We start from the raw sequence: 144,179 nt of genomic DNA, 5'->3' as shown, positions 1-144,179 counted from the left end.
CCGTTTGCTATCCCCCCCACAGCACCCTGTGGAACCTGCTGCAAAATCAGGAAACACATGCACCTTATATGTCGCCATTAGCGAGGTTACTTTTTCAGTACCAGCCAGTGCTGATAATACACAGCAGTAAAATACAAATATTTTATCTAGTTTGCAACGTTGTTCCTCGTAGCTCGATCTGATTGCTGCTGTTAGTTTGTAGGGCGCCAGAGCCCTGGAGTTATTGAGGTAAATATTGGCCTGCTGGACCCTTTGGGCCTGGTGTTTGTCCAAAAAAGCACAGCTTATGCTGTGCAAGTTGTTTGGAGAAATTTGATGGAAACCAAATGCTTTTCGTGTGGGAGATGACTGGATTATAGCAGAGTTACGCCAAAAAAATGTAAATTGTGTTGAAGTTTGAAAAGAAGTAAATACGACCCCTGCAGCAAAGATATGTTAAAAGGGATCCTTTCTTCAGCAGTATAATGTCTGGTTTACAAAAACACACATTTCTGTATTTACTGAAGCTCTGCATGAGATCAGTCAGAGAGACTATCTTTGTCATATATTAGCTTTCAGTTTATCCATTCGGATTTCACTGCACATCTCAATCAGTCAATCACGTCAGTGCTTAAAATATCTTCTCCTTTGCTATTTTCAGCTATGTTTTCAGTTTAAAATTGCTGTGACCTTCTTCCACCCAGCTGACCCAGCTATGGTCTAGACCCGGGCAGTTCTCTGTACTAAGTGAGGTCTTAACCTGTAGACCCTTGAAATACAGTATAATAACATCACAATTGGACACAATTAAAACCTTTATTGTTTATCCAGAAGGAAGTCTCATCTGATTGACGTGCCAGGTGTCATTGTGACTGACACTGATGACTGTTGTCTAACACAGTGTATGCAGGTGTTTGATTTTGTGCATTCATTAAATGAAGGACTGAAACATGCCATTTTCAAATTGAAACCAACACCCTGACAGGGAAATAACAATAAACCATGATAAATGTATGCATTGTGGCCATTCTAGCATCTGTAATGGTGGCACCCCCAGAGGCAGATTTGCACAGACGAATGTTTGTTTATCACAAATCTTCTTCTCTTTATAGTTTTACATCAAATGAAACTGATTTCGATTTAATGACCTGTAGCATAAACCGTCTTTGTGTTCTTTTAGAAAATAAAAAATTATTGTGGCTGTAAAAAAGCTCCTGTCTGCCACAGATTGGCTTTCAAAACTCTTAATTATGCAGCAATATGCTGTTAGAACAAGAATAGCTGTTTACACATCCACAAGCCTGGAACACCCCATTCTTTTACAGTTGACTAATGAGTAGCAGTGAGGGTACAGCGGGACTTTGAGGATCCCATAGTGACAGTGTCACTCAAGCAAATCCCCCAGTCCAACTTTTGGCTGAGGTAATGAAGTTCAAACTGGTGAAAATCCAGTTTTGTTCTCCAGATTTGGAGAAAAACAAAGCTGCATGACTTGCATTTGGAAAATGTTTTGGAATGGTGCAACATGCTCTGCCCCAAAATGCACAGTAATTGGGACACAGTTTAAAATTCCACTTGCGTCTTCCTAAAACTAGTAACCATGCCTAACTGCAGAACGTCTCATTCTTGTGTTTTTGTTGCACCAGGCCCTCATTCACCACATACTGTACACCCCATTAAAAAGTAACTCGGGGTTAAGTTTACAGCCTCAGCTCTGCAGACTTGTCTTTGTGTTTATGTTCAGACTATATGAGTCAATGCCTAATAATCCAAAACCATGTCATTACCGGCTTACTTGCTAAACCTCAGCTCTACACACTGAACACTCTCAGTGGACCCTTCTCTAATAGAGGACACTGCCCAGGCATAGATCTCATGCATGGACATTACTCATTTCTAAATGTTATTTAAAAAAATGTGTGAAGTGAGTGACATGTTACATGTCACAAAATTACTTCCTGGGCCATACAATTTAACATAATAGAGACTTTGGTTGAGATTCTAATATTAGCATTTCTGTCAGATTGGGTTTAGGGATTGTCTTATATTCTGTTGGACATTTTTATTAACAAACTCAAAGAAACAAGAGAAAATAATTTTGTGGCATTCTTCTTCAACCCAAAGCAAAAACAATTTGCACCGAAATGCTGTCTCTTAGTTGCCCCAGCATATTTTAAAAAACATTAGTCTCCACCCTTTTACAGTTTTGTCTATCTATCGTGTTAAATGGGGGGAAAAAAAACAATCCAATGTTCTGTTTGGAAACTTGTGGACCTGGTAATCATGTGGATGTTACCTAGACATGTAGCACCCACCTAGACCAGACCAGACACCCCCACCCCATAGCAATGACACTCCTTGTGTCATTGGTTTAGGAACAACTCAAAAAAACATGAAGAACAGCACAAGGTGTTGACCTGGCCTCCAAATTCACTAGATCTCAAACTGATCAAGTATCTGTGGGATGACCCACAGAGGCCCCTCCCCTCAACCCATAGGACCCAAAGGCCCCCACTAACAACATTCTGTTGCCAGACACCACAGGACACCCTCAGAAGGCCCATGTCCATTCTCTGATGAGTCACAACTGTTTTGGAGGCACAAGGGAGACCTACACAATATGAGGAAGCTGGTCATAATGTTATGCCTGATCAGTGTATATATAGAAAAAACATTGTGCACTTACTTATACAAAAGTAATAGACTGTGTCATTTATTTGCATAGGATGACATGGATATACTGTCTTTTGTGTCGGTGAAACACTGCTGAACCGAGATACGAGGGCCTCTGCTGAGAGGAGAGCATACTGCACTAACTGGGATGTCTGTAGGGACTGTTGAGACTTCCTGGTTGGTTTGGATCCACCCCACCTTGAACAAAAAAACACCTGGACGACTGCTTTTTCGAGAGATGTCAGTGTTTAGGATTGGAGTATCACCCATGCAAAAATGAACAGGGCCATAAAAAGATAAGCTATAAAATAAAATACAGGCTGAAGCGGAGGAGAAATTAAATCATACGGAGCTGAGAGACCGACATGCCGCGTACAGTCAATGGTAGGTTTACACTTATTTCAATGTAATGTTTTCACTGTCATTTATGAATTTGTTTTTAATGCACGTTAAAGATTCTTCTTCTTCTTTTGACAGTCGAAATGTGGGGATAATTTGGTCTGTTTTTTTTTGTTTGTTTGTTTTTTGTAACAATATAACATACAGAATACTTTATTTGTAGTGCATGACCTGCTACGTCATACCAGTTTGCTGTCCTATATCAATGTCACTTTAATTCTCCACAGTTACTAATTACATTCGTGTGTGCTACTGTGTGCTTTTACTTGTATATACTGTATATTATTTCCTGTGCTGCCAAACAGTATTTCATTGTGTTTTTTTTACCAGACAATGACAATAAAAACTTCTTGTCTCATCTTAAATTGCAGTTGTGTATCCTGCTGACACAATGTACACCTACCTTGTGTTTTCTGATACTGGACAAAAAGGATTCTTTGTATTGTTCCTGTACTGACAAAATATCTCTATCTTCAGTGTGGCCAGGCTGCAAACACAGAGCTGAGAAGTTTGTTTGTCTGATTTATGGTTGAAAGAGATTTCATCATTTGTAAATTAATATTCATATTGACTGTCTTTGAATCTACAACTGGAAATAAAAATAAGAACAGTAAAACATTCTTCTAATTACACAAAAGCACTGCATGCATTGGACCTTAATTTTTGATATTTAACATTTTTGTTTTTGAGAATTCCCCTATCTTTTTCTATTTTATTTTTATTTATTTATTTATTTATATTAATTTGCAGCCTGCTTTGGATATGAACAAGGAGCAATGTAGCTTGACTGATCAGGTACTGAACTATTTCTTGAACTATTATCATGTTTGTTTTTTTTTCTTTTTCAGTTCCTTGTTACCATGTTTCAAGAGAGGCACAAGTGGAAGTCCATGTTCAGATATGTCGCTGTGGGTTCTGTCTTCATCGGTATTACTCTGCTGTACTGCCTTTCAACACTGCAGCACAACGTTGATTCACCAGAGTAAGACTTCTTCTTTTTTTTTCTTTTTTCGTAGGTACAAGCATTTGTACGATTGGTCTTTGGGTCGTTGAAATGCTTTCTGAGAAATTTCGGAAAAAGTTTCAGTCGCCGTTTAATGTGAATGTGAAGATTATCATCAACCACATTGTAAATTATTTACTTCAGTCTATCAGTGAGCTGTCAGTCAGATAATTTACTCATTAACCAGCTCACAAAACAGTAGCGGCTTTACTGTGATGTCTCTAAGCTTGAAATCTCTGGTGACACTCTGTGACACTTTCCCCATGGTGACTTTTTTTTAGGCTCCCGTTGCCTCACTCCTGTGCTCCTCGACCAGGCCAACATGGCAACCAGTCAGCTCAAAGCAGCTCCCAACAGGACAAAAACATGTGTGTCCCCAAAGTGGACATCATGTTTCTAAAGACCCATAAAACTGCTAGCAGCACTTTACTCAACATTTTGTTCCGCTTTGGTGAGAAGAACAAACTAAAATTCGCCTTCCCCAGTAGCCGAAACGACTTCCTCTACCCCGCACCTTTCCATCACATGTACGTTCATGGCTATAAACCTGGAATGTGTTACAACATCATATGTAATCACATGCGTTTCAAAGCAACCGAGGTGGCGAAAGTGTTGCCTAGAGATACATTCTACGTCACCATCCTGCGAGATCCAGCTCAGCTCTTTGAGTCAGCCTTTCATTACTATGGCCCTGATGTCCCTTTAATCAGGATGATGCCAGGTAAAAACAAGATGTCTGAGTTCCTGCGTGATCCTGATCGCTACTTCATTCCAAGTGGATTCAACTCCTTCTACCTGAAGAACCTGCTCTTTTTTGACTTTGGGTGGGACAACACCCTGGATCCAGATGACCCAAGAGTGGAGGAGAGCATCAGGTTCATTGCTGAGCGTTTTCACTTGGTAATGCTAATGGAATACTTTGAGGAATCACTCATCCTGCTCAAAGATAACCTATGCTGGGAGATGGATGATCTCCTCTACTTCAAGCTCAACTTCCGCAAGGAATCAACTGTACCCAGCCTTACACTTGAGCTGAGGAGAAAAGCCCTGGAGTGGAATGCCATTGACTGGAAGCTTTACATGCATTTTAACTTGACCTTCTGGAAGAAGGTGGAGGACTATGGAAGGAAGCGTATGGAAATGGATGTCGCAGAGCTCAGGAGGAGGAATGCACACATGATGGATACCTGTATTGAAGGAGGTCACGCTGTCGAAGCAGAAAACATTAATAAGGCAGCCTTGCAGCCATGGCAGCCCGGTAAAGAGAAGACCATCATGGGATACAACTTGAAAAATAATATTGACAAATCCTACCGTCAGATATGCCAAAAGATGATAACCCCAGAAATTCAATATCTCCAAGATTTGGGGGTTAACCTGTGGCTCACTAAACTGTGGGGGCTGGTAAAAAATATTCTGAACTTGTGATGAGACACATGTGAGACAAGAGCTTGTGGGCTTTTCACAGAATTAAGGAAAACTAAATAAATCTGAGAGTGATACTTATCTGAGAGTGAATTATATTATATATTTACTTACTTTTGCTCCATATCCGCCATAACTTCATAATGCTTCCTTTACTATTTATTGTATGTAAGGTGCTTATTGCAGTCTGGCAGGGATGAAATCTTGGCAAAGCGATATCATCAAGGTGCTTGTATCACCAGACAGCTCCTACATTTCCTGCCAGCAATAGTTGTGGCTTGTAGTACATTTCATATGCATGTTACTGCTGTGTGTTTTTTACTGTACATCACGATGACATTTACTGACTCTGGGAATATGTATGAGTCTCTAATTGAGTGGTGGTATTACATGGTATGGATGCAGTCTGCGTTAGGAAAGCTTAATCTTTTTTTGACTTTAAAAGAAATATTTGATAGAAAACACACACACTGATTTCCTCTTAGTCTTCTTATGAATGTTTTTTTTTTTTTAGCCTCTAATTGGTACACCGTCATATTACTTCCATTAAGTGGCTTCTTCATGCCAATGAAACAGATCCCCCATTGTTTCAGGTGATCAGTTGAAAGAGATGCAGTGAACAGACTGCAGGCTGAACATTTTGTTTAACAAAACAATCCCCTTTCTGTCTCCCACACCCTTTCCACCTGGTTTATGAGCCTATCTCCAGCCAACTGACTATTTTACAACCTCAATGGTAGTGTGCAGCTGTACGGTGTCATCATAAATGAATGATTTGATCCAGTCAGGCTATTATATGTAAATTTACACTTTGTAAGTAAGTGGGAGATTATTCTTATGATCAGTTTAGGTTGCTTATGCACATGTGAACACACACACACAGTTATCGGGAAGTAAACAGCTCTGTTGGCAGGCAATTGATTTCATTGCTTAACTCCTAAGCCATAAACGGACAGAAATAAACCAACTAAAGATTAACCATATCGCATGATACTGTGCTCCAAAGTGTAATAAAATAATGTTCAATATTGCTATGAGCAACTGACAAAGGATGTTCACAAAAGGTCAACTTTATGGTCAGTTTCAGTGCACTCTTCAAGCTGTGTGTCTTTAAACTTACTAACCTCCTTCTTTGTGCCATGATTGTTATTCCTCTGATTGATTCAGCTTCTTTGAGTGAAGTCTGTCATGTGTGCTAATGTAAATACAATGGGCTTCAGATGTAACCGAATAAGTGTTATTCAATCACAGATCCAACTTCATGAAGCCAGTAATGTCGTTAGTTACTGCTGGCACTGTGTGAACTGATACAACTGTTAAATTAACATTACAAACTTTATTGATCCTCTGTGGATCATCCCACAGATACTCGTAGTGAACTTGGAGGCCAGGTCAACACCTTGTGATGTTTGTTGAGTTGTGTGTCTGCCTGTGTCAGTCTGCATCCTGCTGGGGATGGCTGCTGCCATCAAGGAGTGTCTTTGCTATGGGGTGGGGGTGACTGGTCTGGTCTAGGTGGGTGCTACATGTCTAAGTAACATCTACATGAATGCCAGGTCCAAAGGTTTCCCAGCAGAACATTGAATTGTCACAAGATGATCAATGTTATTTACTTCTCCTGCCAGTGATCATATTGTTGTGGATGATCGGTGTAAAATTGAATGCATCTAATAAACTGGAGACTCTAGTTTTACAACATCTACAGTATTTGTTTTCTTTAAAGGTGCAGTGTGTAGGATTTAGTCAGATCTATTGGCAGAGGTAAAATTAAGCACTAATAAACATTCTGTCTTTCACAAGTGACCTGCGTAAAGTACATGTGTGATCATTCTCAGGATGCATTGAGGTTACATTTGAGAGATCTGATCTCTGATCACATTTGGAGGTAGTCTTTTGTTACATTTGTCCACATTTGTCTGCACTCCTTTAGTAGTGTGAAGACACAATGGTTGGATAGAGACAGGTTTTTAATGCCAGGTGTGAACAGAAGCACTTAAAGCTGGATATTTCTGATCGTATCACTTGGGTTGCATTTATACCAGGTCTGAGCAAGACCTAAAACTTAGTAAGAATGGGTTGCATCACTCCAGTTAGTTACATTTGTGAGATTTTAATCAGGTGAGCATGTAATGATGTAAAAAAAAAAAAATGGGCCAAAAGAGAATAGGTTAAAGAAAACAAGCGAGGTACCGGTGAGAAGCTGTTATCCAGTACTGATTAAGTTTTTTTTTTTTTTTTACTCACGATGACCAGTGTTCCTCTGCAAAATGTGTACTTAACTCAGTAAATCAATATTTGTGCGTAAATAGCCCTTTCACTCCATTGCTCTGTACAAATCCACCATGAACCTGAATTGTACCATAGAAGGAAATGGGTCTCCACTGCAGTCGATTTGTTCAAACTGAAGCGGGATAAACAAGTATAGATGTGACTGGGAAATCACATAACAAATATGCCCAACATCTTTACCAAACTGTCTTCAGCGGAGATGCATCATGGGTAATATTGGTCAAGAAAAAATGCTTTGAATAAAATTGATGAACACTCATACTCACGCATATAATTTCCTGCAGTTTATTTTTTTGATCTATCTATCTATCTATCTATCTATCTCGATAACAGTCAATAGCTACTTGATGTATAGGGAAAATGAGTTTTGTCTTGCAGAAGTGCTTCTTCGTGTGTTGTACTCTAGATGGCACTGGAGACCAGCATTGCTACTGCTGCTGTTAAAGGAGAAGAGGATGAGTCACTCCACAGATGCAGACCTTCACAGTGACTTTGGAAAATCACGATTACGCAAAAGCCTTGGCCATTGGTATACACCCATTAGTCACAAGCACAACAGCCAATAAAAGAAAAGACGCAGTAAATTGGTTTGAAGAACGCACTCCGTATCACTTGTTATATGCACACTGAACACTGAGGTAGTCCTTCACAGACAAAAGATGCGATGCCCCTCTGAGACTGAAACGGCTCAGACACACCAGACTAGACAAAGATGCCGTGGCCTTCATACAAAAACAGCACTGATGGGAAATGCTGCCAGCTTGACATTACCAGGAATAAATGGTGTTATGTACGCCACGTGAGATACAAGGGGAGAAAGAGAAAGTGCTCAGATGTTTCTGGATGAGATGGCTCAGATTAGCTTGGCCAGTCACGACACACGTGTTTGTAATGCGTGTGAAGAATTTTATTGAAAACAGTCATGTTCATGTTACAACAAGAACAGACATGTCATGAAACAAGTTAAGATCAGAAGACCAAGTGAAGATCAGCCAAGAGAGATATTTTTTTATATTTTTCTGCACATGTTTGTGGAACTAAATGAAACAAACATAATCATCATCAGGTCAGAATATATATTCCATTCAGACAGCAGTTAGGGTGTCACATTTCAGCACTAAGTATAATAAAAAGTAACACTGATGAAACATCAAACATCTAAAAAACAAAGCTGTAAAAAGAGAAACTGGACTTTCTGGACTTTTTGGACTTTCTGGAGTTTCTTCAAAGCAATTCTTGAAGACTCTTTTTCTTAGAGACTTTGGCCAATAATGAGTTATTAGAGTACCATTCACACCTTACCTCCTGGATAACAGACTATCTCACTGGGAGACCTCAGTATGTTAGGCTGGCTGGGGAACTGCACATCCAGGACTATCATCAGCAGCACTGGAGCACAACAGGGGACTGTCCTATTCACCCTGTACACCTCAGACTTCAAATACAACACAGAGTCATGCCATATGCACAAGTTCTGATGACACTGCAAATGTGGGGTGTATCAGGGACGGACAAGAGCAGGAGTACGAAGAATCTGGTGAACAACTTTGTCTCATAGTGCGGATTGAACCACATTTGGATCATTACAGCTAAAACCAAGGTAATGGTAGTGGATTTCCAGAGGTCCAGGCCCCACCTGCAGCCTGTAACCATCAACGGGGAGTGTGTAGAGGTGGTTCAGATCTGTAAGTATCTGGGTCTACATCTGGATCACAAACTGGACTGGTCAGCTAGCATAGACGCAGTATATAAAAAAGGTCCAAGCTGTCTCTATTTCCTCAGGAGGCTAAGGTCGTTTAATATCTGCTGGAAGCTGCTGGATGTGTTCTACCAGACTATCGTTGCCAGTGCCCTCTTCTACACTGTGGTGTGCAGGGGAGGCAGCACTAAGAAAAAGGGCACCTCGCTGCTGGACAAAATGACACAGAAGGCAGACTCTGTGGTAGGTGCAGAGCTGGAGTCCATAACATCAGTGGTAGATGCAAGAACCTTGAACAAACTCTGGTCCATCATGAACAATGTCCACCACCCTCTACAAGACACCACAGCCAGGCAGATAAGCTAGTTCAGTGACAGGACGCTGTCTCTGTCCTGCTCCACGGACAGGTTGAGGAGGTTGTTTGTCCATCAGGCCATACGACTCTAGGACATCTCCCTGTGAGGAACCAACTGGACTTTGGTCATTGCTGCCAGTACTGTATATTTTTTACACAGCATTATATAGTCATATTATTATATAACTTAAATGTTATCCCATGGGATAAATACCGTATCTATTTATCTGGTCATTAACAGACACTTATCACGTGAGTTCCAGATTCTTTTCAACTCCAACTTCCCACCAGTCCTTCAGAACTGAAGAAGCTACTTGGATGAGCGATGAAACGTCTTCAAGAAACCCTACAAGTCCAGTTTATCTTGTTTCAGCTTTGTTTTTTGGAAGTACTTGACCTGATTTATTGAGAACCTTCCCAGACGTCATGAATCACAAACTTTTCAGTCCTTCGTCCTTGGACTCCTCATACAAATATCTGAAAATTTGCCCTCAAAACACATTACAAATACTAAAAAAAATATGAGGAGTGATCCACTTTACAGGACAAAAGCGTCATTACCAGGAAATCTGAAAAGAACACAGACTAAACAAACACAGAGGTTGCAAAATTCAAGCACCGTTTACATATCTGGGAAATAACAAAGAGGAGTTGGATGAGAACAGTATGAAAAAATGGGAGGGAATGGGAGCGTTTTCACTTATACTGCTGAGCACATTACTCTGGTAGACTGACCTTCAGTTAAAAAATTTGTGGGCACATGGCTAGTTGTTGGTAGGGTTAAGGAAATTAAATAAAATACCAGATTACAACACTTTATCAGTGAAGACAGCAGGAAGGTATTTGCTGGTTCCCGTGTTTTAGGACTTCCCAGAGTTTCAGTGCACGACATCGAGCATTTCTTCGAGCCAAAATAACTGCTGGCATGAATAAGGTCAGGAGTCACTGCATGACTACTCCTTACTGGGCCAGTTTTATTCCCAGTTTTTGAAATGTGTTTTGTCCAGGTCTTATTCCCAAACACGATGTGTCGTTTAATATTTTTTCCCAGGCTTTATCGGGGCTAACCGGCCGAATAAATTATGATGGAATACTGTTGTCGGATTTCCATGTTCCCCCCGGCCATCGCCATCACATAACAGATTTATTTCTATCCCCAACTCATTAGATCTGAAAAGCACCAAACCAGCTCACTCTGGTTCTCAATAAATCCATGAGTCCGAGCACGTGTGTCGGGGTATGTGTATATTCTTGTACGCGTGTGTGTGTTTCTGTATTCATGTACATCTGCAACATTTTTTGCTGTGTAAACTTGATTTAGCTCATACTTAAATTTGTTCTCGTTTCTTTTTAGGCATCACTCTATAATGTGCAACATGTATAATATGTAACAAACTGGAGAGAAGGACTTTTTACTGGTAGAATTTTATATTTGACCAGACTTTATAGTTCCCTCACATACTGGATAAATTTACTGCTCATCTGCATTTTTTTTTTTTATTTATTAAATAATTATTAATAATACTGATGATATTTGATATATAGTTTTTCCTATCTTATTGTATGTTTTTTTTTTTTCTTATTTAAGATTCAAATTTTGTTCTATCTTTTTGCACCTAATGCTTGTTAAGATAGAATTTTGACAAAGGGATGGAACAGGATTGGTATGCAGCGGCATTCAGAAGTCCTTCTCCTTTTTCCTCCTCCCATCTTCCCTACCTCCTCCCTCCTTCGCTCACGTGGATGCGGCGAGAGCAGCATGAGGGGGAAAGAGAACGAGCCTCAGCTGTTCTGGCCAGCAGTTTTCCGTCCCTCCTCCTTCCCCACCTATAGTCTACACACCTCTGCTCTTTCCTCGTGCTCCTCGATTATCTTCTTCTATCAGTCCTTTCCTTTTTTTTGCCCTGTTTTGTTCTATCTTTTCATATCGCTACACTTTTTGCTCGGGGTCGCCTCCACGCTCTTTTGCAGCTCTCCGTGATTTTCCTTCATCTTATTGTTTTCTCATCTTCTCGCTTTTGCCTTCAAGGTCAATGGCAGAAGATTTATACACCTTCGTTTGTGTGCGTGTGTGTGTATGTGTGTGTGTGTGTGTGTGAACGCCTTCACATGTACCCCAATGCCAGAGCCTCTTTTCATCTCTGAGATATAATGTATTATTTCTCGTATTCCAATAATAGATCCAGCTGCACAGTGTCAGTATGCATCTGAACAAAATTAAAGGGCCTTTTGATATTAACACTGCAGTGGCTCTGCAAACCTATAATTTTTGAAAGCACAGGCTGCAATAAGGCTGGATTTTGTGGTTTTGAAAGTTTGGCACTGACTCCATAATGAAGACTTCTTGTGCAAACTGGAAGCTGGGAAGAAGAAGTCGTGTTTAATTTTATTTTTTCCTCCTCAGTCTGTGTGGCTAAAGAAACAGGACGGAGCACGGTAAACTGGCAAACAACTGGTAAACGTTGAGGGTGCCTCTACATCGGCTGGACCAAGTGTTTCCCTGTGCTTCCAGTTAGACATCTTATGAAAATCTCCTGTTCTGAAAAGAGCTAGTGTAGCTTTTTTCCTATAACTATTGCTTCAGACCTCTGATTTGTCGTTGCCATGTCACGGTGCAAATGAACACACTAGCAGTAATCCTGGCTCTCCTTTACTCCAGAGAGGATCGCTGTTGTAATTCAATCCCTTCCCTAAACCTCTCTAACTCGATAGCAAGTCCTCCATACGGCTCAAAATAGCTATGGGTCCTCCTTTGGGAATTACAGCATAGCTTTGATGTATTAATTTCTCTCTCTCTCTCTTTCTCTCTCTCTGTCTGTCTGTTTGTGTGTCCATTAATCAGTGCTTACAAGGACAAAGATAGGTTTTTTTTCCTGTTGACGGTACAGCTTTATGGCAATTTTCAAAACATTTTCATCCATTATATTGCGAAAGACCAGTGGCCTATTTTCCACATCCGGCGACGTGTTCACCCGTTTAGGCTCTAAGGAAATAATCAATTTAGCCTCATTTGGATTTCTTGAATGTTTACAGTGTTTTCTGAGCATGGTCCTAAAGCCGATTGCTACAGCTGATTGGAAGAGGCTCACTCTGTGCTGCCGGTGTGCGTGTGTTTACTGTGTGTGCGCGTGTGCGCATGATTAACTTGCATGGGGCATGAATTGTTGCTAAATCAGCAGAATCAGACAGGGGGCCCTGACAGGAGAAAACAACCACGGCAGCAGAAAATGAGAAAGAAAAATATGAGGCAACTATTCCAGATGGCGGGGAGAGAGAGGCAGAAAACACAGAAAGAAAGAGAGAGAGAGAGAGAGAGAGAGAGAGAGAGAGAGAGTATTATCTCTCCAAACACCAGCCAGATATTCCTAAAACCGCTGACAGTTTGCTAGATTATAGGTAAATGGTCATAGATACAGATTCAGGAATCAAAAAGGGGTATAAACTCAGACATATCAATCTTTGTTCAGATTAGTTTTCAAATAATTTTTATTCTTCATAAAACACCTGTAAGAGTACTAGATTCTAGGCTTTAACATCTCTATAAAGATCAGATCATGATCAGATTTGGTCCAAAAAAAAAGTCGGGGGAAAAAACAGTTTAATGAGCTGTTGTCAGCCAGCACGTCAGTTTCTCCCACTATCATGTGTTTGTCAGGTTACATTTTGTTCCTCTTTGTTCGAACGTCATGATTTTCCACTTATTTGTGCACAGTCTCTCCTATTTTATTTCATTCTGGTTCAATGTAGCTTCTTCCATCCTGGTAGTCGGCTGCAAACAGGTTCATTTGTAATTTAAAGGGTGAAACAATTCTGTCTGGGTCACACAACAACGGCGACGTCTCACACTGTTATTAATGTGCAGAATAATGAGAACACTTTGTTAAACAAGACAGCAAGATATAAATGATGAATGTGATGATCTAGATTCAACTTAAGGTGTGATCTCACGAGGAACTGCATGACCTTTTCAGTAGAATTATACAAACACCTTTAGAGCCAGATTATGAAAGCTGTACTTTTATAAATTATTTCTACCATGGGGCATCAAAACTAACCTGGGAACATAATTAACTGATCACCGGATCAAGATTACAGGATTCACAGGGCTCCCACGGTTGAACTGAACGATCCACCGAAGTTCCTGGCTCTGAAAAGCATTTCAACTGATTCACTAATATGCCGGGGATTCCACAAGCAGCGGGGCCCTAAATAATCACACTGAGAAAAGAACAGCAGACTGAGAGAGAGAGAGAGAATAGACAGAGGTCAGCATGGCCCGCCAGCTGTTTGAAATGAATAGACTATTATACAGAACAGAGGGCAGCAGATGGCTAGTCAGCACACTGACGTAGACACACACAGAAAGAGGACACTCACATGACCAAAAAAAAATGTGTTTACATAAGTTATACATTCATTTATGATTACTTTTTTGATTCTGGCGCTGTCTTTTTCAAAGCTAGTTACACATTCATTACATTAGAAGCCAGTGTGAACGATACAAATGGGCCGCTTTTTATTGCTTTGACACAAGACATATTTGCTCACCACCTCTCTCAAAACAGATCTTTGTGTTTTGCATGTTCACATCCTGTCAAATTTACAGTACATTTAGAACTTCCTGTCAGCTCGTCCGCAATTTATACATAAAACCACTCATACCACAGCTGATTCCCGTCTTAACTTGATGATGCTTTTCAGTTTGAAACACATGCATTTACAGTACATGTGTAAACCTCTTACCATACATTTACCTCAGTAAACCTCGACCTTGACAGACACAGAGTGGCTCCATTGAGAGTAATTATCTGCAGATGATTTTGGGATAATCTCAGGACATTCAGCATTAGTAGCATGCAAGAGGGACATCTCTTGTTGTCGTAAACGTTCCAACATCAGGAAGGAAAATATTCTTGCAGTATATGTTGTTGAGGAATGGAGAATAATGCACAGAGACTGACATCCTTCCTCTGATTGTCTGTATGCCACTCTGTCACTGGGGGACACACCTGCCTCTCTGAAACAGGAACTCAGTGGCAGACAGGATAAATTTAGAGTCTGGGATTTAGTTACATTAATCTTTTAATTGGAATGCATTTTGTGTTGAAGCAGTTAAAGCTTGTGCAGAATTTAATTTACATTGCTGATGTTTGCAGAGAGTTAAAAAGAAATCAAAGATAAACACAATCAAAATGGAGCCAGCACGCTGGCGTGTTGATGCAAACACACTCAGACTTTAACGCAGAAGTCTAAACTGCCAATTTTAAGTGCACCAAGATACAAACCTTTCTCACACACTGTGGTCCGGTCAGTGATAAGTGCACAGTGGCCACCCACTGACAGCGCAGTAAGAGGACATTATGCAACACATGGCACTCAACAAACACGCTTTCACCCACAAACAACTTGACTATTTTTAGTAATGCATTTCAGTAGAACAAAATGTACATTTCGACAAGGTGAAGCCATCATTTTCTGAATTACTTAAGACAAGACTCGGGTCAGCTCTCAAGGTTTTCCACAAATGTGTTTCTTTTTCTACTTTTAAATATGGTATGGAGGTTTACACAACAATGACAATCGTCTCAATAGTCCGTTAGAAAACATGACAAAATACTGGAATGAGTTCACCTTGACAGATCCATTTAAAGATCCACTGTCACTGGTTAGAGTAGTTAGGTGTAGTCATAAGTGCGTATCTGTAGCCACACTCAAAGGATTCTAACACAACCATCTTTGCACTTCTATGTCATTAATATTTTAAAAGGTGCTTCATTGATATCGCTACAGCAAAAAGGTGTAGGTGTAATTACATGAATTGGGGCACATCCGGTTTGTGCATGATGATTTACTGGCAAATCATGACACAAATGGCACAAATGACACAGAGCAACTATTAATGTCATGATAATAACATTCATAAAACAAGTGTTTTTGTTGTCGAGACTTTGGAACACTTATAATGGCCCTGCTAGAGGATCTCAAGCACCAATCAGGCTCAGAGGAACTTAGTAAACCAGAGATGCAGGCAGGAGCCTTATTATTCAAGGCTTCCAGCACTAAAAGCTTAATATCCATTCTAAAACTCCTTGGTAACAAGTGAAGGGCAGAAAGGATTGGTGTAATGTGATCGCTTCTCTTAGTATGTGTTAAAAGCCTCACAGCAGCATTCTGTATTAATTGCAGTTTGTGTGTTTCGCCTGTTGATACCAGAATAAAGTGCATTGGAACAATCAGGTCTAGAGGGAGTTTGAAAGCATGTATGGCCGTTTCTACATCTGCAGAGGAGAGAAATGGCCTGGCTTTAGTTATCTGTCTCATTTAGGCAGACCAAGGCCTCACCACGTTCGTCACCCAAGTGTCAAAAGACAACTCGGAGACAAAAATAACACCCGGGTTTCTGGTCTCATTGTGAACACGATGTGCTTTGTAGTCAGAATGTCTGCTTTTTTGAAAAGAAGCTTAAAATATAGATGCTATAACTAATTTAATGATGACGAATCCAGTGGAAAATTTAAACTTGGTTATTGGCTTAATACCATGCTCACATGAGTCCGCAGTTTCAAATAAACCTGGAGCATATGATTTCTCTGAGACTTTGCCCTGTGACACATTTTGAAAGACGATGACACAGCATGTGGTCATGACCTCAGAGACTGAACATCATGCGAACACGCACTCAGCAGGCACGAGCAGGCTTCATACTTGTTGCTAACGTCGGCAAATAAAGCAACATGTGCGTGTTTAAACTTTATTTGTCAAACTGTGTCAAAACAAACAACACACAACACGTCGGTATATCTTTGGAGTGTGTCCTAGGGTATAGATAAACTTAGCAGTTAATTGTTTGTATGTTTGTGGGCTGGCCACAGTCACGTATGTTCCTTTGTGTCTTTTAGAGTCACATCAAAATGGTCTGATTGAACGCTCCACTTACTGATTTAACCAGCTGCAAAGTTCAGTTTAGGCCTGTTTCCCCTGAAGACTATACCAAATGTGATTGATTTACAGGCACGTGTCCAGGTCTGGCTAATGTTGCCGGCTACAGTTATTATCTTCAGAGTTACCTGCTAAATGAACTGTATGCAAGAAGGGAATTCAAGGACTGAATGCCAGATGTGTGCAGTTAGGCTCAGTCAGGGAATGCGTTTTAAGGATCCAGGCTAGCACGTTTTTTACAGGTGCAGTGGAGACACAAACCTCCGCACGTATCATTTTTCAGATCTCTCAGATTAAAGAAGTCTCAAACTGAGACAGTAAGGAGGCTGCAGAAGTTTGAAAAGTTCGCTTCTTTCTGACAGTCCTCGTCTCCAATAACACATGAAGCAATAGTTTCCGACAACAAAGGGCTGTAAACGGACACCAGCAATGTTTACATGAACAATATTTCTTCAGCCTGACTGAAATCATGCTGATCACAGATTCCAACTTAACTGTTTACGCTGGCTTTTAATACAATGTTAAGATAAGAGATATGAATTTACATTCCCCAAAACATTCAAATGAATCTGATCAGAATGTTTTTTTTTAACATGCACGAAATATTTCTGCTGTGAAGTGTTGAATCTGCAGGAAATGTGTTTATATGTTATTAGTTGCTGACATTTTAATATTCAAAAGCCCAACAAAGGTTAAAAACAACCTGTCAATCTGATTGAAAATACCTTCTGATCAGGTTAGTCTGTTCTGATGGTTACATGAGGCACTTTTATTTTGAAATAGCCACCAGTCCAATAATCAGCGGATTACTCGTGTCTATGTACACGTAGCAATTGGTGTGTAAAATCAGTTCCCCTTTAACCTAGGCTTCAGGAAAACCCGTCACAAATGAATACAACACCATGGGTAATAAACAAGGTGTCATTCTCTTCATGACAACAGAGCATAACTGCAGGGGGGCAGTTAAAAGCACTAAAAGAGAAAGCAAGTGTTAAAGTCGTTGGTCGTCACCTCATTGTCTCTAGGGTCAAGAGTGAGCTTCAAAATGACCGTGGATTTGATTAAACTAAGTAGAAACAAAGCCTGAGGCTAACAAGATCAGCCGTCAGAAGAAGCTTCAAAAGAAGTGAGATATGGTGCATAGCGAGTAAACAAAATGGCGACGTGGGTGAAGAATTTCTGAGTTCATAGAGGCCAGTCTGTGTTGTCAGTCACCAACAAAAAAAAAAACAACAAAGATGTAAAAGAACACAGTGTCCGCATAGCAGCATACAGATTAGTTGGGGTCATGAGAATAAATTTGTTTAGAACAGTTCCCAGAAAAAAATATATCTGGAAGCCGGTGTTGCCGCAACAATGGCCTCATTCAACCACTGGGACTATGTAGGTCGTTTCTGGAGGAGCCACAGTGCTTCAATACAGCGACGTGGAAAATCATTATTCATGCGCACACAAGTTTAGTTAAACTGTGTACAGAACAGCATGTATGTGTTTGTGCTGTAAATAGGACAAACAATGTATCACTTCGAAACTGCAGATGGGTCACATAACCAATGATTTATATATACAACATACATTATCTTCTAAGACACTCGTAATGGGGTCATGCATGCTAATAGTGGTCCTTTGTTGAGGTAAAAAAAAAAAAAAAAAAAAAAGTCACTGGCCACTTTGTATGTATTGCCATGTCAGAGCAGATGAAATCTGATTAGGTTCTATCCCAAGTGGCACAGATTGACCTTATCATTCAGATCTGATAAGAAGCTTTCCTACAGAGAGGAATATATTTCTCAGAAGTCCACTCACGCTTGATCTGACCTGATCCATAACATGAACATTTAATGTAAAGTTATCCTTAGATCTTCATATTTAATTATATTGTTGCAGATGTCAAAAACTAGTTAATTGAATTACAGACACGAATTAAAGACAGTTAATCCATTTGTCTTCGTATGGTAGTTATAAGAGGATCAGATATAGCTCATTTATAACTGGCTCCCGCAATTCCTTCCTTTATCTTCAAGGAAATAGCGAGTTAGACTAAACAAAGAGGCATAAAACATCTCTTCGATATTAAACCAATGGTATTCGCCTCCTTCGCTGATCCATTTCTGCCCGGTAACCACTTCCAGTAGCTCCTCACCGCTCATTGTTCTCCCCAGCCGTCCTCATGCTGGCAGTGACATCATTCCCCTTTCACCCAGTTTTCTGATGGCTGCAGTGCGAGGTAACCAGCGGTCAAAGCGCGGTGCGTTCAAGGCCTCCTCCACAGCCCGAACAAGCAAAACTCTGTTACGGATTCGTGAGAAAGTTTCCGTTTTAGTCGGAATCGCTTATGAAACTACTGGCATGAGACACAACCATAGCTCCAGAATATCCAGATATTAGTTTATTGACCAAATAAAGATGACAGAGTTCTTAAAGAAGCTTGTGATTGAAAGAATCAGTGTTGATTAGCCCTCCCCGTGATTTCCTAGTTTAAACCCATATAAATGAATTATAAAAGGGTAAGAGAACTGTCGTTTTCATTCATTCATTCATCTTCTGTAACCGCTTGTCCTGTGAAGGGTCGCGGGGTCTGCTGGAGCCTATCCCAGCTGTCATCGGGCGAGACCCGAGGTACACCCTGGACAGGTCTCCAGTCTATCACAGGGCTAACACAGAGAGACAGACAACCATTCACACTCACACTCACACCTACGGCCAATTTAGAATCACCAGTGAGCCTAACCAGCATGTCTTTGGATGGTGGGAGGAAGCTGGAGTACCTGGAGAGAACCCACGCAGACACAGGGAGAACATGCAAACTCCACACAGAAACCATGTGGAATCTGGAATCGATTTATCTTGTAATGGCGTCTATCACCTGAAAAAAAAACAACTATGCAATACATGTCAAATTGTACTTTCAGGGCTTTACTCGTCATGAAAGTGAGATAAGCATCAGGCAATAATAAGAATTATTAACAACTGATAGCTGTAAACATAAAAGGTTTAGGCCGAGGCTACGTAAATGCCACGTAGTAAGAAGGCTACAGACACAAAGTTTGTTTTGACAATTTGTGTAAAAACAGCATGTTCTCTTCATAAAGACTGATCAAGACTTTCTAGAATCTACTGTTTACCACTCGTCTAAGGCCATATTTCCCACAGCATCTGAATGCCTCACAAGTGCCGACGTAGCAAACCGGAGGAGAGTCGTGTTTATTTAGCACAGATCCCCTGCATCCGGAGTTGTCTGTGTAATACTGCCGTGATAGTTTCTGGAACGGTTTCTCGTCGTTTTATCAGTCCAATCGATGCTTTCTGCTGCATTTATTTGCCTACAAATAAAAAATACGCTAAATAAAGCCAGCCCAGTTTCTTTTCGCTCATGGCCACCACCAAACCTCAGACCGTTGTTGCGCTGACATGGTTTAAACGGATGCGCTTTTGAGGACAATCAGTCCGTTTCTTTAGCTTACCAAACAGATGTGACACATTTATTTCGTGCAGAGTTAAAAATAGGTAATGTGAACTCCCCGCACCCCCTCCCTATTCTACTTTCCTCCATACTCTGTGCTGGGGTTACTATCGGACAAACATCCCTTCCTCCTTTAGTCTCAGCGCAGGGGTTACTATCGGACAAAACCTTTCCATCCTCTTCTTCTTCCTTACATCCTGCTTTATACCTTTTCCTTTTTTTAACCACGTGAGCAGTATATGTCACCCTTTTCCAGGCATACGCCGTTTTGTGGGCTTGACAGCAGAAATCTGAGACATGTTGCAGCTCCATTAATCCCGCTTTGGCTCGGTTTTGTCCGGGGTTACTCTCGGTCAAAATGAAAATGAGGAAGCTGATACACTGTTGCTCCCTCTTAAACACTGAAACGCAGAAATAATGCAAGGACACTGTATTTATCTCTTTCTAAGTAGAGGGTGGAACATATTTTCTTTACAGTGAGAGTAGAGAATCAACACGCTGTTTTTACTCTGAACCCAAATTCTAAAAGCCAGAATATGCATCATAATATACGCAACATAATCTGTGTTGTCAATAAGCAATGTTCCAATATTGCTAAGAAGTCTCTTTCTTGAAGGAGATACAGGATCTTCGCCTTATCCCATATTGCTCCATCCTGCTAATGCTCCTGTTATTCATTCCTCCCGATTGGACACAGACCAGCTTCTCAACTAAAAAGCCTTTGTCAGTGATGTTTCATACTTGTTTCATAATCATAATGATGTAAAACTGTGACTGGACTTATGGTTAAAGCACTGACTCTAACCCACATTCTTGTAGTTTAGATGAACACCTGTTTTGTTAAATTGTATTTCTCCAATGGAGATGTCACATGACAAGTAAATGGGTGCTTATTATTTGCCTTTAATTGTAATTCTAAAAAAAGAACTATATAATCTGTGCTGTGCAATAATCCAACATTGCTGGGAAACCCTGTTTCTTGAACGGGATTACAGGTTCTTCACCTTATCCTCTCAGGTCAAACGTTGACATATGACTCCTGCTAGTGCTCCAGTTTGATTGCACACAGACAAGCTTATCAAAAAAATAGTAGTCAGTAGTTTTTCAGCGCTCCTCGGTCATGAACAGGGTTCACATAGCTTGCATGACTGGGCTCGTGGTTAAATGACTAACTCTAACCCATGTCCTACTAAAAACTGGATGGCTCCAAGTATTATAGTGGCAAACGCAGGCAGCACAATCAAAAACTATTAACCATGGTTAACACTCAAATAACCAAAACTTTAAGTTCCAGGAATTTTTTACAAGGAACTTGAGAGTCTTGTCTTTGTTTCCCCTGTAGTCACACGAGATTAGGCCACTTTGAAAAAGCAGTGGCTGTTTTTGCACATCATTTTTTGCAACCGACTCAGCAGCAACCTCATGCATTCATGACCAATAAATGGCGGAAATGTTGAAGACTATGCAACAATGATAACACCATGTACAGCAACACCTCTGCAACAATGTTAAGCACGGAGGAGACCCGCTGCTTCGATAACGAGGCAACTCAATGCTGGGAGACATACAAGTTGATAGCAAAACTGGTTGGAAGGCAAACGAAAGTAAGAAAACTGATTTTAGGACCTATCATGGAGTTTGAGTTTGAAATGACATGTTGCAAGTTCTTGTATGATCCAAAGTGTTCAGCTGCCAGCCCTTCTCCCCAGTTCCCTTTCTTCTAAAAAGAACAAGCAAACAGTGAACCTCCAAAGGTTCCTAGTCCGTGGGGAAAGTTCCTGTAGAGGAACTTCAGTTTAGTCTTTCAGTCGATGATTTTACATGGTTTGAGGTTTTTGCCCAAGGTGCACTTTGGGCAAGTTTGAACTGGCCCATATTTGTTTTTGTTTTTTTCATCTCTTCCTAACCTAATAATTAGAGATAACACTCTTCTATTTATTGCTACTGAATTGGGTTTTGTCCATAATAGAAGAACCCTGTAATTTTTGAATGGTCTCTTTCTCCTTAAGACTTAACAGTCAAGTCAACCTCTCATTGCTCAAATCCTCAAAGCTGGGTGTATCATTCAAGTGTTATTACTAGTAGTATTGATATGCTTATTAGTAGTAGTATCTTAGGTATTAGTATTGTATTAGTATTTCCTACAACATTGTATTGATACAGTGTCAAAAAAAAAGGCCCAGTGACCGGTTTCAAGTGAGTCTCACCACAATTCATGCAGCACTGTAAATTAAATGACACTAGTTTTAGAGTAGTCTTTTGAAATGCGGTCCTAATTGTGCACATGTGTGTGTGTGAAGGGAAGGTTTACAAGTGTCTGTTCCACCAATGTAACTTCAACTAATTCTGGAGCATTGCACACGTCCCACAAAAAAGCAATTATTTAGATGTTTCATGTTGTCAGCCACAACTCCAAAATTACTCAGAAGCGTTTTATCACCCTAAGAGGTTATAGTCTAGTGATCCCACCAGCCCTGGGTGTGTAAGCTAGCTCACGCTGTGCCAGCCATAACAAAGCATTGTTCTCCAGCCAGTGGGAATAATGACACCGGACATCTCACGACACATACATAACCACAGTGAATGAGTTGTAAACTGCTGTACCCCTCACAAGAATGATACCACATAGCATGCACCTTTGTGCATGCTATGTGGTATCTGTGACCTGCGATTTTAGCTAAAATTTCATGTAATGTCTGTATACACAGAAAATATGATGCAATCAAAAATAATAATAAGGGCACAGGTACAACTGCCAGCATTCTGTAGTGATTGTCCTTCATGATAAAATTCAATGTGAAAGCTCTTTAATGAGCAAGTCTGCCAAGTAACATCAGGCACAATTAATTTCTGTAATAATTAATTATTTCTGAATGCATTTATTGATATTTTTGTTTACACATTAATTGTGTAGTGACATAAATAGACTGTGATATAATTTGTAGAAATAATTGTAGCATATACAGTATTTTAAATAAAGTGGAAATTAACTCATATAGAAACTTACTAAAATTCCATTAAAATGAAACAAAACTGAAAGGCAACAGACTCCATGGGCACAGACACCCCATGATTCCCTGTCAGAGCCAGTAAATCTGCTTCTGCTTGGGACTGAACAGTTTCAAACTAAATTTAAATGTATTCATTTTTCATGTAAATGCACATTAAATGAAATAAATTACACCTTTTAACATAAGTGTATCACTTTCGGCCTTGAGGATGAATGTCAATGTAATCAGTTCCTGTACTAATATGGTTTTAAATCTAATCAGCTAACTAGTTGATTAGATTTAACAACCAAGGAAATCATAATTATAATCATCTCCAGCTTTTGTACTGGCCTTCATTAAATAACGTTAAAATTTTACTTAAGTATCGTAAAAACTGCTCAGCTTTTCAAAGAAGATCACACAGAGTATTTTTGGACTGTACTGCATATTAAAATCCCTTCATATTTCACATTGTATTATCTGGCCGTTTGAGTATCATGAGTTTCTACATGTTGAAAGCATCGTGAATTAACCCCAGTTAGCCAAATTATTCAGAAAAAATAAGATTTATTCACCTTGGGTGATTATCGTGGAGGAGGTTCTTTGATGGATTAAATGACTAATCTGTCTGACTGATCCTGTTTTAATTGAAGCCCACGCTGGGAGATCTCAGTTACCCCATCCACACACACTGCGAGGAAACATTTCTAAATGACCCATGTTAACCCTTTCCTGCACTTAATTTCACTTAGAGAGTCAGAACTTCATGTGCTTAAAGTTTGAACTTCACTTAAAGTTTTCTTTTCTGGCTCAAAAAAAAAAAAAAAAAAAAGCTCAGTTTGACGAAACAGACTATAAAGGTACTAAAAAGATTCACTTTTTCAAGATTTGGTTTGACTGGAAACCACTATGTACAGATAAAATATCTAGCTAACAGATATCACCATGAAACTTAATAATTGCTTAGATTAAGGCAAGGATTTTTTTTCCTGAAACTTTTGCAGATTAGGTATTATCTAAAAAAAAAAAAAAAAAAATAACCACTAATTTTCACAAATTTCCAGTTCCATTTCAAGTGCAAAGACAACGTGCAGTAAAATAACGCAGTATTGATCTCAAAATCAACCAGTCCATGAATTTAATGATTCATTCATCATCTTCTGTAACCACTTGTTCCTGTGAAAGGTCGCGGGGTCTGCTGGAGCGTATCCCAGATGACATCGGGCGAGAGGCGGGGTACACTCTGGACAGGTCTCCAGTCTATCGCAGGTCTAACACAGAGAGACAGACAACCATTCACACTCACACTCACAAGATTATTTGAAAAAATAAACAAAACGTAACTACTCTAACTTCAGATAAAAGTTAGAAGTGGAAACACTAGATTATTTTTGATTTCAGTTCCTTTCAAAGCTACCTTTTTAGGGAATGGATCCCTATGTTCTATTATGCACTGTAGATTTCAGCGGAATTCACATGGAAACAGAAAAGAACAATTCAGCTGTCCACCATCTCCTGTGTTCTACACTAATTGCACCCTTAAGCAAAGAGAAAGACTCTACCAGATTATCACTGCCAGATGGCTGCCGTGTTCTTTGTACAGAAGTGAGCCCGGACTGTACTTCTGGCACCAGGCCTGTAGCTTTTCTCAGACATTAACAAAGGCTGAACAAATAGGATTAGTGTCAGGATGACATGCTGGTCTTTATTCCTGGGATTTGTCAACAGTGCAATCAAGAAGTTTGTGATAGCACAAGAAATCAACAGCAGTGGGTTTTAGTAAGTTTGAAGGTATTTCTTTTTTCCAGCATCCTATAAATGTCCATGACTTACTGTAATTAAGAGGGGTAAGAGGAGAATGGCATGCAACCACCAGCAAAACTGTTTTCTTTAGACGCACCACTGCTCTGTTGGAATTGATGCATCTTTGATCATTTGCAGGCACTGTGAGAGTGTAACTCAGTGAACCCTGTTGTGCAGCCATGTAGTTCAGCCTCTTCCCCTAAACATTTTTTTATTTATTTTTTTCTGGACTGAAAAAGGCTTCTTATAATTTTGCTGACAAGTTCCCCCACCAGACAACCTTTCAGCTCTGTTTACAGTGGTGCGGCTGGCAGGGAGCGACTCAGTCAGACACGCATAACCCGGACACACATTGGCGTCTGATGACATTTAAAGTGGTTAACTGTTGATCCAGGGCAGAATGTTGTTGAACAGTCAAGCGGATCAGTTACCCAGTCAGAGCAGTTTGTCGCTGTGCAGCCAGACTGAGTGGGGTGAAAAGGGGACAGTCACTTCAGAGAGCTTTTTAATCTTACGCGGGAAATCACTCTCGCTTTGCAGCGCAGGTTATACATTTATTCTTTAAACGTTTATTTTAATATCTCTTTAATAACAGTCTGGAGTCAAATGGATAAAGGTGATTTTAAAGTACAACCGCTGTATTTTCTTTAGGTTCACATACATTTATTGGTTAGGCTATTTGACAAGCAGAAGCTTGAGTGTCTGTGTGATGACTAATTGCAACTCTTAGCAGTTTACTTATTATTGCTTTTTGAATATGAAATAAATGAATTCTAATAAAAATGTGGGTTTTCAATTAATCATAAGACTATAAACAACCCTAACAATTTTAATCTAATGCCTTTGGGGATGTGTTATACAATGCCTGTATGTAAAACCAACAGAAGGAACTTCTAGAAGCCAATACACTGGTGAACAGCTATGTTGTGTGCTTACATAAATTCATGCACTTGAATTTTTCAGACATTTGTGGACTGACATTTTTTTAATGCTGTCATGATATTTAGGTTTTCTTCTTTCTTTTTAATGTCTGAAAGATTTGTGTAGATTATTTGTACTTATGTAATGTACTTATGTTTACTGGTTCGCAGCAGTGTGCCTTGAATCTGCTCCTCAAGGGACAAACAAAGTGTTTTGAGAAATGAAGGTGAAATTGAAATCTTTAGAGGGATCTAGTTACTTACTCTTACATAAGCTAGTTACTTTAAAACAATGTAAAAAAAAAAATGTTAATGTATGTTGTCAAAATCAAGCCCACGCTCACAGGAAAAGCTGGGGAAAGAAAACACATTTTCAACTTGCCAGCAACCTTAAGATGTTGCTGTACTGCATCTCTACACATAGGTAGTATATGTTAAATTGCTGTTAGCATCCCTCCACGTGACCTGCTGTTCTGGCCCTGCTGTGGTGTGAGTGAGTTTGATGGATGAAAGCAGCAAGAGCGAATGAAGCAATGACAAGTTAACATCCATCCATTTTGTAAGCTGCTTATCCCGTTCAGGGTCGTGGAGGGCTGGCGCCTATCCAAGTACACATTGGGCAGGAGGAAGGGTACACCCGCTCTGTAACAAATCTACAGCTAACACACAAGTGGGTGCAGCCGGAGTCCTTTCACCTACAGGAATACTTTTGATGGAGACAAAAAATGGAGGAGGAAGATAACATTCCATTACAGAGATCTCTGCATGTAGACCGATGGAGGAGTACCGTTTGTAGTGTTAAAACCCGATTTCTCTATAACCCTACTTTATTAACAGGACGTTGAATTTTACAAAAACAGTCTGTTGGTATAGACCTACACTCAAATAACATATACCCACACATAAATACTAATCCAAATATCTCAGCAGCAGTAAACTGCATGTTATATATGCTTAAATAATTCCAGTTTACAGTTTAGCACATTTTACACTTATGTCATTTTGCACAACTACTGTCCCTTACTGTAATACTACTTAACATAGCATTTTTCTTTTTATTTTATCTTTTTCTTTTCTTAAATTTACTCTCTGTATACTATTATATATGACAATATGTGAGATGACATAGACATTTTACTGCGTTGTTTTCAATTCCAAAGTTATGGAAAGTGTCTATGGCCACTTAATATTAGTATGGAGATGTGATAATAATCTGAGCAAATTCATTCATTCATTCACCTTCTATACCCGTTTAGTCCTGTTAAGGGTCACGGGGGTCTGCTGGAGCCTATCCCAGCTGTCATCGGGCGAGAGGCGGGGTACACCCTGGACAGGTCGCCAGTCTATCGCAGGGCTAACACAGAAAGACAGACAACCATTCACACTCACACTCACACCTACGGCCAATTTAGAATCACCAATTAACCTAATGAGCATGTCTTTGGATGGTGGGAGGAAGCCGGAGTACCCGGAGAGAACCCACGCAGACACAGGGAGAACATGCAAACTCCACACACAAAGGCCCAGCCAGCTCATGGATTCGAACCCGGAACCTTTTCGCTGTGAGGCATCAGTGCCTTTTCTTCTTTCTTAATACTGCTTTTACTGTTCATACTGAGCATCTTGCAGAGCTGAAAACAAAACCTCTCTGCACCTTGTTCATGTTTCTAAACCACTGCTCTCATTCTATAAGCAGGAGTAGTCTTAATGTGAACCCTAGCGCTGATATTAATTGAATATCTCCTACAACCTTGGAGGCCAGTAATTGAAAAGCAGCCCGGCTGAGGCTCAGAGGTGTCGCTGGCCCTTTAAGAGATGTTTTGACTCCGCACGTGCTTGCCTTATATGGGGCCCAGCAACAAACGGTGACCGTTAGTTACCTCTGCTGCTGCTCTTCTCCGCTCCGCATCGAGCTGCGCTATAAAAGCTGGCGGAGGAAAAAAAAACTGTTTTGTCAGACACTGAGACACGGAGCACCGGAGGACCGTAACTGCAACGGAGTGCAGTTTATTCACCATTTATAACTTTTTCTTTTTGTCGGACGAGGAATTTCTATTTATGTGCAAAGGAATAGAGGATATACACACCGTCAAGGGAAAAGCTCGGTGAGTCCGAATCTTTGTTTTGAGTTTTTTGGGGAATTTATGAGTTTCTTTGTTGGATGAACAAAGAGATGCCACCTCGTTAAATTTTTTTCAAATAACTATTTATCCACATGTTGTCAGCTTAAAGTCAGTGTGTGACATTACAGCTTTTAGCTTTGAGTAATAAGCGAAAATAGTTTGGACTTGAATGCAAATTGATATGCTTTATTTATCAACGAAATATTCGATTTTCGTTCATCATCTTATCTTGGCAAAGCTAAATCATTATTGCAGTGTGTTGAATGGACGGTGCATGTTTAAGATAATGCAGCTCTTTAAGTGCAATGACAAGTGGCACAGTTATTGTTTTGCTTCTTTATCGCAGAAGTGTCTGTTTAATAGGATTTCGTCAAGGTAGCTACAATCAAACAATTGGCTTCCGGTCGGATATTACAAAATAAAAGCCAGTGTTTGCAACGTCTTTATTTAATAAGGAGTACTACGGTGAATTAAGGCGTATAAACTACATGTGCACATTATGCCTTAATGTTAGTCAATGTACGTTCAGGACACATTATTTTGTAAGGCTCTAGAGGGTATATCTAGCCACCTGATTGCAAGAGTTTTAAAGGCATGTATATTTGGAGCTTAATGCTGAAAGCTCATTCTCTTTCTTCATCGTTTCATTTTGGCTGACTTGATTCCGCAGCATCGCGAAGCAGAATGACCGACAGTAACCTCAGTTCAAAAGAACAATAAAATAGAGGCACAAAACTAAATCTGACAGATGATCAATTTTGACAGACTGTCCTAACGTTGACATGTGACCCCAGAACCAAAGATTCGCTTGCGTGACAATGAACCTGTCTTAAAATAATTTAATTTTTCAGATTAAATTCTCCTCCACGGGGAAACGCTAAAACATCTTTGTGCTGTTTTTTTTGTTTGTTTGTTTTTTTTGTTTGTTTGTTTTTTTTAATCATCGTGCATGTTTGACGTCGACGAAATGCCTGTGCTTCCTCTTAGCATTTGAAGAAGGAGAAACGTGTCTTTCATGCAAAACATCGACGTCTTTATCATCTTCTTTTCCTGCAGCTCAACAGTGATCTGTCCTTCTTTTGATCATTCATTCATTCGTTCAATTTTGTGTCATCTGCCAAGAGTTTGCCGAAATCAGTTAAGACAATGGAGTTGAGTGGAATGGGAAAAACCTGCTCGAGTGTGATATAACACGTGAGCATGGATTGATGGTAAACAAGTATAAAAATATGATTTGTGTGTGTGTGTGCCACTAGAGGCGCACTCGCTCTGCACCATTTGGTCAGCTCATCACTGAGGACTTCTTTCTGCGTATGATGTATTTCCATCACAGCGTTTGTCAAAATCGGAACTCGTCGACAATCCATGATTTTTGACTGACTGTATTATTTCAGTTGAATTTAAGGTGATGAAAAACAGGCGAAAGTCTTTTAATGGTTCATAACATGGGAACTCGATGTTTTCTGTGTGTAATACAATTAATAAATAAAATTAAAAGGAAATGAGGACAAAATCCATTCAGTGCATTTCAAACCTGGAGGCTTGGATTGTAGGAGTGGTGTCAAGCCTCAAAGAACTGTAACACTGCAGTCGGATAAATGGCAATACAGGTGGTGTTTTGTTCACCCTCATTCAGATCTGTGCAGTGGTGTCAAATCCTCCATTAAACAAATACGTGACCAAAGTCAAACCTGTGCCGATGATGTTTTCTGTCTGTAGAGGTCTAAATGGGGTTTGTTAAATCACATGATCTTCTTTTGCAATTATTTACTCAGCGAAACAGACGACTGTTTTGTCAGTGTATACATATCTGTTTGTTCAAATGATGTGCCTCTCAGCGAGTCTGCCGCAGGTACATTGTTTTTCAATGAAACGCTGCTGCGAGTGCTACCATAAAATGAGTGACTCACAGAGAAAGCAGATGTAGCAGTTGAGCAAACACTTCACATTGGTCACTGTCCTGTTTGTTGATCTCAAAGTTCCTGTTAGTTTTATTGCGACATTTAATACATTCCATTGGATAATCCAGCCAGTTGCGTGCATCTGGACAAAATCTGGCCAGTACTCGTTGGTTATGAAACACCCAGTTCACTTCTTCATAACATTTGTCATGAATATTCCTTTACAATCTTTATAACCACACCAAGAGAAGGGAATATGTTTTGATGCCAGGAGGCATTCATTTTGCAGTAATTCAGACAGCTAAGAATGTGGCTAGATGTGACTTCGGTGTTATTTGATTGTGTTAAAGGAAATGTGATGTGAAAACCATAGAGAACTGGATTACTGGCTTGAATAAGACAGAGTTGTTTTGACCCAAATGAGATCAAAAATGACTCTGTCCTTGACTTCGCGGTGCTGTTGTTTCATCATCTGTGATATCTAATCAGCTTTATTCTGCATAAAGGACATTCATTGTAATAAACAGGTGGGCTTTGATCCTTCCACAAAAGGAAATCCCACCTTCATATCGAAGTTCACCGTTAAACATAGCCTCCATAAAAAGAGGAAACTGTTTTTAAACATTTCTATTTTAATTTATATATATGTAACCTATTTTTAATTTTTTTAATTTTTTTTTGCAAAAGATTCTCTGTCGGCTGTTAATATAAACTCTAAATGGGGCCCGAAGGATCAAATGGTGGTCTGATCACACCATGTTGCATAATGAAACGAGTCTGAACTCAAATCCAAGGACTTTAGAATCTGCAAACAGAATAAACAAATAGACCTGAAAGAGTATGCATCCCACTCAGGTTTTCATACGTGAGTGGCATTTAGTGCATCTAACAATTATTTTAATCAGGGGGTTGTTTGTGTCAGTAAACAACGGGAATGACTGGGACTAAAACGATCCTGTGTTATAACATTTGCATCAAATGCAGAATTGTGTTCCACGCTGAGGTGTTAACTGGGTGAAATTTGTGCCGATGAAAGGATTACCAACAGCTTTCATCACCCTCTGCCCCCCACCCACTCATTCTACCAGATGAAGTGTGGCTCGACCTTTGGACAGAAGAGTCTACATGAGGTGGACCTCAATTTGCAGTGGTTAGCAGCCTTCTTCAGTCGGTTGTTGACTTCATTTGCAGAGTGTTGCTGTACTTTTGGCTGGTTTTGTTCAATAGGTGAAAATGCTGTCATGATGATTGTTGTAGTGCTTCCTTGTCAAGTTACTGTATTTTATTGTTTTTACTCGGGAATCAAGCAGTAGGCTATTTGTAAAGACTTATTTTCCTGAGTGTGACCTCATCATGGTACAGTTTCAGGTCTTTGGTTATGGTTTGTTCATGTGATGACTCCCTGTTCTGTTTTCACTTCAGTTTTTGCACGTAAATCAATGTGAGAATTGCACTTTTTGAATGTTATCATGGGAACAAAGTTGGGCGGTAGAGGGTTAGTCGGCTGACTGTGTTTAGTTTGTGGCTTTTTCACTGGGATGCAAGTGTTATTTGATGCCTGTGAGTGGCTGACCCTGGTTCTTGTGTTTTTGGGTTCACAGCGTGGAGCTGGAGCGTGCTCAGTGAGGCTTGGACGACGGCAATATGGCAGTCTCCACTCAACTGGGTTTACTCCTATGGAAGAACTTCACCTACCGACGGAGACAGACTGTAAGTGCTAGTTACTGACTCACCCGAACAACGGAGCGGATGTTTTTTTCCATGTACTTATTTTTCCGTCCTAACTATGTTTCTCAGAACTGAACTTTTCACTAGTCTGTGCTTGGTTTTCAAGTCAATTTGTTATTAATGATCCCCAAAGAAACAATATACCTTTTATATATTTATCTTTCACAAATTTCGCTTTATTCATTTATGCATGCTGTTTTGCAGATTAATTTCCTCGCCCTGCAGTGTCATTTTGTTTGAAGCTATCCAATCATGCTGTCAAGATTTTTGTTGATAAGTCCTTAAATAAACAGAGATAGATTTGTTCTTCTCTATGATCCTCCAAGAATGCTTTGTCTCCCATTATTGGTGGGTTGACTTTGAATCAGAGGTGTTTTTTTTTTTTTGTTAGTGTCCCGTGTCTTGTCATAAAGGCATAAAAAAGACTCATCAATATGGATTTGTTTCTAGCCCACAACAATGGCAATGATGTAACTGTCCTCTCAGCCATTTGGACTGACTTTGCAAAATGTCATGAGTCAGTCGAAAATGTGATTATGACACATTTACATTCAGATCCTTTATCCAGTTACTTACTATCTCGTGTTGGTGGATGCCCACACATTCAAAGTTATGTAAATGAAATTCAGTTTGAATTGTAGCATAGTGCCCCTTTATATGTAGGGAGGCTCTTCTTTGAACAATTAAAACATTTGTCCATCAAGAAGGAGCCACTCCTCGAAGTGAGAGCAGTGGCGTTCCGACTTTCAGTCCAATCATTTCCAACAAAGGGAAACAATACATATTTTAAAGAAACTGGCTTTATTCTTTATCCCCACACTATGTTCTTGCCATGTGGTTTAAGGCTGAGACAGAGACAGCTGAAGTGCAGAGACCATATGGAGCAGATGGACAAACTCATAGTCCTTTAAACCCAGCAGACCTCTCTCTGTCTCCCCTTATTGACCCATATACTTTACCAGACTCATGGTGGGATTACTATTCACAAAGACAGCAGCTGACACATGCCTTCATTATAATGTTTTTTCTTCTTAAGCACTGTACAGTACATGACTGTAGGCGTAGATGAACTACAAAAACAATTAAGCAAACAAGAATATTACAACTGCTTGATTTATTCTACTTTCATGGGTTTTATATTGTAAAAGTGAAAAGACTGCTTCATTTCACTGACTGACTTCTGCCATCATCCTTCATGTCTTAGATCCAGCTAGTGATTGAGATCATCTGGCCGCTCTTTATCTTCTTCATCCTGATATCAGTCCGGATACATTATCCACCATACGAGCAACATGAATGTAAGTGTTGTGAGTGCAACAAAATCACACAGGAACAAATTCAGAGTTTTGAAGTTTCTGAATCCAAAATCCACAAATTAGTCATCTTTTAGCAATATATATTTATATAAACACAAGTCAGCAATTTTTCAACTTCTTTTTTTTAAATAAAGATTTTGTTTTTTATTAGTCTGCTATGCTGTTGTTCTAATACATTGTCTATTTTTAGTCAAAGTATTTTTCCCTTGATTCTTGGTAAGATCAACATGTCAGTCATCTGAGTTTTCAGTGTTATCGTCACAGAACGATCCGTTAGTTTTGTCAATATTTGTTTGCACTGAGTGAACATGTGATAGGACCTTCAGCTCCTGGAAATGGGAGTTACAATATCAGTTGTCAGCATAGGTGGTTTCACAATGTTGACCACGTTTCCACTCAATAAGATTATCACTCATTGAGTGAAAGCACAAAATATTCTAACAGTATTTGAAATGTGGGTTTTCACGTATGGAAAGAAGAGCAGCCCCCTGTTCCTTCAGACACTAATATATATATATACTGAGATATACATATATATATATACTGAGAACCTCACAGGCATATGCCTTTCTTTAAACACCAGTGCACCTTCTACTGAACAATTCAGATTTAGTTATTTAAATAAAATGATAATTTTGTTGACCACAGAACCAGTCTCTGTATTTTGGGGAAAAAAAGTATTGGTACCACATGATAGTGTATCAGAAGTCAATACAAGCCCAGTGAACACAGTGAACTCACAGAAGTATGTCAACTTCCTGACCCTATTCTCCTTCCGTGCTTATCTTTTCAGTATAATCGCTGGTTATCCTCCGTAAATTGCCACAGTAGCATTCTAGCTGGCTGATAAGAGTTGTAAAGATAAACCCAGCACTTTTTAAAGCTGATCTCAAATCGGCACTTGCAATTATCTATTTGTCCGAAGAATTACTATTTGCAAAAGGATACCAGATATGTGGAAATTTTGTAAACATTTAATTCAATAGCGTAAGAGAATCTGTTTTTGGTCAGATTAACTAAATAAATAAAAAAATACATGATTACTAATACAAAGTAGAATCATTTCATGAGGGTCTGACTGTTACTGATATTTGACTCCAAACGTAAAACTAATCGTACAAATTGTATGCTTATTCTTCAAGGCCACTTCCCCAACAAGGCTATGCCTTCAGCAGGTACTCTGCCCTGGGTACAAGGCATCATCTGTAACGCCAACAACCCTTGCTTCCGCAATCCCACCCCTGGAGAGAGTCCGGGGGTTGTGGGAAACTTCAACGATTCTATGTGAGTAACATGACCTGTGTACTGGATGGATTTATACTTGTCAATACTCTGTATTTACCTGTTCAATGAAATAAAAGAAAATGTCGGTTTCTGTAACTTTACCTTTTATTTAATTGTTTATCAACATAATATTTTTCATTTATTCACAAGATACATCTAACTGTGTGCTTCCTGTCTGCTTTCAAACATCACCAGAATCTCACGTCTGTTCACTGATGCCAAGAAAATCCTGCTGTACACTCAGAATGATAAGAGCTATGAAGGCTACAGGGGACTGCTCAGGGCCCTCGGGAAGATGCAGAAGAACACTGCTCGTAAGGACATCGTTTTGATTATATCCTTGTTTTGTGTTGTATTAAGAGATGTACTCATCCCCACCTGTCTATCTTTTCTACCGACCTCTATTTAAGCCAAAGCAACATTGGAATGCAGATCCATGCTACTTTTAATCTCTTACATTTAAATTCAAAAGGGACAGTGAGACATGTCACTCTGTTAGTAGAGGGTCACGTTTGCAGTCTAGCCGCTGATGCAACTGATACTGGCCTTGAGACTTCAGAGAATCCTTATCATATCCTGCCAGGCGTGGGGGGCCCATGTCCCAGCAGCTAGTGGGTGTCGCACTTCTCTGCTATTACGTGCGTGCTGTAGGACAATTGTGGACCACCGTGATGATTTTTGTATAATCACTGTGTAGATTCTGCAGATTGTTTAAGCTGGAATGTTGCTGCTTCCTGTCTATGAGGCCTGGTCACAGACAGTCTGTCACTGATAGAGCACAAGCTAGTTTTTATACTCAAGCTACGAGTTTTACCAATACATTCATCTTAGAAATTATATATATATATATATATATATATATATACACACACACACACATCTGTGGCGCAACATTTTATAATAACAGACTTGTTATCATTAACCTTGGCTGTTGTGTAGCGTAAAAAGAACATCCATCTTGTTTATGACTCAACGCAACCTCAAAATATGAAATGGGGCTGTGATTTAACTCTTCACTTACTTTACTTTGCTTCACTTGAGTTGACATCACATAAATGCAACTAGGTGAAAAAGAGTCTTCTTATTTCCTTTGAGTAGCCTTTACTCATATGATGAGAACAATCTGGTATTGTACCAACCGCGTTTACAAGAGGAAAAAGACGAGGGGATGTGAAAAGGAAAGAGGAGTGTTGCAGGACAGAGTGCTGGAACAGTAAGAAACAGTGATGTAACGACTGAAATGAGGGGGGTAATTAGTTTTGCTGTCCTTTTGTTGGTGTTGCTTTATTTCATTTATACTCATGATAATCAGTCCATTTAGCATCTATAAATGGAAGGGTATTCACCTGATTCCATATCAGATCCTAATGTAAGGGCATATTGTGCCGCGTCTACCATCAGATATTATGCAACAAAGCAGAACAATCAACGTTCTTCTTGTTTTGGCTCCCGTCTGCTCTGTTTGCCCAGAGGTACAGTCTGTTATGCAATGATTCAAACAAAACATGGCATGGTTTGTGAAAGATTATATGTTAGAGCAAATTAAAAGAAAATATGTTAATTTTTATTAGAAAATTTCCAACATTTGCATGTGTTTCTCAATCCTATAGTGTGGTGTTGGACATCCTCTTCTCTGGTATCTTTTTCCTGTCTTGTGTGCAATGTGCATACATTAGTGACCCAATAATAGATGTTCTTGGTTTTATCTATTATCTGTGGGTCATTACAGTTTAACTGCAATGAATAGAGCCTTGTTTCTCTAAGGCCCGAAGTACATAGGCAGAAGGTTATGGTTAGTTGATGAGAAACAATTGCATTTATTGTTGTATGTGCAAACACTTGTGAAATCTCAATTTATTATAAGAAGTCTGACTCAAATATGCTGTCATTAAAAGCAGTCAGACAAAAGGTGGCGAGGTTAAACGTTTAAGATGTTCTTGTGTATTATGCAGTTCCAATTTGAGCTTCACTTTAGTGAAATGAAAGTGTGATTTATAAAACTTCTTGGCCTTGAGTATCAAAGCGTATTAATCTCTCATTTATTCAAAAAGCTGTTATTAAGAAAACCTTCCTCATCTCAAAAATGTTGCGTAACTCTGAAATGTTCAAATTCCCAGTTGTATGTTTCTGCCGTGTCACATTCCTGCCATGTACTCTCATATCTAATCTCATCAAGCCAAAAACAACAACAACAACAACAACAAAAAACATTAGACCCGGTCAACACAAATCCACTGTGATTTATCTATAAGTAAAAAGTTTATCTCTAACCCCAGCATCTCTTCATGATCAGTTTAAATCTCATTCGCTGACCCTGTGAATTGCTGAATTATTTACTGACACGTGAGGGGCTCTGCTGTCAGCTCTTTGATCCAGGTTGTTATTCTTATAGTGTCACTCTGCAGCAGCAGCAGCAGAACCATCAGCTCTGTTCGCTTTCTCCGCCATCATCATTATATCAGCGCTTTTCCTTTTGTGGATTCAAGAAAAATGTTGGATTTATAATTGAGCTTATGAGACTACTGTAGCGTTCTAATAATAGTGAGAGCTTGAATGAAATGAGGACCATGTAGAGATCGGCCATGTCTCAAAAAAGTCTTGATTAAGAAGCACAGCAGAAACAGACTCGGACTATCCATCATATTTCTTCTTGAAAGGTTTTCCTATCATCATAAGTGGGTGCAGACATTATTCAAGAACGTTTATGTTGGTAAATTGAGAATATGTGATTCCACATAATTCAAAGCCTGTTTGAGCATGGTATGTGATGTCAGTATCAGTTTAATTTCAAACAGGATAGGCAGTGCCAGGAGCATGTGCAGACTTGTAAGCGTTGATGATGTTTGCCCTTGTGTCAGGCTGGCTCCAACATAGGAAAATAAACACACAAACAAACACAGATAAGACTTCTTACGTGGTCTTACTTCAAAAAATGTCTCTGTTCCAGAGAGGGGATTTAGACCACTTAGGCAGTTCAAATAAAGACAACAAGCACAGATAAGATAAAACAAAAAAATGAAACTCAAGCATATACACATAAATCCTATTGGCTGGCAACAAACTCATACATAGTCTCCATGCAGTCTTTCCATCTTAACAAGGTCGCACCATCCAGTCTGGTGTGTCCTCAAGGGCCTTTGAATGCAGGGCAACATGGGAGCTGTGGCTTCCTACTGGGACATGGATTAGACTTTATTAGCACTCCCTGGTTGTTAACCGTTGAGAGTTGAGGTCGCATGTATATACACACAGATCAAGGTGTACAGTTTCTCATGCACAAGCCCATATAGAGAGCTGGGATGAAAGGGTGTAAGTATAAAACACACTCTAACCTTATAATTAACAGACAGCACAGACACTCTGGTGCACAGCTAAGCAGGCAGTAATGGAGAGTGACGGCAAACATGTGCCTCCTAAACACACAAAAACACACTGTTCTCTTTCACTTCCTCCCAGGGGGGGTGCAGTTCAGCTGCGACAGAGTGTTTCCTGTATTTCTGTGGTTGTCATCTAATAGTTATAAAACACAGAGAGTACAAAAAGATTTACTGGAGATGAAGAGAAGGGAATACCAAATGAGAGGGAGTCATTAAAGGAAGATATTTTTAAACAAACAATCAAAAATTCTGCTTATTAAGTTGGGAACAGATGCAAGTGGAGTGAAGCAGAATAGCACAATAAGAGCAGTAATCATCAGAAAAACACAAAAAAATTGTGTAAAACCTTTGGGGGGTGAGAAGACTTTGATGCGTCAAGCCATGCTAAAATAAAAACATGCAGCCACATTAACAATCTGCTTTAAACTGGCGTATGCAAGCTGCTAGTGCTGTTCCGGTTTTCACTGCATGATGCCACTAAACTAGTTCCCCCCAAAAGTTTAGGGCAAGTTTTACTACAAGCAGTAAAAAGTAAAAAGGTGAGAGAATATGGGTAAAACATGTAAGGAGATATTCAGGAAGGGAGAGGGGTAGAGAGAGAGGAGGCAGTATTTGGACCAAAGTGAAATGCCCTGTAGTAACCCCTGGCTGAGAAAGTCAGAGCTGAGGAAAGAGGACTGTGTGTGCGTGTGTGTGTGCGACCACACAGCTTACTGTTGCAAGTTTCAGAAATGGTTTGACTTCCTTGGAATGCGAAAAAGTACAAAGCACTTTCAGAGTAGTGAGGAAACAGTACATGTCTGTGTCATCAGTGTACAAACGCACGATATGATTTGAAGTCATTTAACATATTTAATATACTGTATATGTGTTTTGTTTTTTCATAAAAGAGGCTTTTTGTGTCCATATTTGGTTGACTTAATGCTTCTATGATTTTTTTCTAGGTTTCAAGCTGAAGGACTTTTTGCAAGACGATGAGACACTTTCCCACTTTCTGCATCACAATGCTTCACTTCCTCATCATGTGGTGAAGCACATCGTGGAGGCGGATGTCAATCTGGAGAAGGTAACATTTTACTGGCATGGTTATATATATACATTTTCGTCCATCAACATCTTTTCTTTAGAAAATCGTAATGATACACTGATGAGCTGAAATTACCATTACCAGTGCTGGTGTCTAAATGTGTACAAGCTCCTTGTTTTGTCCTTTTCACATGTGAGATAATCATACTCCCGCTGGCTGCAACGCTTGTGCATAAATCCAATGACCTTGGCTTCATGGTGTCTGCTGGGCCACAGGACTCTGCTGTGGCTCAGCTAAGCCCTTAATACTCACAGTGGGTGGGGGGTGGATGGGTGTAGAGGCTGTCGGGCAGTGGCCCCTCTCCCATCTGTCTTTTTGTTTCATGTGTTTGCCACGGTCAATATAAGTAATGTTTCTATTTTAGGCTAAATTCAATAACTAAAATTTCCATGTTTCTCTCTCAAATCTCCTTGTTGTTATTGTTACCTCCCTTGGTTTTAATTCCATTCCTCTTCTTGTTGTGTATCAGTTATTTTAGCTGAATGAGGATTTATTTCAGTCGCTCCATGCACACACACACACACACACACACACACATCAGCTCCTCTTCTTCCACTGATATCAACACTGTTTCTACAACACCATTTCACATACATTGATTCGGCTACCCAGCCCCACCTCAACAACAGCATCATCCTTGCTTTGCAGTTGGAGGGCTGGAGTCACATGGTCTCTTCCCTCCTCCCTTCCCCACATTTCTCCTCACGTGCAGAAACAGAAGCTCAAAGGCAAATTCACATTCACACCCTCTGATTCACCTCATCTCTCTCCCAGACATTCATGCATATTGATCAGAGAGGGTGAAATCCATTAGCTGTATGTTGTATGTTCTGTCTAACCATTAGTATGCTTCCCAGTCCTCCAAACTGACTGCAGTAAGCTCTGGTGTATTTCCAGTGAAAAGATTATCAGTTGCGACTTTGTATGTGTAGGTGGGTATACAATGATAGATATGATGGCATAGCACAGAACTGTTTTCTACAACCAAGTAAGGTTCTTGCATTAGAGGTAGGAGTAAAGTGCTTTTCAAAACATTTTTTTTGTCAAGATGTCCTTAGTATGCCCCAGTGGTCAGGGGATGCACAGTGAAATCATTCTGAGAACCTCATTGATTTTTCCATACAGTCAATTTTAAGGATTGTATCTTTTTTGGTTTAACACACACTCAGAAGAGTCGAGAACAACCACCATGGGAACAAGGAAATACTAACAGTCATCACATATTAAGGAAATTTGACTTAAGATGGGATTCTGTCTCAAAATGTACATCAAAGTAAACGCTTATGTCTTTGTAATTACATATTCAAGCTTTTTAAGTTCCCGAAAAAGAGTCATTGACTGTATCAATTTGTTATTGGCAACTTGCTTGGCTGTCTTAATGTCGCATGTGTATTTCAATGTGAAACATTTGTATATTGTATGTACATACCCAAATGAAAGTAGACAAATTTGGATATTTTTCTCTCCTCTGTGTCAAACACGTGTGCTTTTTAAAATGATCTACGCCATCTAAATGTCTGTTTTTTCCCTCTCTTTTTAGGTGCTCACTAAAGGTTTTGGCTTCCATCTCAGAGACTTGTGCAACACCACACCTCTGGAGGAGTTTGTCCACATCGCTGACCAAAATGTGTCCCGCATGACTCAAGAAATAATCTGCAACTCCTCCAGTGATTGGCTGAACAAGGCACAGAGCCACTTCCTGTCCAACTTGGACTTTCTGAAACCCATTCGGGTGAGTTTATCCCGAATGGTTTTATTTTTAACATTGCAGTCAAAACCTAGTCACTAAAGTAACCATGACCATTTTCATAGTATGTGTGCACTTCCTTGCTTAATATAGCTCCATAACAGGGAAACTCAAACAATGAGACAAGTTTGAAAAGCTACTGAAATAGTATTATCGATATGGTTACTGACCAAAATAACAAAATGAGGCCATTATAAAAATGTGTTGTTTTTTTTCTGTCACCCTTCCATTACCTCTTCTCTCCCTTCATGTTCCTAAATAGCCTGCTCCTTCTCATAAAACCTGTGACCTAAATGTGTGTCACGTTGGCAAAGAGAGGCAACAGTGGAACAAAACACCTAGAGTCCAGAGTCTACAGAGGAGAGAATATGCTTTTCTTTTCCCTCCCCCTGAGAGCAAGATCAGTTTCTAGCTCACTGTAGGTGCTCTTCACCCAAAAAAACATGTGTTGTTCTTAAAGTCTCAGTGTCCAAAAGTTGATGCAAGAGTGGATTTTCTTTTCCAAGAGTGACACAATTGTACAAAATGTGAGGGCAAGAACTCTTGCGTAACTCAACGTTCTTCCATGTGTACCTTGCATGTGCAGGAGAAATCATTTGGAAAAGAGAAAGTGAGATAGAATAGTGAGCAAATGAGGGACAGAGAAGGAATATACTAGAAAGCTGCAGTATCTTTCTCTCTTCCTAGACGGCTGTTCTGTTTTCAGTGACACTTGTGCTTTATCAAATGTCAGACATTCCAGCAGCTGACAACTGACAAGTGTGTTGGATGAGAACACACACACACACACGAGTGCACCCACAGAGCATTTTGACTGACGCTAACAAAGGAGGTCAAAGTCACCCTGGCCTTATTTTTCCCGACTCCCCTCTCCTTTCTTCACCTTTGACCCCAGTGTTGTTCTTCTTTCCCTCCCACCTCAGTTTTACCATTGTTTGTTTTTCCTCTCTCATTTTTATTTGCCTGTGTGACAAGACATGTAAGAAAGTACCTGAAGGAAAAAGTTTCAGACAAAATACTACTAACACCGATACTAAGATAAATTAAATTTATTTATATTAATTATACATGACATATTATGAAAAATATCTGCTATATAATAATGATTCCCTTTCTCTTTAACAGAAGGACGTGAGGTCAGACCCCAGAGTCGTCCAGGAGGTCTCAGCTGCAACCGATAATCTTCTGGAGAGCCTGGGAGCTCTGGGTGTCGAGGTAAATGAAACACACACACGAACAGACGTGCACAAAGAGGACTGCTGAAGTATTTGTTTCCAAAGTTCAGTCCTCAGTAGTCATGTTTGTGAATAAAATCAATTTTTACCAAGAATCAGATCTCAGTGAAGTAAATTCCTTTAATGTGAATACAGGCCACATGCAATAGTCAATATTAACACATATATGTCCACACAAATTAATGGGAAGTTTGCTGATTTACAATGTGCTCTGTGTGATTTGTATACACACACACACACACACACACACACACACACACATATATATATATGTATATATATATATATATATATATAAGTCCTCGAAATATAGGTTTCTGAAGTTTAAATAAAATCATACAGGCAGTTTTATATGTTATTGTAGCTGCTAACGCAGAAGACTTACTCAGCCAGCTGCCAGGTGCCTGTCCTCAATGTCTCGCATAGACACAAACAGTGAAGGATCACACGCACACATGCACGCGCATGGCCTAAGCTAATGTAACTCAGTCTGAGCTGCTGGAATGTAGCGAGAAAGGAGAGAAGCAGCAGTCACGCACACACAAACAAAACAACCCCCTTTCTCATAGGCTCCTGTTCTGCTGAATTGGCAAAACATTAAGACCCAGCCGTAAGTACACATATGTGACGTGGTTTTCTGTTTAAGCAGCTGAGCAACCATCAATAAATTGGTCTTCTCCTCCATCCCCATCTGCTAAAGTTGCAACCATCAGCAATCATTTATCTCCCCTTTCCACTGTAACATGCAGGAGAACGTTTAACTAAATCATTCTTGCACAACTTCTTCCATGGTTTCATCATTGTCTTTATGCTTGAAACCAGCTCTTTGCTATATTCTGTTGAGACCTTTTGTTTTAGGCTACTGAGATATGACATGCTAAAATAGCAGTGCCCATTTAACCAGGCGTCATTTGGTCGCTAACAAAAAATTTATTCTTCAGTTGAAATTAGTTTTGAAGTACATTATATGTGTTCATTTAGCTGGCTGACAGAGGAGGTTTGCGACAGGCTGAATTGAGAAATTGACCCACGTAACCTCTATTTCCTTATTAGTAGTCGTCTGCAGCCAGGTCCTATCACTGTAGAGAGGCAAAAAGAACTACAGCCTTAATGTCTTATCAGTAGTCAAGAAAAAGCTCATTTCCACATTGTTAGCCATATGACAAACCACAAGAAATGTACATATATTCAGAGACTATTCTAAATACTGCATGGTTGCTTTTCAACTTTCCAAGGTGTTTGATAAATGAACAGGGCAAACCAGAAGGTTTCAAAATAATTAATAAAAAGTCTTTAAATTAATTAAATCAAAACAAGGCAAATCATTCCTCACACAAATTCTCATTCCTTCTGAGAAATAGTATGGTTGGACTCAATACTAAATTGCTGTTTGACATTTTTTTTAAATGCAGCATTGCTTTATGTAATTTATCCGTATACTGTTTACCTAAGCTTTCTCTGTAAACATTGCACATTGACGTTGGTAGGTGTGAGCCTGGCATTGTCAAAGAATGAACTCCAATGAACTCCAGAGTAAGACAATGCAGGTCCACTATCCTTCACTAATTTCTCAGTTAGAATCCACCTAAAAGCAACATTTATTGTGGTTAAATTCAGACTGCTTACAGTCTTCCTTTCAACCCTTTTCTCGGTTTGTCAGTAGATTATGTTGTTCAGCTCAGGATGCTGGCAGTGCAGAGATTTCAACACTAATAATCACACATTCTTTGGCTGTTACAATTTATACTAAATCCTGCATCAGGATCGGTGGTAATTGCAAGAAATCTGGTAAATAATTTCCTTATGTGGCAAGATTAATATTAATAATAATAATGATTCTATAATTTTAATCAACAATCTTTTTTTTTGGAAACATTAATGTATTTTTGTGTTGTTTTAAGTAGTTGAGTGGCAGGGAGTATACGAATAAACAGTCCCCAAAACTTGACCATGAATCAGGTTTTGTTGTAATTGTCTAGACAGTCGCTAATCAGGCAATAATAATAGTTTATAATATTAATAGTTTTGTTGTATATATTATATATATATTTACATTATTGAAAAGAACCAATGTGTAATTTCATGTTAACATGAAATTACACATACAACCTGAGCTGCTCTGGTCTACATACAGTAGCTGTGTGCTTGAGCAAAACTTGAACTTTAGTAACCTTATACAGGCTGCGCTGTGAGGTTACTCCGGGGTGATCCTGTTCTGCTGCCTTCCTGTCTGTGTGTATGTGTGTGTGTGTCTACATGCGTGCTTGTGTCTGTATTGCTCACCTCGTCTCCCATCCTAATGTGGCCTTTATCCCACAAGGGAAATGACACATTTACTCAGTCACACAAAATCCTTATTCATCACAGAGAAACACACACTCTTACAGACCTACATGCAATTTTGTTGAAGGTGGAGTTGCTTGTGCATATGTACACACGCAAACTACTTTAGTTTGTATGTTTGAGCATTTGATACCAGTACAGGAAAGAAATGCATGAGACTGTTTTAATGCATAAATACTGGCAGCCACTCAGGAAAACCACTGACACAAAGACCCGGATATGCAACCAGTGTGAAAGAGCAGCAAAGCATGTGACAGTGTGATGTGGTTCAGCTGCAAATTTACCACATACAGAACGATCTCAGGGTCATGGATCTGAGACACAACTGTTCCCTTCTCAGCATTGAAGTGATTGCTAGAATTACATGCTGCGCAACAGCTGATTTGAAGTTACATAAATGACAGAAAAAAAGGGAAACAGTCGTGTATGCCACGTCAAGATCTTTTGCGTGTTACAAGTTCACCTTGTCTATTGTGTTAGGGTGTTTGTGTGTCAATGAGTGTGTACTCAGTAGCAGTTGTCAGTATAATTATGCTGTAATTGTGGAGCCTGCAGGGGTTTGCCTGTTAGAGAACGACTGATAGTAACCTCTCTTTGTTCTCAACGTTTCTTTGTTTGTTCTTTCTTTTTTTCTTTCTTTCTTTGCTTGTTTCTTTCCTCAGCCTCCATCCTTCACATTCATTTCCCAAGTCTACTGTAATAACCTCCCCTGCCTCACACATAGGAAACAAAACCTCCCTTCTGCTTGTAACCTTTCTTTGTTTTATTTGCACAAAATATCACCCCCCCCCCCCCCCCCCCCCTTCTTTCCTTCCCTGTCACGAGCTGGTGACATAATTGCATGTGTAGTTGACCAGTTTTGAGACTTTAACGGGAAACTTGTGCAGACTTGTCTCTTAACCGATAGTAACCTCTGAGTGAACCAGAATGAACTCAGCATGAGGTAACAATGCATAAGACTATTGAGAGGATATTACGATGTTTTCGGGAAACAAGGGACACATGACAAATGAATGTATTGTCCAGTGACTGCAATTAACAAAGCCGCAGCCACATTATTTTCATAGTCAAACAAATGTTCAACCAAATTAAATGTCAACAAAAATTATTTGAGGAAAAGCCATATTTTCCCCATCTAGACATTAATAAGAATTCCCAAAACAGCGGAGAAAGAGGGAGAAGTGTGGGCTTTTGTTCTTTTTATGTGAGACAGTGTTCAATAATATGTAAGTGACACTCCAGATTACTTGTTATATGCTATCTCAACTTGGCTTCAGATAGAAATGCAAACCCCCACAGATGCAGACACATACAGAGAGATAGGACTGGGAACTGAAGTTAAATTTATCTTAATCGGACAGACGGCTAAGTGTTGCACCGCCCGACAGTGACTTCCATGTTTAGAATACAACTCACAGTGCAGATTATAACCTTCAATAACTTCACACCCACAGCGTCTACGCAGGGTACATATGAGCTTCTGTTCTGACGAATGATAGCCTTTCAAATGAGGATGTACACGTGTTATGAGTCAGAATAAACGTGACATGTGAGACATGTACAGAGCATATTTGCCGTCAGATGTGGTGAAGACAGTTTCATTTAGCAAACAGTAGTAGCAGTACAGGGGAGACCATGTTTTGTTGCTGGAAGCTAATATGTATTTAGGATATATAGGAAAGATATGGATTTATATGATCACCAGACTAAAAGCTACCCATTTAAAAGCATAACAATAAAATAACACACACAGTGAGGTTATAAATTGTTGGAATGTTTGAATCTACTGTATGATGTTAAGGACAGCATGTACCTTCTGGGAAACAGAGTACCAGCTTTGAATTTTTGCGTTAATGTCTACAGGTCTGGAAGTGGTGTCCATGTGTAATTGTATGCTCTGGCTTCCAGATATCAATCATCATCATGGTAACATTTCAATCTGTGTCTCTGCGACAGCTTGCCAATATGAAGAGCTGGAAGGATATGCGAAAAGAGATCCTGTACCTAACCGCGAATGCCACAGGATCACCAAATCAAATGTATCAGGCCGTATCAAGGATCGTCTGTGGACACCCAGAGGGAGGGGGCCTCAAAATCAAGTCTCTCAACTGGTATGAAGACAACAACTACAAGGCCCTGTTCGGGAACCATGGGAATGACAGTGACAGTGAACCCCCCTCCACTTATGACAACTCTTCCAGTAAGTGTCCAAAACTACTTTAAACATCTTTTTTCTTTTTGCATTATTCACTCACTCCCTTAAGGAGACAGAAAAATTCAAAACTCAGAATAATTTTTTTTGTTTGTTTATTTTGTAGCTCCCTATTGCAACAACATGATGAGGAGTCTGGAGTCGAGCCCCATTTCCAGAATGATTTGGCGGGCTCTGAAACCTCTTCTCATGGGAAAGATCCTGTACACGCCAGATACTCCGGCAACTCAGAGGATCATCCACGAGGTACAGTAGGCCTAAAGACCTCATCAGAATTAAATATGATTATACATGAAACATTAGATAAGAATAAGCATATGTGTGTTTTCCAGGTTAATAAGACCTTCCAGGAGCTGGGTGTGCTGAGGGATCTTGGAGGGATGTGGGAGGAGATGAAGCCCAAAGTCTGGAACTTCATGGAGAACAGCGAGGAAATGGACCTGGTCAGGGTGAGTGGGCATATTATTCTTGTAGATACATCTGAGCTGCGCACTTAGTGTTCTTCCAGTTTATGTGAGGGGTTTACTCGAGGGCATATCTGTAACTGATGCATAATTATATATCTGCTCTTGGGTTTTTCTGTCAAGCTTATGAAAGTACTTGAAGCTGCGGAGAAAGAGGACAAACACAGGGAAGAATCTGGCTTTCATACTAGTGTGCCTTTAAGGGTAAACACAAGAGAGACAAAAATCTGATACTAACAAACAGACAGATCATTTGGCTGAAGGGGACAACAGGTTTAGGTCAACCATTCGACTTCAAGTAGATTAAGTCATAGAGAAACTGTTGCCGTGGTATTTAAATGTGAATCTGGCAGCTATCTAAAAAGATAAACCAAAACAAGACTTGACCAGTGCTTGTTCTCTCATATTTCAGAGACATATTGCAGAGACCAGAACACACAAGTGCTGGTGCTCTGGCTCACATGACTACTTGCTCTGCTTAGATTAATGGGTATAAAATTACAGTCAATATACTCTAATCGGCATGCATAGAGTTCATAACATGGCCGTTAGTGGCTAGTAATGTGTTGTTGTTGTTTTTTTCAGCTTCCCTCATATGCAAATTGCACCACTTCCATCTAGTGGTGGAAGATGATACTGTGAAATTACATCATGATATTTTCTAAGACTATTAACTATTCATAAACAAATAACAATTAAGTGCATTTTAATTTGACTACCAGTTTCTGTTTATGATGATATCCCTTTAAGACTTTTCATTAAATCTTTGTTCATTTGTATTTTGTTCTACCGGCAAGTTTTTAACAAGACAGGTCTTAAATAATATTCAGCTTTCTAAAACATTTGATCAGATGGTTATCTGTGCTATCTGTCTCTCATGAATAAAAATCTGCGTGGGAACAGGAGAAGAAATGAGAAGAGGCTTGAAACAGTAAAACATAAGCCAAAAGCTACACATATTTTATTCCAAAAGTGGGAGAAGAGAAACTAGGATTTAGTAAATAAGTAAGCCACTTGCACATATGGGGTATTTTGTGTACCTTTGGTCTATTGCCTAAAATTTTAGTTCTCTTAACAGGCAATAGTTCATTGATTATCAGTAATGAACAATATGATTCCTCCTCTTTGCAGACCTTGCTCCAGAATAATGCTAGTGCTGCATTCCTCAACACCCAGCTCAGTGGGACTGAGTGGCGTGTGTCGGACGTGGCGCGCTTCCTGTCCAAGACCTTGGAGGACCAAAGACCTGCAGGGTCAGCCTACACCTGGAGAGACGTCTTCAATGAAACTGACCAGGCCATACAGACCATTTCACGCTTTATGGAGGTTAGTATGTTAAAGTTGTAGTGCACAGGATTTTCACACAACTAGTTCAGTTAAGTTGTATCTGTAAAATAGGTGTAAGCCTTCGTCTCAAGAGAAAATACAGGTAAAAAATGGGGAAATGGGTTAAATGTTAATTGTCCATTTAATTTAGGTCAATACGTTATGAAATCTTCCCATATTGTTATTTAATTATTTTCGAACTAGATCTGGATCCTGACATGCCTATTAAAAGCCTTGAAATCAAACATTCAAATATCCTCTTCCTTCTTTAATCAAATTGAATCATTGGCATGCTGAGTGTGACACTGCCTCTGGTCTCAGAGAGACATATTGTCTCAATATGCCAGAGCCAAACCTCAGCGATAAACAACCAACCTCTATGCCAAATGTTAATTGATGGTTATGTCTTTGTGAATTGTTGTTTTATTTATCATGGTGTCATGGAATTTCTTCGTTATGACAAAATAAGCTTCATGGTTCAGATATAGATGTGATCTAATAGCCTTATGACTACCTAAATAAATTATGATGCTTCCCATTCCATGAACTGATTACACACATAATTGGCCATGAACTGAACTCTAAGCGTAACAGATTATTTTAATGTTTCCTCGGATTCCGCTCACTCTCCTCTTTCTTCTCATCATTGTGGAGAGTGTAATGCAGTGTACAAAGAGCATGTAAATCATTTAAAAGATGGACTTTTAAGCCCTGAGTTTAGGTCAATTAAATGCCCGTGTCACACAAGTGCTGTCCACCTTCAATTTTCATTGACTAATGTTGAGCAACACAGCAAACAACCTGATAACCTACTGACTCTGTTCCACCCTTTAAGGAGATCATACAATTTGGGGTAAACAATTTTTATTTTTCACACAAAAACTATGTCAAGGCCTTACATGACCATAAAACTGCCTGCATCCTTACGAGTGGATACGCTATACTGTTTGTGTATTGTGTCTTCTGAACTCACTGGCATGTAACGAACTTGGTATTTACTGGGTGAAGTACAAGTCAGCTTATGTCAGCTAGATGTGTGAGAGGCTAATCTGTGGGAGGTCTCAGCAAATCAGCTAAAAAAAAAATGTTGCAGTTATTCAGTGTCTAACCCAGTCACAAGAGTTTGTGTAATGGGGTATAGAGTTCATAGCTGTTGTCTGCCTCTGGATAATAACTGAGAAAGCATATGATTGTTTTAGCAGGAATTTTCATGACGTTTGTGTTGATTAGTTTTACGATAAACATTTTATTGTATGTAGACTTTGTTTTGAGCGTTTTATATTAGGCCAGTAAGGACTGGTTACAGACCATCAGCTGTGGAAGGTTTATTGTGTGTTTCTTCTTCTTTCTTAGTTCCATTCTGCCTTTAGACACAACTTACGTCTTTCAACAGCTACTGCTAAAGCACTGCCATTTCTAATCAGACTCTGATCATAACATATACCCACTCTCTTTCCTTCAGTGTGTGAACCTGGACAAGCTGGAGCCAGTAGCTAATGAGGAACGTTTGGTCAATAAGTCCATGGGTCTTCTGGATAACCAGAAGTTCTGGGCTGGAATCGTGTTTCCTGACATCGGCCACAGTAACAGTACTGACCTGCCGCCTAATGTCAACTACAAAATCCGCATGGACATTGATAATGTGGAGAGGACTAACAAGATTAAAGATGGGTAAGTGACTGGTTCTCTTAGTTGTTCTAATCTACTCATGCTGATCTTCCAACTTTTATGCATTTTTGATCTTATTGATTTTCATTTTGCTTTGCAGCTATTGGGACCCAGGTCCCAGGGCAGACCCCTTTGAGGACCTTCGGTATGTCTGGGGTGGATTTTCTTACCTTCAAGACGTCATCGAGCAAGGAATCATTAGAGCTGTCACAGGCAGCAAGGAGAAGACAGGCATCTATATTCAGCAGATGCCATATCCTTGCTACGTAGATGATATGTAAGTACATGAAGTGGGGGAGAAAAACAAAAAAAAAAACATCCATGTAAAGGGATCTGCAGAGAATTTGTGTCTAACTTTTAATGTCTGTTTTTACAGTTTCCTGCGAGTGATGAGCCGATCAATGCCTCTCTTCATGACCTTGGCATGGATGTACTCTGTGGCCATTATCATCAAGGGCGTGGTGTACGAGAAGGAGGCACGGCTCAAGGAGACCATGAGGATCATGGGACTGAACAACGGCACTCTGTGGCTGAGCTGGTTCATCAGCAGTTTAATCCCACTGCTGATCAGCGCAGGCCTGTTGGTGATGCTATTGAAGGTCGGTGTTGCGACAGACGCATGCATGTGTATACCCTGTTTGTCATCATGCAGGAATGCCAGCACATTTTAGAGAACAAGCCCACATAGTCACACTGATCATTTAAATTAGCATTTAACTCAATCTCTCAGTTTTTCCATGATGTCTAGGAATGTCATTTTAACTGTGAAAAACAAGTGAGATCATACCACTGTTTAATTCTTACTTTCTTTTCTTCTTTGTCTCTTTTTTTTCTTTATCAGATGGGCAACCTGCTGCCTTACAGTGACCCAGGCGTTGTGTTTCTTTTCCTGGGATCATTCGGCATAGTAACCATCATGCAGTGCTTTCTCATCAGCACCTTGTTTTCTCGTGCCAACTTGGCAGCGGCCTGCGGTGGCATCATATACTTCACTCTCTACCTGCCCTACGTGCTGTGTGTTGCCTGGCAAGACTACGTGGGCTTTGGAGCAAAAGTTGTTGTGGTGTGTAAAAAAAAAATAATACACATATGAGTACTTACATACATATTTCATATTGACATGGTCATAGATTTGATATTTGTAAATACGTTTTCTATCCTCTAATCTATGGGTCCTCCTTTCTTCTCTCAGAGCCTGCTGTCTCCTGTCGCTTTTGGTTTTGGATGCGAGTACTTTGCGCTGTTTGAGGAGCAAGGGGTGGGAATCCAGTGGTCGAACTTGCTCGCCAGCCCTCTGGAGGACGACAGCTACAACCTGACCACATCTATCTCCCTCATGCTGTTTGACGCTGTTTTGTACGGAATAATGACCTGGTATTTTGAAGCCGTGTTCCCTGGTGAGTCATGCAACAAGTTTGCAATTGTGGTATTTTTGATATCCATGTTATGTGTAGATACATGAGGAATTTGCGTTATGAGTTATTTTATGAGCATTCTGTATTCATTCTGTTACAGGTCAGTATGGGATCCCCAGGCCTTGGTATTTTCCTTTCACTAGGACATACTGGTGTGGAGAGAAAGAGAACAAGAACATCTCCGCCCATCTGTCAAAGAAAGGCAATGCAGACGGTACAGATCACACTCACTATTAGTGCTATTTATTTGTCTTTTCAGATACAAAACCAATAAGAGAAAATTGGTTGAAAGTTAATAGTCAATATATGTACGCATACTACAGCTTGTGGTCTTGCTAAAACACTCTTGTTCTTGTTTTTATCTTATCTACAGCTGTCTGCATTGAGGAGGAGCCAGGGCACATTGATCCAGGTGTTTACATTGAGAATCTGGTGAAGGTCTACAGCCATGGGAACAAGCTAGCTGTGGATGGACTGTCCCTGCGATTCTATGAAGGACAGATCACCTCCTTCCTCGGCCACAATGGAGCTGGCAAGACCACAACTATGTAAGACAGCACTTTATCTTCAGTTCATCTACAATATGTGTTGGTCTAACTGAGCTCGGAGTCTGAAGATAGTATTTTGAAATCTACAGATCTGGAATATTGATTGGTTATTTTGTTTTACAGGTCAATCCTGACAGGGTTGTTCCCACCCACCTCTGGTACAGCCTACATCCTCGGCAAGGACATCCGTACTGAGCTCAGCACCATCCGACAGAATCTGGGCGTCTGCCCCCAGCACAATGTACTTTTCAGCATGTATGTATATACAAGACCAAGGGCTGAATTACTTGCACCCTTTTAGCCTCCTGTGTTTTGGTCATTGTGTGATTTGTTGGTTTGCTGTTATCCAGGTTGACAGTGGAGGAACACATCTGGTTCTATGCTCGCCTGAAGGGACTTTCAGAGGAGAAGGTGAAGGCTGAAATGGAACAAATTGTGAATGATGTCGGACTGCCTCACAAACGACAGTCTCGCACCAGCACCCTGTCTGGTCAGTTTTTTTTCCCCCAGTATTTTTCAGATTTTGTATGTAATGGAAGTGGAATTTTATATCAAGATTTCTTTCTTCTTGTGTTTCTCAGGTGGGATGCAAAGGAAGCTGTCAGTTGCCCTGGCTTTTGTTGGGGGCTCAAAGGTTGTGATCCTGGATGAACCCACTGCTGGTGTGGATCCTTATGCACGCAGAGGCATCTGGGACCTACTGCTCAAATACAGACAAGGTAAATATAATTGACTATCTTCCTGGTGGTACAGTTTTTTGGAAATGTAGTTTGAGTATTCTGTCTTCAGAACCATATTAAAGCACATTAAGTTAAACAATTTTTTGTCCCTTTCAGGGCGCACAATCATCCTGTCCACTCATCACATGGATGAGGCTGACATCCTGGGCGACCGTATTGCCATCATTTCCCATGGCAAGCTGTGCTGTGTGGGCTCCTCGCTCTTCCTGAAGACTCAGCTGGGAACAGGCTACTACCTGACCCTGGTCAAGAGGGACTATGATTTGACACTTCAGTCCTGCAGGAATTCTGCCAGCACGGTCTCCTATAGCAAGAAACCAGAGAAGGTAAAAGAGAGGTTAAACATATACAATTAACAATAAATAAGCTCACTCTCTGTCTTTTTAGTAGCTAGGAAGAAAAGAACATTGTCAAGTTTCCTTTTCTAACATTGTTCTCTGAAGTATGTCTTATTTACTTTTAACTGTTTACCTCCTGTGTCTTTTGTTCAGGAGGACAGTGTATCAGAAAGCAGTTCAGATGCAGGCCTAGGCAGTGAACCAGAAAGTGAAACCACCACTATTGGTAAGAGCAAACAGATGAAATGGAATCCAAATAATCAGCATGAGCTCGGTGCAACAGGGAAAGAATGTCATTTAATCTCTGCTGAAATGTAAATTTAGTCTTCTAAGATAATTATGTTTGCTGTTCCCTCTTACTGACCTTTCCATAATTCTTTCCAACAGATGTCTCCCTCATCTCCAATGTGATTTTCAAGCATGTCCCAGAAGCTCGCCTGGTGGAGGATCTTGGCCATGAACTCACCTACGTCTTACCCTACCAGTCTGCTAAAGATGGAGCCTTTGTGGAGCTCTTCCATGAGCTTGATGACAGACTCACTGACCTGGGAATATCAAGTTATGGAATATCTGATACCACCCTGGAAGAGGTAAGAGCTGACTAAAGCTTTTGTTTTGTCTAGTGCACTCTGATAGTGAGCATGATTATAAGTAGATCTAAGTATTATGTTTCATTTGCTGTGCATCTGTAGCCAATAAACTTCCATTTTCTGCTTGCTAATGTTTTAATGTGTTTTCTTCCAATGCTGCAGATTTTCCTGAAAGTGGCTGAGGACAGTGGAGTTGATTCTGTTGAGCTTTCAGGTAAGATTTAGCATGCATTTTTTCTGTTCTTCACGAATGATTTGCAAAGATTTTTGTATGTGTTATAAATAAAGACTGTTATACTGTTTGTTGGCATATATTAGAAGAATCAAATGTGATGAAGGGCACACTGTCATGTAACAAAACAGCAGCCATGATACTCTGATAGTTTAAATTAACACGTTGACTCTTGTGTGGCCGCAGATGGAGTCGTACCAACCAGGACTCGCCGTCATCATGCATTCGGAGACCACCAGAGCTGCCTGAAGCCCTTCACTGAGGACGACTTTGACTTAAACGACTCTGAAGGTGACCCAGGTAGAATTGCACTACCCAGCATGCAGTGCAATGCTTAATTTTTTGGTGCTATTACACAATTTGCACACATACCCAACGTGTTGCTAGTGTGCTCATGTGTGTTGTGGTATCTGTGTTTAGAATCCCGTGAGACTGACTGGCTCAGTGGAACAGATGGTAAAGGTTCATACCAGGTCAAAGGATGGAGTCTGAAGAGACAGCAGTTTGTCGCACTGCTCTGGAAACGGTTTCTCTATGCCCGGCGCTCCAGGAAAGGCTTCTTTGCTCAGGTGTGCTGATGCTCACTGTGGCTATTATTATTAGGACGATGAATAGAAAATTATATAATAATTCTGTGTCAGTTATTTTTTACTTATTAATGAAAAATAATACATTGTCATGCTTTTTTTTTTTTCTTCAGATCGTTCTTCCAGCAGTGTTTGTGTGTATTGCCCTTATCTTCAGCCTGATTGTTCCGCCATTTGGAAAGTACCCTAGTCTGGCTCTGGATCCCGGCATGTATGGAGAACAGTTTACCTTCATCAGGTGAGATATCTGTCTTTCTCTATTCTTCTTCTCATCCTTTTTTTCTGATTCTTCTTTGCATTTGTTTGCAGTGATGTTGTTTATTGTGTTGGTGTATTTCTACTGTTTTACTAAGAGTAATGTTTTCTCTGGGTCTTTGTAGTAATGACTTTCCTGAAGATGCTCACACAAACAAACTACTGGGAGCTCTGACAGAAAAACCAGGCTTTGGGACGCGCTGCATGGAAGGAGAGCCCGTACCGTGAGTTTTAAGATGAAAAAAATACTTAAACAAATGAAACATGTACAGTAGATCTATAGATTTTGCAATCAGTCAGAAAGCATACCCATAAAAAGACTCTTCTCCTTCTGTTCACCAGGGACACTCCCTGTACTGCAGTAGAGGATGAATGGTCAGTCCCTCCAATCTCTGAAAGTGTGATGGACATGTTCAACAATGGCAACTGGACAATGGAGAATCCCTCTCCTCTGTGTGAGTGCAGCTGTGGAGGGCGTAAGAGGATGCTGCCCGAGTGTCCTGCTGGGGCTGGGGGACTTCCACCACCACAGGTTAGTGACTCCAAACAGAAACCTAAATCTAAATACAATTAAAAAGTAAATAGACTAAATATGAAATCAGCCAAATAGACATACATTAATTAACTATTTTGTTTGCTTTGAATCCAGACCAAGATCAGTGAAACAGACATTCTCCAGAATTTGACTGGCAGGAATGTGTCAGATTATCTGGTGAAAACCTACGCTCAGATCATTGGCAAGAGGTAAAACACACCTTACTTTTTAATATTGTTTTTTAATCTGACTATATTTTTGTAATGAAAAATAGTTCTCAATTATAGAAGCATTAAACCTTAAATAATTTATTTTTCCTGTCCTACAGCTTGAAGAACAAGATCTGGGTCAATGAGTTCAGGTACATAACCAGACATGATGCATCTTCATCTTAATTTGTGTATTGATAATATTGAGCTCACATCGTCTCTGTCCTTCACTCACATTACAATGTCTTTTCTCTGTAACAGATATGGTGGCTTCTCATTGGGTGCCAAGAGTTCTCAGTATCTGTCTAATAAAGATGACATTGATGATGCGATTGCTGCGCTGAGGAGACGCTTCCATCTTGAAAGAGTAAGACATCACATTGTTTGTTACACCAGACTGATTCTTAGTCGTCAGTTGCTCAAAGAAATTGTGTCTATGGTTTGAGTTAGGTACCACTGAAATGTTACTGCAGATCTGAGCAGTTTACAGTTCACCTATTTGCTGGAGATACTCTGTGCCTCACCAACTCATCCTCTTTTATTGTTTCTCTCCCTCCAGGGATCATCAGCAGATCGTTTCTTTCGCAGTCTCTCCAGTTTTATTCAAGGACTGGACACCAAGAATAACGTCAAGGTTAGTGCACATATACAGACAGACTCTGTAGCTCATCATTAAGCCTCCTTGACAAGTTCCTCTAACAAAGCTGCTGCTACACCCACAATATGCACAATAATACATAATAAAATATAAGTCACTAACTCTATTTATTTTGTGTAATATCAGATAAGAACTGATTTCTCATTTTCTCTTTATCTATCACCTGCACATATGATAGATTTCTTTTCATTAGTAACAACTTCAGTCAAAATATTAACACCAATATACACTTGAAAAACACCTATAAATTCTTAGAATAGATATGAATACAAGTCATATGAGGTACCTCCCAAATTTATAAACTCTTTCAGGCTCAGCTGACCTCCAGTGCTGCTCTGTTTGTTCCTTTGATGTTACAAAAACTGAAATCTCACATCTGTCTCTCTTTCCGGTAGATTTGGTTTAACAACAAGGGCTGGCACAGCATTGGTTCCTTCCTCAACGTGATGAACAACGGCATCCTACGGGCGAGTCTGCCAGCTGGAAAAGATCCCACAAAGTTTGGCATCACGGCCTACAATCATCCACTCAACCTCACCAAGGAGCAGCTGTCTCAGGTCGCATTGTAAGTATTACAGTCAAAATGCAATGAAAATCTCTTTTTTTAATGTTAATTTACAGAGAGCCCTTCTCACCATTTCATTTGCTATCCTCTCTCTTTTCTAGGATGACGACATCAGTGGACGTGCTGGTGTCCATTTGCGTGATCTTCGCCATGTCTTTTGTCCCTGCCAGTTTTGTGGTCTTCCTCATCCAGGAGAGAGTGAACAAGGCTAAACACATGCAGTTTATCAGTGGAGTGCAACCCTTCCTCTACTGGCTGGCCAACTTTGTCTGGGATATGGTAAGACTTTTTATATTTGCTTAACCATTGGCACATTTGGCTCCACTCAGTAAAGTCAAAAATATTCCTGACCTCTTTTTCACCCTGTTTTTCTCCCTCTCCTGCAGTGTAACTACATAGTTCCGGCCACACTGGTGATCATTATATTTGTGTGTTTCCAACAAGACGCCTACGTCTCATCTACCAATCTGCCTGTGCTGGCCCTGCTACTGCTGCTCTATGGGTAAATTGGACAAACACTCACATTTTTGGCTATTCCTTTTATTTTTTCTCTTATTTTCATCTAATATCATATGTTTGTGTCATTTTTCAGATGGTCGATCACGCCTCTGATGTACCCAGCCTCATTCTTCTTTAAGATCCCCAGTACCGCCTATGTAGTTCTAACCAGTGTCAACATCCTGATAGGAATCAATGGAAGCGTGTCCACATTTGTCCTGGAGTTGTTTGGAAGCAATGTAAGGAATGATTAGTGTCGATAGATTGACTGACAGCAGTTCAAAAATAGGAGTTTTTTCAAGCTTTAGAAATGCTTGACTCTTCATGATTGAACATTTGTCTTTCAGGAGATTGGTGGTATCAATGACATCTTGAAAAATGTGTTCCTCATCTTCCCTCACTTCTGCCTGGGCAGAGGACTGATTGACATGGTGAAGAATCAGGCAATGGCTGACGCTTTGGAGAGATTTGGTAAGCCCAACAGACCCTTATCATCACCTGTAATAAATGTATTCCTACTGGTTTTGAAAATGTAGACTAAATGAACTTAAAGTACTAAAACGACTGTTCTGTTGTAGGTGAAAATCGATTCCGCTCTCCTCTGGCCTGGGACATGGTGGGGAAGAACTTGTTTGCAATGGCCATAGAGGGTGTTATCTTCTTCTGCATCACGGTCCTCATTCAGTACCATTTCTTCTTCAAGGCCAGGTGGGTGGCTCATTAGATAAGTGTTTAATTAGTCAGCTTTAAATGCATAAGTGCGTCTCCTCATTTCAGAACACTCTCTGACAGAGACCTCATTACTAAAAATAATCAAGGGATTTGGATTGATTTGGATTACACCCACTGGGTGTAGGAGTCCAATTTAAAACTTCCTATGAGCTTGTCTTAAATGTGACCTCTCCTCCGAATGACCATCCAGGTCCTCCACCAGTCATCTGAAGCCTATTGGAGAGGAAGACGAGGATGTTGCCAGAGAGCGGCAGAGGATCCTGAGTGGTGGAGGCCAGTCAGACATCCTGGAGCTCAGACAGCTCACCAAGATCTACAAGCGGAAACAGAAACCAGCAGTGGACCGGCTGTGTGTTGGCATCCCTCCTGGAGAGGTACAGATATTTTCTTCCTGTTATACCTGCCACATAAAACACAGAATACAAGTGTTGATTGGATTATTTAATTATAGAATTAGTATGTTTACTTTCAGATATGTTGTGTGTTTGAGTGTTGGTGTTTAGTAAAAAATATATTCTCTCCCATTCCTGCAGTGTTTTGGTTTGCTGGGAGTGAATGGAGCAGGCAAAACCAGCACATTTAAAATGCTGACAGGAGACTCTGTGGTCACTGGTGGCGAGGCCTACCTGGCTGGAAAGAGGTAATAGACATGTACAGTAAATCTATCTAACTTGCTGTATGAGAAAATATTTGATTCAAAACTAGATTTGATAGTTTTGCTTTCTAGAAAACTGACATACTCCCTTGTTGTGTTTTCTCTCACTCCAGTGTGAATACAGAGATAGATGAGGTGCATCAGAACATGGGATACTGTCCTCAGTTTGATGCTATCAATGACCTGCTGACTGGACGAGAGCACCTTGAGTTTTACGCTATCCTGAGAGGAGTGCCTGAGAAGGAAGTCTGTGAGGTCAGCAGCAACCAGCACACGAACAAATCATAATTATCTTTTATATGCACACACATAATTCCACCTTTTGGGATTGTTTGTCTGTTTTGTATGTTAGTTTCATAGTAACAGATAATACAGATGACAGTTTTTACAGATATACAGAACAAATGTTTCAAACATTTTTTCAGTCCAAAAGAAAATGGCAAGACTCTCATGAAAAATGTCTGTCCCTCCACTAGGTGGCAGAGTGGGGCATCAGGAAACTGGGTTTGGTCAAATATGTGGACAAAGCAGCTGGCAGCTACAGCGGAGGAAACATGAGGAAACTCTCTACTGCCATAGCTCTCATAGGAGGACCTCCTGTTGTATTTCTGGTCAGTGGGAACATATTTCATAAAACCTAGCAGGATTAAAATGTTCCTAAAGACAAGTTCTGTATCTAACAGTATTTTATTGCATCAGCTGAATTTCTGTTTACCTGTTAACAGGATGAACCAACAACAGGCATGGACCCTAAGGCACGTCGTGCACTCTGGAATGCCATCCTGAGCATCATCAAAGAGGGACGATCTGTAGTCCTGACATCTCACAGGTTAGATATAGTATATATACTGCCAACAGATTTAGAAATGTTCATCTGCCTTTTCATTTCTTTATCACATAATAACCTTATCCTTGTGTGTTCTTGTGTACAGCATGGAGGAGTGTGAAGCACTTTGCACCAGGATGGCCATCATGGTGAACGGCAGGTTCCGATGCCTGGGCAGTGTGCAGCACCTCAAAAACAGGTAGGCACACACACACAACAGAACACAACTCAGTAGCTCACACTAACTTGGACTTTTTTTGGAAAAATATTTAAACGGGCTCTCTTACTAAGCTCTGTGGAATGCGGTGTTGACTTTCAGTAACGATGCTATGCAACTCTTTCATACACAGTAAAACTATTTTATTTATAGTTGTATATCCAGTAATAATTAACCGAATTTTGTTTGGTCATGGTCTTGGTAGTGTTAAATACTCTGACATGCAGCAGTTAAAGTATTTTGGACAACCACAACGATGTTTTAAATAAACAACGTAAGGGCCTGTAGCATGTTAACCATACCGGAGAATAATACAAAAGTCTTAATGTATCTTTACATATACATTTTTTTGTGTCCTTATCAGGTTTGGTGACGGCTATACCATCATCTTGCGGGTGGCAGGTCCAGATCCAGACCTTCGACCGGTGATGGAATTCATTGAGCTGGAGCTGCCAGGGAGCACGCTGAAGGAGAAACACCGCAACATGCTGCAGTACCAGCTTCCCTCATCCCTCACCTCTCTTGCCCGCATCTTTGCCATGCTCTCTAAGAACAAGGAGACACTCAGCATAGAGGACTACTCTGTCTCTCAGACCACTTTAGACCAAGTAAGCAAGAGCACCCATTGATCTTAACTAGGGTGTGATCTCAATTTAAGCCTTAAGTCTAATTTGTGTTTCCTTTTCTTTTCCCTCCCGCAGGTATTTGTAAATTTCGCCAAGGACCAAAGTGATGAGGACCACTTGAAAGACATTCACCTGAACAAGCGGGACGCTGTCGTAGTGGACATTACCCAGCTAAACTCTTTCCTCATGGACAGCAAGACCAAGGAGAGCAGTGTCTGATTCCATAACATACCATCAGCGGGAGTTGATAAGCATCACCCCACCCTCCCCACAACCAACAACTTATGGACCACTAACGTGTGCGGGAGAAGAACTATGTTCATTTTTTTATTTTCACTTTTTAGTCTTTTTTAATTGTTATCATTTCTCAGTGGACCTGCTCTTCAGTGCACAGCCTCTTGAAAAGGCAGAGACAGCAGGTATCGTGACAGACACTGAAACAATGAAAACTCAATGCAAATCAATGCAAGAAATATATATTTATGATAAGAAGATATTTCTGTGAGGGCTGGAGACTGGTGCTTCTCCTTCACTAGGTGGACAGGAAGAAAGAAAAGACTCAGAACACTTGAACCGACAGACAGCGGCATTTTAATGCTGTGTCAGACTGGAAAGCATGGCTACTCACAAAATGGACAAGACGTAGGGGACGATAGAAGGAAATATCTCTAGTTTTTAATCCCTGTTCCTCAAAGCAGTTAGCCGTAGTCAGTGGGACTGTGTACAACAGTGTAAAACACACAATTCAAATCATTCACTGCCAGCTGTTAAAAAACAGACTGACTACTTTTCTATTCAGGGTCTCCCGATTTTACTTCGTTACCAAGCGCAGTTGTTTTGTAATACAAATTATGGTTAAAAAATGCATTTACAATCCAGTTTCAGTCATAAATGTGCAATCATCATAATATTAATTTTTACTAAATAGATTTTTTAAAAGATAATTGAATTCTTCTTGATAAACATAACCTCTGTGGAGTTCTTTTATTTTTTTTCCCTTTATATGGATAACATTTTAAGACCGCTAACCAAGTTGTCTCTTTTTTATTTGTCGTTCTCTGTGTCCTTGACATCGTCCAGTACAGTGCCTATACCGTTGGTGAGCGAAATTTGAGCACTCCATTAAAAACAACAATGTATGTAGGCTGCCAAGGAATGTATTAGACAAGACAGATACCAACACGCATCAAAGCACAAAAAAATGTGTTGTTTTTTGTGAAGAAACTCGACTGTTCTGTTTCTAGTTTGTGTCTGTCATAGTCAAAAACAAACAAACAAAAAAAATCTTGTGGTTGCTCGATGTCTGTACAAAATGTGCAGTCTGCTATACTGGCTTGTTGTTTATCACCTCTTGAAATGGAACTTGAAGGCTTATCTGAACGGACACAGGAGGGATAAAGATGGCTGAAGAATTTCGACAGGCTTTTGGAAGCGACTTGGAAATATATACTGCATGCTTTCCACTGGGCCGCACACCTGGACTATCAGCGCTTTCGTGTGTGCGCCGCAGCATGCCGCCAGATGTGCGAGTGAAGATATGGAGAGGACTGAATTCTGCTTCGTTGTTGTTGGATTACTGGCATATGTGTATGTGTGGAGTCTATATCCAAATTATGTTGTAAAAAAAATAATAAGGAGGAAGTCAGAAATGTGACATGAATCGGATGGAAAAGCATCTTTTGACCTGAGCCAGTACCGATGTGGTTATTATGTACAGTAGCAATTTTGTGACGTTGAATCAAAAAGAAAAACGGAGGAGTGAACAAACAGTATCTGTGCCAAACGAAGCTGAACACGCATCTTTGAGCAACCAGCAGAATCTGGAGGATTGTATTGTAAAGAGTTGTGCTTCGTTTTATCCATCAGCTCCGTTAAAGGAACCCTCCTCCTCTCGTTCTCAAATCAAAGAAGCACGTATGTGTAAAAGTTCTGCTCTCTCGTTCAGTCTGAAATGGACTGCAAGTTCTTTCTACCCTCTAGTGACGTTGCCAAATTCAATCTCTTTGTCAACACATCCATAAACTGCCACTCTGGAGCTGACCGTACAGACAGTAACTCAAATATTACAGATATTTCACACGGAACAGTTTTTAAGAGCTAGTCAATAAGTGAGTGCCGCGCTGATTAGAATCGTGCTTGCAATGCTTTATACAGATCCTATCCAGGGATTCAATTGATGACAGATTATCTCGGGGATCTACCAACAGCTCTGGGACTTCAGGCCTATTCTTCTACCAACCCCGGGCTCTGAACTTTGTCCCACCAAATCTCTCTTTTTTATAAATTTGAGCACTTTATTGGCTAAGCAGCCTTTTGTTTCAGCTGCATAGAAGTGGGGATGTGGTCACGGCAAATGGAGAAAAAAAAAAAAAGAAATCTCTGCACTGGATACAGACTAAATTAAGCTACACCACTGCATTAGAAGATCTGTCTCAAACTTGAACCACAACATGGAGACTTGGACGTGATTAAGAGAAGCGAGCAAAATGGTGAAAAGCAGAGACAGTAGTGGGGTTAAAGAGAGAAATGTAGGACAGTACTAAGGTGGTGATTTTTCTCTTCTCGTGCTCAATATTATTATTTGTTTACATTTTTAAGTATTATGGTTGTTTGAGTCTGTTACTCATGTGTATAGTTACTCTTTACATTAATAAAAATTCATACATTTTGAAAATAAAGACTGGATTGGATTATTTTTGGCGTGTGTCACAAGTGTGCATGACACGTGGGCGTTTGCAGCTCCCGACTGTACAAAACAAATGTTTGCCTCATATCTGGGTGGGTGTGTGCTGATGTGACTCAACGACTATAGAAGTCTTTAGAGGTTGCTCGCGTTAGTGTGACCATTTTCACCTGCTGTCTTCCCACACACACACACATGGTTTAATTACCTGTAAAAACCAGAGGCATTCTGAGTTAGTCATTCATCCACCAACACCATGATTGGGAGAGTTGTTTTTCTGGGACTGCTGCTCATCTGTGTGACCGCAGGTAACAATGAAAAAACAACTACAATGTATTTTTATTAGTAGGATTTTTGAGGTCCTTTTGTTGTTATAGATCAAAATTCAAATGGAGCATGTTTTATTGAGAAGCAAATGTATTGAAATCGTCATGTTTTCATGAATTTGAACAGATCTGATGCAACGTCTTTGACCCAATCCACCTTAAAAAAATTAATTTACAAAATCAAAACATATCTTTAGATAGTGAGCCTAATGAACAAATGATAATAGTATATAAATAATTATAGTCACTTTATATTTCTAACAGGTCACTTTATATTTATATTTTCTAACAGGTCACTTTATATTTTTAACATAGTTTATAGTATAAACATTTTATTTCTAGTCACTTTCTATTTTTTATATAGCTTTTGTATTTTATGTTCAATGTTTGTAACTGCTACTGGATGCTTGAATTTCCCTCGGGATTAATAAAGTATCTATCTATCTATCTATAAATGCTTGCTTGTTTTATCAGCACTTTAAATAGCACATTGACAAGTATAATGTGTCCTGACATAAAGGGCTATCACGCGTATGTAAAATAACTGAAGGTTCCTATCACTTAATAATACCTAGAATTATCATGGGCATTTTTATAACGCAAAACAAGTCGGAGGTTGGCCTTTTTGCACGGCAGCAGGTATTTATTTGAATCAGGGCAGTTAGTCTCTGAAAGCTGAAGATATTTTTCCTGTATGAGCTCATGTGCTTCCATGTAAGGTGGAATATATTCATGGTTTTATATAAATATATGTGCATTTGTTTCATGTTTTAAAGGTGCTGAGGAGAAGACCGGAGACATGAGAATGGTAACATGCATCTTTTAATAGAAAGAATAGAGTTACATTGTGCTTGAAATAGTGTATTTTTCTGTCTGTCTGTGTTGTGTTTTGTTTTTTTTGTTTGTTTATTTACTTTTTTTTTATGAGGATTGTTCACCTAAGCTTTTATGGATGGAATTAAAGTGTGATTGACTCATTTTCTGGCAGCCCTCCTGTCCTGTCACGGAGAATATTGTGGCGTGCCCAATGAACTTCGCTCCTGTGTGCGGCAGCGATGGAAACACTTATGGCAACGAGTGTGCCCTGTGCGTCCAAAGACAGTGAGTACAGGCAGCTGCTCCGCGCTCATGGCATTCACACATTAGTTCAAGATCACCAAAGCTGACTTTGTGGAGAATGCATTGCTTGAGTCTCCCTCTGGTGGTGAAAGAAGTTGTAGACTCTGGGTGAAGGCAGCTCATTCAATAGACTTTTTACTGGTTAAAAGAGGTCATTTGGCATTAAAAATACCTCTGGCTAAAACCTTTACAAACCACCCAAGTTCAGTGTCAGGAAAGATATTCTGTTTTAGATGATGTCTCTGTTTCTATTTTAAAATCTGCAACTCCCACTTTGCTTTCATACAAAAGGAATTCATAGCCTTTATCTCCAACCCCAAATAGACATTCAGCGAGAATGAGTGAATGTGAGGTTTGTTTTCACAACTTTTCACACCCACACTGACACAAAGTTGAACCAGATCTCAGCTGACAGAATGAATCACGGACGTCCCGTCATGATTCTCTCCTCAGAACAACCAAGTCGGACATCAGGATTGTCAAGGACCAGGCCTGCTGAGCCGCACGGCTGCCCGTGTCGCCGCCAGAGGGGCCAACCAGGACCTGATTATCAATCTGAGATGAAGCTTTGAAATAACAATCACCAGGTTCCAACTGTCTCAAACATGTAACAATGCATTGACTAATAAATTTCAATCAGCAAAAGTTCTAGTGGTGTTTTCTTTTGTCACCTGAGAAATCCAGAGTTACCAAATCAGATATCAGTTTGCATGATATGCACAGAAGAGGTAAAACAGATGCTAGAATTCAAAGATTAGCGAAATAAAGCGAGCAAATGAAGCTGATACCAAAAAGGAAATTAAAAGTACTGATTAAACCAGGCAGCATTTCCATGTTAAGCAAAGGCAGAAGTTGAATGATCGCTTGGTTATCTCAGCGGGTGAGCTAACTGTTTACACTCCTCTTACTGAGTAACACAGCGGGTCAATATTATCCCTGTGTGAAAGAGAGAGACGTGGACAGATGGTGAGAGTGTGAACAAATGCAGAAGAATAAAAAAAAAAAAAAAAACGGCAGATGTAAAGTGTTGAATCTGGAGGTCAAAGGTCAAATGTATGAGTCACATGGCTGAAACCAGGAAACAAGAGAAGTGGTCACATTTCCACAGCGCCTTCCTTTATCTTGACAGTGGAGCAGCAGCAAAGCTTCCACGAGTTCAGTCAACTAACTTATCACGATGATAAGAGACACAATGGTACATGAGTAAGTACTCCTAATAGCAGTTTTTACAGTAATGTTGTTTAGTTTGCTGCTGTCAGCTCTTATTTTATTATGATAATCTGCTTCCAACTGTTTTAAATCAAGTCAGAGTGGCAGTAAACCTGAACCGGACTTTATTGGCGTGTTATGAAATCCTGTCATTCGGTGTTAATGATTCATTTGTTCAACAGTGCATATTGGTTCACTTCTCATCTGTTGTGATCAGTGCAGTTGGCCTAATTTCTGTGTCATTCATGTCCATGTCATTCATTTGTCCTCATTTCGTTCCCCTCTGTTCCGCCGTGTGCCGTTTAACGTCAGGATCAGGTGTACAATGTCGTGTCACATCATGTTCACACTGCCAACCTTTCCCCAGGGTTTCTGCACCTAATGACTGTCAAAACAAAATATCCATGGACCTCTTCCTGCATTTCTCACTCATACCAGCAGTAAGTCATGCATTCATTTAACTTGCAGGATGCACATTGAAACATAACAAGATGATTCATAAGATGCCAGAATTTCAAGAAAAGCAGCCTCTACTGTAAAAAGTAGAGTAACTGAAGGGGCAACTCTTGAGAATCAGAATCAGAATCAGAATCAGCTTTAATGACCAAGTATGTGCACATACAGGAAATTTGACTCCGGTAGCTTTACTCTCTTGTACATAACACACAAACTTAAATAAGTGAAGAAAATTAAAAATAAAAATAAGATAAAATAAACTAAATCTCAATCTATACACATAAAAATATAGAATAAGAGCAGATATATACAACGAGCCAGGGTTTTGTACAGTGACTATATACAGTAGTGCAGTTATTGTTTATTGTTCATGTGGATGGACTCACACTCTGTGACTGCTCAGAGTTCAACAGAGCAACAGCCCGGGGGAAGAAACTGTCCAGAGAATGAGAATTGTTGAAACAGTGTAAAATATGTGGTAATTTAACGATCATCCTCAAGGATGTAGTTTGTGGTGCTGGGCTGAATCAAACTGACTCAAACAGAAATGCCAGAATAATAGAAACAATGCAATTCAATATTACTACAAACCGTATCCTCCAAATGAAAACACAGTTGAATCAACCGCTCTCTCAGTTCTTTGAAACCAATGTTTGGTAACATAAGAAGGGCTGACTCGAATCCATTCTTTTTCACTAGTGTATCTTAGAACGTATCTAAGGAAGTGTATATTGCTTTTTTCCCCACACACTGATACACCAAGAGCAGCATTTAAGGTGAAGTGCTGGCCTGACTACTAGAGGACTTAGGGGGTTCCGGGTTCCTGAGGGTCAAACATGGAAGATGATAAGAGCTTTGTTCTTCCTCCTGTGACAGAGCCCGTCAGTTTGAGGGCCGCCAAAGAAAGACAGGTACAGGGTAGTACAGGGTGGAGTCCTCCTTCCAGAAAAGATAATCCAGGACGCCACATTAACAGGTGTAGCAGTGTGAATGACAATGACAACACAGGCAGTAAAGACATTCAGTGCTACAGCAACTGTAACTTCTGTAAATAAGGCTTCCTTTGATAAAGGAGATCCATTAACTTGGGGCGTCACCCTGCCACCACCACTATCAGGCTACTTCCGCTTTCACACAGTTGCAACAAAGCAAAGCAAACATTGTTCCAGGGTGTTTCTTTGTGTATAATGCATCAATATCTCGTCGACCAGGTGTTGATTGCAGGGGTGCTGTCATTCCTCCAGAAAAGACAGCAGGCGCTGGCCATCGACCGCAGACTGCCCTACCTGAGGGGACGTTTTGGTATTGTGGTGTAAGTCAACAGCAACAATAATGTCAAGGAAAACTTTTATACCAAAACATGAAGTCTCTATATGACAATTAAATCAGTAAGACCTTGCCTTTCTTTAACATTTTTGGATGACCTAGATGACTGAGGAACCTTCACAGACAGCTTCAAGATTACTTTTCCCACATCTCTGCTTGTAATTAATGTGTATATGTATGTTTTCCTGTCATTGTCCCCAGGCCTTTAGATACTATAGGCAGCCTCAGTAATCGTTGGTCCTACGGCTTTGCATTCGGTGCCGTGTCTAGTAGCGTCTTGCTGCTCTTCTCTGAACGTTACATCCCCTTCACTGTCCCACCCTGGGCCAGAGGTACGCTGTCACCCTCCTTACACCTTTACCATTCATATATGATAAATAAACATGTTGACTTATGCAGTGTTCTCGGACTCTTACCCTCAGCTATCGTGTACCTGGTTGGGGCTTTAGAGGTGGGCCTGGTGTATTTCCCTTTCTTCGCCTGTCTGTCCACACCATTCCGAATAGCCGGGGGAGTGCTGGGAATACTTTATTCCGTGTCCTGGTAAACATTCATTCAGATTATATGTGGACCAGTTTTTATGTTTTACAACACTGTACGAACAAGCAACAGTGAAAACAATAGTTCTAATGTGATGGCCTCTTCACCAAAGGAAACAAAAAACAAGTGGATGGAAATTTGAAATGGTTTTGGATGATCCAATTTTAACACGTTAAATGCCTGTGCTTATTTATAGGATCATCATTCAAGTCTGGGATACAGTCACTTGTCCCAATGGTGAGGTACGAAACACATCAGCATGAAATCCAAACTCATCCTGATGTGACTTTTGCGGTGTTGTTAGCACCAAGCATCCAGCACACGTTCCTCACCTCTGGATTTCAGATCAAACCAGTGAATTAGTCCCTGCAGGACATGTTGTTATGAAGTTTGCGTTTGTTTAAGGCGAACAACACATTGATGATACTTTACTGATTGATGCATAACTCCATGTTTCCATGCGTCTATGAAGATTTTGGGTAAATACCAGAAGATCATTGTCCAGTGGCCCAGCATCGTCTCCCTCATCTTCCTCCTGTGCCGATTTATCTACGTGCTGGTTAAAGCTATTCGGAGACCAGAGGTCAGTGGCTTTCAATGATGATGATGCTTGCTCTATATTATTCTAGCGCTGTCTTTTTGACTTTAACATCTGCACGTCAAACTATCAGGTTTGACTGCTACGCAATCAAAGAACTTTTTTTTAGTTTTAAATGACTGATCAACAGCTGTAATTCTATAGTATAATTATGCTTAATCTGCTGCCAGGACCCTGATGAGCTGACTGAGCAGCACCAGGTGCAACATGTTAAGAGGCTGCTGAGGAAAACCCCTGAAGAATGGTAGAAATACACTCTTATGCACATTACTTTACATGGTCGCAAAGATAATGGTGAAAAAAATCCTAGATTATTGCACTTTTAGTGCATTTTTCCTTTCAAACTGTCAACATTTGTCCTTAATTTCACTATAATATATAAATCATCATTGGATATTAAGGTTTAATGAACAAGATTCATATTTGCAGTTGGTTTTAGACAGCTAATCCATCAAAGGGAAAGTTATATTTGTCACATTTTAGCACTGCTGTGTGGTACTGACATTCAGTCTGATGTGTTCAGGTGCTGCTGGTAGATTCCGCAGTCAAAGATTTGAGAGTCAGCTGTCGTAGTAGTCACAGTATAACTGCTCTTAAATAGGATGATACTCATACCCAGAATACACGCACAGCGTTTTTGACCTGCCTGTCTATGTTGCAGCAAGCCTCTCAGCTGGTTCCAGAGACGAATGTACAAGTGGGACCCCTACTTCAAGTTTCCCAACAGGATCATTGGGACTGCCATCATATCACTTATTGGTCTATATACGGTAAAGAATGAACTGTTTAACATTTTAACCGTGTGAAATTAAATGTCCATTTACTTTGTTTTGTAGGGTGTGTACATCCTCTCTTGGCACTGCTGCATTTATTTGTCTTTCTGGCGTTCCCCTAGATGACCCTAGCGGACTACACTCTCAGTGACGCTGCTTTTGACCAAGTCACCAAGTGGAAGAATACTCTGCAACACCTGGTTAACTCTTGTAACCAAACCGAAGCTCTGGGAGTCATGATACCACAGCTGGAAGAATTCATCGACGTGGCCAGGAGTGAGTTGTTTTACATGTTATCACCAGAACGATCCTCTTTTCAGTCACCAAGGAACTGAATTAGGCCTAAAACAAATATACTTTTGTAAAATATCAGGAACACAGTATACAGGAAAATCACCACTTTCATAGGAAATAAAATAAGTGATGACTTTTTGTTTATTTAAGAGTCATGGCTAGCGACCACTATCTTTGCCAGTCTCAACTCTGTTGCCTACACCTTCCACATCTTGGCATGTTACAGGTAAGAGACCTAAAAATAAGCACAATAAATGTTCATGTACGATTTAGATGTTCAGAGTTAACATGACATCCCCTAGCAGTGAGGAGAGAAACAAATCTACATTTGCCTGCATTGTAATGAGACACATACTCTCTCCTTAGGAAACACTTGAAAAGACTGTGGAGAGGACAGAAGGGTTTTCTTCCTGAGAAGTTTCACAATCCTAAATCTGCTATCAGTGTTGTAAGTAACACACTCAAACCAGACATTATTATGATTCCAGGACAACTTGGTGCTAAAGATTCAGAATCATCATTTGATGTAAGGTTCAGGTCATGTGACAATGTATGACCTACTTAAGAATGTGGGGCGCATATCATAAGACATGTTGTAACTGGCTCACCAGTTAAAAATCACAAAATCTACAACAAGCAAGTGTCTATGTTTTCATCCCATTTGTGTTTCTCCTATATGACAGCATATACAGTGCCACTCAAAAGAAAAAAAATACAAACAAGTATTCTCGATTGATTCCACAGGCTTCCATTGCAAGATACTCTGGATGGCAAATAGCTTTCACACTGTGGGGTAAGCTTCGTCGTCAAAATAACATGAGTAGCTCATGCATGTACTGTATCTTTTAAAAATAAAAACAGCCACATCCTACATTAAGGTTTTAGGACTATTGCAAATACTTGAAGAGAATCATCAACTTTTAGTCATTTGGCGTGTTAATGGTGGCCATAAGGGTATTCTTATTGTTGCATGTGGACCCAGATTTCCACTCACATATTTCTTTGTTGTGGCACTAATGCGCCACCTACTGGCAGACTACGTGAACGCTCAGCAGTTGCTGTGTTGCTTCTTCACATTACAGATTTATATGATGTTCACCTGTTTTCACCTAAAGACCAAACATATACATGCTGTGTAAAATTCCTCCAACATCCACAATGTCACATTAGATCTTAGATTCCCACCAAAATCATACTGGTACTAATTCATTAGATTACTTGCCTGTGAAAGATTCAACAAATAGACCCGAAGGCCTGATATTGAGTCTTACATAAAGCCCATTTGTGTGGTTACAGTCAAAAAATGTTTATGTTTTTTATTTTTTAGGCTACATAATTGTCCATTTTGTCCACTTCCTGTTTGCTTTGCTGTTGGCCTATGGGCTGGTTCTACCTATACAGCACGGAAGAGTACTGACTATGCTCAGCAACCTGGGGATCATACTGTAAGGCTGCTTTCTATGTGTCTATGTGAGGGCGCATGAATGAACGCATACACTGATGGGTTCTTGTGTCTCTCAGGCTGACCATCGGCCTGGTGATCGCTTTGGTGATTGTCCAGATAGTTCTGGTTCAGATCTTTTTCCTTCAGGATAAAATGTCTCCCACAGATAAACAGAAACCTCTGGCTCTCAATAACAGGTGGGTGTATTCTAGGATCGCGAAGTGTGTACTCACATTACACTAAACAGAAAGTTGTGGTTGACAAAGGCTAAAACACTAATAGCATTTTATTATTAACTAGGGAATTGCCATAATTTCTTAAGAAACATTCACTTCCCCATTTGATGATTAATTCCATTGTTGAAAATAACTACTTCCCATCCATGTCCTCCCCAGGAAGGCGTTCCACTGCTTCAACTACTTCTTCTTTTTCTACAACGTGGTCATGGGGGTCAGCAACTGCATACTGAGGCTGCTGTCAAGCATCGTGGTGGGAACATGGCTGGTGTCCCGCATAGACCGAACTATCATGCAGAGAGGTTATGAACACATGGATGCAGGTGAGCTCAAATTCATCTGAAAACATTTCCAACAAAAATATACCTTCAGGGCATTAAAAAGTATAGCTCCCCGCCACAAAACATTGCTGCCATTACTCAGTTTTTTCTTCTTTTTAATATACCGTGATGACACAAAACAATTCAATCATTATTATTGCTTGTCATTTATGGGGGTTTGCTGGAGCTTTGTGGGTAGACGTTACCTACTTGCACTTGCATCTTCCAGGAGATGGCAGCACTTCCCTGAGTTTTTAGGGAAAGGTCAATTAGGAAGCAAATCTGAAAAAAAAATAACATAAAAAAAAATGCATTGGTATGATTTGGGAAGCAGGAAACAGCTTTGCCATCATTCCTCCTGGGCAGTAAAACATAAAAGTTAAATTGTTCAATATTTTTGTCCGGGACCAGCCAAAGAAATGTCATGTAACAAGCCACTGTTTATTGCTGTATAGTGTTTTGTGTGTTGTAGGCTGCATGTGAAAAGCTTTTGGTTGCAGCATACAATCAACATGCAGAATTCTGTTTTCATGAATTGTTCATCAAAGGCATACTCTTCTTGAAAGGCAATGCTCCTCCTTATAAATGTGGTGAGGATTTATCACTATTTGCTTTCCTTTATGTCTCAGGCTACAGCACATGGATTGGAATGATCTTTGCTGATCATTATCACAACAACCCAGTCATGGTATGTTTCTGCCAGCTGCTGGTCTCCAACACGATGGAGAGACAAAGTGCATCTGCATACTCCACATTCAGCAACCCTCTACCAGGTCAGTACCTCTACCATGAAGAATCACCTATCATCACTGATTTGTTGTGTCTGCTAATCTCTCTACTCGTTTTTCTAGAACCCACTGGGAACAGCCAGGCCAGGAGGCGCTGGACATTGCTTTACACTTTACTGAGAAACCCTCATCTCATCCTGCTCAGAAAGCACCACCTCTCTGCATCTTCTTTATCACCCACATCTCCATTTCCTCAGTCAGAGACAGTGACCCGGGCGTGGCTCATGGCATCGCAAAGGCAGATCCGCCAAGCAGTGTCACAGTCACTACCAGAGATCACAGTCACACCAGCAGGAGACTAATAAAAATGCATTAATTCTGGTTTGCTCAAAATGCTAGACTCGAAAATGAATGGTGTTGCCTTTTGATGGCTCTCTATCAAAGAAGAAGAACTGCAAGGTTTTCGCCTCATCAGAATTGTTGGCAACTGCATCACTGAGACTGATGTTATTCATCTCCATATTCTCTTTGAGGACAGCATTCACATCTGACTGACAAGATCTAATGTGTTGTGAGCACTTATTAGTCTGTCGGCTTAAAATGTCATAAATAAAAAAAGTCCAGAGTAATTTACCTATTTTGGGTGTTATCTAATAAAGTTAGTATGACAATCTGTGCAGTTTGAGGGGTTTCATAGCTGTGTTGTAGATATGTTTTTATTTACCCTTGGCTGGAGCGTTCTGACATCAACTCATGTCTGCTAGGCATCTGCATTAAGAGCACTTTTGTTTTTTGTTTTTTAATTAAAAATCATGTGAACTAACCTATACAGGTATTCTGCTTTTTATTTAAGGTTTATGTTATGAAGTCTAACGGGTTCCAAACATTTAAATGGACAATGCTGTGTATGCTTCTGTTGTTGTTGTTTTTATGAATTTGTATATAACTGGAAGTAAAGGCAGAACTTCACAAATATAACTGCTGGTAAAGACTAAGAAATAACTATGTGGATTGTTTACTAAAAGTTTCTGGTTAGGTGTGGTAATTGTAAATCCACTAAACGATGCATTATACTTTGAATGATTAGTAAAAATTACGACACACAGCAACATGTATCTGACGGTTATTTATCAATGTTTATTTTTATTATTGTACTAACTAGCTGGTTACCTACAAGAGGTGCTAATTAAACGTGTTTTAGAAAAAAATAAGTTCAAAATAACACTACGGTGCTCAATTCCGGACGAGATTACTAACGAACAGGAAGTACTGTATTGAATGTGAACTTGTGAGCGTGAGCATGCGCGTGACTTCAGCGTTGGGAGAAGCCGTTTAATAGCGTCTAAGCTAGATTCTTAAAACTACACAGGTAATTTTAACCTTTAAAACATCTTTATATTTCGTTTCATTTGAAGTAACCTGACTGCACAGTGCGCACAGCATTGGCTAGTTTACGAAGGGTCGATTGTGGGCCGAAATAGCACGTTTTATTTCTCCACTAGCTGCAAGCCACCATGAGCCAACTGTTAGCCGTTAGCCAACTTTTACATGTGGATTTCGACACATGCTTCTCGCAGTCGTTGGTTCGTTGGTACCTAAATTCGTGTTAATTTGTTGTTTGAGAGTCTGAAAACTTAAGGCAGACATTGCTCTGACTGCTAACCTAACTTGAAGTCGAATGTAGGAATGTTCTGTTGATTAAATGTTGCTCTCCTTTTAAATGTTTGCTTTACCAAATCGGACGCGGGTGTTTATTTTCGCCTTAAAATGTAGTCACGATACATCAAGATATCAAGATATATCACCAGTAGCTTGCATTGTGCGAAAATTCTACAAAACACATTTTTGAATGAATTCAAAGCATTTTATTGTTCGTCATGATGTGTTTGCCTTTTGGCGTCCTGAAGGTTAAAATCTGAGGAATCGTTGCTCTAATGGACTGACAATATACTAGATTAACAAAATACAGTGACAACTAAACAAAAACGCAGTGCTCTGGGACAAAACATTCAGGAGGACAACACGTACAACATATTTTGATTGCTCAAGCTGCCTACCCTCTTGGATATTTCTCTTAAATTTTATCACTATTGTTTGTTTGTTTCTGTGTCAGTCTTTGTTTACCAAGATGCCAGACACAGAGTCCATAAAGAAAATGTTGAGAGCTGTACTCCAGTCCAGCAAGGGTGGCGTGTCTATTAACAGCCTCCAGTCAGACTATGAGTCATTGTGCGGAGAGAGTATCCCGCTAAAGAAGCTTGGTTTCGCAAAGTTGGAGGACTACCTTAGAACCATTCCTTCTGTGGTGTGCTTAGAGTTCTGCAAGGGTGAGGTAAGTACTATAGCTGTATTGTTGGCTTTATGGCTCTTGTCTCACCTTTTAGGTATTTGATTCAGTCTGACTTGGTGTGGTTAGAAATTATATTTTTGGTTCTCGGTTTTGCTAAAGTGTTCTAATGTTTACATATTAATTTATTTCTGTACTAATAAAATTTTGTTCCCTAGTTGAAATGCTTTGCTGCAGTGTGTAAAGAGACGGCCCACATTGCTGAGCTGGTTGCCAAGCAGAAGAGCTCCAAGAAGGCTGGTCCCTCCCAAGTCGTCAACTGCAAGATGAGATTTAAACCATCCAACCCCTACATGCTCAGTAGTATGAGACACATGTTCTTTGGAACAGCTTTCTCTCTTAAATCACAGCTTGATCCCTGCCAAGACCTTTTGTTATGTCCAGTGTTTTTTTTCTTCACTTCAATCTGATCTATTGTCATGTTCTGTGCCTTCAGTGAGGCCAAGATCCTGTCTCCGCCAACCCTCAGCTGGTAGTACCAACTCTCCAGCCAATTGTTCTTGGATCCATGGTGGACAGAGAGGCTTCAGTGCCTCAGGAGACTACAGGTAGTCGATATCAGCATTGTTTGTCGAGAAACGACAAATATATCCCCAAAAAACAGGCCATCAGAAAACCTTAGTGTGGTGACGGTATTGACATTTTCTGCAATTCTGGTTTGGGAGATTTTTCTTGTTTTAACTGGATTCTTAAAAAAAAAAATTTATGTGTTTTCCCAAATATCAGGCAGTTGGATCAGAAGTTAAGCTTCATCACCCCTGTTGAACACAGAGTACCTGCTTCTCAACCAGCCGCGAAGCAGAATTGCAACAGGTGGGCAACACATGTGGACAAAAATAGAGAAAGTTGTCTTAATGACCTGGTCTTTCTGTAATGTCAGGCAATCATAAAGATAGAAACAAAAAAAATGTATATGAATGACAGTTTTCATGAAAAGAACACTATGCATAAATCTTACTATGCCATCAGCAGGAGAGCGATGGGCGTGGCGAACCACAGGGACCCCACAGGTACATGGGAACTTCTTCATTGTTTTTTCATGAGTTAATTTCATTTCAGTCTGAATATAATTCTGGTTATAAAAATAAGAGTATTAAAGATACTGAAGAAATCTGCAGTTAATTCCAAGCCAGGATCCTTAATACTGGGAATCTGGTTGCGCTGAATCACATATTGAACTACTAATATACATCTGCATAGTTGCCGTAAATAGACCTACATTAACATGAGCGAAGGTCAGTCAGTATCTCATAGAACTGTGGCTTTTTGTCAACTGAAAGCCTTGAAATGATGCAGGGTCGCAGTAAGCAAAGAGATTAATCAAGCTTTCTATATATAAGTTGTATGCAATTAATGTGGGGAGTAAGTAAAATTAATTTTTCACATTTCTAGTTCAAACGACATAAAAGTGCTTCACAATAAAGAACAAATGCAAAACAAAGTAGAGACACATTATTGAAATAACGTTGAGTAAAAACAAACAAAACGACTATAATTAGAATTATAGACCCACATAATGGACCTATAATAATATTTCCTGAAATGAATCAAAAGACACAGTTGAGGTGTATTACACAGGTCACTGGCAAAGTAATATTAGATTGTGTATTATGTGACAACACCACCAACACAAAACAAAATAGTTGAAATATGTAAACCAGATTAACTAACAACTGGTTAAATATCAGTGATGAGATTGATCTCTGATCTCAGGGTTATTGATCAATGCTTCTTCTTTTGCACATTCTTTCAGAATTTCCTCCTGAGCAAGAGTCCAGACCCAGTCAATCCCAGGTACAAAAAGTCTTTAGTCCTTTGTGATACATTTTGTCAATATTACTTTCCTATTAATAAGTCACAGCTGTTTGAGATTATTTCAGCAAATAAATTCACATTGTCAGACCAGGTACATGGCAAGACAGCATAAATGATCAAACATGTTAAATCTCTCTATACAGTTTAATACATATGATGTGGGGCTGGTTCAGAACAGAATGTCTCAGCTCCTGAAGAAGTACTGCAATGGTCTGTGGATGTCAAAACTGTCAGACGTCTACAGTAATATGTACAATCAGAAGCTACATCCTCAGGTTCTCAAAGACATGGAAAAGTGGACACACATCTGTATGGTAAGTCCAGAGCCTTTATGTGTAAAAACATGTCTCTGTGCCTTTTAACTTAATCTACAAACTGCGTATATTTCAGTTCATTAAATTAGTTAGTTATTATTTTCACTTATTTTACGGAACAGGTACTGCAATCCCTTTTGAGTTGATTTCAGTATCTGGTCATTTAGGAAAAATATATTATTATTTGAATATGTCACTAACAAAAACTGTTTTTGTAATTTAGTGGGTATGTTTAACAACTTACTTTCCAATATATCTTTCACACATCTGGATTCGACAGGTGGAGCAACCTACCATCACCAACCGAGCTGACCGACTCATCTATCCTCCTTTGACTCCAAGGCCCACTACAGTCCCTTTAAAAAGCACTGTCAACTCCTGTCCAGCATCACCCACCAATATAAGCACTGTCACTGCTCCCATTTCTTCATTTCCCTCAGCACTTGAACTCTCTAAACCTGCCCTCCCATCTCCTGTTCTTAAACCGAAAACTTCTCCAAAAAGCCTCTTGTCTAAGCCCACCTTCCTTTTTCCTCCACAACCTGGCGCCTCTCCAGGCAATGTGCCGTCATCAGTCAAATTACGAAGCCATGCCAACAACCCAGCTGTTGCTCCCCAACTTCTCTCACCTGTCCATCTTGCAGTCAGTGCCAATAGTGGATGTAAAGATGATCACAATTTACCTACAGCTATAATAAACCATGACCAATACACCAAGCCCTTAGCCCCCACACAGCTTTCCCTCGCATCAGCCAACCCTTCTTCAGTAGCTTCCTCCCTCCAACCTGACCGTGACATTTTACCCCTTTTGAAGGTCACATCCTCCCAGCCTTCCCGTCCTGCACCCTGTCCTCCATCTTCTGCTGTTGTTGTGACAGCTGAGGTGCGTCAGAGGATAAAGGAGCTTTTGTCAAAGTACAGTCATGGTCTGTGGGCCCATGCTTTGCCTAGACTTTTTATGGACACATACAAGACACCATTCCCCCAGTATGTTTTGGACAACTTGTCTCTTTTGCTTGATATATGCAATGTGGAGTACCCGTTGCCACATGACAAGCAGAAGGTAAGATTATGGTGCAGACAATATAATGCAATAACACAGTTTTTTAAAACATAAGTGATAAGATATGACTGGTAACATTTAATCATTTTTTTAAAAATCTGTTTTAAAAGTAACTTCAAGGGATGTTTTATTACCCTTATGGTGAGTGAAAAATGCAAATGTGTGTTGTTATTGAACCAATTTAAAACTGACGAACACTGTCCACAATGTTCTTGTTCAGGCTTCGCTGTTGCAATTTATCCAGCTGCTTGAGCTGACCAGCTGGGTTAACACAGACTGTAAATGAAAATAACTTTTGTGGAGAGAACCATCTGGCAGGGCTTTGGAAGTGGGACTTATCTTTATAAAGACCGGTTTCTTTATCCATTTCTGCTCATTTGTTTCTGCTTGCTTCTGGACGTTTTGGCAGTTTTGCTACATGCTACATGACGTATTACTGCTATACACAGGGTGAAACAGGGTGTACTTAGACCACTCTTCAGATTCTGCTTGCTTTGCACAGCATTACTGCTGCTTTTATCGCTTCCCGATTTCCTAAACTACGGTGGGCAGAGATCATAACAGCTTGTGCAGTGTTAATTCCGCAATAAAAAGGAATGTGTGTTAACGTGTAATAATGACTTGCTTTTGAAAGTAGTATGTATTTGTTGGTGATGTTACGTTTCTGTGGTTAGGCCATCCTGTATAACTCCAGCAGAGCAGACATGATACCCACAGACAGCCAAGAAAGCCAGCAGTGCGAAAGCTATCCCCTCCCTTCTGGTCTGGAAGTCCTGGGTCCTGTGGTTCCTCCCTGTCTGGTTCTTCCCTCAGAGCAGTACCCCTCAGTACTGGTTACTGAGGCCAAGAGCAGCAATGCTGTGACTATAAGGTAGGACACACATTTTTCATGCGGACCTTAATATGCACTAAACTGTTGCTGAATTCAAACACATTATCATTTTTAATATAGGTACATGGAACTGAAAACTGGCTAATAAAAAACACTTTCAAGAACAATTTGCAACTTACAAATAAATGTTTTGTTGCAAAATATTTGCTCTTGCTATGTGAGTGATGTTGCTGACTTAAATCACTTTAAGTGTAGCACCCTTGTTTAAACAAAATCAGTAAGAGGGTCATTTGGTTCTAAAATAATCTAATATGAAAAACATGTCAACACCAACTTCGCTCAGGTCTGAGTGGTGACTTTTGCCTCTCTGCTTGAACACATGTACCCACAACATGAGTAACAGCAATTTTATTGAAACAGTAGTGAATTAGACTGACTTGATTGTTTTACTTGATCTAAAACTGAAAATTGCCACTCAGTATTTTATTATTGTGCCAAAGTATAATGTATCACCTACCAACTAATATTCCAGCTTGTATTATGTTACATAGACTTCTCCTTTTCATTATTTGTACACAACACTGTCTTGCATTGTTAAAGAATAATTTTCAGTATCAACAACGTAAATATAAACTATGAGCAACCACATCAGTTCCTAATGCATCTTCTGTATTATTTTTCTTCTCAGTTGTGTAAAAGCAGTATTCAGGTTGCTTCTTGGGAACATGCTGCATAGTTTTAAAATGTCTCTGCTCAGGTATGTAGGTGAGAACTACTCCAATGCCCAGGAAGCCATGGAAGAAGTCATGCATTCCTTCTACAGTCAAAGCTCTACACAGCATCCTCTGACTAACCCCACTGTGGGTCAGCTGGTAGCAGTCAGAGGGGAGGAAGGAGAAGAGCTCGCCAGAGCACAGGTCATGGAGATCATTGCCCCTGGGAAGATCAAAGTTAGTTGTACTTAATTGTGAGATTGTTTATTTATTTTAAGACTGTTTCTTAATACATTTAACTGCAACACTAAAAGCTTCAGTTAAAAGGCAAAAACAATTCAATATGTGGGAATACCTGTTTTTAGCACTTTAGCACAAAATTAATGTAAATCAGAGTGTAAACTTTGGAGGACTCTGTCTCCGGCCTGGAACAGAACAGTCAGTACTGTAACTAAAGGCCTTTTTTCTGTCCGTCAGGTTTACTATGTGGACTATGGCTTCTCTGTGGAGACCAGTGGGAGTAATCTGCTGGAGCTCCACCAGGATTTCCTCGCTCTGCCCTTTCAAGCCACAAATGTCAGAGTCGCAGGTACATAGAAGTTTAGGAAATTACTTGTTTTACATGTAACTAATATGGATGAATAAAAGGGCTCGAAGTGCACTCTCTCAGTCTTAATTTGGTTTGAGTATTTATATCCAATGTGAAGGGAAGGTTAAGGAATTACAGCTCTTTCTGGATGAATTCTGAAGTGCAGTAATACGCTATCTGATCAACTTTAGCCAAGTGAAGCAAAAATGATTTCACCGTGCTTCACAGTGCAGATGGAGAATCGCCCCAAAACATACTGTGAAAGCCACCCAGGACTTTTTGAATTCTGTAAAGAATTTGAATATTTCATGGTCAAATCAGTCAATCACAACCCAAACAAGTATGCATTTCACTTGCTGAATACAAAACTAAAGACAAAAGCTGTGAGCAAAAAAAAACAACTGAAGAGAGCTGCAGTGAAGGCCTGGCAAAGCATCACACTTGCATTTGCATCTTCATTGTTGCATTTTAAATCTACAGTGATGATCACGAATAGTCTGTCATTGTCTAAATATTTCCAGTCCTGACTGTACCAATCAGTCTTCATTTTTTTGCATCTTGCTTTGTCCTTCTGTTAGGACTGGAGGGATTCAGCTTGCATCCATTGCTCCTATCCTCCCTGGAAAAATTGGCAGTTGGAAAGATCCTGCTGATGGAAACGTTGGAGCCGTGTCAACAGAATGAGATTCCTGCAGCTGTCCTTTATGATACATCTCAGGATGATGATGTCAACATAAACTCCGCCTGCCTAAAGGCTCTGCAGGACAAGACCATGAACAACCCTCTGACTGTACGTTTACATGGGGCTAAGGAGGAGCCAATTTTTAATGCATTATTAAATATCAGTAAGAGTGTCTGTGGTCGATATCAGAACTCGGCTTTACCACTGAGTGGTGCTATTGTACCATTCTCTTATTGGTCTTTCTTGTGCTGCAGTAGCTGTGTGCGTTTCATTCAATTGAAATCAAAGCAGAAATATGTCAGTTATGTTTCATACATTTCCCTAGCATTTTCTAACATTTTCTCTCTCTTGTCTGTAGGTAAATGTTATCTATCGAGATGTGTGTGTCACAAATGTATGTGCGGATGGAATCATATACTGCCTGCTGCCCTCTAGAGGAACTGCGCGACTGAACAAGTTACTGGAAGAAACGGATGCATATTTCATCTCACAGGTAGACCTCAGAGTACATGAATATCTCCATTAATCCTTGTATTTAGGTTAGAGGAAAACAAGGCGAGTGAGCTTTGGTGTGGGTTAAAATGGACATGGTGTCCCTTGTATGTGCTGTAGAACTATACAGTTGTATTTCCTTGTCATTTTAAGTGGTTTGTAAACTTTAAATTCTGGCCTGGAGTTGTGCGTTTCCTGTAGAGCTCTATACTACATCTGTTGTCGTGGTCTCATCAGCCTGCCCAGTCTTCATGGAATCCTGCAGTTCTCCACTCCTACCTGAATGAACAATTCTCCAACCTGCCTATGATTCCTCTTACATTTTCAAACTGTCATGTAACATCATCAGTTTGTATCATAAGATTCCACATGTACGCTTTGGTCAGATATGTGTATCTATGACAGATGTATGTTTATCTTGCTGTTCTCTTCTCTCTTTGCTGTTCTCTTCTCTCTTTCTTCTGTCTGTACCCGGCTGGCCTTAGGCAGATGGGTCCCTCCATATGAGCTGGGTTCTGCTCGAGGTTTCTTCCTGTTAAAAGGGAGTTTTTCCTTGCCACCGTTGCCTTCAGGCTTGCTCTGGGGGTTTCAGGCCGGGTTTTTGTAAAGCGTCTTGAGACGATTTGTATTGTTATTGACGCTATATAAATAAAATTGAATTGAATTGAATTAAATTCTTGATAGTGAAGAATCACATTCTGGAAACTCAATTTGTTCCCTTGTGTAAAACATTACACAGGATTGACGACCACATTACTGATATTTAGGCTTAGGTTAGTATTTTTTAAATCTGTATCTAAAATAAGATCTAGATCTGCTGAGGCTGATGATCGAATGATGTGTCCTTGTGAATGGTCTCCATGATTTCTATCTTGCTGTCCACTGTCTTTTTTGGAAGCTTTCTGGAATCAGAGAAGCTTTTCATAATTGCATTGTTGGAATTTTTCCCACCAGATGACATCTGAGTCCCTGGTGTCCAGACCTTTCAGTGGCAAGTTCTGTCTAGCCCGCCACAAAGGAAAATGGGCCAGAGCAGAGGTAAAAACAGAAGCTTGATCCTGCATTTAAATAAAACATAATTCATTAAAATACTTGAATGACTGTGGATGTGAAAGGCACTGGGACTATATGGTTTTAAGTGTATTTCTCTGTCACTCACTTAAATTTTGCTTTTGTTTTCAGATTACCAACATGTATGGAAACAGAGTGATGGAGATTTCCTTTACTGACATGGGTGTCTCAACAACAGTGGAAGTCACAGATCTCCGGGAGATCCCCCCTCCTTTTCTCAAAGACTTCATCGTCATCCCACCACAGGTCAGTAGTTTGTGTGTGACTGTATGACTCGGTTTGGGAATAGATGCATCTTGGTCTCTCTGATGTGTCTGTACATAGTACTTAAAGTTTCAGTCAGTCATCTGTGATACTTTTCTCAAGAATGTGTGCTCTTCAGCAAACAAGTAAGGTAGGTCTCAGGGGACACTGCATAAAAGTGAGAATATGAAATTAAAGATTTCACACATGTAAACATGCATGAATGTGTGTCTCTTCAGGCTGTTAAATGTCGCCTGGCAGACGTCAAAGTTCCAGAGGGAGGCTGGAGCCCAGAGGCTGTTCTTTGGCTTAAGGAGGCTGTCCTGGGCTCTGGAGACTGTAAAATGAAGGTAACAGCTGCAGCAAAAACCGACCTGTCATTCATGTGTGATCCTTTGTCCCGTGTTTCCCACAGAGTTCCTTCTAAAATACAAACATGACAAACTATGCCAGGAAACTTTGATCATAAAGGCTTTATTGATCAAAGCACAGTGTTGGCACTGTGTCATATAGTTAGAGAGAATATGCTCTCCCAATTGTTCAGGGCTCACAAATAAAGCATTTTAAGAGAATTACCTGATAAACTGGACATGAAGGAGCCGAAACATTGTAATATTCACAAATAAAGCAAAATGTCATTGATCATCTTGTAACAGCAGTTTACTTCATGATTGGATATAAACTGTTGAACAGTTAATTCTCATATACACTCATACACGTGTGTAGGAGTAGTTGGCACGTGTAAAGACTTGACCAACTTCTGCAATATCCAAATCCTTATGGCCAGATAATTAGGTTAGAGCATCTCTGAAGAGGTAAGATTGGTGGTGTGTCCTTAGGCAGCAGTGGTGAGCCCCATTGTACATGTGATATCTTCCATAGTAAGTAACAAGTAACTGCTTTATGGTGCAACTGTGTAAAATAATCGCATTAACCTTAAGGTCTCAAACTTCGGATAAATTGTCTTTGTTTTCCACCTTACTTCATTCTTTTTAGATCTTGAAATTAGACCAGCATAAAGGGGACAAGTTGGTCTATATGTACCTGTTCATTGGTGTTGATGGTCAGGAGGTGCACAAGAGCGTCAGCCATCAACTAGCCCAGTCAGAGTTGTGGGAGAAACTTACAACTAAGAATATAACCAGCAGCAGCAGTGTGGATTCAGGTAATACAGCACACAAAAACATAATCCATTCTGAGACAGTTCCCATCAACAGCATTAAACTACTACTACTAGTATTTGGACAGTGAGAGTTCTTTTCTTTCGGAATTGAGCTGTGAATGTGAGGTTTAAGTGCATACTCTCAACTTTAGAGTGCGATTTATATGGAGCTGTGTTTTCCTAAATGTCCAGGTCTCACTGCTCTAGTTGAGGGGTTGTCTCTGAACAGCCTCTCCCCAAACCCCATTATCAAGGCCTCAACCCAGCCACAGCACAGAGCAGAAAAAGAGACAACTACTAAAACTGGGATGCAGCCGCTTCCAGTTCCTCCTCCACTGGAGCTCCCACAGGTTTGTGAATAGGGCCAAAAGATTATCTAGTATGTATCAGAGGTAGATGTGTGACATAATTACGATATGAATGTCATATTTTTCATCCTCTCCTTTCAGCCTGGTCAGACTATGGATGTGTTTGTGCCAGTGGCATGCCACCCAGGTTACTTCGTGCTGCAGCCATGGGAGGGCCTGCATAAGCTGGTGGTGTTGATGGGGGAGATGATCCTTTATTATAACCGGACGAACACAACCACGGACATCCACAAAGGAGGGGTCTATGCTGCCAAGATAGACAAGGAGTAAGTGACCAATAATATACCCCAAGAGTAAGCCTGATTTAGGAGATGCTTGGCTACTGCAAGGGGCATGCTGATCTATCAGACTCTTTCATCCATCACATATTGTGTTGTCATGTATCTACACTCAGTGATAATAACAAGCAACAAATGACATGTTAGTTAAACTTTATAGATGATCCACACAAGCTCCCCAAATGGTACATAAACAAAAGTATTTTGCCCTAATACATTTACACAAGACGGGAATACTATTTGGTAGTAACTCTCTAATTATTTCACTTCATATAATTGAACTGCTGTGTTGCGTATGGTTATGCTTAAATGATTTGTAAATGGAAGTATTGTGTTCAACAATGATCTTGTCAAAACAGCTGCAGTTATCTAGTTTGTGCTGTTCTTATAAATCAAATGTAAAAACAAGCAGCTGCCTGATGGTTGATGGCTTAACGGATGCCTGCCTCTACCTAGTTGGCACCGGGTGCAGGTGAAGGGGTTTCTGTCCAACGGACTGGTTTCTGTCTATGAGCTGGACCATGGTAAACATGAGCTGGTCCAGAGTAGCGTCATCCGGCCACTGATAGAGGAATTCAGACAGCTGCCCTTCCAGGCTATTACTGCACAACTGGCAGGTAAGTCAATCTAATTCTCAAGGTTTACTGGTTGGTATGTATCAACTTAATGCACAGTAATACGTCTGGATATCGCTACTGATATCCTGAATCAGTTAAATTCAGAAGGTCCTGATTGAATTACATTTAATATATCTTTATTTAGACGTGTCAAATTAAAAACAGTGTTGCCTAGGTATGAAAGATGTGTCCACAAAAATACTCACTAATAACGTCATTGGTTTTGGTAAATTCAGGCGCTTCTGCGATATTCTACTTCTAGTTGACACATCTTGCATATGGCTTTGCTTTTGTGAAGTGCTTCTGTTGTCATACTTTTCAATCCAAAATGCTGCCACACATGAGCTTTCAGACCTCACAGAGCTCTCAGGATTGTCGCTTCTGTCCTGTTTTGGTTCTTTATCACACATAGACTCTTATTGAACTGACTTGTGGGATTTATACTTAAAAATCAGTATTGGATCTTACAAATGAAGACTGATTTGAATCCAAAATGTTTATCTTTAAACCCAGTCCTGCAACGTAACTCTGTATTGTAGGATGCAGGTTATGTAATGAATTGATGTTTAAAATAGAGTTTAAAAACTAAACAGTTCATTAAGGTTTTTTCTCATTATTATTATTACTACTTCTATTACTATTAATGCTAATTCTGTAACTCATTAGATATTTTTTGCTGTATTAAAAAAATGGACATGATTTAGGGCAGTCACTAGATTGTTCTTGGCAATTTAATAATGCGTTACCCTAAAGTAGAATATGGTTGCACCTAAGTAATTATTAATCATTATTGGTTCATCTGCCATTTAGTTTCTCAATCATTTATCCCACTTGGATAACACGGCATAGAGCAGCTTGATACCCAAACACTGTTTTTCTGTTCATCATACAGGTGTGACACAGCACAGGTGGTCAGAGGAGGCCTCTGTGCTCTTCAGGAACCACGTGGAGAAGCGAGCGCTGGTAGCCCTGGTGGAGAGTGTGCAGGACATGTCAGAGGCTAAATGTGAGCTGTGGGAGCGCAGGTTAACAGTTTACCTGGTGGACACCACACTGGAGGATAGGGACCTCTGGGTTCACACCATCATGGCTGACATCGGTGGTGAACTGTCTTCAGCTGCCTAGGATGTGTCCACGAGGCTCGGTGGTAAACACACCAACAGCCAGACTCTTTGACTGGGTTTAATGGGTCACTCCTCCGTGACCCATTAAACCCGGGCTTTGAACCAACTCTTGTTATTTGATGGTTCTTTTCATTTCCTAAAAATGAAACTGAAAATTCACACTGAAGATGTTGCAATCATTATTATCGTTTTGAAACAAACCTAACTGGTTTTAATTCAGCAACACTTTCTGTTCCTTCAAGTTAAAATAAATGTGTGTAGCATGTTTTGCGTTATTTATGACTATTCCCCAATGGGTCTGGTTTGTTGTTTGCTGTGCTTTATATATTCAGTGCTTCAGGTGTTGTATTCTTTTTCTATTCATATTTGCACATACTATATTTTTGTTAGAAAAAAGTTGTTTCAAACGAGTAGCATGAGGAATATGTAATTTGTTCTTTGACTTGATGTTGATTACTTACAATATAAACTATGAAAACATAACATAGTTGGGCCAAAGTTCTTTCTATTTGATCTGCTATTTCAGGGCGATTTATTTCTTTTAAAGCAAAATCTCAGGTTTTTATCATTTACACTGAACATAGACTTGAAGTAGTTTTTCCTGTTCCACTGCATTTAGAACATGAATAGTTACTTCTGTATATTTATATTCTAGTTTATATTAAGATTTTACGACAAAACAGTTTGTACTATACATGTGTACTGAAAAAATGTGTTTTAGCTTTCTAAAACACATTCAAGTAATACAGTGAACACAGCCTTGAATTGCTCACTCTTGGCTTTAATTTGATGATGCTCAATATTGTAGGGAAGATATTGAAGTTGCAGCTCTTTAATATACAGTGCCGCTTAAAAGTATTGGCAACCTGCCACAATTTCTACATAAAAACAACTCGAAACATCAGCAGATGTAACAGCAACAAGTGGAACAGAAATATTGTGCTTTTGTGTTTCTTTAATAAGGAAAATTAATCATATGTACCAATTTGTGAGGCGCAAAAGCAAGTGCACCTTTAGGATTATAAATTCATTTCAAGGTCAAATTAAAGCCCATCTGTTCAGAAGTCTTTCCAGGTAATGTAGTGAGACTCGGGTGTTATTCAGGACCCGTTTTGTTTAAAAAAAAATTAATAAATAAAAATCCACTGTCAGACAGATTGTGAATAAATAGAGGAAATTTAAGACAACTTACCCTACACAGAAGTGGTCGACCAACAAATATCACTCCAAAAACAAGACGCATAATAGTCTGAGAGGTCACAAAGGAACCCAGGGTAACTTCTAAGCAACTTAAGGCCTCTCTGACATTGGCTAATGGCAAAGACACGGCCCTCCAAAATGAGCATTTCTGACCAACTCCAATTTTCTTAAAATCATGGGGACAAGCCAGAAGACTGTTAGGGGAAAGTGTTGTTGACAGATGAGACCAAAATAGAATTATTAATGAGACGATTATGTCTCAACTCTGCATTCCTGTCCATGAAACATGCTGTGGACAAACGAGACCAAAGAACAAATGTTTGGGTTAAACTGAGAGGTGTCATTTGGGCACAAAAGACAAAGCGTCCTGGTATCAGAACCTCATCCTGTCCATGAAACATGGAGGTAGTAATACACTATATTACCAAAAGTATTCGCTCACCTGCCTTTACTCATTCTATGAACTGAAGTGCCATCCCATTCCTAACTCATAGAATTCAATATGATGTCGGTCCACCTTTTGCAGCTATTACAGCTTCAACTCTTCTGGGAAGACTGTCCACAAGGTTGAGGAGAGTGTTTATAGGAATTTTTGACCATTCTTCCAAAAGCGCATTGGTGAGGTCACACACTGATGTTGGTCAAGAAGGCCTGGCTCTCAGTCTCCGCTCTAATTCATCCCAAAGGTGTTCTATCGGGTTCAGGTCAGGACTCTGTGCAGGCCAGTCAAGTTCATCCACACCAGACTCTGTCATCCACGTCTTTATGGACCTTGCTTTGTGCACTGGTGCACAGTCATGTTGGAAGAGGAAGGGGCCCGCTCCAAACTGTTCCCACAAGGTTGGGAGCATGGAATTGTCCAAAATGTTTTGGTATCCTGAAGCATTCAATGTTCCTTTCACTGGAACTAAGGGGCCAAGCCCAGCTCCTGAAAAACAACCCCATACCATAATTCCTCCTCCACCAAATTTCACAGTTGGCACAATGCAATCTGAAATGTACCGTTCTCCTGGCAACCTCCAAACCCAGACTCGTCCATCAGATTGCCAGATGGAAAAGCGTGATTCATCACTCCAGAGAACGCGTCTCCACTGCTCTAGAGGCCAGTGGCGCCGTGCTTTACACCATTGCATCCGACGCCTTGCATTGCACTTGGTGATGTGTGGCTTGGCTGCAGCTGCTCGGCCATGGAAACCCATTCCATGAAGCTCTCTGCGTACTGTACTTGGGCTAATCTGAAGGTCACATGAAGTTTGTAGCTCTGTAGCAATTGACTGTGCAGAAAGTCGGCGACCTCTTTGCACTATGCGCTTCAGCATCCGCTGACCCCTCTCCGTCACTTTACGTGGCCTACCACTTCGTGGCTGAGTTGCTGTTTTTCCCAAACGCTTCCATTTTGTTATAATAGGGCTGACAGTTGACTGTGGAATATTTAGGAGCGAGGAAATTTCACGACTGGATTTGCTGCACAAGTGGCATCCTATGACAGTTCCACGCTGGAATTCACTGAGCTCCTGAGAGCGGCCCATTCTTTCACAAATGTCTTGTTTCACAGTCTGCATGCCTGAGTGCTTGAATTTATACACCTGGGGCCAGGCCAAGTGATTAGAACACCTGATTCTGATCATTTGAATGGGTGAGCGAATACTTTTGGTAATATAGTGTATCTTGGCTTGGGCCTGTTTTTCTGCTTCTGGGCAAGGACTGCTTGTCATTGTTGATGGACCACAGAATTCTGAATTTTACCAGCAAATTCTAAAAGAAATGATCAGGATATCTGTCCAAGAGCTGAATCTAAAGAGAATATGCACCATGCAGCAAGGCAATGAATCCAAGCACAAAAGAATGTTTTGGAATTGGCCAAGTCAAAACCCTGAACTTAATCCAATAGAAATATTGTGGAAGGACCTGAAGCAAATAGTTCATGTGAAGAAACTCCAACATCTCAGAACTGAAACGGATAAAAAGAACTCCTTGTATGAGGAAACGCCATCATGTCCGACAATGGACGCTGTGCCACTCCATGACATCACTGGAGTGACAGGGCACCCGTGTGTGGGGAGGAGGAGGAGGAGGAGGAGGAGGAGGATCTCCTCTCTCTCTCCATAAGTTTACTTTGCCCTTTGCGGGAGATGAGATTCACCCTCCGCAAACCCACCGAGAAACGAGCAGGGCCGGGGGAGGAAACTTTGTGAGCGCGCCGAAATCCGCTGTATTCAGGATTATCCGCGGGTCATGGACGGCTCCGTCTAGCGCGGTGTTTTTGGTGGATCCCGGAGTATTTGGGCGCTTGCAGCGGAGCGGACCTCGCAGTGCGACTGCAGGCGGCTCTGAAGGAAACCATATCTGGTCAAAGTATTCGTTGCTGTCACCCAGCGGGACCGGCCGGCTATAAATAGCGCTGGAGGAGGTAACGAAATTTATGCAAAAAACATATACTGCGGGCAGTAAAGCAGTCAAATAAACCAAGACTGCATAATCGGGATAAAACAATGAACCGTTGACTGAATGACTGATGAATGACTGGTCATAATTTACATGCACATACAAGTTTCTATTACGGCCGTTGAGAATAAAGAGGGGTTCTCCTAAAAGACTGAAGAACAGCTTTTAGGTTTCACTTGTGATTTCAGGTTATAATTGTTGGGAAGTATTTTATTGGCTGATGTAGGACACTAAGTGCTGTGGTCAAAACCCCGCCGAGTTCGTGATACGTTTAATCGCGGTCATTTTTTATTTTTTATTTTTTCCCCAATTTATTCTTTATTATGACCGAGTTTGTATAAGCCATGATTAAATTGTTGAATTCGTCACCATCTTTCCTAAACAGGATTTCAACAAGTGCAGTTAGATGCAGCAGCTGTCTGCTGACATGTTGCTTGTCAGTGTCTCTGTGACCTACTTACATCACTGCACAACTGATGGAGCTTTCGAACTTTTATTTAGTCACCATATCTTTTATTTTTCATACCTTTTGATACCTTTTGGTATCTTCTTACTGGACAGGGGCCATTCATTCTCTGAGGCAAAATAACATTTTCAGTCATCTGTCTACAGAAGCAGTTTGTCACTTTTTATCAAGGACTTTTTGCTGCATGCTGTATCTTCATCAAAAACCTGCACTGATGCATTTATATGTGTTGTAATCATCTATTGGTTTAGTAATGCATCAGCTAGCCTGCTGAAGCAACGCTCTAATTGGCGAAGTGATTAAACATTAGGACGTTTTGACCTCTGCAGAATGCTCACACGGCCTGACCTCAGGTCCAAGGCAGCCAGAGGGCTGGAGGGCCTTCATCATACAGATCATGATACAGTAGATGACTCCTGACTGGTGCTCAGATTGCACCCCGAGGTGATGACACGGTGACCGATGCACTTAGCGCAATGTACGGTTCAGTTTTCAGATGTGGACAGAATGGATGTTTGATCATGGTTTTCTTGATTTAAATGAAAATCCACAGCAGAAAACACACACCCTGTCCTGTAGCTTATCTCTGGCACAAGCATGATGACATGTGACTGAACAAAGCAGACCAGTTGTCTCTCAGCTGTTTTCTGCTGGGCCATTTCAGGGACCTGTGCCACTCTTACAACTGCAGTCTTTCAAATCAGATGTCATACAAGTCTAATCAGACTTCTCTGGGTTAATAGACATTAAGGTATTTTGGAGTTTTTTTTAACTTAGGGATCTATGGAGTCTGCAGCGTTGATTCTGTTTTTTATTTCTATGTAAATCTTTGAAAGAGTATGCAACTTTGCCGACAAGGTCGCCTTAGCAGCTTAGAAATGACAGCAATCGATCTAGAGAAAGTTTAAGTCGCGCAGTAAATTCACATACAGCCTAGACAACTTGTCTACTGAAACACCATAAAGGCACTGTCGTCTCACCGCCTGCTCTGTTGCCAGTGCTGATTTATTATCTGTAAGAGGTTTTTGCCACTCGGAGAGCGTGTGTGAGTTTTACAGAAACATATGTGTCTTTTGTGGCAGAAAAAGCTTCACAGAGGTTCATGCTTAAAATCAACTCGAAAGATTTACAAAAGCAGTTACTGCAGGAGTAGCTTGCTTGGAGGATTCGGATTTAAAGACCATATCAGAATTTTGACGTATTAACAAAACTGTGTAACTTCATTTTCAAGGTTTTACACGCATGTGATGTGATTAATGATCCTACATGTGTGTAGCTATTGTTGGAGGCTTGAGGACAGGCCTGTTTCAGAGGTCAAGGGTTAAGTCAAGTGTTTATGACTTCATGGGGTACATTCTGGCTCAGGTCATCTTTGGTTGTTTTTCCTTTCTGCCCAGTGAATGTTCTCTAATGAAGCGGGACCTTGAGAAAATGTTATAAATACAGGCAAGGGACTGTTTGATATCATCAGAGCAGGTCGCCGTCTTCCAGTAGACTTGCAGTGTTAGTTGGAGTTCAGCCCAGTTCTTCATCTTTGGTTTTGGAAACTTGTCTTGTCACACAGCTTAGAGAAAGCAGAAGAACGACTCCCTACACTCCACCTTTTGGGAAGGTAGCCAGAGCACACTTGCGAACAGAGTTAAGATCAAAAAGAAATACTGTTCTCCTTGAATGCAGCATTTCCTGGTTTTGAGCTCGAGGTCAGCATTTTCTGCCTAATTTGAGAACATTCTCATGATGTGATGCAGTGCTCAGTGGCGTTGGTTCTAGTTGGTGTCCTAATGTGGACAACAAAGCGCAACAAAACATGGCCTGGAGTTTCAAAGAACCAGGGTTTAGAGACAGTGGCTGTACGCCAAGTGGTGTTTGACCCACAAATGTTCTACTTCCACTCATCCATCAAGATCAGAGTAAAACAGGATGTCCTCACAGCCATCGTCCATAGAAACAAGAGAAAAACACATTTCCAGACAAGATATTTGGTTTATCCAGGGATCACTTATACAATACTCTCCTGCAGAGCGCTTTGAAGACAAAAAGCAGAGCTAAACTTGTGACACTGCTTTATAGCATAAGGTCACCAAGAGGATATAACGCTGAAAGTGACAGTAAAAAGGCAGAAACTTGTCTTTTCTTTGTCAAACACCTTGTGAGGACAAACAGAGTGAAGGTTTTTCAGTTTTTTTGCATGATACACAACTAATACAATATTTTAAAGTGGAATTACCGTTTTTTACAACCTGGACCTTATTTCTGGCATAAAATACGATCGTTTACTAACCCATATAACTTTGGAGTCATTTGGAGTTGTTCGGATGATATTAGATCTAGCGGAGCGCCGCGTATATCCATATAGTGGGAGTGACTGGGGCACCGAAACGCAGACTCTAAATAACGCATTATCTGCCACGAAACTCGTTCATTTCACCAATATTTTGTTATGATACGCTAGTGTTATTCCCTGTTGAGTCCATAAATGCGGCTGATGATTATTTTTTATGCCAGAAATAAGGTCCAGGTTGTAAAAAAACGGTAATTCCCCTTTAAGGACAATAAAAACCAAATCAATATTATATATTATTAATAATATTTTTTTGTGTCAGCATGCAAAACCAATTTTGAACTGCCACAACTCTTGTAGAAGCCCACAGTGTTAGGTTTACCCTTTAATCTGAGATTCACTTAGGCCACGTACCTCAGTGTCAAACTGCTAGGTTGTCATTGTAGAAACTACATTCCTTTACTTGGATGGATACCACTCCTCAGTCTGTTAAAGGAAAGACTAGAGCTGCCATATTGTTAGCTTAGCTTAGCTTAGCATAAAAACTAGGGGAAACAGTGAGACTGTGCCTTTCAAAGGGAACCATACACATATCTGAACATGTACAGAATGCACCTTTGGCCAGTTTAGCACATTCCATGTTTCAAGTCTTCATGCTAAGCTAAGCTAATGTCAGCATGACATCAATCTTCTCATCTAACGTTGTGCTTTCTTGCACAACATTAGATGAGAAGATTGATGTCTAATTAGTGCATTCCCCAAATGTTTTTCAGACCCTCTATCCTGTAGAAATCCTTTCTGACAAATTCACTCTGACTAAAATAAAACAGGTTGAGCTCATCATACATTTAAAATAAAAGGCTCACTAGAAAAAATAAATAGAATAAAAATCTTCACCCGCCAAGACATTGATTTCAGCGATAAGCTACAGAATTTTACAGATTTTTCTGACATGGCATAAAACACAAAAAAAAACATCAGTTTATATTTCCTAGACATGTAGACTTGTTTTTCCTGTCAGTTGCTTGTGGAAAAAAGAGAAGAAGGGAAAACAAGCAGAAGAATATTATATTTCCCAAATCCCCATAGATAACAGAATATTTATTGTATTGCCTCTTTCAGGTCTCTTGCTTTCCCAGGAGCGCTAAGGCCACTTGGCTGCCTTTGCTGTTATTTTACCCCTGAGCTGGGGGTCATTGAGGTAAGAGATGCTCTCTTATTGTATATCTGCTTTTCGTCTTTTCATTCCACTGCTTTGCTTTTTTCTGATTCTTCAAACACGCTGTTAACCAACATTAAACTTTACTACTGTTTCCACCCACAGATATACCTTTGTCTTAAACCCAAGTCTCCCCACGCTCCTGATTGCTTACATTTGTCTTTCTCATTCGGAGGGGTCACTGAGGTGAGCCAACGGTTTGAATATTTCTCAGCACAGTGTCTCATAACTCTGACACATGTCAGAAACCTTTGCAAATAGAATACATGAAAAAAAAAAAACAGATTCCAGTCAAAATGTCAGTTTTGCCAATTATATTACCTCAGGAAACGTAAGTGCCTTGTTTCCACGTGACTTCAACCGTCCTTCTCCTCCTGCCATGTTTTTTTGCCATTTTATTTTCCCTAGCCCACATTTGCCAGGGTTATGCTTAAAAATGTAAACATTGTGGGCTAACCACACTCTTTCTTAGACACATCCTAAAAAAAAATGTATGTCCTTTCATAAGGGCATGTATTTCTTTTACATTAAATGGATTACAAGGGCTAAACAGTGTTATATATAAAGATGGACAAGCCTTTCATGACGTCACCCAAAAGATTCCCCGAAGAGCCGTTTTGAAGTTCAGTGGGGGTGTCACCAGCTGTCGCCATCTTGGCAGTGCCTGACTGCGCCCACCTCCTAGCTATTTCAAAACAAGCGGAGCAGCAGGGGAATTCAGGGTGGTGGACGATGCAGAAACGTAGCAACTTAACCCAGGTGTCATTTGAAGCTGCCACACCCTCAATTATGCATGAATTTAATCCCTAATGTGATTTAAACAGCAGAATTATATTAAAATTCTTCCCGTTCAGTTGACGTGAATGGGGACTTTGGCTGTAGAGAGCAGAACCGTTCTTGTACCAGGTAAACAAATGTATTTCTACTGTAAAGTTGGGAATTTTACTGAGGATTGACTCGCCGTTGGAACCAGCCTCAAGTGGCAATTCAAGCAGCTGGAGTGTTTGCGCGGAGGTTGATGGCAACAAGGCATGAGAACTGGCCAAGATACTGCATTTAGTTACTATACGAATGTTAATTTCTTTTTTGTGTTTTACCTGCAGCTCTCCATTCAAATCTGCTGATATTTGATGTCATTTTAGATCATAGAAAATCCAACCAGCACTAAATGTCTTAACAACATTTTTTTGACGTTTCCAGGCGAGTTGTCCATAATGTCGGTGATAAGGAAGGAGATGGAGAAGTACAGGGACATAGACGAGGACGAGCTCCTGAAGAAACTCTCAGAAGAAGAGCTGCAGCGGTTAGAGGATGAATTAGATGAGCTGGATCCCGATGTAAGTTTATAATATACAAGTCTGTAAGGAGGAGTTGTTGTCAGTATGTTGGTGTCTTTGAGGATTTATGGGGTCATACAGGCTCAGCAGACCCCCCCATCTAATATACTGCAGTGAAGCATATATCACCAGAGCCACGTAGTGTTTGCATTTGAATTGCCCTTAGCAGTTCATTTCTGTTTTTTAGCCTGTGCAGCCGTGCAAAGTGCAAAACATTTTGATGCCCTCGAATGTATTTCCACAGTGTAAGTACAGTGGCAGGTGATTGGCTGTGTTTACAAGCAGCCACTCCACAAGCAGTTAGTGGTCACATAGGGGTTTAGATTAATTGGTTTACAATATATAATGTATGTTTTGCAGTATCTATGATCAATAAAAGTAATTCGGACAATGGCAGAAATGTTACACCCAAATAAAACTGACAATTTTATTGGAAAAATAATTAAACAAACTAAACTAATCTGAAGTGTTATTCAGATATATGTGTTTGGAAGTCTTAAACTGAGACAACAGAGAAAAATTCTATAGATAAGATGCTGTAATAATACTAAAGCTTTGGGCTTGTTTTGACCTCCCAGTGTTTCTCTTTTTGTACTGAATACAACTACAGCAGGTAGAACATCAGGAACACTTGTGTTTACGTTCTGTTGCTTATACTGACGTGTTTATCTCTGCATTTAATTAGAACACTCAGTGACGTATCAGGGGTTGAGGTGATGACAGCAGCTGCAATAGCTTTCAGATGAATGTCTGACTGCTCAGTGACTGGAGTCCCCCTCAATGCCAAAGGGATGACTGGAAGGGCATAATGTGGAGGACTGCGAGAGTGTGTGTGTGTGTTTGTGTGTGTGTAAACGAGACTGATGCCAGCAGTGAGTAACTGCAGCGACTCCGTGACGGAAGCAGGAGGAGCAGAGAGAGGCCATGCATGTGTGTTAGTTGGTGGCTGTTTATGAGGGTCACCAGTTATACAACAGTGAAGTGCCCATTTGCTTTGAAACATACTGTAACATTTCCAGCAAGGCTTCCCACACACACCAGTTCCAGTAAACCACTGAAAAAACCTCATCATGTCTGCCAACTGCATTGTGATTGCAGGAAGATAAATTGACAGACATTCACCCAGAGAACATTTTGTGTTGTGGTATAGACTCTTCAACTTGGCCTGGCTTATCCTGTTTACGTCTTTTAAGACACCGTGGTCCCATCCATGTGGCTGGAACTTGCACTCTGAGATTTATGATGTTTTCAGATCAAAGATCCAGTTTAGATCTGCTGGTTAATACAAATTACAAATTTCTGGTAACCATCCTGAAATCATGGACAGTTTACCATAAAGGGAATGTATCACTCACCCACATGATTTAAAGGGAAACAGACCTTTTGGAATACAAATGCATAAAATAAGTTGTGCGCCGCATCATACACTACGTATATTGATAACAGAGATGGTTCGTAAGTACTTGGTGGCTAGCTGTAAGCATAGTGAAGCATTTAGCTGCTGAAGAGACAAGTTTCTGAGGAGATGGTGGAGACCAAAAACAAAGCTAGAAGGAGAAAGTGCTGGAAACATGAGTTCACATCAGTCATATTATTTATCTGTAGGATGTGTTATTACGCAACAAATATACTTATGCGATATGAACCTCAAAGAGCCAAAAAAATCAGTTATTTCTTCAAAATTAGCTAATCTCAGTCTCACGCTCATATAGACAGTCACTGTGCATGTTACTGTTATGTCTTGTAGACTACTGTTGTGACTGCTATGTGGAAGAGAGACTCTCATACTGTTCAAAAGAAAATGCTTGCACAGGCCTGTAGTCTTATACAGCTGATAAAGCTCCATGGTAATGGTGTGATATATTCCCGGCTGTTTTATTTTTTTATTTATTTTTTTATTTTAATTGTTTTATTCTTTGCATGTTAGACTGTTCAGACTGTGCAAGTTATTTAGCATGTTTTTGGAAATTGTTTGCTGCACCACCAGAAATTTAAAACTTTAAATTAAAGCAGATGAAGGGAGAGAAAGAGCCCCTGAGTGCTGAGAGGACAGATTAGATATGAGGCTATAAGTAGCACCTCTCAGAGGTTCGTCTTGAATGTTGCTTTAGGTTGAAAATAACTTTGTGTGCAGTAATGGTCTGGGAAATCTTTCGGTCCTGTGTGGGGGATCGAGATAAGGACTCATGTGGGAGTTAAATTAACCAGAGCAAAGATGCTGTGCCACTATATCTACTGTATATCTACTTCACTTTTTTTTAATTGGACGTATTTAGGCCCAGCAACTATGAATGTAATGCTGTTGTGCTGAAGCTGTTGTTTAATATGTTCATCATCATTCTTTGCTGCAGCGGTTGTCAAAAGAATGACAAGCACACATAAACTTACATGAAAATGATGGAAGACTAAAGTGTTCTGATGCTGTGCCTTTTGTTATTTTCAATCAAATTAAATTCAGCTCTCTTATGTTGTTTGATTGTACATTATATGGGTACAGTATTAGTTTCATTTCCTCAGTATTCTTAATGACTGATAAAGTATAAGTTAGTTTTTGTTGGAATGGGGACATGACAGGATAAAATTGCACTTTTTATCGTGTTAGCATTCAGTATGATTAGTTTTGCAGGGAGTATGAGTGCCTCACATGACCCGCTGGTCGAGCTTGATATAAAGGATTCCTACTCTAGTTACCAAGGGTGTTTGCGCCAAGCTCTATAGCAATCCATCTCATAGTTCAAGGTATTTCATCAACAGCGTTTTGGCACTGAAAGGAAAGTTGGAGGAAGAGGAAGATTCCTTCTCAGTGGAATAATTGTATAACTATTTCAGTCTATTTCAGTCAAGAGCTGAGCAGCACCAGCTAAAAACTGACACATTTTATGAAACAATTCCTTTGACACTAGTGCTGACTAGCCCTAACCCTACTACTGTGTAAGGTTATTTATCCTAGGATAAATCTTTTAATTTAGTGGTTGTAAATTGTCACTCTTGTTCAGAATGCATTGTTGCCTGCTGGGATGCGGCAGAAGGACCAGACTAAGAAATCACCAACAGGAACGTTTCAGAGAGACAACCTCCTGGCCCATCTAGAGAAACAGGCCAAAGAGCATCCTGACAAAGAAGACCTGGTGCCCTTCACTGGGGAAAAGAGAGGTAGGGACTGGTGTTTTCTTACTTTAACTATTTTGATAAACAGTAAATCAGTCATATAGGTTACCTTGGTTAGTAAAAAATAATATATTTTTTCACTAAAGTTGAAGTATTAATGAGCAGATTAGTGGAAAATGAGAAATAACGTTATAGTAAACCTGTTTGATAATAAAATGATGTTCTCGGGTGGATGCACACTTTTTCTCTAAATCTGAAAAATAGTAATCCAATAATATGGCCCGAAATGCCACAACTCCCACAAGTCCATACGTCATCAGATCGCCTGACGCCAGTCAGATTGCCAGCACCAGTCTGGTGCAGACACAAGAGGTGTCTGATGGATGGTGAGAGATACCAGACGTCTCTCTGTGAAACTTTAGAAGGTCCTCTTGCGCTCACTTTCGCCACGTACTGCTTTAGTGCTTTAGTGTAGTTTCCAGCGTTGACAGTGCATGGGGTGAACCCACTCTTGCAGAGACGAAGCCCACTTAATTTTCTGCAACTTTTGGGGTACGCTTGACAGTGTTGCACATAAGCAGACACATATGACTTGCAAAAAGCTGAGCGGCAAATTCTTGCAACCTCTCTGCTCAGCCTGTGTTTATATGGGGGTGTGGAAATGTCTGGCTGAAACTTTAGGAGCAGACCACACAAACACAAACATATCTCTCTGGTCTTTATAGTCAGTCAAATGAAGTGACAGGAGCTTCTAGTCAGGTATGACATGAATGGATACTTACCTGAGATGGCTTGGCTGTCGTGCAACAGATCTAATTTGGGCAACTATACTGACCTCTGCTGTCTGTGTCATGACAGCATGACATTTAGGATCACATAGCACTGTATTTCAGATGAATTAAGATGAGATAAGTTCTAACAGGTCAGTGGTGTTAGGTATTTATGTAGCATGGTGCTATGTTCCTGTCGCATTGGTGTTACTGTAAATACCAGAATCCAAGTTGTAAAAAACATTCCTATCTGAAATCAGTCTATTATATATCTATTACAACATTTTTTTTAATTGTCCATCTATCCATATCTGACTTGGAGCTTCTGTTTCACCTTATGTTGCACAAAATAAAATAAAAGACAAGTGGGTATGTGTCACAGACTGGAAAAAAGCCTCAGAGATACATTTACATGTTCAAAGCATTCTCTGAAGCCCAACTCATCAGCATATATTCATATTAACTGGCAAACTGTGACAAAGGCTTAATTCGCCATTTGAATCAGCTGTATCAAATTCATATTTGGAATAACAGTGGGATGTAAGAGTGCACGTACAGTAAATGTACCTTATAGTATGTGGACGCTGGCTCACCGTCATGAGTTTCTGGGATTAAGAAGCTCAGTTGGTAATATTGTTAATATTATTAGTGTTTAAGATAAGATAAGATAAGATAAGGTTTTATTTGTCACATGCACAGTTATACATAGTACAATACACAGTGAAATGTATTTTTGTACCTGCAGCCAGTAGTAAAAAAGTACTACAGTAAAACAGTAGTAATTGCACATAACACACAAGGTAAACAATATAAGTGTAAATGTAAACCGAGAAAAATAAAATAAAATATAGACTGTAATATAAGATAAAATATAGACTGTAAACTCAAAGTGTAATCTTAGAGGGGGGTAGCTCGTATATATATATATATATATACACACATTTACAGTATTGAAAGCAGCATGTGAGTAAAGTGCAATATGCTTGTAGGGAAAAAGGTTAGATTTATTTTTATTTTGCTTAATCAGATTAAGCAAATCTCTGATTAAGGTGTTTCACTTGTTTGAAACTGGGGCCGTAAAGGGATGATTAACATGTACGTCACCTGTGGAACCTCATTAGTACGGGGACTCTGGAGACCTCATGAAGAATAAACAAGGCCCCATCCGAAGTTCAGCTTGAATTGCTTGGATAGGTGCAGACACTGTGTGAGAATGTGGAGGGGAAGCTTTAATTCAAAACCTTCCAAAAGAACACCAATTGTGTCTTGAATATATTACAGTTCATGCAGGCTGCCATGACCAAACCTTATATTAGTAGTAGTAGTAGTAGTAGTAGTAGTGCTAGTAGTCAGTCTCTTTGTATTAAACCCATCCCTTTGTAGGAAAAGCTTTTGTGCCTAAAAAGAGTGTGGACCCAATCATGGAGAATGTGACTCTGGAGCCGGAGCTAGAAGAAGCCCTGGCCAGTGCTTCTGATGCTGAACTCTGTGATATTGCAGGTAACACATCCTGATTCACACACACCTGCTCGTAGTTACATGCACTACAGTAAATGTATTAGCCGTATTGGTGTTGTTCTATAAAACATGCTGGTATTACATCCTCACTCATACACACATACCCACTAAGATCCATTTATAAGCCACTGTTGAGTATTTTAAAACGCCTAATCATTCTTCACTCTTGCCACACCTTTCACTAATCACCATATGCACACCATCATGCCCGTAACTAGCCCTTGTTAATCTACTTTTCCTCACTCTAACTCTTCCCTCTAGCGCTCCTTCCATCTTCCCTCCACCCTTCCCCTTCATCTCTCCATCAGTATCTCCATTTTCTCCACCTGACCCATCTCTGCTGGATCTTTCTGTCCTTTAGCTGAACACCATGCAGGTTGTCTGCAGACTGCACACTTTGCATGAAACCACTCTGGTCCTCTCTCATGTTCATGCTGATCTTTTGCTCAAAGTAGACACAAAATAGAAAAATGGGTCAACTCAGTGTGATGCATTCACTTGCTTGATACTATTCATGCATTAGACAAAGAATCTTATCACTTCTGCATAATGCATGATAAATGCTGCAAGTTTTAAGCAATATATTACAAATATATTGTTGCATGTACAAACTTTGGGTCTGTTTGACCAAAAAAAGTAAATTTATTGGACTTTGAGTCATAGTTTGTCCCACTTTTTATGCTTTGACTCTAACAAACAATTAGAAAAACATACAAAACAGAGTATAAAAGAGGAATTCCCCTGGTATACACACTGATGATGATGTTATCAACCTTTTTCTTTCCAAAGACAAAACTAAAACAAAGACAATTGGACTTCTAAAGTCCAACAAAATAAATATGAAATAAAAATATAAAACCCAGAAGTACTGAGCTGAAAGATTATAAGCCTAAAGTTTACATTGAATACATTTGTCTGAGGTGTTAATTAGCAGTTTTGACCACACAACCAGTATTTACACATATTACCACTCTAACTAATATGACAGAAAGGCTCCTACTTAAAACTGGGATTGAAATCATTTGTGGAGCACCGGTCCCTGAGTGAACAAGTCCACCTGCTACTAAGCTTGTGTTCAGTAAATAAACAAACACTGTTCTCATCATCTCAATCTCTGACATACAAACAATACAATGATGACTGGTGGGGAGTTGAGGTTTTTATTTGGAACATCCGTGGGTGGTGCACCAGAACTTACTTGTTACTGAGAACATTTTAAAATTTCAAATCTGCTTTAAACGTGCAGCTTGTGATTTCCACAGGGTTGATCCTTCAATTGAAAATGCAGTTTGTGCAAAGGAAGTCTTAGCCTGAATTATGTTGAAGTCTAGTTATGTACATATTACAATAGGTGGAACTAAATGGAGACACTTAAATGTAAGAGCAAGGTTGGAATCTCTGTAAATGGCTTCTTTTATAAAGTGTCCAAAACATATTTCAGATCTTCTGAGCATGTCTTTGGTGTGTTGGCTTCGCAGGCTGATATCTTGACATCCTTTATCATCGCAATGTACAAAGTGGAGTTGTATTTATTTAAAACTGTCTGAGTCAAGCTTGTCTTGCTTGTAGTTCAAGTGCTTTTGTGCTGCCTGTATGAGCATGGTGGTCCACCGTATGGCTGCAACTACGCAATCATTCAGTCTGTTGACTCTCAGCATCACTCTCTCTTTCACCTTTCCCTTTCTGATGTTCGTTCTCTTCATTCTCTGTCCTCTTGCTTTCTTCCAGCCATCCTGGGCATGCACACCCTGATGAGTAACCAGCAGTATTATGAAGCCCTGGCCAGCAGCACCATAGTCAACAAGCAAGGCCTCAACAGTATGTAAAACACACACTTGCATGCATGTACCCCAAAAGGTTGTTAGTCAGTATGTTTTTGGAGATACACTATATGCTAAGCTGCTTGACCTGTGTTGGCTTGGCACAAAGATACCTGTAGTGCTGGGATTTTCCACAACCAAGTAGCCTAAAATAAAGCAGATCACTCGACGAGTTTAAAGAAAATAACAACTCATCCAAGAAAAATGCTGAAGCGAGCCGGATTTGAATCAAGTGAAATGATCTCATGTTGGCAGAATGTAAGTTTATTTTTCCAAAGTCAATATACTGAATCATTATTTTACTATGTACCTGCACTAATATAGTTACACACAATAAAACTAAGTGAGTAGGTAGATAAAAGTGAGTAAATACTGGAACTGTACAAAGCTTCTGCGGGAATACAGTATTACAGATGAGTCATCTGTATATGCTGCATTTTATTGTACAGGTACAGGTATTTTCCCTTCAGTATACACACACAGACACACTTGCACCATTGTTTAACTTGTGGCTCATCCTATAGATTCTCCTTCAGCTATAAACACAGTCAGAGGCAAATATGAGTCACGAACTATAAAGTTCTGAACCGCATGTTGAAACTGATTGATGTATATATATATTAATGTTCAGACAGTCTGATTTCATACGAAGTCCAGATAAAATATTATTCAACAATCCTGATTGTTGAATTTGTCCGAGTCTGAGAATGTACGTTTGAACAAATTTCAGACGTAACAAATGCATTCCCCAATTTTGTCGTTACGCAGACAGACCATTGTGTCCAATGGGACTTTAAAATACAGTAATTTAGGTCAGTCTCAGACATCAGAAATTTAATAAAGCACACATTTTTGCTACATTAGGACAAAAGAGCTGGGATTGTGCATGTTCTGTTTTAGTTTTCTCTTCAGTACAAAACTACTGTAATTATAAAGGATCTGAAACCAAGATAAAAATTACCTTCTCTGATTTCCCCTAGGAGAAATTCAAAAGTGACACAGCAGAACAGGAATTAACATCCGTAATGAAAAAACTACCATAAGGCCATAAATAAATCAGACTGATTTACAAAAATATAACACAGTTGGAACAAAGGAAACTGAACATGTGCGTACATATACATATTATAGGAAAAGATTTTACAGTTTATACATGTAGGAAGGTCAAGACTCCAGCAGCACTTGTAGCATATGGAACACCTTTATTAGACCTACTACAAATGCTGCTACAGTTTCTTTTCCTCATCCGTGTCGTACTAGTTCATACATGTGCAATATCTCTAGTTTATACTGTACATTGACATATCTACTGTATATACGTACAGTGTATGTGTGAGTGCATGGACTACTCAACCACAGTGAACATCAGATTTGATGCTGTTAAGACAAAACTTGCAAAATACTTGTGTGACAATAATGTCTGCTCTTGATCCAAAAACCTCTTTTTTTTTTTTTGTGTAAGACGATTGCCAGTATTAAAGGAGTGATTTTTTGGATAATACACTTATTTTCTCTCTTGCGAAGATGGATACCATACTTATCTGTATGATGAATATGAAGTTCCTGAGAATTGCTTTAGCAGCTCTGAACCAGATGAGAGCTCCATGACCAAGAACAATATTAAACATGTTCTGACTGTGGGAAAACATTGTACTGTCCATGAACAGTATAGAAAGCTGTGCTGTGTTTGGCAAGGAGATGTTTTAACAGACTCTACGGCAATCGGTTATCCAGATAATGCTGTTTATAATATTCACTGAAGTGGATTTAGAAGCTGGCACACTCTTAAACTCTTAATTGGGACATGTGTCTTAGTGGTTAAAAGAGACGGCATGTTTATTTTTACGTGTTGTCCCTGCAGTAAGATTTACTCAGAGCAGACAATACTGATTTATTCCCCAGCTGTCTCGTGTTGTACATGAGTTTGTACCGTACTTGTGTATTTCATCCCAGGTGTGATCCAGTCCACCCAGTATAAGCAAGTCCCCGATGAGGAGCCCAACGCCACTGATGTAGAGGAAACTCTGATGAGAGTGAAGAGGAATGATCCTGATCTGGTGGAGGTCAACCTCAATAACATCAAGGTTAGAGTTTGTGTCATGGTGGGGATGAATAGAGAGGGTATGTGTTTAATACTAATGAGTAAAATCAATGATAAAAAGGATTTCATTTTAAAGTATTTGGTCAGCCTATTTGAACTAAAACACAGACAGTCATGTATACATAAATATCAAGCTTCTTCCAAAAGACCAAAATACAATATCATGGATAACAACATTATGTCTGGTGTCTCAGAACTAGAGGCCAAAATTCAGTTTGAAAGTGCTACTTTTAAGTAAAAACTTCATTATTTCATTTACCTATATCTTTAGTAGATACTATGAAAATAGTTTTTTTTCATTTTTAATTAATTTATGTGGGTTTTTTTATGCAACACACGCAGCTTTGGAAGCCATGTGGTATGGTTCTGTGGCTGAAACCACAGAACCACCAGAAACTTTAACTGAGATTTGCTCTTTATTGTTGTAATCAGTTATAAAAAAAAAAACGCATTGCGTTCACAGAAACTAATTGTAGTTAGTTTGTTATTTGTTTCGCACCCAGAATATCCCCATCTTAACTCTGAAGAAATACGCCGAGGCGCTGATGAAGAACACGGTGGTGGAAAGGTTCAGTATCGTAGGAACCAGGAGCAACAACCCTGTAGCATTTGTAAGTCTGGTGTACACCTTTAATTTTAACGAAAGACTTCTTTTTTACCCGAATAACTTGTTGCTTATCATTCCCTTCCTACTCTTCACTTACATACATATTTCCTAAAGAAAGGTAAAAATAAAGCCAACTGGTCTTGTTGAGTTTTCTTGAAGACGCTTCACCACTCATCCAAGTACTTTCTTCAGTTCTAAATGACTGGTGGGGAGTTGACGTTTTTATTTGGACCATCTGTGGGTGGTGCATCAGAACTTACTTGTTGTTGAAAACATTTTAAAATTTCGAATCTGCTTTAAATGTGCAGCTTGTGAATTCCACAGGGTTGAACCTTCAATTGAAAATGCAGTTTGTGCAAAGGAAGTCTTAGACTGTGTATTTCTGTTGTATTCCACAATACTGTCTGTTGAAGTTATGAACATATTAAAATAGGTTGGAATATTTAATAGAATTGTCAAAACCAAGTAAATTGTACTCTAATTTTTTTTAATGTTAGATTGATTTCTTGGCCAGAACTTGGATAGTGCTGTTATAAATGGGAGTAAGAGTCTGGTTCATGAAACCAAGAAGTTATGCAGCATGAGAAATGATCTGTATGAAAGCTGTATGAAATGGTAAACAATAAGATTTGCATAAAAGTCTAAAGGTTGGCCTGAACAGTCCTGCCTAACTTTTGTTTGTCAAACCTTGGTTGCGAGTCCAGAACACTTCCAAGATGCCTGCTCCTGCAGTATCTCTAGTTTATTCTCTCTTATCCTTTTTAGAAGGTGTTTGGAGTTGCCCTGAATACAGAGCAAAAAAACTCCCCAGAGCAGTGAGTGAATTAAGATTTAGTGTTTGCTGTGTGTTTCCTCAGGCCCTGGCAGAGATGTTGAAGGTGAACACGACGCTGAAAAGTCTGAATGTTGAGTCCAACTTTATAACAGGGACCGGAGTCCTGGCCCTCATAGAGTCCCTGCAGAGGAACAGCACACTACAGGAGCTGAAGATAGACAATCAGGTACCAACGCACAACCCACTGATTAGAGTACACACTTAGACAGTGTATGTGTGTCAAGTAGTGTAAACTGGCCATCGTTGCCACTTCGCTCTAATGCTTCTGGGCTCCATAGTGATGTGTCATACTGCATAAATGTGTATCTGTGACTGCTCTTTCATTTAGATTTATCATCTTTCTCTTGTACTGTTTTGGCCGTTTGGCTCCACTGATGGATTGATTGTAAGAGGTTGGTAGTGTTTTTGTTGATCCCTCCTGTTGCTTCTCTCATTCCCTCCCTTCCCATCTCCCCTCCTCCATCCAATTCGGCGCTCTCTCCGCAAACCAGAGCCAGCCATTAGGCAACAAGGTGGAGATGGAGATAGCCAGCATGCTGGAGAAGAACACCACGTTGTTAAAGTTTGGATACCACTTCACCCAGCAGGGCCCGCGCCTCCGAGGCTCCAACGCCATGATGAACAACAACGACCTAGGTGGGTTTCACACACACACACACACACACACACGTGGATCCGGTAGCACCGATGCAGCACCGGGAACATGACGAACGTTTTTAGGCTGGACTCAACGCAGATAACATTTGAAGCACATACTGCATTTGATGACTCATTCACCTCAGTGTGCTTGAGTTTGTTATGAAACTCAAACACAGCGTTTCAGTAGTGTTGCGTTTGGCTGCGCTAGTAGCTCTGTGCGTCAGCGCTGACACTTTATCTTCACTATATCTCCTGGAGTCCTGCTCTAATCGGAGTTTAATTGAAGAATCTGAGTGATATCATCGGCCGGTAACTCTGTAGTACGGCCAGAAAACCTCAACCAATCAAAACGGTGCCTTCCTAAGTTATGACATCAGGCCTAGGAAAAGACTGTGTGCATGAGAGAAAGAACATAATGAAACAAGTATGGGCATATTTGTTTGTTTGTGTACATGCAGTTATATTATGGTTATACATGGTTTTATTTTTCACATTGTACCAGAACCAACATTGTTTTGTTAAATTTGGTTTACAGAGAGAACACAAGTGTTTGAATGACTGCCATTTTTTTCTGTCTTCACCGCCAGAAAAGGTTTAGCGCAAGACATGTTTACCGTCTGATCTGTTTCTAATGGTTTTACGGTCTGCTTGCGTTGTGTTCCAAACCACTTGTCATTGAGTGTACATGTCATAACGTGTGATAACTTTTTCCTCCTTGCTCGCCTCATCTTTAAGCCCGGGTCGTCAGGTCAGAGTCAGAGTCAGACGGCACCTTCACCCTCACTCTATCTGTGCCTGAGCTGGAGAGGGCCTTCGGGAAAAAGTTCAAGCCCAAGCCTAAGTAAAACAGCAACACAGCTGAAAACCAAACACAACACGGTTTGATCGCTCAGCCTTGCCTCTCTGCTGCCAAGATCTCCCGGTTCTTTTCCAGACCGCCACCTCCTGTCATACTCCTCTGAGAGTCTCTGTTGCTTCTCTGCAGCACCTACCGCCGCTTTTCTTCTTTTTCACCTTCTAGTCTTCTATTTCTAATAAAGTGTAAGAACCCTAAAAGATCTGGAAACGGGTAGATGGGATTACCATATCTCTATAAAATCAGAGAACTTTCTGCTTTTGCTGGACATGAAAAAAGAAAAACAAAACAACTGTCACCATGAAAGTAAGCTGTATAATTTAGTTTAGTTACTGGGTGTTCCATCTTCTTTTAGCTTTGATATATATGATGTATGATCTGCATCATTTTCTTTCTTTCCTTTCTCTTCTGGTGCTTTGAATTGTTTTATTCTGCTTGGGCTCAGCCTCTCTTCTACCGTTCTAAACACTGTTCTTCAAAGCTATAAAGCTGGATCATCTACAGGCAAAGTAATTATTAAACCCTCAGAAGCCTCAGATATTCAAATGGAAATGAAGTTGTGGTTGCTTTTTTGGTAATAATGTATGTTCTACTAAACCATAACGTAAACTAAACTGGAAGCCAAATCAGCTCCTACCCAATCTTCAGCCTCTTTTAACAATAATAATTGATAATTTTTTTTCTTTATTGATTCCTCATGGGGAAATTCTCTCTCTGCATTTGACCCATCCATTTGTTCACACAGTACTGCGTACATTCAGAGCAATGGGTTGCCACCTGTGGTGCACGCTCAAGGCAACCCAGATGGGACCCCTGCTCCAGAGCTTATGCCTTATCCAGTAGGCCACTGGGTCCACCATCCTTAGGGCCTCTTGTGGGTTGATCCAGCCCTCTTCCATAAAGACCTACTTCTGTTGCTAGGTCAACTAGTGTAATGCTGATCCTTCTGTCATGCTTTTTGAAAACTGTTTCGTTCATTTGTCTGTCTTTTTGCTTTATGTAAATCAAACGGGGCAATCTAGCTTCGCTCTGCTTTATCTTAAGATGACGTTTGTTGTGTTACTTTATTTGTTGCGTAACTTTTCCTGTGTCTCCCCATCTACAGTAAGAAAGAGAAGGCTTGAAGGAGGACCCATCTTCCCCAAGTGTCGGACGAATGTGTAGAAACCAGGGTTACCTTCAACTCCATGTTCACCTTCAACTCCTACCATCCCGGACCCCCCTTTTAGAAAACTACGTCGGGTTCACGCCAGGTTCAGTTAGGTTTCAGATGCGATCTCTGAACTTTTAACTACAGACTCATGTTCAGTATATATTTAAGGATTCAAATGGATTCATTTGCAACAGCATCCTGAGATCTCAGTGCATGCAAAAAAGTGAGATTAGCACTATTGTTTTGTTGCCTTAAGTTTGCATCTTGACATGGATTCTACGTTTGGACAACAAAAACTGTTGCTCTTTGCAAAAAAACTTCTGTCATTTTGAATCCTTTAATATTTCATCAAGTGCCTCAACTCCGTGTTGGTCCCAGTTTGGATCTGTGGTGATGGGAATATGTGAGAAATCCCTGTTTCTACTGTGCTGAATGACTTCTAATTATTACTATAATTACTGTGCTGTATATGAGTTGTGCTCATTACTGTCGTTCCCAGCAGTTCTGTTGTTGCTCTAACATCCACATATATACAAGGCATGCCATGCCAAAGTCCCATTTGAATTTGATAAACTAGATACTATACTGTAGAGTACTATAATCTCTGGTTTTGATTAATTTGTGAAAATCTGATGTTTGGTCCCTTATTCAGTCTGAGCAGTATATTTTAATGACTACGCTACACAGATTCTTCAGTAATTAACAGATTTATAAACCTGGCTACTGTGAGATTTGTCACTATATACAGTATATATTTATTTGAGTCGGACCTGGGAAAGAGTCAGAAGCCATTCAAAAACTAAGATCGACTGTTTATTCCAATGTAAAAAAAATGTTGCTGCAAAAAAAAAAAAAAAACTGTGCTCCAAATACACTGTTTCACTATTCAGCATTTGAAATAAAATATGATGGCACTGTATTATATCGTACAGACACTGGACTGTAAACTAGACATAATTTTCTAGAGTCAGCTTTTCAAATCAGACTGCAGTGACTCAAGCAACTTGCGAGTATTTGAATGGATCTTTGATACACTCTCAGCCAGGTCTTGTTTGTTGATTGTGTTTGTGTATTTGTATTTACTGGAGCTAAATTGTGTGCTAATATGAAATGGTTGTTACTATTGCCTTATTGTTTATTATAGGTTTCAAGTCAATGCCTCAATCCGGGTTAGGAGTATTTCAGTAATGGATGTTAGATTAAAAAAAACAACAAAAACAAACAGGAAGCCTTATACGGATACACTTTATTTAAAGTCTCCATGATATCAAATGTGATGTTTAGGTGATTTTATATGACGTGTTGCAGTATGTGTCACTTATACACCAACATCGCATCCATTGACAACACGGACAAAAAAAAAAAAAAGGCCTCTTTGTAATTATTCTTGTTGATATTTTAGAGTTTAATTATCTGGTAAAATACTTAAAAATACTGATGACTCATCCTGCACTAGGGGGCGTGTACTAATATTGGGTCTAATTAGACATTTTCTCTTAATTTTCACGTCCCTCTCACCAGCTGCACCTTCGACTCCGGCTCCCGGCTCATGTATGGGCAGTGTCTGCTCGGGCCATTGGAATCGGCCGATCAGAAGGCTTTTTGGGAGGGTGGACGGTCTCACTTGCACTACAGGAAATAGGTAAACATGCTAAAGTGGTTAACACTCATTTCATGGGGACTTTAAACAAAGAAATGTAAACATACTATTTACATATTCAGGATGCTTTTTAAAAATGTTTATGCATGACGGGTCTTAAGGAACCACTGAACATCTGAAACATAGTATTACACTTTGATCCTGGATTAATCCTTTAAGAGCTCACTATGGAAATGTTCTTCCCATCAAGGGTAAAACATTAACTGCGTCTCAGTTGACAACACCAAGACCCCAACTATATGCTGGATAGATGCTGCTGTATTCGGTAACACTTGATAGGATTTCTTTTAACTTTCAAGTAAACAGCACATGAGGAAATTGAAGGATTAGCTGATATCTGAACATGAACCAGAGCTGATACACTTCCAGCAAAAACCCAGGAAATGGTCTGTTTTTATTAGTACTAAATTAAAAGCCTCCGGATTATATTCTTTTAGAAACGTCCATGTTTTCTTGATGTGAACAACTATACCTAACGGTGACATTTTGAACATACTCACAAAACAGAAGTCTGACAGCAGGTCGAGATAACAAATTTCATTTCATTTCATTTCATGTCACTGCTTTGTCTCAGCATTGATGTGGGTGTGCAACAAATGGATGTACACATTTGTAAATGAGAGCTAAGGGTACAAGAGGACTCCTCCCACTCACTGTATTTGTGTGTCCTGCTCTTTTCTTCTTTTGTCTAGTGTTCTCTGGTTTTGTAGTGCTTGACTCAGTTTTGTTAGATAGCTCACCTCAGTTTTTGTTTTGTTTTGTTTATGAATTAAATAAAGCTTGAAAATTATTTTTGTCTGTGTTATACTTGGACGTGTAGATGGGTAGAGAGTCGTGTTCTCCCACATAAAGACCACAGCGACGCCCTGTGGCAAATCGGATTATTTGCATCAAACTCGTTCAGCTGGACTCTGAATCTCTTCTTCCTGTGGGCTACACTGCCCCCTTCAGGCCAACATTAACACTGCAAAAACGCAGCAATCAAAACACTTTCTTCACTCATTTACAGCACTCACATGAGGTCTCATGTTTCATTTTATGCCCAAAATATTCGTATGAAAGATGTGTGAAGTCGCCTTTTGCGTGAAAATAGGCAGAAGCACCAAGCTTTTGATGGCACAATCGGTCTGGAGTGGCGCACGTTGGTTGCTACATGGTTGTCTACCAACAAAATTGTGGGGCTTGAACATAAAGTGGGAAAATTTCTCTCTATATATAGCTATAAGTTTATATATTTTATATATTTTTATGATGCACTGAAAGACTTTTTTTTTTTTTCATTTTGCTACTTCAAATTTTTATAGTTTTCGGTGCCATGCAAAGGGGGTAGGCACTGTGTGTCGGTGCTGCCACAATATTTATTGATGTTTTCTATATACGGTCAGAGAAAAAATTAACAACACAGGTCAATATTTTCATCACAGTTTCAAAAGTTACCTTTACCTCCTTTACGGCAGCAAAAACTATGAAGTAAATATATCTCATTGAGTTAAAGATTGTTACTGCTGTTTTGTCCATTCTCGTCATGTCAGTTTTATATAAAACCTCCACAGTAAGTCACTAATATCTCAGGCTTTCTCACAGTTGGTGATCTTTTCTGAATACAAGTTAAAACTCAAGGACTAGGACCATTTACATGAAATTTTTTGCCTTCAGTTTTGCCAGCTTTTTGGCTTTGCTGAGTAATGTACTTCCCTTAACAATTTTTATATGTCTTAAATGAGAATATTCAAATTAAAATCAGATTTTTTTTTTTTGTTTCTTTTGTGCGTCTGGTGATGTAAATTCTCCCCAAATGTTCACCTCTTCTTTTTTATCAGACACAACAAAACAGGGTTTAGGTGAAGGCGAGAGCTTGTTGGCACTGTTATTAAAAAAATCTGATTCCTTACAGGGAAAAGAAGATGACACAATTTGTATGTCTGTGAACAAGGTTTTAAGTTTTTATTGAATCTCAGGCAGAAACATACATGATAATCCTTTATTGCTCGTGGCATTCTGCGTTGGCCTCAGCGGCTCATTCTCACATCTTAACCAACATAAGGATGAATCTAGCGTCACTTTACATCTTCTTTGAAAACACCCCTGTTTTTTCTGTGTAACTAAACCTGTAGGCAAACTGCAGTATTCTGAGTGTGTGTACTTAGGAAAGGCGATCTCTTTCTCACAAATCTTCACATGATGTAAAATCCAGGCTGCTCAACCCATTTTTTTTTTTTTTTAAATCGTTCCTATCCTTTCCCTTCTTATATATCCTGATATTAAGAGTATATATACTGTAAGTTTTTGTTTTATGGCTGAACGCTTAAAGTTTTGGCTACGCAGTCATTCTTCATCAAAACAATGGTACAACAACGACAAAAGAAAACCCTGCAAACCTGTAAATTAAATTTCCTGAATGCATACATGTCTGTTTTTTTTAATTACTGATATTATTAACAGTTACATCGACATGATAGTGAAAACACAGTCAAACTTAGGAGTTATTGCCATTATATTTTTTGCATGATAAAGATGTGTTATGTGAGGGGGGTGTTTACATAGTCACACGACAAACTCTTTTCTAGACAAATGGCATGCACGACATAAGGAGACGCACCAAACGGGGGGAATAGAAACATTTTGAAACATTATTCTACACGTATAACACTTTCTTGGTCGTTGTGTTTAGGGGAAATAGACGACAGGTTTTTACGGAGGATGTGTTAACACTGTGTGCAAAAAGGTCTACGTAAATTTCAGACATGATCGAACACAAAACAGAAGCTTTAGGAGCACACAACAGTAGTCTTTAAATTTCCTTTTTAAAATATGGCTTATCAAGTTATCACATTATTTTTTGTTTTAGAGACAGACACAGAATAATAGATTCATATAATATTTAAGATTGTTTGCCCACCTTGAGGATTGTTATATATTTATGTACAAACTGAATGAACGAGTGGTGGACGAGGAGATTTTTTTTTTAGTGCTGCAAGAGAGCTGTGCAGCTATGGCAGAGGAGAGAAAAGGGAGTTTAAAACTTCTCGGACTAGAGGGACAACCCATCTAACATGTCTTTCGCCCCTCCGCTTGCTGTTAGCTGCGTAAGTATGACTTACGTTAACGTCAGTCAAGCTAACATTCCCCTGGCTGTTGGGTCAGCCTAGCTTAGTCTAAAGGTTGCAGTTCACACTGTTGGTTAACGTTTGATTAATTTCCCCACCAGCAAAGTTTGCCCAAGCACCAAAACGCCGCACCCAATTTGAAATGAATTCTACCCACTAACATGTGGATGGAAAAAAACCTGATTCAAGCCAATCTTGTAACTGTTGCCTATGAACTAAGCTAGATAATGTTAGCTTTAGCTAGCTAGCTAACCTACTTCTTCAGCATGTCTTGGAGTGGGCCTGGCAGGTATTTCATCACTGTGTCCATGATGCTTTCCTCTTCGTCCTCATCGCCGCAGCCGGCCGGCACGGCCTTCTTGGGTCGGGTCAAGCTGCCCTCTGCAGGCTGCTCCGCGGCAGCTGCAGCCTCAGCCTCGGCCTCCTCGCGCTTTTTCAAACCGTACTGGAGGTGAAACACAAACAAATACATTTGAATTATGAAGGATGTAAAGAAAATGCATGGAACATAAAACACTAATTTTGTAGTAGCCTATTGTGTTTTTTGGTTTTTGGTGCAGGGGTACGAAACACCAATAACAAAATAAGTCTAGAAAATATTTTTGATTATTTTATTTAAGCCCATTCATGTGTATGAGGAGCCAACAGAAGTCAGCCAGCTGGCCCAAATTTGCATCTATATCTCATGGCAGAAGGGTGGAAAACTGCTTGCACTCATGAGCAGCTTTCAATCAAATGGATTAGTCACCATTTTACAATCTCCAGTTCAGTTTCATACATCTATGGCAGTTGGGTATAACAACCTCCAGAATGATCACATAACACTCACTGGGTCAAGCAATCCTTTATCCCAGGGGTGTCAAACTGATCCGTGAAAGGGCCACTGTGGCTGCAGGTTTTCATTCCAACCATGCAGCACCCATGCAGTGGGTGTGGCTGGCCAGTTTTTGTTCCAATCAAGCAAGAGGACACCTGAAGTGACTGTGTGAAGGCAGTTCAGTTGATTGATTGAGCCAAATCAGGTGTGCTGCTGCATGGTTAGAATGAAAACCTGCAGCCACAGCGGCCCTTTCACGGATCAGTTTGACACATGTGCTTTATCCTGTTTCTTTGCATCTGAAAATTAATGGTTGAAGGGACTCAACGATCAATCATCAATCTGCAGAGGCTTTTTCAGCACGGGTGTCAGGTGAGTGACTTTCGTACGTCCTGACCCTATAGCATATTTAAGTCATTTTCTTCATTAAAGCCTAACTCCCTGCAGATATGGAAAAAAATACAACCACATGTTTCTAACGGATAAAACTGTGATAACACAAAGAATAGTTCCAAAATATTGCCAATAAATTACATGCATTTTTTACTTCCTGTGTTGAAGTGTATTAAATAATTGAGGCCACTATAGAATATTTACTACATCTGTGTAAATCGGTGCACCTTCTTTGATGTGCTTGTGTACTTCCACTCAGTTAACTCAATTTTACCCACTGGAGCTGTTTTTCATGATGTGGACTTTCCCACGTTGTATAGTTGATCAGATTTTTAGCAGTAAATATAGTGTGCTTCTTCAGAATCTCATATCACTGTCATTTCCCAGCAACCTGAGGAAACAGCTTATTAACACACGACACTATTTGCTCTCCTTTGCTGTATTATGACATGTGTAATTAAAGTCTTTATCTATATCGTGGACATTTTCCGCAGGATCTGACACAACAGAATGAAGCAGTGGAGGAGGCTGACAGGAGCCTTTTGGTAACGAGCACACTGAGAGTTGTTCCTCGCTCTTTGTCCTCCTCTGGGAGGACTTGAGGAGTACAGAGGAGGTGAGGATCCTGGGGAGGAGCGCTGCTTTTCATCCCACTGATTCACAGTATTCCCCTCAGACCTGCCCCACCCACACACTATCTGTCCTTCACAGAGCCTCTGCAGTGAAGTGGTTATACTGCAGTCATCGCAATGAACTGACACCAGTGCAGCTGAGCTCAGACCAGACCAGAAGTTACACAAACGGTAACACTAATGCTGATTCAAAAGGGTTTTAATGTATAATACCGAGCTTCCTAACCCATTTATATCATTAGCTTTTGACTTGGCTCACAATTGTTTTTATAAAACCAACCCTTTCTCTCTGAGCCACACTTTTTTTTTAGGAATAATGGCTCATTGTTTTCACCAGCTTTCTACTTCACTCTGTTCTTAACAGCTTCTTCCTAATCTTCTACTGATCTAATTTATTCAGTATGAGAAAGTTAAAAATAGCTCAGGTAAACAGTGTAACAAAGACCTCCTTTTTAAAGAGTTTTGCATTGAAGTGGCTAAGATGTGAAGAATGTGACAACATTTCACACCCAGAAAGCATTATGAAGAAGTTGTGAGACGACATAGAGGGTTTGATCAGCAACAGAATTACTCTTAAATGTACTTCTGTTGGCGGCTGTCTTTCTTGAGAGAATAAGAGAATGACTGACTGTTTTCTGCATATTTCTACAATTGCTTAGTCAGTAGGACGGTTGGACAGTGTGTTGTCCGTCTTTGTCGTTATACCTTATCTCTGATGCCTTGCCTCATCGATTCCCTCTCAGCCTCCATCTTGGCATATTTGCCCTTCCTCTCCTCCTCCTGCTGCCTCAGAGCCTCCTGTCGCTCTTCCTCCTTCTTCGCTGCATCGGGGTCCTCCTCCTTCTCCTCCCCACCCAGCATTTTGCCCACATCAGGAGGGCCTCCTGATAGAGAGAGAAATGAGAGAGAAAGGCAGAAGTGAGAAACTCTGATAGTGCTAGCAGGCCTCTTGGATTGGGATGTCAAACTATCAAATTATTCTGTGAGAGAAACAAGGCGAGCCAGACACCTGAGAAGCTGGTAACTTGACTTCTGGCACTGAAATAGAGGGAGATGAGTGTGCAAACCTTAGGTAGAAGCTTTAGAGGTTCGATAAAAAAGAGGAAACATTGATTGCCTAATAGCTATTATTATGTGCCAATTTCTCGTTCGGTTTGATGTCACATGCAATAATTTAGTCCGTTCTCATTTGAAATTAAACATCGAATTCTGGGTGTTGGACTCCACCCTTACACCATTTTCTGCTGGTGACATTTTTGGTGATGTAGTCAGCATTCAAGGCAACACTTCATCAGCAGGGCTACAAGAGCAATCTGCTGCAAAATGCCACCCCACTCTGAGCTTTTAAGAGCTATTTCACAAAGACGCAGAGTGATGGAGTGCTGCATCAGATGAGCTGGCCCCCACAAAAACCCTGTTGAGATGGCTGGACTGCAGAGACTGATAGAGAATGAAGAATGGGATTTTGCTGTGATTTGTATTTAAAAGACTGGTGTGCAGGATTTAGGGGGACTTACAGTCCTGCTCACCATTATTGGCATCCATGAAGTTTAAGTACATAATGTGGAATATCTTCTGAAAAAAATGAATCATGTGAAACATTTCTTTTCTATAGAGAACTCGTGTTTGATACAAAAGAGCAAATGATAAACAACAATTTAAAACAATAAACAATGGGAGGAAAAAATAGAAAAACTTAAAGCTTGCTGTGTCACTGGTATTGGCACCCTTTGCTGTAAATCAGTATGGAATCACATTGTGACTCACCTGTGGTAAATCACAAATGAGAATCACCTGTCTGTGCCCATGTGACATGAATTAGCCAATGAATGATGACTTCCGTGTTTTAAAAAGCCATCTGTTATCCCCTGTTCCTTTGTCACAATGGTGAAGACAAAGGAGCTGTCTGAGGACATCAGAAGTGCAATAATTAGCAAACCTCCAAAGGGTATAAGGCCATCTCCAAAGACCTTGGTATCCCTGTTTCAACAGTGTGTAATGTTATTAAGAAGTTTGCCAAGCATGGAACTGTCAAGAACCTCCCTGGATGTGGAGGGAAGAGAAAAATTGATGAGAGAAGTCTTCGAAGGTTGGTGCGAATGGTGGAAAAACCACGTCAAACATCCACAGACCTGAAGGCCAACCTGGAACAGTCTGGGGTCATGGTTTCAACAAGTACCATACTAAACCAAACAGGGCTTCATGGGCGAAGGCCAAGGAAAACACCATTGCTGAGGAAAAGACATAAAAAGGAACGACTAATCTTTGCCAAAGAGTACCTGGACAAACCACAATCCTTCTGGGAAAATGTTCTGTGGACAGATGAAACAAAAATAGAGCTTTTTGGCAATGCACACCAACAGTTTGTTTACAGACGGCGCAATGAAGCCTACAAGGAAAAGAACCCTACCAACAGTTAAACATGGTGGAGGATCCATAATGCCGTGGGGCTGCATCTGGTACTGGAGGCCTTGACCGTATCACAGGACTCATGAAATCAGAGAATTATCAAGAGATTTTAGAGCGAAATGTCCTACCCAGTGTAAGAAAAACTTGGTTTGAGTCGAAGATCATGGGTCCTCCAGCAAGACAAAGACCCAAAGCACACATCCAAAAGCACGCAGGAATGGTTGAAGAGGAAAAAATGGACTGTTTTAAAATGGCCAGCAATGAGTCCTGATCTCAATCCGATTGAAAATCTTTGGTATGAGCTGAAATCTGCCATTGGGGAAAAGAAACCTGCAAACGTTCAAGAGCTTGAACAATTTGCAAAGAAAGAGTGGGAGAAAATACCAGCTGAGAAGTGCAAGAAGCTTATAGATGGCTTACAAGAAACGTTTGGAGGCTGTCATCACTGCCAAAGGGTGTGCAACCAAATATTAAAGAGGGGTGCCATTATTGCTGCACGTGCTGTTTTTTTTTTTTTTTTTTTTTTTTTTTTCTTCTTTGAAATAACAATATGCAAGTTAAAAAACATTTTTCTTTGTTAAATTACTTTGGACCTCCAATTAAAAGATCCTGATGAGATAAATTTGGTACATTTCCATTTATTTCTGAAGATATTGTAGAGGTTATACAAAAAATGAAGGGGTGCCAATAATGGTGAGCAGGACTGTATTTGTAGAAATGGAATCTTCAGCAGCATGCTTTCCTTAGTGTTTACTGTATATTTATACCCAGTGTCTTTGGGTGGTATGTGGGCTTGATTACCTTGAAAGGAAAGGTAAGGCTGGAGAGACCTGCTTACTACTGAAGCTCACCAGTTCTTATTGTATTATTTGTGTTGGCCATTCAGCTGAATTTATAGAATTCAACCTCCTGTTTTTACTCTGATGCCTGGTCTCTGCTTTATGTTGCATCTCCAGAGTCAGGTTTTGACATAGGCTGACGTGAACTTGTCCGGGATCTTAACGTGTGAACTCAAGGTTCAAGTCAAGGTAGTGTGACTCCTCCTCCACAGAGTGTGCCATGTTGCTCCACCATGTTCTGCTTCATTAGTCCAGAACAGACAAACCAAACGCTCGCTAGGTTCTTGCTTGGAACGGGAGGCTGAGGTGTGGGGTATTTTGTTTGCTCAGCACCACGTTAAGTACAATCTGTACGAATTTGGTGGTTTAAGATGTAAAATGATGCGCAAAATGCTTACAATGTGTTGGCATGACTCACAAAATGTGGGTGACGTGGCGTGCTACTTGTACACAACTCGATTTGGTGGCAATCTGCAACCCCACCACTAGATGTCCCTTTCTCCAACGCACAAATCCTTTATACTTAAAAAATAAAAATAATGAAATACATAGGAGCCCTGCCATAGACTGGCGACCTGTCCGTGGTGTACCCAGCCTCTCACCCGATGACAGCTGGGATAGGCTGCAGCCCCCTAGCAACCCTCCACAGGACAAGTGGTTACAGAAGATGAATGAATGAATGAAGAAGGTACTGATTCTGTTTCAAATGCCTCTCCAAATTGTCGGGAATATAACTGTTACAGAAAGTCCCTTTATCACAATATATTTTCTCCTAAAACACCTATAAAACAACACCTTTGACTGGTGTATATGTAATTCAATTCCATCTCAAGGCATTAAAGACCCCAAACTGTCAGGAACAACACTAAGCAGCTGAGTTTGGTGTCCGAAGTTGTACCTGCAGCCCTGATGGTTAGCAACAAGGATTCAGGGTCCACAGAAGGTTGATAACAGAGGTAGGGACTAGAGATCATTGTTTGAATGTGAAATTGTTAACATGTTTGTTTCCGCAACACTACACCAGGACAAAAAAGAAGGAAAGAAGGACTGACTAGTGGAGACTTGCTATATAGTCATAACTGTGATAGATGTTGGAGAGAACACAGTACTAATATGAGTATTTTTTATTACGCTACAAGTACAGGCCATGGGATATGTCTCACACAAACCTGCTTACTGTGCTTGTAAAAATGATATCCTATTAAATAATGTCTCATGATCCCAAGGCAGAAAAAAATGGTGAGTGTAGCAAACAAAAATAGGAGAAAAGACAGAAACCTGTCTTCAAGAATTATCATAAAAAAAGATGAAGAGAAAAGCCAGCAGGCTGAAGGATTTTGTCTGTGCGGAGGAGGGAAAACCAAAGAAGAATGAGGAACAGGGGATATGTTGAGTCAGTTTGCTTCTGAGTATTGTGACAAAACAAGACATATTTGGGAAAACTGAGAGTGTGAGGAGAGGAAGAGAATCTGTCAGATTGTATTTAGTTCAATTAGCTGAGCTGTTCCAGTTAGTAGGATTAGCCAGCAGTTTCTCTGGGACTGTCGAGAGAGCGGGAGCGAGGGACATCTGCAAAGATGGAGGGAAAGAAAAACAACAGAGGGGAGCAGCAGATGAGTAAAATTAATGTGAAAGAGTGAAATGAAAGGGAGAGTGGAGATGGGAGGAGGGGGGATAAGGGAGAGGATGAGATGCGTGCAAGATGCATCGGAGAAGACCAAAAGAGAGCTGCCCCCCGGTACTGTTAGTGTTTAGACTCATCAGCATAAGAAAAGCAAACTGAAGCAGAATGCAGAGAGTAATAAAAGATGTTAGAGGCAGAGGAGAGGAAAAGATGAAACCGGAACAGAGATGAACAGATCAAATATTTACCTCAAACAAATGTTTAAATCTTGTCATTTAACAGCAGCTGCATCCAGTGTTGTTCATCAAAGATGAAACTGAAATTAGCAGCCTATTAGCTTAGCTCATGTCCAAAAATAACAAAATAAAACACATCTCTAAAATTCGTACTAAAACCAATGTATATGTCAGATTTAGCACCAGTTAATAGTGTTGTGCTCTTATTTTTATGTGTTATGCATTACCTGTTGTGGATCAGTTGCTCTTTTTTTGTTTCTAGTTTAGGGCTAAGCTAACATATACAATACGCACAAATCCATCTTTTCATGTAGTCACAGCATGAAAGCAAATAAGAAGAATCCCCGATAAAACGACAAACTATTCCTTAAAAAAATTGCACATCCACAATTGGCAATGCGCAGGCAAAAGCTATTGGGTCAAAATGGCTGACGAGACAAAGATGGCCGCCTACAGAAAGAAGCTTGAATAGGTGCTCTCTGGGAAGTGCAGTGTACAACCCTGTAGGGAAGCTGCACGTACACACGAGCACCAGCTGCACAGAGAAAAAAAAAAATGGTTAAATTAATGAGCTCCTTGGATTCGACAGTAAAAGACAGAGGAGTGTAAATTTAGAGAAAAGGTAAACTGGGGTATTGCTGTATAAGCATTTGATGAATAGCACAGAGAAGCTGACATTGCAATAACTGCCAACCCAGGGACACTGCATCTGCTTCTAAGTGTGTCTGCATGGCAGAGAAAAAGAAGAAAGTGTGTGTGTGTGTGTGTGGGGGGGGGGGGGGGGGGGGGGGCATCCATCCTATATATACATTGCATTAGTTCCATTTAAGGTTTGCACACACAACCTCTTGTACCTGGTTCAGAAAAAGCATGCTTGTGTGTTTTTGAATGCAAGTGCACATCACACTCTGTGCTCAAATGCACATGTATGTCTTTGTACAGTATAAAAATGTATGAATGCACAAACTGACTTTGCGTACATACAGATAGGGGTTCATATCCCAGCACACTTTCAGGTTAAAGATTCAGACTTAACTGCCAAATACAATGATCAGATGAGATACGTGCTCTCAAACGTCGCTCAAATTCTATATTTTTGGACATGTGTCTCTGTGGAACGTCACATCTGACAGAAATTTGACAAAAGCATTGTTTTTTTTTCCCAACTTTACAAACACTGAGGTTAATCTAAACTCCGGATCCACATTTCTAAAGCACTGCCCACAGCAATTCTGGCATTTTTATTTATTATTTTGTTCTTGTTTAAACAACTCATTGTTGCTACCGCCATGTTTCTATCCCTCCTGGAAGGGAGAGTGTATCCAGAGTGAGGAATAAACAAAGAATATATTTATTCCAACCACAGAGGACTGATCAGCTCAAGTGTTTACATGGTTATTAGATGCTAATATTTTTAGATCGATTATCAAAAGGTATCCACCACCCCTCTCAGTACGGTTGAATTCTGGAACCGTCTGTTCAAATTTAGGTGGTTTTCATTTTTATTCTGATCGGGTTAAAATTGTTATTATTAGAGTAATATTCGTATCCATGTAAACAAAGCGGCAGGAGTTTATTTGACAAACTGCAAGAATGATGAGCCCATAATCTGAATATATCCAATACACCTACAGTATCCATGTAAACACCGCTACTGAAGCCTGCAAGTGGAGCGACGGCAGTCAGCTAAGCCTCTCTGTTAAATGACTGCTTTACCAAGTCAGGCTTACAGTAGACAACAAACAAAACACTTTAGTTCTTATTTTAACTACACTAAGCCAAACCAGAACAAGCGTGATCTGGATTCACAAAATCTTATTTACACATTCAGATCATCTTTGTTCAAATCTAAAGAGGATCCTGGGTTATATTGAGCAATGATCCCTGCTGTTGCATTGTCAGCCAGTTTCTAGAGACACAGCAACATCGTTATAAAGCAGAGTAATTCTATTAGGCTTGCAGTCCTCTCTGTCTGCATAATCTTTATTTTTGAATAAAGTTAAGAGCTGCATGTTGTGCCATCTGTCTGGAATGACATAAACTATTAAAACTTGTAATGGAAAGCCGATAGGTTGGCCCAAATTTACTGTTCCTCTATAATCCACATTACAATAGATGAGTCAGTATCCGTCAAGGCAAATGAAAGCCAGTTTACACATAATAAAAAGCACATATGACTGGATATCCAGAACATGAACATAACAAAACTCAAAGTCAAGATATGGATCAAATCCAAATTATAATTAGCCAGCTCAATTTGACCTTTTCAGACACTTTCCTTTGGCAGGCCTTCCCTTTTCATTAGACTATGATTACTTTCCTTGATACTTGGACAATGCTTTGCTGCCAAAAGGTGTCATTTCCTCTAATCCTTTCCTCCTGAAATTTCTCTAATAAATCTTTGTTAAATCCGAAGTCTTGAGGGAAAGTGGGAAAGAAGACTAACCTTAGCTAACTCTCGCAGAGCCCGAGCCTTTGAAGGCATCAGATAAACAGTGCTTATCTCCCTTTTCCCGCTCAGAGTTCTCAGGCAAATCCCTCTCTAAATCCAAAGTGTGATGGGAAGGAGCACACAAACGCAAGGATCTAGGTCCGGCCTTCGAGACAGAAACCGTAGTCTCAACACGGCTTATTAAACTGCAGAAATATGAGGCAGTGGAGGAAATTGCTAGTAAAGGAGAAGAAAGTGTGTTCACTGTTGTGTTTTTTTTTCTACTAATTGGTGGCAGTTATGCTTTGAGTCAGCTTAAATTTCCCTCCGGTGCAGCGGCTATTGCACACGTATCAAGCTGTACTGAAAGTGAGACAGCATTATTCCACACTGGGACTTTAAGTCAGGAATCACCCACTGTGTAAAATATATTCTTAGTGGGCATGCAAGCTCTGACAATACATCTGAAAGATTTGTGCTAGAAATTCTTTCATCTTTTTATGTTGTAGGCAAAGTAAAATATTATCACTTCTACAAACCCTGCATCTAATTGTGTTAAAGCGGTAAAATTAAGCCTTCCTAACTGATAAACACAGCCTTAACATCAACTAATTTATAACTGAACGTCTTTCTGTCACTGACGTGCAGAACACCTACGCACAATAAAAACAAGCAGCAGGAAGTGGGACAGCAGTCCTGCAAATCTTTTCCACAAATAAAATGTTGGTGTTCACTTCAGCTGAATCAGTCAAGTCGCTGACTCGTGGGCAAACTGTGAGGACGTCCTATTTTTGACACCAATGAGTTTGTGGCTTATTTAGTTGTTTTATTAGCAGCATTTAGTGCTGTGTCTGAGTCGTTGCAACGTATCTGTCTCATCTGTCCAAAGTGAACTCAGTGAGAAGGCTGCTATCAGAGCGCCTTGGAAGAAATGCTGTCTGTGTCTCAGGCTCTCCCGTCACTTTAATATGCATGATCACGTGAATAAGACAGTTGTCAGTCCAGTACTCATCAACTCCTACCCTTGCAGCAACAGCACAGGCATCCTCACTCTCTTAAGCTGAAGATGGTGAAAGTTATGACATGTTTGCATTTGACAATCAGGGAGAGCATAATAATAATAAGTTAAGTTTGCTATTCTGCGCAACCATCGTTGATTTGCTTGCTAAGCAGTCATGCTTCATCTAGAAGGTTTATCTCCAGGTGTTTTTTTCTCCAGCATCTCCCTCACTATAAAGACTTAATCTCCACTAGTGATTCTCCATCTATCCGACACTCAACTACTGAGGGCACTTCCAATTTCTTGTGTCCACTAGTACACCTTTAGACTTGAGCCCTATTCCTTCATGAACAAGAGGAAAAAAATAGTCAGAATAAGATAATCAAAGTGTCAAATCTTGTACAAATTCCTGAGTAATGTTTACAGTCCTTTTCACAGAAGACATTTTGATTGGAAACATTGAGGAGCAGACACTAAAAAAAATGGTATTATGGAATTATTGGCAACAAAGGCCAACTGTGACATGGCCTCACGTTTCCTGTGTCTGACCCAAAGGCTGCATTTCAACTTTTGTTCCAGCCAACAGCCGTCTGAACATAATATACGTTCTGCATCTGCATAAAAAGCAATAAACTCTTCAAACCAGCAGCCATCAGTAGTCCATATTCGTCAATCAATAGGGGAAACGCCAAGAGCTACTGTTAGCTGGGAGGCTAGGAAGCTGGGAAGCTAGGGAGCTGCCCTCTCCTGAGTCATGCTTATCAATTGGTCTACAGTTTGTTCATTCCAGATGATCATGGAAACATTATCGTATGAATGTTCATATTAGATGAAGATGTAAAACGACGTGAGCCTTTTGCACGCCTTTACTTTTGTCACTTCCATATTTCTCCTCGTGCATTAGTTCTCTAACCTGAAAAGCCAATCAAAGAGATCTATCTGACCGAATCCATCTGCTGCCATTTCAATATGCTGAATCGCCGGGAAAGCTGCCAACAGAGGACTGACTATTGCCAACAGTGCTGGAACTAGGGGTCACGGATGCTCTCCAAGGACCCAACGCTGGCAAATGGCCGACCATTGGCTTGGTGTATTACGACTAAGTGATGACGGCTGGGTTGCATTAAAGTTTCCCTGTGAAACGACATGTACAAAACGCAGGATCTCCCCTTAGTGGACTGCAGCCATGTTAATGTACCTGAGCTTTCTCTTCTATACCAGGTCAAACGCCTGAAGAAGATTTCTGTCTATAAAAGGTGTTTAACCAAATTTATGGCACAGGAAATTCATTTTTACTTGTATCGAGAAAATTGTGAGTGAAAAGAGTCCTTTAATTGCAGATTAATTGCAGAATGTCTTTAACAGATACCAGAAGTATTCCATTGTTTTTCCTTTCTCTCTCAGTCTCTCTCTCACTGTTCGTGACATGGACAGTTGGATGCTTTATTTGAACAATTTAGACGCACTGCCAAACACACGCGTAGTCACACACACACACTCTCTTGCAGGAGCTCAAGGTCAGTTTGGAGAGTAGAATTTGATTGGCTGGATAAACGACACGACAAGATGGGAAAAAAAGAGTGTGTGTGTGTGTGTGTGTGTGTATGTGTGTGTGTGTGTGTGTGTGTGTGTGTGTGTCAGCAGTAGACAGCCCTCTCCACCAATCGGGTGATGAAGACCTGACTCCCTCAGCCAATCATATTAGAGTGCTGCTAAAAGTGATCATCTGTACTGTAAGGAGGGGGGTGATGGAAGAGCATCTCAAGGTGTCTTCATTTTTTATTTCACCTCAGATCTCACAATGCCATTTGCTACCGGGAGCTGATTTACAAATGATCAAACCTGTGTGAAGTTAGAAGAGTTAATAAATAATGAGCAAAATGTAAAGATAATGGGAGGCTCAGATTTTTTTGAGAATGACCCAATTATGACTAAATTGGTTCTGATTTTGAAGAAAAGGCGTGCGTCCATGTTTCATTTGCAATACTAAGAATAGTCGTTTCCAACAGCAGAGCCTTGCATTAGTTTTTTCCTGCTAATGTTTGCAAAACAGAAATGAGCACGATTAATTGGGGCCAATTTATAGTAGCGGTTTAATACACGTTTTGTGCATGAGTGAGTATTTATGGCAGCAGGATGCTGAGGGAGTCACGGTCGGGGAAAGAAATATCCCTTGGTTTGATCCTTTTATCATTAAATTTCTTGTCAAACAGGCTCTCCAGCTGTGCTTTCACTATTATTATATACGACAAAAGATTAGCTTGTTTACATATTCTGGATGTAATCCTTTGTGAGCTCAAATATAATGAGCAACCTTGGTGTGATCTAACCACATGTCTTCTCTGTCCTTTATTTTTTACCAAGCTCTAACAGAGGGAGGCTTTTTAAAAAATGCTTTTTACGAGCGCATCATTTTTGCCTCAGTTTGCAAAGCGTTTGACAGGGATTGGTATTTTGGGCAGCTCAGTTGTCCGTGCAGCCGTCAAAAGGATTAAAAATGAAATATGTTTTTTTTTTTTTTTTTCGTTTGATTCTGTAACAAAGATTTAGTCAGCAGTAGGCCATTCACCGTCATAAGCTATTTTAAGTATCCTCAGCTCAGCTAGCTATACCATAAGCCATATAATGCAGCATCCAGCGAGCACATGCGGTTTGCTGCTTCTGGTGTCAGCACAGAGAGAAAAGGATAAAAACGATGCTTTTTATATTTTCGCTTTCATTTAGCTGCTTGACGTAAGAACTCTCCGCTCATTCGTGTATTCAAATCAAGTCAGTTTATTTATATAGGTCCCGAAATGGACACCACCTACACAGGCCCCTTATACAGATATATAAATAAGAAATCTTACAGAAAGCATTTGGAAATAAGATACAGATGAATTTATTCATGTAAACCATGAACCAAAAGATAGAAATGTAATAGACAGAAATTATTTTGCACATTTTCCATCCCACTGCAATAGTGTCATCTTCCTGTTTGGTGCAATAAATCAATCCAACCATTATTCCGCCAACACGACACGTTACACAAATATAAAACTGTGTCCATAGACAGGAAGGTAATCTTCTTCACCTAAATTCCTGTAATTATACGAGTCTCATTATTAATCAGCTAGCATTTTATTAATCTTTACCTACAAATTGTTTTTCACTTACTATAAAAACTAAACCTGACTATTTGGCTGCACTGCTCCCTTTTCTGCTGACACAGTCATAGTGTGACTCTTACGGCCTCAGGCCATCAGAGTTAGATTAAGCTCTAAACCTTGGGATTAAATGACGACCTCACTTAACAACCCACTATTCTGTCAAAACTATTCTTCAACTTTTTGTAGTTGGGAAGTGCAGAGTCAGCGCTAAAGCACTTATGAGCTGAAGCAATCGGCTCACAAGGAAACCGCAATGGATCCTGAATTAAAGTCTGGAAGCCGACGTAGTGTCTGAGCTTGTTGCATAGCTCCCAGATCTTGAGTGATTAATAATGGCCGATGGAAAATGAAGCGCAGCACAATCATTTTTCTTCTCAGGCTGAACATTTTATTAGGATACCTGGACTCCTGAATGGTACTACAGGGAACAAGGCTTCATCTAAAGTTTGTTCAGTATTAGTTTGGGTTTTGTGTCAGCAGTAATCAGCCTCGATCTTTTTATGCAGGACGGATAAGATTTCTGACAAAAAGCATGACACACTGAATATTGATTAATGCTCTCGTTGTTCAGGCTGGAAGCTGAATTGTTAATGAATGCTCAGGAAGTGCACCATTCCTTTTATGTTGAGATATTGTATCAAGAGCATTTCCAAAACCACAGAGATTAATCCCCTAGAGAAATGCTGGGGAGTTGTTAAGCGATGAAAAAATGTCCAATTAGTATGATGAACTTGTAAGATTGTTTAACAAGTTTAACCTCCTTCAGGAAGAGATAGCTAAATTCCATAACACTTGACATTTTTGTCATAGCGAAATCTATTAAAGTTAGCATGCTAACAAGCTGTGAGTGAGTTTATTTAGCTTCTACGCTTCTAGGCTTCACAACAATGGCTGAACCAGTTAGCAAGCAAACGTTTAAGAGCTGCATGGACGTTAGAACTGGCCAGCTAGAGTTTGTTTTTAGCTTGTGACCTCCTGTTCTTTGGTGATGCAAGGACTGAAGTCCTGGGCACAGTAGCAAGCTAAGATCATGTTGCTTGTCTATCATGAAGGCCGGTTATTGGTTAATAATTTCTGCTGAAGCAATGTCTGGCAATGGTACCCCAGTTGCTCCAATGTCCACGTGTCAAAAACAAAGGAAAGAAAGTTGGGTTAATGTTGCATTCAGATATTAAGATTGAGAGGTATTTACCGTGTTTACCAAACACATGGACAGCCCCCTCATGTGGTATTCACAAACTTGTGAAATGTCCGCTAAGGTCCAAGTCCATGAGTCAGGACATGTTTGCTGGCATTTTCAAAAATGCCAGTAGGGGATGGTTATTTTCTTCCTAAGTTTATATAGGCCATATCTGAGGGAAATTCTGATTTCCCCAACAGCCTCATGTTTTCATTGTGCTCTTGTATTTTTTACATTAAGTTACTGGTTACTGGCCTTAGTGGCTTCTAGATGCCCTGAGTTACGTAGCAGGAGTGTTGTCACAAATTATGGCTGACATTACGGATTAAGCGTGAATTTCACGCTCTGGTAAAAGGTAGTACACCTTTTCTTACAAATCATTTTACGAGTTGTTCCTTTAAATATTATACGTACGTATAATGTGTAAGTCATAAACACAAACAGATTTTCCATCATCATCGTTTTGCACTCTCTGGCATATTGTATATCAATATTCTGTGCCCTGCACACACAAACCAGCACTAAAACCAAAGAAAGCCAATTTAAGAAACACATCAACATAGTGTTTCTTAAATTGGCTTTCTTTGGAAGCTAAATTTTTGTTACGGCCATTTGAGAAAATGTCTTTTGGGCATCACATGAAATCCAGTTGATTGTGGCTATTGCAGCAATTTGCCACTCAGCCCAGCACCATCCGAGCTTCGGATTTTAGTCCTGCTGAATTATCACCGTTTTACACTGCATTGTTTTCATCCAAGCATCTGTAACCAAAGAAGCCTTGGAGGATTACTTAATGCACTGGCAGCATCCGCTCTTTCTCAACGGCTCTCATCCACACACTTGACGCCTAGCATACTCGGCAAAACACTGACACCATGACAGGACAGCAAATCCACATCCAAACAGGAGAAGGATCATCAGAGGACAGAAAACAGGAGTGTAGCAACAAGCTTGGAGTGAAATCTGACCTCTGAAATAACAATGCAGCTTGTTCTATCTAATCTCTCAACAGCAGGTTGTATATATTTTTTATTTGTGTTGTTTGACAGTGTTAAGACCAAAGGTGCAGAAACAGTCCAAATATAGACGTAAGAGACACACGTTATTTTGGTGGTAGATGACTTTCTATGTAGAGAGACATGACCGAGGACCCACAACTTGGACAGATGTTGAAAATGACATCACACACATCACCTGTCATCTGGTTTACCTTAGATTATTGCTTAAGAATCATAACAAGTGCAGCTGAGACGGATGGAAATCCCATTATTTTGGAGGATATCTGGTCAGTGTAATTGACAGTGTTGGTCCTAATGATGGCGGTAGACCAAACAACACATCAGGGGAAAAAATACAGCTCATGCTGAGGGGAACACAAAGATTGTATCCAGTTTCCATCCAATAATTGAGATATTTCATACTAAAGGTGGCGCTAAAAGAAATGTCGAAATAACACCAAACTCAGTAGAAATCATCTCCTGGAAACCGTGACTGTCTTACAGTGTCTACATGATCCATCCAGTAGTATTGGATATATTTCAGTTTGGACCAAGTGCTGGACACGCCAACATACCATACAAAATGCAAAATTAGAACTAGTGGAACACATGATCATGTTTTGTTTGTTGTTTTTTGATATTTGACAATGAAGCTTGGGAGGATATGTGGAAAGGGAACCTACAAAGTTCACCAACTGGAATCAATCCAGGGACGTTATGGTTACCTGAGAAGCAGCACAGACCACTAAACCTCAGGTAAGCCCAATAATGCAGAATAACTGGTTAAAGAATATTTCACTAGTATTGACATATTGACTGACGGGCTCTGAGCGTCAGATCAATAGCTTAGCTGATTGAGCATCTGGCAAATTGGTTTGTTTCATTATCTGATTATCCTTTTCCCCGCAGGGAGCTTTAAAGATTGTGTGCACCATCAGTATTTTTGCATACTTTTTTTGTGGAAAGAGGTCACTGTGTCCCAGTCAGTAGACTTGGACTAGGACCAGAATATAGGGCAATGACAGCAAAATGATCACCCTGGAGGGCATCAGAACCAATTATTAGACACACATCCCTGTTAATTATCAAACTTTTTCTTTCCTGCATCCTTGCTGTCTCACCTTTCTCTCTCACACACACAAATCTATAGCCTAACGAAGGCCTTTGCAGCCTCCGTAATTTATCTGGCCATTCAATGCAGTGCACATACACACACAGACCTTTGCAGTATCTCCAAAGCGTTTCCCCAGCACTGGTAGAGTACACCCACACAAGCAAACACCTACACACTCAAACATATTCTCAAAGTCTGCAGGCGGAGTGGAGCCTGACTTATGGGGAATAAAACCAGCATCCAGTGCAATGCAGTTGATTTAAGAATTCATAGTGCAGACACGAGGCAGAGGAGCAATGCAGAACAAGGCAGGGCTCGCCTCCTCTGCATCTCAATGAGGAACCGGGGCTGTGCTTCAACTCCATGTCCCAACTGTAACTGCCTGACACCTCTGTAACAGGACAGCAACAGCTCACCATCATGTACGGCTGTCTTTAATGTGTGTAATTGCTGCATTGTGACTAGGGGTGCCACTTTCCTGCCTTTTGCCTTGAAGCTATAGCTGACAAGGGGGATGAGTTACAGAGCTATAATGAGGACTAATTAGGGGCTAAGATAATATTCTAAAGGATAATACCTGAAGGCTTTGAAGGACAAAAGTCTCATGAAAAAAAAAATTGTCTGCAATAATTCTTGCCAAAACAGGTCTTCTCAGTCTCTTATGTCAGCTCCTGACGGTGGGCTCGAAAAGTAAAATCTACCTTATTATTAAAATTCGTGCATCCAAATCAAGATACTGTAAGTTTGCTGCCGTCCTGAGAAGGTCGCATTCTGGTGCATTTTTAGTATATGACTGGACCTACTACAGCTGCTACAGTCATATTTTATCTGCAGTAGTCTAAACCTCATTTACAGAAAACTGACACACAAATGTGCTATTTCCACAAAAGCAGAAATGCGTAACACTGGTATTTTCAGGAACTTGGCTAATGGTTTTTAAATAAGTTATGCCATGGCTTAAGAGGTTTTATAAGATGGCGGCAGAAGTAAAGTGGGAGGGAACGGGTAGCTGGAGTCAATAGTTTGGCGCAGGACAGTGTGTCCGTGACTACCCGGCCATTGCTGGTAGAGGGCTGCTGCCGCCGCTGCTGAACAGCCCCCTTTAAAGCCTTTACACTGCAGTGCTGTTAAATCAACCTCACACCAGCCAGACTACTCACCTCCCATAGCAGCTTTCATTACAAAATTCATGATGAAGCACTTCTGTGTTCTCTTCCTTCAGTGGTCACGTTATCGGGGACAGACCTGCAGCCGGGGGACAGAATACACAGGCTGTGACTGCATGAAAGCCACTGTTAGGACATGCACTTTCACTCCAGGGTTTTTTATACGAGAGTTTGATGGGATGGGGGAAGATGGGGGAGGATGGGTTGGTGAGGCTTGATGCGGAGGAAACATAATGTCCAGACAGATGTTGACAAAGAAGCACCAAAACCACTAAAAAACACTATTCCAGCTTTGCGATAATCACAATATCTTCATGTACACTACATCCTTTGATCATTTGATCTAATGTGCATGAAATGTTTGGTGAATGCTATTATATTTTCATAAACGGCTCCAGATCCAACTCCCGGAGCAAAATGGATGACTGAACTGGGTTAAGATATCTTTACCATCCAGTGAAACACCGCGTCCTGAGTTTTGTTGATGCACCTGCGCCCTCGATTTACAACCACTCTCCATCTTGTCTAGATTTATGCTGACTCCGGCTGACTGCCTGTGATGTGTCCTCGTGGAAATAACTCCAGGAGTCAGTAAAAGGAGTCGGACAAAGATGATGGGGTCGAAGATGAGAAAGTGGACGTGTGGCTTGTGTCAGTGAAATGTGTCGTTGGAGGGCATCACCTCCCACAAACAGGAGCTCCACATGAAAAAACATGGTGCATATGTTCATAATTTGTGATCTTATATTAGAATTTGTATATTCCTCTATTTTGAATGTTTAGTGATTTGGGACAGATAGATAGATATATGAATATCACTGGGAACGGTTTCTTCAATACTGCTGCTGGGACCTTTGGTCTGACAGGCTGAAACTGAGTTTAGAAACCATATGTCATCATTTATCTCATCTAAAAAAAGATATATAGTATGAATTTAATATTTCTGATATGAATATGATTTGTCCTTAATGCTCTATAACTTTGATTTTAATTATCTTTTTAAAACATTTTTTTTTTTTTCACATGCTCTTCCGCTGCATTTTACGGCATCATCCTGACATTGCAGTATAGGATAGCAGGGGGAAAAAAGCATCCTCCTGAAAACTTGCTGTTCTCTTTGTATCGTCCTCGGGTCACTTCCATTCTCCCAAAGTCAAATCTGCGCCAGCCGAGCGTCTTTACAGCATTTCCTGGTTCCTCTTCCTCGTCATCTGCAGCAGCAGCAGCAGCAGCAGCAGCATCACCTTCAGCTTCTCCTCACATGAACCCTTACAGTATGTCCCCGGTGCGGTGCAGCATTTTACAATAGTGAACAGAGTGTACTCGCTTACTTACACATGCTAATTTGAGGAGTACCCCGCACAAGCTCACAAATCTTAGCATCACCATCCTGTCCCGTACAGCAAACCCTCACCAACATCCCCATCTGCGGCTGCTCGGACATCGTTTACCTTGTTTTGATGCTCCTCCAAGTCCCTCCGGAATGCCTCGCCGCAGTCTTAAAACCACCCGCAAACGTCTTCCTACCGCGGGAGGAAAGAGAACACAAGTTGTGCGTCTTAAAGGAGAGGTTGTGTCTTTCTGTGCGTCTCGCTGCGCCGCTCTCAGTGAGTGGACATGCCGGTGGTGTCAGAATCAGGCTGCAGCAGCGGAGGAAGAGAGTATTCTTGCAGGACGGGGGGAGAGCATGCGGAGAGGGAGAGGAGGGGAGGGCGGTGCGCATCAATCGAACACAGTGAAGGTCCCATTTAGTTTCTAAACTCAAATAGAAACATGCAACATTACAAACCTGTGTATCATAGCATGTGTGTACAATCACTGCAGGGGCGCTTATCAGGAAATGATCTCATCATTATTGTTCAGTGTCGCTTTCATGGTTGGAGTAAAGATTGCTGCACAGAAAAAATGGTCAAGAAGAAATCATGAAAAAATAAATATCAAACCTAAAACTCAAATACATCAAATGTACATAAAAACATGTAGCCACTGTGCACTACACTCTGTATGTTAAAACTGCACAGCTTACAGAAGCTTACTGAACAGAAGTGAGGTGGGATCCTTTCAAAAGAAAGTCCAATTGTTTCATTCACCAATTAATAATAATAAAAAGTGCAGTAAGTAGAGAAAAGTAAATCCAAACATAAGGCACACAGGCAAGTAGGTTGTTCCAGGAGGTTTGTCATATATGCCTGCTGTGGGGTTCAGGTCATCCTCCTTGTTCAATTGACGGTCTTAATGAACCTAGCTGAGTCCTGTGTGCTTTGTTGTCATGCTGCGTAATATGCTGCATGATATACTTTAGACTGATTAAACACTTCCTTGATGATACTGGCTAATGCTGCATTTAAACGTTGTTAATGTTAAAGGCCAACTCATGACTGTAATTTCACTCTGTTTTAGCTCCGTTTTGGTCTCTACCCACTTCTGAAGGAAATGTGTGGTCCTACAGCTGCTAAACGCTCCTCCAGGTTCAACATTTAGTTGACAGCGTGTGTCCGTGTGCTGCTTTGTGCTGTGTAGGTAACATACAGCAGCCTATTAATAACCTAAATAACTGAACATTTTGCGGCAAACAGCTTCATGTGGCCGTACACAAGGTCGACCATAGTGGTGAGGATGAACCAAAACAGGGAGCTAAAAGTGGTTAAAACGGTTTGTCGAGCTATGATCATTTTCCCGTGGTTGATTAGAGTCTTCGCTCGCATTACATTTTATCCAGTATTAATATTGAACCATGGAGCAGTTCTGCTTTAACAACTGACTGCAGAACGCACTGAACAGTTGATAATGAGCGGTGTTTTCATCTCCATCTTAAATCTTATTTTTAAAAGAAGAAGTGACAATGTTCATGGATATCCTGAACCCTTTTTATTGAATCTTCAGCTGGCAGACAAGGCTGGTGCTGTGGTGTAGTGCCGTCAGCTGTCTCGGCATTCTTTTAAAAATATTTTCTTGGCAGGATGAGAGAGACGCTGCAGCAGCAAAAAATAAATGATGTTACAGCTTTCTGCAGAAGTCACTCTTTGCCATAAATCACCTGTAGTCTTTATTTACATGGGTTTTTATGGTTCCTACCAGTCACGTAAACACATCACTGAATTACCAGGGTCTAGTGGACATGATTGAAATTTATTAGGAGGGCAACATGACGCCCACAAAGGTTTAAAAGACTGAATCACAATGTCATCCTCAAATTGTTTGAGTTACTTGACCTTTAATCTGTGCCGCTACTATGTCCTTAGCATTGTCCTCAGTAGTGGCACATACACTGTTTGAGAAAAATAGAGTGATAACCAAATGAAACAGTAAATAAACCTAAGTTTTCAAATTTTAGCAAACAACCTACTTATGCATCGAGATACAAATGGAAATATGGAGGTAGCACAAGGAGCCCAGTCAGCCCAGTTTTTACCTCCCTCAGGCTTTTCCATTTTTTTTTCCACCATTCCCAGCCACCTGATTCCTACGCTCACCTGTTCCCCACTCACATATCACCCCTGTGACAAGCCGCATAAAGGACAAATAATATATTTATCACTTCAACCTAACCTTGTTTCTGATGCTAAACTAAACCTCCGGTTCTAAAATAAGCTGTTTTTGCCCTTGTACGTTCTCATGATGTACCTGCACAGTAACGCTGCCATACTTCACACATGTGGCGAGGCCGACAGGCAGAGGGCACACAGGGAACCGAGGGGAGCCTAAACTGTTGTGTGTCCCATCAATTAATCACGACATAGGAGGCGGCATCCAGTCAGCACACAATGGCACAAGCATCCATCACATAGTTTATAACCTAAAAACACTTTGAAATAGCAGAGGCACTCATGCTCACACACAGAGATGCTTCGTTCTTGTCCTCTGACTGTCCACCATTACTCCACTATAGTTTGGTTTCTATTGGTCTAGACACTCCCAGTATCTGGGTCGTAAGTTTTTCACTCATAATTTGCTGACTAATATCCACTGTTATAATTCAAACAACGTTTCACTCTTAGTTTCTTCTCGGGACACTTTGTACTTTTAATATCTTAAACTGCAAACAACAAGGTGATATTCTTGTACATGTCTTTCTCTGCCTTCTTTCTCTGCCCTTCTTTCTGTAGCGCAAATGTATATTTAATTACTCTCTGTTGAGTCATTGTTACCCTCACATCATTTGCAGAGCGCTACATGTCAGCACGTGGCCTGTGTCCACCAATTGTTACCCATCTGTCCCCGAGGGAATGTGTACACACTGAATACACAAAAAATCAGGGCAACTCAACAAACAATCACAACGAGTGACTTTTGAACACCGCATTAGCATTTTATTCCAAAATATGCATGGCAGCATTCCACAGGGAAAGGATGGATTTTAAATATGTGTAAATTAACATAAAAGTGTCATGCCGCAGTACTGCTTGTTTCTCCCCAAGCTATTTTGATATGAAGTAAATGCAAATTTAAAATAAAATACATCCAGAATTCACAATACATAATAACAGTAATGACAATATACATAAAGTATTTTGGTGTCAAAAGTTTAATGTTTAATTTAATCAAGTGTCCTCTGTCGTTGTTACATATAGCTGTAACACTGGGTGCAAAAAGAGTCACAGAACACAAATGAACTGATGAAGAAAGAAGAGAGAAATAACTTACTGGTGAACGAGACGTGAATGGAGCAAACAATGACAGAGGAGGGAAAAAACAAAAAAATGAAGCAACTTACAGAAAGAATCAGGTGAAAGGAACTTTGCAAACACAGGTAGCAAGGCACGAAACAGAAAAAGAAATTAAGTAAAACAAAAAGAACGCATAACAACACCCAAACAGAATACATTTCCAAAGCTGAAACTCCTGGCAATGTACCAGAACAGTGCAAACAAGAAAACGCAGGAACATGACAGTAGTATATAATATTTGCAAAACACCAAACAGCTAGAAAACAGCTAGTTGACAGTAAGTTAACTGCGTCTTGATCTCCTGTCCTGAGAGGCACATACAGATTTGAAGTTGCAGCTTCCTCGTATCAGTATGGCTGCCAGTTTCTACTGTGTATACTTCTGTACTTGTAGACTGCTGTATCAACGCTTTCAGCTATTTTAATATTCTAACATTTATGCAATGACAAGGCTGGTATTTAATGGGTTGTACCCAGTGGTGGACCGTCAGGGCCAGCAAAGCCTTCTCTTCTGGCCGAAACTTTATCAAAGTCACTGACTTACATTTTAATATTTTTCCATTAATCTTATTAAATTATTCCCAGTAGCTTATTCTTTTCATTTTATGGCTTGTCTGTCTCTCAGCTGTAGTGTTCCTGGCAGTGTAATGTTGCATTAGAGCTTTTATCCAATCATATTCAATTACAATTCATTACAATTATACACTGTAATCCTTTAACCAGTCACATTTCAAGTTCATATTCTTAGGCATTCTCTGTAGCCTAAGGTAGCGTCAGCGTTTTCGATTCCTTTGACTGGATGGTCAGAGAGTCGCTTTGTTTAAGCCAAGCTAGCGGTTCATGTTCATCTGTTGCGAGCTGCACAAGCAAATCAACCCCATCGATTTGGTTGCAGATCTTCTTAGAAAGACATTTTCACGGCGGACTTTGAAGGAAAAGCTAGATATTGCGAGGAAAGGCAGCCCGATCCCGGAGCTAGCTAGCCTGACCCAGCCAGGGAAAGGGTGTGTTTGGCACTTTCAGGTCAGTAACTATGAGCGCTACCCTTGGCTGACAAATTGTTTCTTAAGTTATAATGAGTGAAATGCATATTTTTTGTGTATTTTTGTAATTTCATTGGATCGACATTGTTGCTTTTGTAGGATTTGACGTATGTGGCACTGGTGCGCAGCAGCAGCGAAGCTATGGCTTCAGTGAGTAAGAGGAGACGTTTTGAATTGTTCTAAGTGAGTTTCTTGCTTTAGTAATGGAATTCATCTCGCCATGAGATACCTGTCTATGATGCAACGTCGGGTTTTATTGCTATCCGTATGATGTTGATGGTTTCTATAGCAGAGGCGTCACAAAGATTGTATGGGTGTTCTTAATAAGGTTGGAATTGAAGGCCTGGGTGGAAATGATGTGATCCCCCCAACATCCATGGCTCCTGAAGTACCTACAGTAACCCCTAAAACCACTGCTCACTGCTCCAAGTGAGGTCCCTACTTGTGTACAAATGGATGGCTTAGATGCAGAGAATAAATGCCTTGTATGTGAATATATACCTTTGAGCATTTGGCTTTTATTCATTTGGAACTTGGCCATAACGCAAACAAAACCATACAAATACAAAAATTAAACAGATATGAGTATCTTTAGTAAATAGAATAGACTTTATTGCCATTTGCACAAGAACAAGAAAGTACAGGTATGTAGGAATTCTGGGATCAGGATGAATGGAAGAGAGGACATCCAGTTACAACTATGGTATTTGAAGAAATCCATTACAATGTATTTTAAGGCAATACAGTTTGTTACAATATATAGTACATATTAATAATACCCTTTGCATGAAAATACCTACCTGCACCTGATCGGCTCAAGCCTTTCCCCCAGGAGAAAGAGAAGCTGACACTGAAATACAGCGTAGTATTGGATGCTGAACTTCTACCTTTCAGCACAGCTACAGTGAAATGAAAAGAGGATTATGTCACAGGACAGCAACTGAGTGCCGCTGTGCCATTTTGCTGGCAAAAAAGGCAGCGATTTATGTGTCAGCATCAACAGTCTTCAGTGAATAGAATTTTCATCTTTTCATCCTCCTTTAGAGAGTGCCCAGCCATTGTTACCTCCATTAGTAGCACAACATTAAACCTGTCTGTCGTTTGAATTTGTTGGTACGTGTGTATGCGTGCCAAGGATGATATTATACCTATTAATAGTCTCTTTTATAGCTAATACCTTCATGCAGATACCAAGGTTGTGGTCCCTGCATGAGTTTCATTTCAGTCTCTTATTAAGCAGTAACCTCTGTGCATGAAGGATGGTCCATTTTGCTGGCAAAGGGCCAGATGTCCCATGACTACTTTACCACCTGTTTTTCATAAAGGATCAACGATAGACAAAGCCAGTAGGACATGTAAGGACTCAGTTCAGATCTCATTTATTGTGATAATTGCAATAGATTGTAAGCAAGGCAAAAGTCACTTAAATGTCTTAGGGAATGAGCAGTGAGTTGTCTGAATTCCATTCAAGAACCATGAATTGAGAAAGAATTGTACATTCCCTTAACACATAGCTAGCTAACAGCTCAGTTATCACTGATTCTTTTACAAAATGTGTAAATACCTCACATAGAAGAAATGAGTACATGTGTTTAGATCAGACTTTTTTCAACATAACAAATGAAACATTTGCCCATAAATGATCCAGCCAGTTACTCTCCATACTCTTTATATGCAAGGCTGCTGTCATGACATTTAGTAATATCTGTGGAGTTTAGCACGGGCAAGAGTAAGAGTACATTATTAAGCCAAAAGCAGTAAACTAATATTGTATGCCAAGCAATGAATGTTGTCATGCTTTCAAATGTTGTGGTCTCTCACATGACAGAACTACTAACTGTATAGAAAAATGGACGAACCCTCCATTAGATCATCCACAGAATTGCTGAGGAGCAGTTTTGAAGCTCAAGAGCGGTGTCGCCGACCATCGCCATCTTGGCAGTACCTGACTCTACTAAACCCCCGGCTAGAAGAAACACCGTGTGAACTTATTTATTACACATGCTGCATAAAGTTCATTTAATTTTGAAATTATTTTGCCAAGAAAGTCACAGTTTGATTACAGTGTCCTTTAGTGTCAGTGAGCTACATCTTTCATCTCGCACAATATATATATACCAACAACAACGTGGCCATCACCTGGGGACATTTTGTCTCGCTCTACTTCTAACTACTATATAATCTGATCTTCAGTGATTTGGAGTAGCATATGGAGGGGAAAAGGACAATTTTTGGATATGTCTTTCTAATTATGCATCTTCACTTGTTTTTCATCAACACATCCACATATTTACCATGCTGGTCCACCGGAGGGGACAGGACTTTGTGGAGCGTGTGTGGTGCCGAAGTAAGCATGTGACAACCAGGGACAGAGGTAGCAGGCATGCCCTTAATTATCCATAACTAATAACATCAATAATAATGTAATGTAAGCATAAAAAATTACCCCTGTATACTTGACATAAATTGTTGAATTAACTTATGACACTGAATGTTTTTACATCATGGTGTGAACATGTTCATTTCCTTACCCAAAAGATGTTGTTTTTTTTGTTGTTGTTGTTTTCAGGATTGCTAATTCAACTGCAGTCCCCAGTGATCTTCTCCAGCAGTTGTGATCACTGTATGACAGTCGACCTTTTATTGCTGCATGTACGCATCCTGATTGTTTTGGATCACATCCACTTAGACATTCACTCTCAAACGTAAACCAGGTGAAACTGAAACCCACCATTTCCAGCTGCAGAGGCTGACATCTCATCCATTAGGCCCTTGAGTCTGAATTGCCTTCGATTATCTGTCCATTCATCAGTTACAAACCTCGGCCTCTTTCCACTGCAGAACTGAATCACTGAAACAAAGCTGATAGGGTTAAAAGCCCCACGCACAATAAATCCTACAGTTTTTTGACTCGATATTCTATTTAGGAATTGACTTGCTTCATGATTTGTTTAGTGTATATACGGAGATAAAGGGTTGTGACATTTTGTGGTTCTAATTCAAACATACATCCATAATAGGAGGTGCTTCCTTGATAGACCTTAATTATATCCCTGTTCTCACCCTTTCCCCCTGCAAGTTTCTACATAGTTACTGTCCCAAAATAGCACAATGCATTCATACTTCACCTCCAGTGTGTTGTTAAAGGTACCTCTAATGATCTGCATGATGATAAAGAACTGTATCCTCCATTTCTCTGAGATTATTAGTCAAACTGACACCCCTCTTTGACTCAGGTCACTGTGAGGTGGTAACTGTATGACAATAAATTCTGAAATCTCTCCGTCTCCACCGCAGAAGGACGTTATTCAAATTTAAAAAAAAATATTCCAATATTAATGATTCCCCTGCATACATTTCATTTTTGGTGGTCATGCTTTAAATCTGCATCACTGCCAACATTTTCCTCTGTTCTGTAGCAGGTCATATTCCTCCATTTGAAGGGCACAATGGACTCTGTCAGGCTATTCTGTGAAGTCAGATGGGAGGAGGGGTTTTCTTTGGATATTAGTCTGCTGTCCATCATTCCTGCTGCACTCTGAGGTCTCCAGAGACACAGAGGGAGAGGAAGGAGGAGGCAGAGGGAGGGAAAGAAGGAGGGAAAGGAGGTGGAGGGGTTGCATGTAATTGTGCGTGTGCGCGTCCATCAAGCGCTGAAGTCCCAGACATAGGGAGGTGTGTGCTGCTGCAATGCGTAAAGGCATCACAGCTTCATGCGGTGCGCAGACACTCTGTGTGACTGACTAAATGCTGGATGACTAACTGGTTGATTGGTGGCCTCGGAGTTTCATAATACGCCGTTGACGTCATAGCTGAAGAAGTTGCTGATTACGTAGCTGCTTTTCTAGATGTCACACATCTTGCAGCACTAGGTCAGTGAGCAGAAATAAAAACTAAATACACACCTGAATAACTCTGCAGTAGAGATCACATCAGCAGGAGTCTGATTTGAAGGTGAATCATGCCATGACAAAGGTTTAACCTCTTTCTATTTTTTCTGGATTTGATTCTTTAAGCCAAGTCATGGCTGCAGTTTATAGCTCTCATAGCCAAAGTCAGAATTTCTAATTCTACCTCTCACCTGCACATTTCCATGAATCACTGTGAGGTTCCAAGACTGGACTGCACTCAGAGATGCTCTGCCTTGTCACCGTCTCTCGTCACATCTCGTGACGAAAAGATGAGCTATTATGGAGCAATTTATGAGAAACTTTTTTCTCATAAATGGCTCCATAATAAATAAGCCAATAAATAGGAAAGAGTGAACATATGACCGAATGCACAATTAAATTGGACATGACTGCAGACTAACCATTGTTAAAAAGAAAAGAAAAGAAAAGCATTGTCAGTCTTTACCCATGACTTTTGGTTTACTCTTGCAGGATTCAAAAATGTGTGCAGCAACCAAAAGCCACAATATATCCAATACTTGTGAATGATGAAAATTGAATGTAGAGCAAATATTATAATTATGACTTTTGTATTGTTATAACCTTTTTAATTCTTTGTTGCTATGCCTTACTTTTTCTTTTTGTGAAATGTTTAAAGTCTCAAACCCTTCACAGGACAAGCGTTACAGAAGATGAATCAATGAATGAATTAATGAAAGGCAGTGTAGAAAGTACAATTTGATTGAATTTCCTCCTAAAAGCCTTGCATAACTTAGCAGAAAATGTAATTACTCAAGTAAAGTCTATCACTGATGGTTAAAGACAAACGGTTTAATGGTTTTCATCAGAAAACTAACAAACATCGACGCAGCAGCGTATAAAGTGAGCCTTCATTTACTCTGAAAATTTGAGGTACTGGACTTTCTCTTGAGCACGGCATCATCAGAGCTCGCCATATTGTGGTGTCAAGAGATCATTCGCTCCCTGAGGTCCGACAGGAGGGCAAAGGAGTGGTGAAGGAAGCAGCTCAGTGTGACAGCTGGAAACACTCCAGTGTGCGCAGAGGATGCTTTCTTGTGTTTAAAAAACATAAACAAGTAAAACACTGGGTGGTTGTCATTCATGCTTAACTGGATTTCCTGCGATAAAAATAAAAGAAAGGTGCAGCGTTGTCATAGCACACCAAAAGACAGCAATATCATTGTGCCGACTGTCAATAAGAGAAAAACCTGACCAGGACTGGAGCTGTCAAAATGCAGGTACAGCCAGAATCCTAGCAGGTCTGTGTCCTCACTGCGCTCCAGTGGCCCAGTCATTGGACTGTAGTGTTTACCTGCATTGTCCACATTTTTAACTGCAGGGTGTGGGCCGTGCAAATCATCTCAGTGCCTTCACTCTCGTCTGTATCTTCCCCTGCACCTGTCTGAAATAGGAATAGAATACTGCAGGAGGCTGGGCCCCCCACTCTCCTCTACAAAAACACTTGGAAAGCATCCAGACTGCACCGTGCCCTAGAAAGCTAGTGCAGTAGAACTGTCACGGAGCAATGCAGGGAAGAGAGGAAAGTGACTGGGAGGTGGGGGTGCAGACGTTTGATGTCTATGAGAAGAGTCAAGATGCATTTTTTGAATAAAACCTGTGACAGTGTGTTTTGCATTGAATTAGTGTCCTGCAAATGGGTCTACCATGTCATAGCAACCCTCATGGGGTCACACTAAGAGCAAGAAAATTGTTCTCTACACTGAGCTGGAGGGGGAATAAAGAATCACATTTTAAATTCTCAGTCATGGCCAAAATGTAGCCAGTCTGTAGACCTGCTAATTATAATAAGAAGAATATTTTATGTCAATGTATAACTATATAACGGGACAAAGTGAAAAGTTGACGCAGACTAATTGACACCATGAATGGTGTGTCAGAGTGTATTGAGTTGAATCTACATCACAGACTGCTGAGCATGCTTACATTTGCTTAGTTTCCATAAAGCGATGCTGCCCCATCGGCAGAAAACGAATAACAAAAGCAGCATAGACAACTGAATCAGGACCAAAGTGTCATGTTCGCCTGAGGAGACAACTTGCACTGGAGGCAGTTTTCTACAGAGCTGACAGGTCGCCCATGCCCTAACAGATGCTCCTTTGAGGTAAACCATTGGAGTCTTTTGCTGTCCGACCTACTTTACCGCAGTCATTCACAAATATTGAACAGAAGAAAAGGCTGATACAAAATTGTTGTCCCAAAAGAACAGGTCAAGTGTGGTAATAAGACACAATCCTAACTGATATTGCAGGGTTTGTTTGCAGGAAAAAACACGGTGGGTATGGCATTCTGTTAGGAACTGAACGTGTGGCAGCAAAAAGAAATATTTTCATTTCCAAGCCAAGTCAAATCGTTTTGTGGCAATATTATGGAGACCAATCAGACAAACCTTTTGTACTTGTGTTAAAAGCACACTTGAAGAGTCCAACCTGGTGTTGTTTGAATTGATGGGGGGGGCTGAAATGCTGGACTGACTGCAGAGCTGAACAGGCTTCTGATTCAGGTAAGAAAACAAGAAGAAGAGCCAGCCCGGAGAATGATGCATGAGATACGAGGCACACCACCCCCAGCTTTTAGTGTGTGCGTGAGTCTGTGTGTGTGCATCGATGCATATATGGATATCTGTGTGCAGTCTTATGAGCATGGGAGCATCAAAGCGGGAGCCAACAAGTGAGAAGGAGCTCACGACAGAGCCAGAAGACTGTGTCTGTGTGTGGATGTATGTGTGTTTGTTGGCTGTTCTGTGAAGTCATCCTAATTAACAGCCAGGAGTGCTTGGCTTTAAGCAGTATTCCTTAAATTAGAAAGCCCTCTCTTGTCCAAGTTGGCAAAATGAGCCAGCCACATTAGTGCACGTATTCTGTAGAGTCATAACAGCGATATGTAAAATATCTTTGCAGAACTATCTATCTGTCATCTTCATTATCCGCTTAAGCTTCAGGGCCAACATCAATTGCGATGAAGGAGACCCTGTGTCAGCAATACCAGAAATGTTAGCAGGTAACTATGCGTGTATGTGTGTGTGTGTGTGTGTGTGTGTGTGTGCGGGTGTGTGTGTGAAGTAGTGGCGGTGATTAACGTAGCCCTTAGTGTAGTGATCAATACTTCATGGGTCATAGTTAGGAGGTTTATGAGCGACACTCATCGTTCTTTTATTTCACCCAGATCCTTCTCCCTCTTTCTCTCTCTCTCTCTCTCTCACACACACACACACTCCATCTCTCCCTCCGGTGATAAAGATTGTGCCGACAGAGCAGTCTTGCAGTAACCACGCTATGGCTCATGTCCAGTGAGAATGGGTGTGTCCATGTTTGTGTGTGGGTGTGTGTGTTTTCCACAGACACAGGATAAATGAGAGAGGGTCAGGGTTCTAAACCCATGTTTAAAAGGCATGTCCATTCCCATGCACATCACGTCTTGAAAACTTTGAATTAAAACACCAAAAACTGATAACTGTTGTAATGTAAATGTACATCTGATGAATATATATTTACAGTTTTAAAATACCAAACACAGTGATTGCCTTCCAGAATCTAAACCGTCTTGGGCGCACTGACAAGAACATCACTCATCACTCCGGTGTCTGAAACAGCTTCAGTTCCTTTCTGTTTGTCACTTTGTCACTAAGCGGAGCCAAGAAGAATCTAAATTTGTGCTAAATCGGCAAGAAAGTTCAAGCTGATGATGGGATGTTT

The 144,179-nt window shown here is 40.2% G+C and overlaps 7 protein-coding genes across 8 annotated transcripts; 6 read left to right on the top strand and 1 right to left on the bottom strand.

Annotated features, from left to right (window-relative positions):
• The first annotated feature begins 3,989 nt into the window (after positions 1-3,989).
• LOC311507779 (galactosylceramide sulfotransferase-like) lies at positions 3,990-5,875 on the top strand. Its single transcript, XM_084572277.1, has one exon. It carries the CDS (start codon positions 4,421-4,423, stop codon positions 5,480-5,482), a length of 1,062 nt encoding a protein of 353 aa, XP_084428403.1. The 5' UTR covers positions 3,990-4,420; the 3' UTR covers positions 5,483-5,875.
• A 21,961-nt stretch (positions 5,876-27,836) lies between these two features.
• Positions 27,837-62,640, top strand: LOC311498557 (phospholipid-transporting ATPase ABCA1-like). 2 transcript variants are annotated; one of them, XM_084559205.1, is made up of 49 exons: positions 27,837-28,042; positions 31,563-31,671; positions 32,894-32,987; positions 34,148-34,289; positions 34,485-34,603; positions 38,611-38,732; positions 40,294-40,485; positions 41,626-41,715; positions 46,035-46,278; positions 46,397-46,536; positions 46,623-46,739; positions 47,886-48,080; positions 49,543-49,751; positions 49,849-50,025; positions 50,125-50,347; positions 50,590-50,811; positions 50,941-51,145; positions 51,264-51,377; positions 51,537-51,711; positions 51,835-51,966; positions 52,062-52,201; positions 52,293-52,430; positions 52,548-52,777; positions 52,943-53,015; positions 53,177-53,379; positions 53,542-53,593; positions 53,798-53,902; positions 54,032-54,180; positions 54,312-54,436; positions 54,579-54,677; positions 54,796-54,985; positions 55,103-55,197; positions 55,317-55,349; positions 55,459-55,564; positions 55,757-55,831; positions 56,251-56,420; positions 56,522-56,699; positions 56,807-56,922; positions 57,013-57,157; positions 57,266-57,389; positions 57,497-57,626; positions 57,841-58,024; positions 58,184-58,290; positions 58,419-58,560; positions 58,782-58,916; positions 59,031-59,134; positions 59,238-59,330; positions 59,713-59,956; positions 60,050-62,640. In XM_084559205.1, exons 2-49 carry the CDS (start codon positions 31,606-31,608, stop codon positions 60,191-60,193), a joined length of 6,807 nt encoding a protein of 2,268 aa, XP_084415331.1. In that variant the 5' UTR covers positions 27,837-28,042; positions 31,563-31,605; the 3' UTR covers positions 60,194-62,640. The 2 variants fall into 2 exon arrangements, with proteins under 2 accessions (XP_084415331.1, XP_084415330.1); XM_084559204.1 differs by having other exon boundaries at positions 53,798-53,911.
• Positions 62,641-62,753: 113 nt separating this feature from the next.
• spink4 (serine peptidase inhibitor, Kazal type 4) lies at positions 62,754-64,750 on the top strand. Its single transcript, XM_084559225.1, has 4 exons — positions 62,754-62,965; positions 63,760-63,791; positions 63,972-64,084; positions 64,556-64,750. Exons 1-4 carry the CDS (start codon positions 62,914-62,916, stop codon positions 64,599-64,601), a joined length of 243 nt encoding a protein of 80 aa, XP_084415351.1. The 5' UTR covers positions 62,754-62,913; the 3' UTR covers positions 64,602-64,750.
• Positions 64,751-65,294: 544 nt separating this feature from the next.
• stra6l (STRA6-like) lies at positions 65,295-72,775 on the top strand (the record flags this gene model as incomplete). Its single annotated transcript, XM_084554197.1, has 18 exons — positions 65,295-65,305; positions 65,679-65,751; positions 66,979-67,079; positions 67,295-67,425; positions 67,516-67,636; positions 67,830-67,875; positions 68,106-68,216; positions 68,402-68,475; positions 68,893-69,001; positions 69,127-69,280; positions 69,449-69,524; positions 69,665-69,746; positions 70,043-70,091; positions 70,626-70,743; positions 70,820-70,939; positions 71,138-71,301; positions 71,928-72,071; positions 72,150-72,775. The coding sequence occupies 18 exons, from the start codon at positions 65,295-65,297 to the stop codon at positions 72,386-72,388; spliced, it is 1,923 nt and encodes a 640-aa protein (XP_084410323.1). The 3' UTR covers positions 72,389-72,775.
• Positions 72,776-73,336: 561 nt separating this feature from the next.
• Positions 73,337-86,235, top strand: tdrd7a (tudor domain containing 7 a). Its single transcript, XM_084568387.1, has 22 exons — positions 73,337-73,395; positions 74,140-74,358; positions 74,532-74,676; positions 74,810-74,921; positions 75,100-75,186; positions 75,346-75,383; positions 76,127-76,167; positions 76,332-76,502; positions 76,783-77,565; positions 78,240-78,436; positions 79,155-79,347; positions 79,588-79,699; positions 80,278-80,489; positions 80,740-80,874; positions 81,828-81,911; positions 82,056-82,190; positions 82,427-82,537; positions 83,184-83,352; positions 83,542-83,699; positions 83,799-83,983; positions 84,452-84,612; positions 85,505-86,235. The coding sequence occupies exons 2-22, from the start codon at positions 74,155-74,157 to the stop codon at positions 85,735-85,737; spliced, it is 3,666 nt and encodes a 1,221-aa protein (XP_084424513.1). The 5' UTR covers positions 73,337-73,395; positions 74,140-74,154; the 3' UTR covers positions 85,738-86,235.
• Positions 86,236-94,560: 8,325 nt separating this feature from the next.
• Positions 94,561-109,202, top strand: tmod1 (tropomodulin 1). Its single transcript, XM_084573974.1, has 9 exons — positions 94,561-94,684; positions 97,681-97,837; positions 99,946-100,062; positions 101,809-101,898; positions 103,854-103,984; positions 104,505-104,612; positions 105,466-105,609; positions 105,935-106,079; positions 108,044-109,202. The coding sequence occupies exons 1-9, from the start codon at positions 94,562-94,564 to the stop codon at positions 108,100-108,102; spliced, it is 1,074 nt and encodes a 357-aa protein (XP_084430100.1). The 5' UTR covers position 94,561; the 3' UTR covers positions 108,103-109,202.
• Positions 109,203-111,434: 2,232 nt separating this feature from the next.
• Positions 111,435-130,871, bottom strand: cplx2a (complexin 2a; the record flags this gene model as incomplete). Its single annotated transcript, XM_084566159.1, has 3 exons — positions 111,435-113,303; positions 115,406-115,584; positions 130,841-130,871. 3 exons carry the CDS (start codon positions 130,869-130,871, stop codon positions 113,112-113,114), a joined length of 402 nt encoding a protein of 133 aa, XP_084422285.1. The 3' UTR covers positions 111,435-113,111.
• Between the last annotated feature and the right edge of the window lie 13,308 nt (positions 130,872-144,179).

The sequence above is a fragment of the Chelon labrosus genome (genome assembly GCF_963514085.1).
Source record: "Chelon labrosus genome assembly, chromosome: 2".
Lineage (NCBI taxonomy): Eukaryota > Metazoa > Chordata > Actinopteri > Mugiliformes > Mugilidae > Chelon > Chelon labrosus.
This window is presented reverse-complemented; position numbering and strand designations above follow the sequence as displayed.

What these genes read in the sequence shown, in the direction of transcription:
- LOC311507779 (XM_084572277.1), top strand. Translation starts at nt 4,421, where the DNA reads ATGTGTGTCCCCAAAGTGGACATCATGTTTCTAAAGACCCATAAAACT.
- LOC311498557 (XM_084559204.1), top strand. Translation starts at nt 31,606, where the DNA reads ATGGCAGTCTCCACTCAACTGGGTTTACTCCTATGGAAGAACTTCACC. An exon ending in CTCAGAGGATCATCCACGAG is followed by an intron (nt 46,537 to 46,622) that starts GTACAGTAGGCC and finishes TGTGTTTTCCAG; the next exon opens with GTTAATAAGACCTTCCAGGA. An exon ending in TTGGCATCCCTCCTGGAGAG is followed by an intron (nt 58,025 to 58,183) that starts GTACAGATATTT and finishes CCATTCCTGCAG; the next exon opens with TGTTTTGGTTTGCTGGGAGT.
- spink4 (XM_084559225.1), top strand. Translation starts at nt 62,914, where the DNA reads ATGATTGGGAGAGTTGTTTTTCTGGGACTGCTGCTCATCTGTGTGACC. An exon ending in GCTCATCTGTGTGACCGCAG is followed by an intron (nt 62,966 to 63,759) that starts GTAACAATGAAA and finishes CATGTTTTAAAG; the next exon opens with GTGCTGAGGAGAAGACCGGA. An exon ending in GCCCTGTGCGTCCAAAGACA is followed by an intron (nt 64,085 to 64,555) that starts GTGAGTACAGGC and finishes TTCTCTCCTCAG; the next exon opens with AACAACCAAGTCGGACATCA.
- tdrd7a (XM_084568387.1), top strand. Translation starts at nt 74,155, where the DNA reads ATGCCAGACACAGAGTCCATAAAGAAAATGTTGAGAGCTGTACTCCAG. An exon ending in GCGAAGCAGAATTGCAACAG is followed by an intron (nt 75,187 to 75,345) that starts GTGGGCAACACA and finishes TGCCATCAGCAG; the next exon opens with GAGAGCGATGGGCGTGGCGA. An exon ending in GAAAATGGGCCAGAGCAGAG is followed by an intron (nt 81,912 to 82,055) that starts GTAAAAACAGAA and finishes TTTTGTTTTCAG; the next exon opens with ATTACCAACATGTATGGAAA.
- tmod1 (XM_084573974.1), top strand. Translation starts at nt 94,562, where the DNA reads ATGTCGGTGATAAGGAAGGAGATGGAGAAGTACAGGGACATAGACGAG. An exon ending in TGAACTCTGTGATATTGCAG is followed by an intron (nt 100,063 to 101,808) that starts GTAACACATCCT and finishes GCTTTCTTCCAG; the next exon opens with CCATCCTGGGCATGCACACC. An exon ending in CAACAAGCAAGGCCTCAACA is followed by an intron (nt 101,899 to 103,853) that starts GTATGTAAAACA and finishes ATTTCATCCCAG; the next exon opens with GTGTGATCCAGTCCACCCAG.